General features: G+C 43.2%; 4 protein-coding genes across 9 annotated transcripts; 2 read left to right on the top strand and 2 right to left on the bottom strand.

Moving 5' to 3' along the window:
- Nucleotides 1-4,044: 4,044 nt before the first annotated feature.
- FAXDC2 (fatty acid hydroxylase domain containing 2) lies at nucleotides 4,045-19,075 on the bottom strand. Of its 4 annotated transcripts, none has more exons than XM_068959634.1 (10): nucleotides 18,883-19,075; nucleotides 15,161-15,281; nucleotides 14,866-15,070; nucleotides 10,585-10,676; nucleotides 10,375-10,478; nucleotides 9,502-9,623; nucleotides 8,972-9,177; nucleotides 7,914-8,019; nucleotides 6,627-6,793; nucleotides 4,045-5,353 (listed from the first exon to the last, which is right to left on the bottom strand). In XM_068959634.1, exons 4-10 carry the CDS (start codon nucleotides 10,653-10,655, stop codon nucleotides 5,197-5,199), a joined length of 933 nt encoding a protein of 310 aa, XP_068815735.1. In that variant the 5' UTR covers nucleotides 10,656-10,676; nucleotides 14,866-15,070; nucleotides 15,161-15,281; nucleotides 18,883-19,075; the 3' UTR covers nucleotides 4,045-5,196. The 4 variants fall into 4 exon arrangements, with proteins under 4 accessions (XP_068815735.1, XP_068815734.1, XP_068815733.1 ...); XM_068959633.1 differs by lacking the exon at nucleotides 18,883-19,075 and adding an exon at nucleotides 18,229-18,380 and having other exon boundaries at nucleotides 15,161-15,290; XM_068959632.1 differs by lacking the exon at nucleotides 18,883-19,075 and adding an exon at nucleotides 18,128-18,271 and having other exon boundaries at nucleotides 15,161-15,290.
- A 216-nt stretch (nucleotides 19,076-19,291) lies between these two features.
- CNOT8 (CCR4-NOT transcription complex subunit 8) lies at nucleotides 19,292-27,818 on the top strand. 3 transcript variants are annotated; one of them, XM_068959625.1, is made up of 7 exons: nucleotides 19,292-19,468; nucleotides 20,597-20,796; nucleotides 22,472-22,665; nucleotides 24,133-24,294; nucleotides 25,139-25,283; nucleotides 25,975-26,085; nucleotides 26,428-27,818. In XM_068959625.1, the coding sequence occupies exons 2-7, from the start codon at nucleotides 20,680-20,682 to the stop codon at nucleotides 26,575-26,577; spliced, it is 879 nt and encodes a 292-aa protein (XP_068815726.1). In that variant the 5' UTR covers nucleotides 19,292-19,468; nucleotides 20,597-20,679; the 3' UTR covers nucleotides 26,578-27,818. The 3 variants fall into 3 exon arrangements, with proteins under 3 accessions (XP_068815726.1, XP_068815725.1, XP_009683954.1); XM_068959624.1 differs by lacking the exon at nucleotides 19,292-19,468 and adding an exon at nucleotides 19,483-19,631; XM_009685659.2 differs by lacking the exon at nucleotides 19,292-19,468 and adding an exon at nucleotides 19,766-19,951.
- A 1,353-nt stretch (nucleotides 27,819-29,171) lies between these two features.
- On the bottom strand, nucleotides 29,172-48,782 carry GEMIN5 (gem nuclear organelle associated protein 5). The gene is made up of 28 exons (XM_068959623.1): nucleotides 48,518-48,782; nucleotides 48,065-48,219; nucleotides 47,184-47,365; nucleotides 46,252-46,403; nucleotides 45,902-46,021; nucleotides 45,114-45,246; nucleotides 44,468-44,627; nucleotides 43,604-43,816; nucleotides 42,723-42,808; nucleotides 41,957-42,051; nucleotides 41,160-41,296; nucleotides 40,480-40,553; nucleotides 39,833-40,014; nucleotides 39,578-39,717; nucleotides 38,788-38,959; nucleotides 38,301-38,528; nucleotides 37,694-37,807; nucleotides 37,115-37,243; nucleotides 36,750-36,845; nucleotides 36,313-36,450; nucleotides 35,656-35,803; nucleotides 34,992-35,111; nucleotides 33,827-34,037; nucleotides 32,847-33,104; nucleotides 32,036-32,198; nucleotides 30,894-31,470; nucleotides 30,357-30,453; nucleotides 29,172-29,814 (listed from the first exon to the last, which is right to left on the bottom strand). The coding sequence occupies exons 1-28, from the start codon at nucleotides 48,675-48,677 to the stop codon at nucleotides 29,659-29,661; spliced, it is 4,596 nt and encodes a 1,531-aa protein (XP_068815724.1). The 5' UTR covers nucleotides 48,678-48,782; the 3' UTR covers nucleotides 29,172-29,658.
- Nucleotides 48,729-56,911, top strand: MRPL22 (mitochondrial ribosomal protein L22). Its single transcript, XM_068959627.1, has 7 exons — nucleotides 48,729-48,842; nucleotides 48,937-48,982; nucleotides 51,830-51,965; nucleotides 53,875-53,940; nucleotides 54,440-54,517; nucleotides 55,396-55,465; nucleotides 56,624-56,911. The coding sequence occupies exons 1-7, from the start codon at nucleotides 48,815-48,817 to the stop codon at nucleotides 56,833-56,835; spliced, it is 636 nt and encodes a 211-aa protein (XP_068815728.1). The 5' UTR covers nucleotides 48,729-48,814; the 3' UTR covers nucleotides 56,836-56,911.
- The last annotated feature ends 60,026 nt before the right edge of the window (nucleotides 56,912-116,937 follow it).

Raw genomic sequence — 116,937 nt, 5'->3', positions numbered from 1 at the left:
CTTGTTGGCAAGAGCAGCTAGGAGGTAAGAGCAAAAAACAAAACAGAACAAAAAAAAACCAGTGAGCTTGGGCAAGTTGGCCAGAGCAGCCAGAGCCAGCAGGGACTTGGAGATTAGAGATTAGAGGCGGCTGTGGATGCTTACTGGCCCCTGCCTGGTGGAAGTTACCATCTTCCCAAACTGACACTGCATTGAACGTGCTGCTCCAATAGGTTGGAGGAGGGAGGGAAAGGAGGTGGGCTGGTCCATGTGGAGCAGCTTTGTGAACTGCTGCTAGTAATTGAAAGCACAGCTAGGGTTTGAGTGAGGCTGGGTAGCTGCTACTTTGCCATTTCCTCATATTGTGATCTTGTTCTGGACTGTCTACCATTACCACATCAGCCCTGCAGCTTGGTACCACTTGGAGGCCTGGTTTCAGCACACAAACCTGTCCGAGTCCTTGGCTTACTCTGCTACAGCATCAGTGGTCTGGAGTCCCAAAGCAGTACCCAGGCTAGATTGTCAAGCAACGTTTGTACAGTGGTGCAGCCTTGGCTGTTACCTCTGAATTTCCCTACTGTTGAGGGCTGGAGTCAGGCATCTAATGTTATGAATGTGGCAAAGTTTGACCCCAGTTTGGGAGGGAGGAGCCCTGGGGCTATAGACGGGGGATTGAGCAAGGACACTAGAGACTTACTACTGGTTGTTCTCAAGTGCAGGTGGGTTTTACTTGATGCCCCAGGTGGTCCTTGCTGCTGTGTTCCCTGCATTCCTCTCATTGGTGTATGTTCTCTTTTAAAGCCAATTGTCTGCATCTTATTTTAGCAACAAACAAAATAGGATACTAGGAAAAATAAGCTTCTGCTGTGGAGTTGTTGCTTGTGGAGCAGGCTATGGAATTGCTCCGGTAGTAGAAGAGGCTAAGAAACATGCCTGAGTGTTTTTCAAAATCTGAATTGATCTTAAATTATTGTTTTAATTTCCCCAGCTGAGATCCTAGTTTTGGCCCAGAACAAGTTTCCCCCTCTGCTGAGTCAGTGGTTTGTCGCATCAGTGTGGCTGAGGGCCCTGTTTGAAACAACCTCAGTTTTATAAGAGAGGTTTGGTCAGAAGGGCAATCCTAGCTGTCATGCTGCAGTCTGGATTTGCATGCTGTTGGTCTCTGTTAGAGATGACAGGAGGTTGTGTGTTAACTGTGCCTTGTTTTAATTTCTGTATTGGACAGCAGCATGTCCAGGGAGTGAAGGAAAGCTGGAAATAAACAGCCTCAAGGCAGCTGTTACTTGCTCCTGTGTGTCTTGCTGTGGACTGAAATAACACAGGGCAATACATTTGTTTTCTGTCGCTAGAGCAGGGGAATAAAAGGCTTGCTGTTGGCAGCCCCAGCGTAGGGGTTGTTACCTGCGTTAGGGGGAGGGCGCTTCGTAGTCTTCTGGTTACAAGCAAGTCTCTTGCGGCCTTGTGCTGCCTGGCAGCGTTTCGCAAGGCTGGGGATGCAGAGTGCTTGGTGTGCCAAGCCCGAGGAGGGGGCCGATTGCTCTGAGGTTGACTTGGGCAAGGTTTTCCAGTGTCTTACAGCGCGCGCAGGGGACAGATCTTTAAGTGCACTCTCCTTCTTGCTACGCGAAGCCTACCACTGCTGTACAGACGTCGTACAGGCATTGCATGCAGCTTACTCCACCTCTGGGGAAAGGAGACAGCTGTCCAAACAGAGAGGGGTTTTGCTTTTGAGGAAGCTTGGATCCCTCTTGCCTTCCTGCTGAGGAAGGAGTTTGGCCTTGCTTTCAGCTTGAATGCTTCATCATGATCGTATTTCACGCTTTTTTGTTTTAGTGGTCTGAGTGGTCCGGCACACTTATTGCTGTTACTGCAGTGCCACTCGCTGACGTGTTCCGCAGCTCACAGTCACTGCGCCTGGTTGGCATCGAGCCGCCAGCGTGGCCTGAGGGAGCCACCGGCTGCTTTCAGAGAGGCGCGCTGAGGCTGTCGGGCAGCTGGTAATGCACAGCCTCTGGCCAGAGCTGGGGGAGCTTTCTCCATCTCATCCCCCTGCCCTGGGAGGTCCTGCCACAGGCTGTCTCCCCTGTCTGAGGTCCTGTATGTTGGCCCTTCTTTGAGGTGTGGGTAGTTGCGACCGGTCCAGCGCTCTGTGGTTTGGGCTCAGTAGTGGAGGTGGAAGGCACGTGTGTGCGTGTTTTGGAGGAGGCATTATTGCTTTGCCATGTTCATTTAAAAAGAAACAACAAAAACAAAACAAAACAAACCTGCTGCTCCATTTGCCTGCCTGTCCCTCTTCCTGCTGCTTCCCTTCGCGCTCCTCTTTAGTGGCTTTTCACCATAACCCTTGGGTTCCCTTGACGTTCTGCAACTGCTCTTTTTGCTTCTGACTGGTCGACTGTACTGTAACAAAATGTGTTAACCTCAGTATCCTGCCACGTTTCCTTATGCGTTCAGCATGGCAGTGCAGAGGGGGCCTTTTAGCTGTTAATGCCTTTCCAGTTATTTTATCAAAAGGAAAAAAAAACTGTAAATGTAGCAAGCTGTGTTTGGAATGCTTATCTTCTCCCGCGTCTCTTCTCTGAGACTGGTTACGTCACTTCGTCACTGTTTTGAAATGGATGCTAGGCTCTTAAGAGAGGGTTGCTACACATGATGTTAAATGCTTCACTGACTCTTTTTTTTTTTTTTTTAAAGTTTTCAATACATGTAATAGATGAATGAATTTTTTTAAAGAAAATTTTCATCTCAGTGGCATGCAATGGGTGGATGGAGGGCAGCGTTTCAATGAGTAGTTTACAGTTTCACTTTCTGCAGACACTTGAACATAGGACCGTGTATCTGTGACAAGCACATTGTGTTGGTGGGAAGCTCCAGAAAAGCATGAAACGGCCTGGGCATCAACCGACCCGTTTTCAGTTTGCGTAGATGTGTCAGTGTGTTGAAGCGTGCTTTGGGTTAACCTGAGATTCCCCTCTCTATCCCTCTGTGGCTCATTCCTGCTTCACTATGTCCACAGTGTGAGTCTTGCCCGTAAGCTGGCTTGTGCCAGCAACATCCTCCACGGGAAGGGGTGCTTGGCAGCCCTCCACCCTTTGAGCCTCCCTGATGTAGCATTGTGTGCCTGCAGGGCATGGCAGCCAGCCCACTCCCCTCTGCTGCTGCCCCCAGCCTTGCCTGATCCCCTTGGGGTTGGAAATCTTGGGACCGTGACTCGAAAACGAACACTGAGCTTTACGTATGTAAGGCTGGAGTAGGTAGCCCCCTGGCCCCAAGGGCTCACCCTAACCTGCTCAAATTGTGTGGATTAGACTTTGGCCTTTCAGTAGCTCACCTGGAACAAAAGGGGTGATGGTTTGATGTGCTGGCCCTTCTCAAACTTTGTGTGTCCCAACCTCAGCCTTCTGTTTCCCAAAACTAGAAAGTGTGTGCAACCTTCTTCAGCTGCATTTATTGTAGAGACAAACTTAAAATGACTCATCACAGACCATATGTCACTTAGGATGAAAATCTTGTTAATATGGCCCGCTGTACATGATCCATCTTCTGTCGATAGTACATAATCTTTGACCCATGTGCTAGGATCATCATCACATATAAAAGGAAAAGAGAAAAATGTAAAATACTTGAATGAGAGCTTGTATTATAACATTAATATTATTCAGAGTATCTGCTTTCTAGGCTGATGTGATTCATTATTCTAGTAATGCTTTAGTCCTTTGTAATTTGTGGTAATTATGCTTTTTCCTTTTTAATACAAAAAAAAATGTATAAAAATAAAAACTTCAAAAGACAATGCAGTTTGGGTTTTCTGTTCTAGTAATCTACTTACTCTCCTGAGAGAGCTGTAGGTTCTGTGAATGGGTTGAGTTCATATGTGTATGGCTGTAAGAACTGGAGGAGGGTGGGGGAAGAGCTGGCTTTCGTGGGCAGAATTAAGTTGACATCAGGTAAGTGCAGTGCAGGTCAGCTCTATGCGTGTTCTCAAAAAAACTTGCTTAGGAAGGACATGGACCCAGCAATAGTGAGAATATGTGGGGTTTTGTTTGTTTTTTGTTTTGTTTTTTTGTACCAGGCCCCCAGATGTTAAGAGGATCCTAGGGAAAGTAATTTCCAGCATGTCTCGATGTGTGGTGTAGGTACCCGCGGATGCACGTACAAGTATGAGTGTTTTCTATTGTACAGTGCGATCCTTCTTTACAGGGTTTCACCGATCTGCATGTAGCTCAGGAAAGCAGTGACCTTCCCCCCCCCCCCCCCCACGACATGAAAGTCCCTTTCCATAGTTTTGTCACTTTGATTTGTGCCTCCTTCTGGTGTGTGGGAAGTGAGATGAGGCTGAGCAGTAGGAGGTGAGTTACCAGGACTTGTGTCATGTAGATTCCAGACTGAAGGGACCTTCCCATGGGAGCAGTGACTTGGAGGCTTATTTTCTTCATTCGCCCATGTCAGTTGTTTTACCAGTAAAAGCACAAGTGCTCCCACTTGCACTTTGCTGTATCCCATGTGGAAGAAACTTGCTTTACATTTGCAGAGATCAGTTTGCGGAGCTGTGGATGTGACAGCCCTTAATTCAGATCTGTACTAATGTCTTGCACAATGAGGAACTGCTCATGGGAAGCTAGAGCCTCTGAGGTGTGTATAGAGGAGTGTTTCTAAAGCCATGGCCCCATTGCCTTTCCATTGCGTTCCAGGACAAATCATCCCACGTTCAAGGCATTCTGAGATTGGGTAAGCTGAGTCTCAGCAAAATAGTGCTTTTGAATCCCTACAGTGTGTAGTTCTAGTAATTTTACTGATATTTCTATAGGATGCAGCTGAAGGACTAGTAATATGGCCAAAAGTATGGCCTGTGAAAACTGAAGTGTTTTGACCTTCATCAGAGTACAGGAACCCAAAAAACAATCATGTGGCCTAGAACACATCTGGCTTAGGTGCAGGCAGCCAGAACCAAGGAACAACGCAAGTCATTGCAAAAAAAACAACCAAGCAAACGAACAAAAAACCACCTAAACTTGTTTTGAAAATACCTTTCTAGAGCAGGTTTTTGTGCCCTAGACAGCAAGTGCAGGAATCTCAAGTAGCATATTTGAGTTCAGCTTTGGGTTTTGTTGCTTAAGAGCAATAACCTGCTTCCCAGTTAAAATACTGTTTGGCATAAATCGCTGTCTCTAGCTCTCCTGGTCACTGGGCTGTGCAAGAACTGCAAGCTCGTGGGGCTCATTCTGCCCTCTTGGGAGAATCGGGGATGCTTTCTGAGAGCGGTGTGAGGCTGAGGAGGACTCTATGTCTCTTGTAGGCTTTGGTTTGTCTGAACAGGGTATCTGTTCCATGCAGATAATCCAGCAGTCCCAGGACTCCATAGCACTGGTTGAACCTGCCAAACAGGATAAACATCACTGGAAGTTACTGAGGTTACCTCACGCTTCCTATTTCCATCTCCTTGGATAAGCCGCCTATGTCATTTCTCCCACTGTACCAGCCTCCCTCACAGGCTTATCCGTCAGACTTGCTGAAGCCTGGGTGAAACTTCTCCTGGAACTGTCCTGCTTGCTGCCTTATTACCCAGAAATGATCCTGCTGAACAACAAGTTGTCTTTCTCCAGGGTTGCTCAGAGCTGCAGGAGCAGCTGGGCAGTAAGCTGGAGAGCCGCATTGCCCATGTCTGTGTACTCTGAGGCCAGGCTGCCCAGAGACGCAGCTGCTGTGCTGCCAGCACTGCAGAAGCCATCAGCTGGCATAGCAAGTCTGCCCAGCGAGCCTGAGGTCTGTGGGGATCCCTGTCCTGACATAAGCTGAGCTTCAGAGGAAATGACTGATAACAAGAGCTGGCTCTATGTTTTGGGTGTTGCCCTGCGCTTAGGCTGCAGGAGAACTGCCATATTTTCTGTTCCTGCAGGAGAAGCAAACCATATTAAAGGAAACATTTGTATGAATTTAATGCATGTCTGGAAGCTGGGAACTATTCCTCTACTGCTTTAGTGTGCACCTCTGAACTACCTACTGAAACTAGGCTCTCTCCAGTGTAAAAGGTGGCTGAGAATTTTTGCCAGGAGGTATTGACTGTGATTGTTTGGGCAAGATACCTGATCAAAATGCTGCTAATCCCAGTGTATGGGGGAAAAAGACAGGCAGGCTCCTTCTGCAAACTTGTATCAGCTATGCAATTTGCCCTTGCTCTCTCTTTTTTCTAGATTCTATGCAGTATCTTCTAAACTCCTGGGAAGAACCTTGCAAAGAACCATCTTTGACCCTGAGCTTGTCCTGGGGAAAGTCCCGGTGATACCTGCTACTGTAGACAGTATGTGCTTTCCTCCTATGTAATCTTAGGAAACCTGAAACACCCAGCCTCAGCTGCTGTGTTTGTGCTTTGTAGAAAGTTTCCAAGTCAGCTGATGGAGAAATGTAGATCTCAGGGAGGTGGCTGGCAGCTGTATAGGCGATCAGCTGGAATCCTCTGAAATCCAGACCTGTGCTGTAACTGTTTTTAAGAACTGATAGCATTTGTCCTATTAGGTGAACTAGAGACGTTTCTCTGCTCATACACGAGTTACGCAAAACTGTTTGACCCTCAAAAGGAGCTTTGCCTGTCAGCAGTGACAGTGCGCAGGCAGGAGGGGAAGGGGAAGCTGAGCAGTGCCCACACGTACTTGAGGTGGTGGAAGTCGTGGAATTCTGGCGACGGCAGCAGGGGCAGGTGGTAGCCACAGTGCGAAATGCTTGTCGTTAAAAGAACCAGGGAGAACCACACTGTGATTGAAGCAATATGAGACCCCATGATCATCGGGCCAGTCATAACAGGTAACATGTTGGAGAGCTAGAAAGGAGAAGCAAACTCGGCCTCATTAATGGGTCCACAAAATGCAGATTCCTCTCCTAGCAGCTGAGTTGCTTAGCCTGGTTGATATATTGCATTAATTTTGTGCATATACCACAAAGGCAAGATCCCTCTGCAAATACCTTACTAAAATTCCAGCATCATCAAAGAAATAACTTGCTCTGAGGCAACAGAGTCATACTTGCTGCAAAACATACCCATGGTCCAAGCTCCCTCAGCTTGTAGTAAAATTTACATGCGAGCTCAAAGGTGGGTTGTGAGGACAACATGATTTTAATAACTTACCCTGGCTGGAGTCGGGGGTCTGAATTTGAGCTTCACTTTGGAAGAATGCTGAAGCTACTCTTGGGCAACCTAGCTAAACCGGGGCACTGGCCTGTGGGCATGTGCAGTCAAAGGTAGCAACGTGATGATGCCAGCTGCATCACTTCTTTGGGTAGAACAAGTAACACAAATGGCTGTCATTGCCCAGACCAAGCTTACAGCAGCAGCTAGGCTCAGCTGGACTCCTGAATCTGAAAAATAAGTTTGCTGTCCAAAGACTGACAATTAAGGAGACTCTGGTAGCTACAGTTCATGGAGCTGGTGCTGCAACCCAGGACTGTTGTTCCAGCAGATGGTATTTAGAAATGGAATAGTAGAATCTTCTATGGAAATGGAATAGTAGAATTTGTGTTTTTTTCACGAAAAACCTTGGCTGATGCAGAACTGGGAGACAGGGGAGTTCTGCAAACACAGACCTAAGCCACCAGCATGACAATCATGACAGAAAGCTGAGTCCCTGCAGTAACCCAGACTGTGCAAATGTTGTATCTTGTGCTAAAGAAAAATCTGTGCTTCCAGGTCTTGCTCTACTTAAGGAAGCACCATTCAATTATTTCCCCTGTTGAGAGGCCCTTGGATCTGTACTCCTTAAGCTAGCGGAGTCCAGTATAAACAGACAACGTAACACTTCTACAGCTATGCTTCTTGGAAACGCAGCTTAGCTTTCTCTTCCTAGGAAAGAAGCTTGCTTTCCTTCTCTTACCACTTCTCCTCATCCCATGGAAATCACACTCCACGCGGGGACTAGAGAATGACCGTGGGAGAATCCACTTACTAGGTGCTCTACCGGGTGAGCATAAATGGAGACCACACCAGTGGGAGCTGTCCATTCGTGGTGCTTCTTGTGAATGTGCTTATATAGGAGTGGGAGATGAGCAAGCCTAAGTAGAGAAAATAGAGAAACGTTGGTTCTGAGCCCCATAAGAAAGGAACATAGAGTAACATATAACATAACTGAATTTCTGCTGGGGGACTTGCTCACACCCCTTCTTTAATGTAGAGATTTTAGAGCATCTGGGAATAAGAGTGTAGGACTCCTGCCTTCCCGCTCTCTGGCACTGAATCTTCACTCAACGGATGGGTCCACTGGCTGCTGTTAAACACAGAAGTCCACACACATCCCATAACTCAAAGTCCCTGAATGACTGATTTGCTTGAATCTGGGAGCACCTTTTGGGAGAATACTTGCTTTATTTTCACCATTTTAGATTTCTCCCTACTGACAACTGTTAAAGATAGGATTTTAGGTTACATGGGCCCTTAGTAAGAAATGGCCTTTTTAGGTTCTCTGTGTGCCTTTGTCCGAAAGGGAAATCTACCTATTTCTGGGAAAGCTGTGCTTGCTTGCCACACAGTCTTGAACGGTTTCTTTTTTCCTTGCTTTAGTTTTTTCCTCTAATGTTGGTGCCCGTGCTCAAGCGGCCTGCAGTGTCAGCATCTAGGCCCTGTTTGGTAGGTGTTGTACAAGTGAATGGGCGATCAGCCATTGATCTCTTGAGCTTTTTTCTTTCAGGATATTGTCTTGTTCTCTTTTTTAAGTAGTTGGATTATAGCTTTTGTATAAAGCTAGCTGCTTTTTTTTCTACCTTAGCCTCCAAGCTGCTCCACATCTGTAATTTTACCCAAAATACTTTTGCTCTTTATAGTTACATGCAGCATCCCAGCACCAAAACCTCATATAGCAAAGGTGGCTTCCAATACCTGTAAGTTTTCCCATTAAATACAAGACTGATGGAAGAGTGGGGACAGGCCTATTGCTGTCATAAGAGAGCAGTATAGTTCTTAAGCTTAAAGGCATGGGGACAGAGAGTCCCGTTCCTGCGTTCAGCTCACCTGTGAGAATAATAGAAGAGAATTTCCTCTATTGAGGTGAAGATGCTCAGCTCTGCAAGGAACCAGTGGAAGGTGGGTATTTCCTTGCTGAAGGTGTTGCCCCACCCTTTCATGATGTAGAACATGGGTATAAGCATTAGGAAGGAGACAAAGAACTGATTATACAGCACTGTGTATATGGCTTGTTGCAATTTCTTTGTATCCACCTGCAAAAGAGAAGTCAGGACTTCAGACTAAACCAGAAGCAATGTGGCTTTGAACTGGGAGGATAAAGAGCTTTAAGAGGTATGGGCTTTTTTTCATATTAGTTTGCAGATCAACTTTTTAATAAGCTGTCGGACAATCCAGATCTGATCAGCAGCATAATTACAAGACCTGCCTTCTTCTCTACAGTTGATGTACAAGACCCAACTTGATTCTTCTTGAGTCCTATCTACTTGCAAGAGCTTAACAGATTCTCCTCCCCTCTGCAAGCCTGAGACTGCGGGAAGTGTTTAGCCAGTAGAAGAGGCACAATGAGAAATACTTACAGGATCATTCTTGCCCAGCTGAATGCGATAGCGAGTAATGAAAGTTGGCTTTCCTGTTACGTCAGCCATCATGAGGATTCCATTGAAGCTCCAGAAAACGAGGCTAGGCACCAGTGCAGTCCCTGTGGCATGAGGAAAGGTAGAGATATGTGAATAAATGGGAGATACAGGTAAATTATAAACAAAATACAGTGGACTAGTATCCAGAAGGCCCTGGCTAGGGCCTGGCTGTGCGAGGTGCGCGTTCCCTGCCCTGAGGTGCTTTAAAATGGAATACAGGTAGATTCTGACACCGTGGTAAGACCTAGGGGATAGCGAGGAAGTGAGCGCACAAGTGTCCCCTAGGCTGAAACTTGCCACAACTGAGGGTAAGAAAGGGCTCTTCTGGGAGGTTGTGGGGTTCTCTGTCAGGGGTAGTTTTTAAATACAGGTTGCACGTGGCTGAGTTGATCCTTGGCCCCTTCCAACATCCCTGCCCGGCCTGTTTACCAACTGTTAATGACAGACCGAGAGTTGCATAGGTGCTACAGCAATAGTAAAATTCACTGATTTGCTTTAGTTTTCAGTTATTAGTTCTACTGAGTTGCTCAGTTCTCTGAAGAGCAAAGAGCGTGGCTTCACAGAAAAGCCATTTCTGTGCTTTCAGCAGCAGCAAAAAGGTCACATTTTTACTCTGTATAAGGTACCCAAGGATGAGCTAGTCCAAAGGAAGCACAGTTGCACTGTGTCAGTTGTGGATGGCTTTGAGGCCTATATGCGCTTTTTCAGTTGGGGGAGTTATGAAGTATGGGAAGGTACGTCCACATCCCTCTTCTGGGGGCAATAGCTGGATGGCTTCTTCTACAGTGGAGGGTTGTTAATCTGAGAACTCACCAAAGAGGAAGATTGCCCACTCCCTTCCCTCAAAAAAGTAGTAGAGCTTTAGCCATGTTGCTTGCCAGAAATATCCTGAAGTCTCCCAGATCTTCTGTACATACCTGTGGAAGCAAGTGCTCTTAGTCACCCAGGTTTTAATCAAACACTTCTCCCATCTTTGTCCACAAAAATGTTTCTCCCCAAGCCCTTTCGTTTGAATAATCTTACCAAAAAACAGTGTTCATTAAGGCAGCGAATACCAACGGCCCCATAACCAGGACAAAGGCAGTGATCCTCATGGCATCCCAGACCTTTTCCTCCTATGAGCAAGCAACAACAGTGAGCATGTGCTGCTGTGTCCTACACTAGCCTTTTCTTGTACTTCAAAGAGAGGAGATAAAGCGGGCCATAATAGGACTGCCTTTGTTTCACAAACATTCTAAAGAACAAAGCAACAAAGCTGTTGTAGGACACTGTCTGTGGTGGTGGAGTTCACGCACACATCCATTGGCCATGCTTACAGAGACCTGAAGTGTCACTGACGTGGAATTTCTCTGGAATTACCAAAGGAAGAGAAAGGACTGCTGATTTTTCCCTCCCTGTTTTTATTGGGCATATTTCTCAATATCTGGAGGACTATCTGGGACTTCTGGATAACTCACAGTAGTAGAAATAGAAGAGCTGGAGGTAAGGAATGATACTCTGTCTTATCACCTCTCTCACTCTGCCAGTATGTGCTCTCTCCCACTGTGTAATACACTTCCCCTTGTAGTAACAAAGAACTTTTATGCCTGGATGACCTGGTTAACAGCTCCAGTTAATTCAGAACCACTTCTCGCAACATCATTCTTAGCTTTGAAGATTGATTCTGAAGACAGACTCATGTACCCAGAAGTTAGCCTTTTGTTCCCAACTGTAACAAAGGTCTAATATGAGAGATTACCTCTCCCTGCATAGTTTACTTTGCTATGCCTTTAGTACTTAGTACAATTCTAGTACTAAGAGTACAACGTGGCTAGTAGGTACCATGTGCCATCTGTACAGAGCAGCTACACGTTCAGAAGGATCTGAAATACTGAACTTTTCAAAAGTGGAAGTACTCTGTACTCAGTCATGGAAATGTTATCTACTAAATACTCCTGCACAGCGCATAAAGGCATCTGTGATGTTTGCGTGACTTCTATCACAGTAAGGATTTTAACTATACAGAGCAACCATAAGAGTCAGAAAATGATCCATGGGGACCTCTTGAGTCTAGTAATACAAACATTCAAAAAGCTGTGTTCAATATATCCGAGTATTCAAAACCTCAAAATCAAGCTGTTCAGCAAAGACATGGCAAGTATGTAAGTATCCATCTGTCTTTTAAAGTAGCCCAAGTTGGAATTGGTTCCAGAGTCCAGAAATTTTAGTTTCGGTTTTCTTGGGTGAATATCCATAATATTTATCTATGGGGTAAAGGATGAAAAAAAAAACCAGTGCAATTCTAAAATAATATACTGTCATAACTGGCTAGTGTCTTGTTTGCAACTCTATCCTTCCTGTTTAACTGTGTTGTTGTGCTGCAAAAACAGACTGGAGTAAAAATAGCATGATTCATAGTTGCTGCCCTGTTCCTCTCCTGTCAGCGAGGACAAACAAAGAGATCGCTAATAAATGCTGCATGCAGGTATGTTTATAGTAATGCAATACAGAGAAATCCTCTTTATACAACTTTTAGTGTTAAGAGCTCTTCAAATTCTGTAAACACAGCTACAGAATATTTACCATCACTACCCAGAATCTTTATGCAATATTTATCTGTTCCGGGACAGAGCTTTGCTGATTAGCATGGAAACTTTCCTCAGTAAAACAAACAAACATTTGTTGCTGTCATCTGGGTTTTTATCAAGTTAGTAACCGGAGAGGAAGTAATTTAAAGGACTCTCGCCCTACAGCCTTATGTTTATGAACCCCATAGGCTTACATTAAAAACAATATAATCAGCTGCCACCATTATCACTGAACTGAACTAGAAATGCAAGGCTAGTGGAAGAGCAATCTATTCCAGCTTCAGACAGGGCATGCAGGATTTGGGGCTGGAGATTTGCTCTCTTAGCATTTTCATATTTCCAGTTCCATCCATGTGACAACTCATACATGCTGACATAAGGTAAGAATTCCTTACGCTTTAGACCCTGGAGTACTATCTATGTCTACTTTAGAAAAAAGGCTACAAAGGCTATACAAGGCTTAGAGAACTTTAACAAAACAGTATCCTATAAATCCTTGTTTTTCTTGGGATGAAGAAAGAACTTACCAAAGAAAAGCTGTAACGTCATAGAGTGTCAAGCAGTATTTCAGGCTCTTTAGCATCTTCCAACTGAAGATCTCAAGAGTTTCAAAAACTCATAACTCCTAATACACATCTGAGGCTATGTATGTCTTGCTTTGAGACGGGGGGGGGGGAGAGTTGCTAAAGCTCGGCACTTAGGCTATTTTAAAAGGCCTTTGGCTAGAAACTGTCTTGTTTGAGACTCTGCTTTTATCTCACGTGAGGAGGTGATTACATGAATGATCATACAATATAATTACATGAGCTGTAGAAGCAGAGAAGTTTACATTAAAAAAAAATCCTGTCCATCAAGTCCAGTTCCCTGCTAACACCCTGTTTCTCTTCATGCCAACAGCTCCATTGGAGTGATTCCCAAATTCTGATCCACAGATCGCCTGAGTTCTTGTCCTTACAGGGCTTGCACTAATTAGCAAACTCCTGAAGCGCAGAATAGGGTTGTTGCCTGCAAAGTAAAGAGACTAGGGCACACCTACTATGAAACGTATTGTTTAGTGTGACCACTTTGAGGACCAGGCCTAGTCAGAAGGCCCAGCTTCTGGCTACACTGGTGTGCTGTGGTCTCTTGCCTTACTAGCAAAGATAACAGGCTCTTTGCCACTTGGTGCTGTAGCTGCAGCCCACGGGACTGGGCAAATGTTGCTGTAGTGATGACTGAGGAGCTCCTAGTTGTGCTAAAGTAATCAGAACACAGATATGTTTGCCACTTCTCTTAGAAGCTGATTCAATTAACCTGTTGCAAACCTGTTCCAGTGTCTGACCACCTTTACTGTAATTTTTTTTCCCTAGTATCTAGTCAGAATTTCCCTTCTTATGACTTAACTTGCATCCTTTGCCCCTTGCTCTTCCGCTGTGCACCTCCCTATCTTTTCTACAACCACCCAGTATAGGTAGTTGAAAACAGCAACATGAAATTATTCTAATGTGACACTAGAGTAAATAGCGTTGGCTATAGTTTTCTATAGTTAACGAGATTATTCTGCCTTCAGAGGATCTTGTAGTAGACAACACTGGATCTTAGAGAAATAGATATAAAAGGGTTACTCGATTACTACTAGTAGCTCGTTGGAAGGTGATGCTCCAGAAAGATTCCATACAGCAGTGCTGAGTCAAACTCTTCTAAATCTTAAGCAGGCAAAAGACTAGAGTGCTGAGCACAGTGAAGAGCGTGACTCTGCTTTGAGTTCTTACGAAGGAAAAGAGCCATTGCTTGCTCCCGTCTTATATTCTGTGAGTTTGGGAAAGAATTAAAATAATGAACACATTTATTGTCCTCCTCCTTTTGAAATAATCAAATTACGACAGGAGTCTTACTTAGGCAAAGCCTTCCCATTTGAAATAGTGCTGCCATGTTTGCTTTTCCTTCCTCTCTCCAAAATCTCAGTATGTGCTACATTTATTGAGTCACATGTACAGAATAAAATTTTATGTTACTTATACTAAAGCAAGGTAAATCTTGATTGATCATGTTTTTCCCCATCTCACTACCTACTCTTTTTTTGTTGGATAATGTTGTCTTTTCTGACTCAGAATACACCAAATACATTAGCAGAAGCATTCATGTAACCATGGCTGCTTTGGCAAACCAAACATTCCATCCAACCCCTTGGCATTAAACTCATGCTGGCATGCCAGACAGCCCAGAATCAACCAATGAAGAGTTTGGCTGGCTGGAGCCATTTCAAAATATTACACAGAACTGATGCTGTTTAAAAGAGTTTCTTTTAGGTTATTTCTAACTAGTTAATACAAAATTTGATTCAAACCAAATTCTCACCTATAAAGTAATAATAATTATTTTGCTAGTCACACTCTCAATGTAAAAGGGAAAACATAAACTAGTCAGTAAAGAACTGTAATACAAAATACAATTTTTATTCTCAAGTACTTCTTCATTTCTCCAGCAACTGTTCATGAAGAGATCTGTTTTCACTGAACTTAACCATTCCAGTTATCAGAAAAAGATAGTCTGTCTAAGCCAGGTTTTAAAATGCTTGACGTAAGCTGAAAGGGAAACCTTTAGAAAGCTTTAGAAAAAGGAACTGCCATATTTTTGAGGTCTGTTTCAAAATTCACATTATTGTTTATATCCCACATCTGTTGTCCCCCTATATTTCCTCTTGCCAAGACAGTCCCAAGCTTCGACTGCACCGGTGTCCACTTCTCCTTGTACTTACCCAGGATGTATGTCTTGTTCTGACACCAAACAAACAGTCAGGCTGCTGGCAGGTGCAGAAGCTGACCAACAGGATATGTCTGTAATGATGGACTGACTGCCTAGCAGTTGCTTGGTCTGCCTTTTTCCCTCTTGCTTGAGTCTTCTATTTTAGAACTTACTTCACTGGAATCCACCCTTATAGTGCACAGGCAGTGGAAAACAACCTTGCCCGAGGGGAAAAAAAAAAAAAAAAAGGCTATAACTATTTGTGAAAATATAGAACTTACAGAAACGAAAACTTAAGGACCACCTACCTGGTCACTCCAAAAGTTGCATTTTAGCCACGCTATATGGACAGACACAGGACTATATTTCGTGTCTGGTGGGTGTCCTATCGTGCCAAGCACCACACGGATCTGAAGGCAACCAGAGTACCTGCAAGAGCTCACAATCACATTTTAAATAGATACATGACATTGCCTTAAAATTATTTCCTTGAAGTTTCTGTCATATATTTTCAACCTACTCTGCCCCTGAACTCAGGCTGCCCATTCTTTGCTCACCTCCTGCTGGTTGCAGCCTAGCAGAGTTCCTCTGTGTCTATTCAGAGCCCAGAGTTCAACTCCTCACCTTTCACTCCCGCTGCGGAAACTTTATGAGGGCTTAGGCAAAGGCGACAGGGGTGTGTTTCCAATCGAGAGCTGGCTGTCCCCTCCTAGAGAAGTCATGTGAAGCCAATGCCATGTCACTGCTAGTACAGGCAGTGTTCCCTTTGCATATGCACACACTGTCACTCATTTAAGCATTTGGAATGTATCTCTGCAGGTGAGAGTTTTCCACTGAGAGTTAATGCTTATATCTGGGAATAAAAAAGCCAGCTACACCTTAAAGATGAGTATCTTTTATAATGCACTAATTCATGTTTTGAGCACAAAACAAAGCGTCAGTGCAATTGAGTAAGTCAAAAGTGTATTTGTTAAAAACAGTACGGGTTATTGGGGAATCTGGTAAAAAAAAAAAGCAGTTCAGTTTTCAATATAAGTAAGTGTTGCACTAACTCTGTTGTTACAGTGTGTTTCAAACCAGTTACACCAGTTACAGTATTGGAACTACCTATAAGCAGAAGATGCAAATAGCTTAGAATGTGCTCAGTTCTGTTTAAATAAGATGTTTAAAGACCATGAAGTCTGTAATTATGGTATTACAGGTAGCAAGATGTAATTTGCAGTAGCATTTGTCTTCATTATGCAGATGTGGCCCCAATACACGTTATTTACCTAACATACAGTGCCCTATTATGAACCAAACTCTGAGAAGGGAGGGTGTTACTACTCACCATAACTTTCCAGATTTATTTTCCCACACAACAAAAAATAAGGAGTATTTCCTCTCCCTCCTAGTTAAACTTGTCTGGTGCATTCATAGGCGAAGCAATATACAGTGCTATTTTGTGAGCAACATCTCAGCTAGCCACGGTTAGAGCTGCGGAGAGATCTGCAAGCATGAGTAATGACAGTGTCTTGCTGTCTGTGCCTGGTTTCTTCTACCTCGCACTATACCTATGCTGTTACCAATTAACTTTTTCTGGAAGGAGAATATTCCCAGAACTCCCCTCCCAACATCACACTGTTTGTCCTCTTAGCGCTAAAACCATTTGCTGTTGCTTCATTTCAGATTTAAGACTGTGTTATTGTTTGCATTGACGCTTTCTCTTGACTAATTCTAACTATTTCTTAGTGACAAAAGAGTTTTTAATTCTTAGCAGTTGCTCCTAATTGTTATTTAGCATACAGCAGACTCAACAAGAAGGAAAGTGATTCCTTCAAACTATTTACACATACACAGAAGAGGAAGTGGAAAATGGCATTTCACGAGAGGGGTGCCATGTGAACGTTGTCCTGAGCTGATACTTATTTGGAATGGCTCTTCACTAGGAGAACTGTTCACCCAATACGCAAAAGTAGGTGAAAAGCCAGGGAGTTTTGCAGACCCCAGAGTTTCTTTTAAACCTGTTCAAATCAGACACAGGTTACAGCTGAAAGCTCTACACCCAATAGGAACAGACAACCAGTATTTTAGTCATATGAGGACAAAAATGTCATTTACTTTTTGGACTGCAAGTCTGGGTCTAGTCCAGGTTGGAGGTTATCTAAAAGCTGCTTCTATTTGTTGGTTAGCCTGGGCCCTGCACTGGTATCTTCATCACAAAACCCTCCAGTGTTACTGCCACCTTTGCCGAGGCTCAGCTTTGAGGAGTGCAAGAAGACTGCTTTCCTCTCAGTGGAAAGGATTTTTGATCAGACACTTCATAAAATAACTTCTCTTTGTTCACTCTCTACAGTTTTTGTAGTAGTCACTGTCTGTTTTGCTGTTTGTAAAAAATATTAGAAGGAGAAACACTAGGAATTAGCTTAAAGGATAGTATAAAACCATGCTAATAATTCCACTAATGACAAAGATGAATCCTGGAGTTCGTGAACCTCAGCTCATCATTAATTCCCTGTATACTAAGCTATAGTTCTAACCATCTGTGAGGGCATGTGTGTGCCACCTAATACTTGTTGAAACACCTTTGGAACAATAGAAGTTTTAGGAAAATGGAAATGATGGTTACAGCTAAAACATGTTCAGCAATACTTTTATCTTTTAACTCTGAAGTCATGTATTTTAAGATTTCCATATATAAGCTGTCTACTCTTTGTGCTGCTGAAAAGGGCATGATCCGGAATATACAGCTCATATTGACTAGTACAAAAATGTTGAGCTAAAGCCTGTCAATCCTCCTTGCAGCGTACTACATCTACACATGGACTGGTTTTGTTAGTGTCGTCTTAACAGAGCTGTATAGAGGGTGGGAAGCCTGTTCAGGAACCTGTTCTGGAGTGATGAATCTGAAAGCAAGTCTGGTAACTTCCAAATATAAGAACTATGGGACTGACATATTTTAAGAGCAGTCTGCCTTTTCCAGCTATTTTTCCTTTGTATGCAGCTGAAATTAGCCATGATGAAAAACACAAATTCTGTTCTCCTTGAGCAAAAGGTCTGTTTCAAACTACCGCCAGCACTCAAACATCCTAGCTTTTTTTTCTAACCTAGTTGCAAACTGGCAAACATATTAAGCATAATTTATCCCAACTGATTTTTTTCCTGCAACATATTTTCGATTAGGGTAACAAAGCATGCACATTTCTGTGTCCTGAGAAGATTCTTCCTCCCTTTTTGCCTGGATTCAACATAAATTCAAGAGCTGGGCTTATGAGCAAGAAAAATAAAGTACATACCTTACTCTGAACTCTTTAAGTGAAAAAAAAAACAAACAAACAAAAACCAAGAATCTAATTCCGTATTTATGGCGTGCTGCAATCTATCCCGATGTATTTACCTGATAACAACTTAGGTTTCTTTGCCCAAATTCAAGTGACCATAGGAAGAAAGGTGATTGCTTTCTGCTAGTCTAGCATGTTGCATAATATATGCATTATATGACCTAGAGACTGCAGGTCTAAGGTGAGATGGCAAAACAGTAACTATCATCTACGAAGATAAGCTTTGAATTAAAATGAAGTTCAGTAAATACTGCTTGATGTCCGTAGATGCTGACACCATCAAGGACACTTGCTAGAAAGCAGCAGTATTCAAATAAACTTATCCTAAGAGGTCTTACATTTCTGCTGAGGTATGAATACTCAGCCTGGGACACCGAAACATGTCGGACACGAAAGACAGTGACTCCCTCGCCCCGCCAGATAATTGTATCAGAATAGTAAGGAGGTAGCCGAGGTTCAAGAGGACAGACTCCAAGGGAACCCAAATGACAGGCAGGAAACAATTCTGCAGCAGTAGCAGAGCTGCAGAATTCTAGGTTGCAAACCTGCCCAAGAAGGCTGGCAGCCCGGACGAAGCGAGGTACTACCTCCGCTTAATTGTAACTACACAGGCTTCCAAATACATTGCCTGCCTGCCGGCAGCATCGGCCAGCAAAGCAGGAGAGCTGGCAGCGCCGTTACGCCAGACGCGTTACATGAGGCTGCTTTACCTGACGGTAAAGCTCCTGTTGCTAATGTAACCTAAATGGCATTTAAGGGGGCGGCCCGTCCCCTCGGCGAGGGCAGCTGTTTCTCTCGGGGCTCTGCCACCCGGCAGGGCCCGCGGGCCGCGGCCGCCCCGACCGGGGCCGGCGCCGAGCTAACGAGGCGGCGCGGCCCGAAGGGGTCGGTCCCTCAGGGAGAGATCACCTAACGCCTCCCCCACCCTCACCCCCCGGGCGGGCTTTGGACTCGCCCGACGCGTCCGGCGCGGGGAGCTCGGGCGAGCCCATTAGCTGCCCCGGCAGGGGGAGGGAAGACAGGCGACTTGTCACAAGGGCAACGGCTCCGCGCAGGCGCAACCCGGGCGGAGCCCCGCGTGGCGCTCCGGGCTCCCCCCGCCCCCCTCCCTTCCTCTCCGCGGGAGCGCGCGCCACACGCGCGCCCGGCCACACACCCCGCCGCGCGCCCTAGCCCGTTTCCCATATCTCTCGCGAGAGCGGGCGGTGGCCGGGGGCAGCCCGGAAGTTCCGCCCCTCCTGGTGGCCGCATCGCGCCTGCGCGGAGGCGAGTGGCCCGGCCCAAGCTTCCGGGCAGGTAGCGGGGCGGGGGGAGGGGGCGGGGAGGCGATGGGGAGCGCCGGAGCAGACGAGTCGCGGGGGTGAGCGCGGGCTAGAGCGGCCGGGCGGCCCACAGGAAGAGGAGCGGCGAGGCCCAGCTCCCCGGAGCCGCGAGCGGCGGGGCCTGGCGGCGCCAGCAGGTGCGGGCGGGGCGGCCCGGGCGCTGCGGGAGGCCCCCAGCGCCGGCAGAGCTCGGGGCGCCGGGATCTCCCCTCCCCTCCCCTCCCCTCCCCTCCCCTCCCTGTGCCCCCCCGGTGGCGGCGGGCCCGGCAGCGGCCTGAGAGGCCTGGACGGCCGGGCGGGCCCGGGGCGGCAGCGCGGCCTTCGCGGCTGAGCCCGTCCGCTGCCGGGAAGCGGCTCGGCCCGGCGGCGGCTGACGGCCCCCCGGCCGTGAGGCCCGAGCCATTAGCAGCCGCTCGCAGAAAGGCTCTGGCAGTTGCCTCACGTCCCTCTCCCCGCTGTAGGTACCCTCAGCTAACTTCGTGCGAGCATACCGGCAGTTTGCTGCAGTACCTGAGCCTTAGCTGCGTATTTCTGTAATAATTTTGCCCGTGTGGTTTCAGAAAGTGATAGACAAGCAGTCATGCCAAGTGTGATTTATCCTAGGCGTTGTACTGCTGAAACGGCATTAGTATAAACTGGAATACCTTTCTTTTTCAGTGTTTCCTGAATTACATCAGAGAAGCATCTGCCTTTATAAGTGTCCTTTGTAAAGCAATCTATTACTTGTCTTCAAAACTATCCCAATAGCACCTTGGTGGAAGCTAAGCAAAATTAAGTGTGAGGATTCCCTGTTTGTGCATCTTATGCCTAGAGTTTCAGAGTTTATGCCAGGAGAAGATGAAAGGGAGAGGCACTATTGACTTGCATAACTGGACTCTATTAATTGTATGTCTACTCTTGTAACACAAACGGATGGTTTAGTTTTTCTTCTCTTTCAGCATGTTTAAAGGAAGTGATAAAAGCAAGGAAACAGTTAGTGTAAAACTTTAGCTTTGCTATTTGAGGTTAAGAATAGAAACGTGACTTACTCTGCTAGTGCATTCATTCAGATACCTAGATCTTTCTTCGTGTAAAGTACTGTATGTTTCTCTCTTTAATGCAGCAAACTGATTAGATCACACAGCTTGCAATTCTACGCTGTCAACTGAATTCAACATCAGCTGTTTTTACTACAATCCCTGCAAGATGCCAGCAGCCCTTGCAGAGAACAGCCAAGTTATCTGTGAAGTATGGGCAAACAATCTGGAAGAAGAGATGAGGAAAATTCGAGAGATTGTTCTAAGTTACAGTTACATTGCAATGGTAAGCATGTTATACTTGACCTTATTGCCACAGTCAGGGGATTTTTTAGGGGCAGGAGAATAAATTGATTCTTGAACCAGAAATGGTGTTTTCCTGTGACCAAACTGAGCTAAAAGTTAAGTAGTGAAAACTTAGAAAGCTGTTCAGTTATAAGGACTTCATGGATTTTGGTAAACATAGTATTCCGTACAGATTGAATGAGAGGTGGGGAAGTGAAAACCACTTTCAACATCTGAAATCATTTAATATTTAACTATACCCATTGCATAAACTAATGCAGTCTCAAATTAAAGAGATCAGATGTACAATTGGGTTTAAATCTTCAGATTTCACTGGTATACTTGTCCTCTGAATGCCTGTTTCCTTTTGGCTATGGGAAATGCCATGATACTGTAGGACAAAAGGCCTGCAAGTTGCAACTTGGTGGCTGGTAGGAATGCCTCCTTTTTTTTACTGCGGTCAGATGCTGATTCTTATGGAATAGATTTTTCTGGCTGCAGGTGTGGCAATGTGTTCGAAGAGTTTTATTTCAGAAGACCAAGGATCTTAATGAGAACTCTAGTTTCAAGGTGAAGGGAGAGATGGGAGGAATGGTTTCTTTCCTGCTCTTAAAAATAGGTATCTGCTCAGCAGGAGCCAGTTAATTACATAACTGTTTCTAGTTATTGTACTATGTCAACTTTGCTTAGGGAGTCTAAACTTCAAGACATTCGAAGTCCTTAATAGAAGTGTGGCATAAAAATACATATCCCTGCAGAGTATATGTTATTCAAAAATGAAACACTTAAAATCCTGTAAATGTGATTCAGTTTTGTTGTCATCAGTTGGTGGGAAACAAGCTTTCTTGCTTCTTTGCTCTGTTTGATGTTAATGAAAGCATGTTTAGATAGATCTATGCTAATGGCTGGACTGATATCATATATGAATAACTGGGCAGTAAGACTGGACACAAAAAGATTAGGCTAGGAGGAAATGTTGTCAGATGCATAATACTGGATTCTTTATGAAAGTTTTTGGATATGTTCTCTATCAAGCTGGTCAGAAGTTATGTGAATAAATTTGAGTGTAAAACTAGTCTAGAAGTTAGAGGTTTAGTCAAGATAGCACGCAATCACTAGCCAAGTAAAATGTTTTTTATGTAACACACAGTTTCTCTTTTGTTGAAGTCTGTTTTGATTGGCAGTAGCTTTTGTTAATTTAGGTGTTGGTTGTTTTTCAAAAACAGTGAAGATTATCACTAGCTGGACTATCACATTAAGACTGTGAGTGCTAAATTTAACTTGTATTTAGAACGTAAAAGAACACTGAATAAATATAAAATGCCCATTTTAGTGTATTTAGGGAAAATGAGAGGATTAGTCTTTCAGGAGAGAGATGTTTAGATTATGCAGTAGTGCATATTGGGTGATTTTATAACTTTTTTTTGCTCTGGAAGGAAACAACACTGAAAGAGGATACCTGGAATGAATGAATGAATATAATGATTAATGAATTGTTTAGTTTTTTTTTTTCCCAGTAGCTTAAAATACTTTTTTTCCTTTCTGCCTTCTATTATGTAAGTAATTTCATAGAAAAATGTACAGATTCAGCGCTGGGACCTAAAAGTGTGGAACTGAACGTAAGACTGCTAATAAAGGAAGTGATGTAATTTTTTCCCCCCCCCCTCCTTTACTAGGACACAGAATTTCCTGGAGTTGTTGTAAGGCCAATTGGTGAATTCCGCAGTTCCATAGACTATCAATACCAGCTCCTTCGTTGTAATGTTGACCTTCTGAAAATTATCCAGCTGGGCCTAACTTTCACAAATGAGAAGGGAGAATATCCTTCCGGAATCAACACCTGGCAGTTTAACTTCAAATTCAACCTTACGTGAGTCTTCTGAGCTAGGGAACGATCACCTATTCTCTGCTGATGCACTGATGTTTTCCTTTGGCAAATGCAGGTGTCACTGGGTTCATCACTGGTGAATGATTCTGACCAATACAAATTCAGAGTCAAATACAGAAAGATTATGTGGGAATCTGTTTTGTCATGACAGGAGTTTGCAGTATTTCTGGAAGTCAAAGCTCTGCTAAAATGTGATCCTTAATACTCTTTTCCTCGCTAAATGGCTTATACCCAGTATTTGTATGTGCCGTAAACGTGTGTTCTGGAACAATGCTATAGTGTGGTTTTTTTTTTTTTTTTTATAAACTGTATCTTTTAAAAATTCATCTCTCTTTGCTAAAAATAAATGGATGTGCTCTCCTCTGCAATGAAGACGACACCTCTTACAGACCCATGCCAAATACAAGCTGGGGCATTTAAAAAAAAAAAAAAACGTTGGTGGAATCATAACAGTTATTCAAAAGAATGACTTTGTTAAATGGAGTATGGCAGTAGTTCTCATCTCTTTTACAGTGTTATTTCTTTGTACAGTTGAAACAAACTTCATAATCCCTTTCTGTGTAATTGTAAAGACAAGTTAGCATGCATACCACTAGAGCTGCCTGGAAACATAAAGAGAGTGTTTCTCTGGCAAACACACAAATTTTTTGGAAATTGGTATTTTATGAAAATGTTACTGGAAAGCATTATAATAATTCTTGTTCATGTATTCTGTTCATGCATTTATTGACACCAAAAGTTGCAGTATTTAGTTCCCCAACCTTGTCAGGGCCTTAGAAGTATTGAAATCAGAATGAAGTATTTTGGACGCTGTGAATGCCTCATTTGATCCAAAATGATTATCTTTGTCATGAATTTTGTTCCCTCCCAGCATACCAAACGAAGCAGTCTAGTACAGAAGTCAGGTTCTTCCTCAGCTTTCCACCAAGCATATCATCACTCATTCCGGTCTTACTTCCTTAGTCATGTTTGTAAAGCAAAGTATTATGCAATTTTTTCCACTCCCAGAGATGGAAATGGAGATGAAGATAAGGCTGTAATGTGAAAAATAAAAATGTAGACAGCAGTGATGCTTGCTGCTTTAGAGCTGCACCTCTTCTGGTTCAGGACAACTCCCCTTTTCTCTGTGCTATTTTGTGGTGGTACTTTGAGCTTTGTGCTAGCAATATTATTCAAAACGTCCTGTAGTTATACGGAGGTGGATTCTTTGGAATCTGCACTAGTAATAGGATTATTGAGTGGTTACAATTGCAGAATAGATTGTTAAGAATAGATGAGGTTGCAGTAGTAGTACTAAGAAAACAGATTTGATCGGAATATTCTAGACAAACGTGGAACCCAGAGATGGCCTTACTGGTCACTCTTGATGGTTTGAAGTAAAGCATGTGGGGAATTCTTCTGAAGTGAGCTTGTTAGTATCTTGGGTGTGAAGCTGCCTTTCTCTTTCAGGGAGGATATGTACTCTCAGGATTCCATAGATCTGCTTGCGAGCTCTGGGCTGCAGTTCCAGAAGCATGAAGAAGAAGGGATCGATACTCTGCATTTCGCCGAGTTGCTTATGACTTCTGGGGTTGTCCTTAGTGACAGTGTGAAATGGCTGTCATTTCACAGGTAGGTCCAAGAGGATCACTGACACTACCAAGCGAGAAGTCTCTTGTCGATTGAAATACTCCTCCTTTTGTCCATGGAGACTTGACACAGGTTTAAAGGAGAGGAATTAGCAGCTCTGTAGTTCTTAAATAAGCTTAAGGATATAAAAGCTAAGTTAAGGAAGTAAGGACAGTTGGCACTTTGTTTTGTACTAGCGCTTCCTGTGGCCCGACTGTTGTGTATGTGTGGCTTGCAAATCATTTCTCTGACTCTTACAATCTTCCTCTATGGAAATGGTTGTTAACAAGTTGAAATATGATTTCTGTACTTACTTGCGTGTATTGTGAAGTAAGGGCTTTGTTTTTTCTTACTTACAATGTTGTTGTTCTTTTCAATTTCTGTCTTATGTTTATGTACAGGGGAAGAAATCTGTGTAGCGGAGGTGCCTTTCCTGTAGCATTTCAAGCAATTTGATTACAAAGCCTCTTTTGTCTTTGATATCATCACGAGTGAAAGGACTGGAGGGAGGAGGAGGAGGTGGCAACAGATACTCCTAGGGTGTACTGCTTCCTGTCTTGCCCATAGCTACAGAAATTTGCAATGTTGAGAGGAAAAGTATGTTCTTCCCAACAGCATAGCTGTTTTGTAAGAGATTAGTGGAGGTAACACAGGGAAGCGGTCAGAAGTCCTCCATTGAGATAGATGGTTAAGATGAATCCTGACTCTGATCTAGAAGAGTTTTATAAAGAGCTGAAAATGTTAAGGTGTGAAAGCTATAGAATATAAAACTCTGTGAAGAATGTGATAAGGCCACTGGATATAGCTGTTGCCTATTTATCTGGCTTTTGTATGTTTTTGTTTTCAGTGGTTATGACTTTGGCTACATGGTGAAGCTGCTGACAGATTCCAGGTTACCAGAAGAGGAACATGAGTTTTTCCATATCTTGAACCTTTTTTTCCCATCTATCTATGATGTAAAGTACCTAATGAAGAGCTGCAAAAACCTCAAGGTACTTGCATCTCCCCAGCAAGCCCATAGTAATGAATGGGCATCGACACTGTAAACAAGCAGTAAGCCAAATGACAGAACTGCTGCATGTATCAGGTCTATTAAAGCTGGAATGTGTATAAAAAAGCTAATGGTCACATATAGGTACCTAAAACTAAGCTTATATCTAAGACGCTGCCTCCTCAGTGTTAAGCCTGTCAATATGCGTGTTGCATAGGGGACACTCCCATAACCTTCCGGTTTACATATCAGTAACTGTGGAGGCGAGTTGAAATTCTGCATGCTTGTCTTCCCTATGCAAGGTGGAGCATTTCTTTTGAAATGAACTATTGCATGGCTTGATTAACTGGTAGAACACTCAGCAGGTTGAAAGTAATTTATCTACTGAATCACAGACTTGTTTGAGGAAAGGGAGGGAAAGGTCCAGCATTTGTAACCTATGAATATATCTACAGTCATCCCAGGTATCTGCAGTATGAAATCAAGGTACCAGAATTTCACAAGTGTGTGTATATGTTCTTGAACAATATTTACAGCAGTGTATCACTCAGAGCTGGTGTGCTAGTACTGCTGGAATCTGCATCCATTCATCTTAAGAGCCAATATTTGCAGTCAGCGTTCTGGAGAAGTGTGGCACAGTTTTGGCAAGAGATGGATTTCAGGAGCTAAAGCCTGTTCTGTTCTGATTGCAGGGTGGCCTTCAAGAAGTGGCAGATCAGCTAGATTTGCAGCGAATTGGGCGACAACACCAGGCAGGATCAGACTCTCTGCTCACAGGAATGGCGTTCTTCAGAATGAAAGAGGTAGTGCTGTATTCCTCTTCTTTCAGCAGCAAGACAAGAGGACTATAGTTCCTGGTTTGAGTCTTCTTTTTCCAGGCTCTGTCCACAAATGTCAACACACAAATGATTTTTTTTTTTTTTTTTTTGAGCTTATGGCAGCTCAACTTCAAAATGTCAGTCATAGGAAGTGTTGATATTGGCAGACTTGCTTCATTTATGCCTCTTTCTTGGGCTTATTTTAATTCCCGTGCAGCATCTTAGAGCTGGGTGACCTCAAATGACCTGTTTAATTAATGGTACATGCTTTCTGCTTAAGAGGCACAATTAAACAATGCCCATTTTTCCTTTTTTCTTTCTCTACAGTTGTTTTTTGAGGATACGATTGATGATGCAAAGTACTGTGGGCGGCTGTATGGCCTTGGCACAGGAGTGGCTCAGAAACAAAATGAAGATGTGGACTCAGCCCAAGAGAAGATGAGCATTTTGGCTATTATCAACAACATGCAGCCGTGATAAGTGGTACTCCTTAGCAGAACACGGTTACCGTATTGGCAGCTGCTGTCCTCAACCATTTTCCCTAACAGTGTCTCAAACAAAAGGCACCTACAGTATACAATACAGTCTGCAGAAGGCCTACAGTTTTGCTGAAGAGAAAAGCTGCATCTTCATTTGAAACCAAGAAAAGGAGTTGACTGAATTCCTAATGCCAGCATTGGTGGCTTGCCATCTTTTTAATACCAAGGGCAAGAGACAAACTACTGTGTATACCTCTGGTTTTTCCTCTTTATACTGTACAGAACCTGCAAGGAAGACTTAACAGTAGAGTATTCAGTAAGGCTAAGGGTCTGGAAATCCAGTGAAATCGGACACAGACATGCACACAAATTTGCAAATTGTGCTTTAGGAAGCTTATTTTAAAACTTCTGCATGTTGTGAGGGTGACAGCTTCACCTCATGTTTTGCTTATTTTTATCTTTGTAGTCTGTGGATATTGCTCCCTTTGATCACTGCGGAGGTTTGGGAAAGGATGACATTAAAAATAATCCTTGCAGCTAAAAATATTCAGAGATTTACTTTAACAACAGTGGGAATGGATATACTGAAGCTGATTTGATCATCTCCATAGCTTCTAATTCTGTATGGTACAGGTTTGACCCGTACTGAGCCTCAGCTTAGGTCTTATGGGTATTAATAAACTGTTCTGGAATAGATTAAAGAGAGCCTTGAAGTTCACCTTTGCTAGAGGACCCTTCTGACAGGGACCTGGACCAATATTCTGACTTTGGTCGGCTTCAACTTGGCATACAAATTTTGTTCTTCTCACTGCAGCACAAATAACTCAGCAGATGGATAAGTATTTTTCCCTCTTTCCTCCCACCTTCTCCAGCCCCTAATTTTTGCTACAAGTTTAACAGCTAACAAAGTCCTTTTTTCTTCATTATAAACATCTGAAAAGTAACCAGAGGATGAAAGAACATCTTGGGATTCTCACTTTTAAAAAACCAAGCTATTCTATTAGTACGTTATTTTCAACAGGTCGGTAATGACATTTCTTAAAAAAAAGGGAAAAGAAAAAAAAAAAAAAACCCAAACCCCTTTTGGACATGGCAAACTTAAAATTTTGACTGTCTTGCATTTTAAACAAGCTTAAACAATTCGTTATTAGGAGTTAAGGTTTAAAGCTGGTATTTAAAATGCTTGTAAATACTACTTGTTTTTAATTTTTGTAAAATAAATTTTTTTTTTTAAACCAGGCCTTGTTTCGGATTTTCCATATAGCACTAAAATCCCCAAAGTGTAGGACTTGGAGTCTGAATTAGAGCAGTGCCTGAATCTAAGAAAGAAGAGAACATATTTAAGCTTTGTTCTCTTCTTGCTGTTTATGATGTGCTACTAGGGCAATTAGTTTAAAAAACAAAAAACAAAAAAAAAAAACCCAAAAACCCCTGTTCTTAAGCTTATTGTACAGCAGCTGACTAAAGTTTGTTTTTAAATCTCTTTGGGTGACTATGCTTGTATTCTCTTCCTGCTCTTCTCTTAGCACGGCTAGCAGTGTCAAAGCAGTATTCTTTCAGCGCAGCTTTGCCCTGTAAGGTGACAAATTCATTTCGCTCAGCTGTCCTGTGTCAAGTTTTTCTGCTTCACCTGAACAGTAGTGTTCTGTCTTTAAGAGATGTAAGCTGCTTGGTTAAGTAGTAGCTCCCCCTTCTGGTTTTCAGGTACTGCATCCAGAATTTTAGCAAACTGCAAGTTAGCGGCAAAGGCTCACGAGACTCTTAACACGTCGAAAGAAGGATCTTCTTTAGGTATAACCACCAGCTTTTACCTACTGCTATTCAAGTTGCTTTGAAGCTTTACTCAGTCTGTGGTAGTATCTATCAGGTATTGGTATCAAGTCTGTGTTTTGGTTAAGTGACCTGTAACAGTTCTTGATCTAAATCCATCTTTCCTACTTTTTTTTTTTTTTTTTTTTAAAACAGGCTCTTTTGTACCTCTCTGCTTTCTAAATTCAGCCTTCTGAGCTCATGGCTGTATCCTACTGTGAACGTTTCTCCTGTATTTAAAAAGTTGCTTATGGAAATTACTAAGACGGATGCTACATTCCCTAAGGCTTTTTGCAGCCTTGCCTTTGCTCTTTCAGGAAGAGTTAACTTTTCTATTAAGACATGCAGAGCCTTCAGTAAGCTGCAAGACTGGTCATAGTGTTGCATTTTCGGGACTCCAGAAGCTGGTATCAATTCTGACCCTTCTAAAAGAGCCACAGCCCCACAGAACTTGATACTACCTATTGCCTAGAACAACCTAAAATTTACCATCGCTATAGCAAAAAGCATTTTATTTGGCCATGGACATCCCCAGAAGCAGGGACTTCCAGTTTTCTTCACTGAAAGCTCTTGCTAGTCATGCCTGATAAATGTAGCAAATCTTGCCTTCCCTTTTATGTTGTGAGCTTGGCTTTATTGCACAAAGCTAAGTCATGGCACCTAACAGCCCTGCTTTTTATCTACTGAGTTAAATTTACGTTGTATTTTTTTAACAAAAAAAAGGACTTGTAAAATGAGCGATAGATACTAATTTCCATCCATCTGTCAAATTAAATGCTAATGCCTAGATGTAGAAGACTTTTATTTAAAGAACAAGAATAAATTGACAATGCTTGCAAGAACAATACTGGCTTAAACGTCAGACTGCTTAAAGAAACCATTATTTTTCCAGAGGGCAGCTACAACTGTTCCTCTGCTGAAAGACTGATGTAACCACTTAACACTCCTTCTGTTGCATGTAAATTCCAAGAGCGTCCCTTGGCATAGCTTCCCACAAAAAAAAAAAAAAAAACACTATACAAAATTCCTGTATACAGTTCAAGGCCACAATCTACTGCTTTTCAATTTTCAAGCACAATCTTATTTAGTAGTTGCAGTGGATGACCATGAGAGTCTGTATATAAACCTGATTTTTTTTTCCTGTAGTTTTATCCAGAACAATAGTCTTCAACAATTACCGTGTCCATCGAAACAAGCTTTCACTTGAAGAAACAGCCGTGGTGTTAAGTAGTTGTGGACAGCACAAGGGAGACAGCCTGGTCTCAAAACATCAGACCAAGAACTTCCTGCCAGCCTTTTCATAAATGTTAGCGCAACCGTGTTTCCTAAGAAGGTCCAATGCCTGTTCGTGTAGTTCAGGAGGACACTGGGATCCAATGTGAAGGAGTACAAGACAGCACTCCAGCACGTCAGGGAAAGGGAAGGCCTGCAAGAAGAAATGTAAGGTGATACTCTTTAAAGTAGTTTCTACAGTTCCTAATCTATATAGGCCATGCTACACCTTAAGTTTCTAAATACGCTATCAAAGCTGTGTTTTTGGGTGCATAATTATCATAAATAGCAAGGGATTACTTTTAAAATGCGTAGCAGAGATTTATACTGCAATATTCCACTAAGTTCTCCCATGTGGGATCTACGCTTTCGAATTGCTTTAAGTCATGGGTGAAGCAAAAATTGCACCAACTGGACCCCAACACCTTGTGTTAATCGTCTCTCAAAATCATCATAGGATCAGGGTGCCTCCGCTTACCTTTATCAGCCAGCCTGCATCTATATTGCCAGCACCAACATAGCAGTACGGCACCTTTATCTTACAAACAAAGAGTCTGTAACTGTGGCACAAAAAGTCACCACTCCTTGCTTTCTGTATAAAAGGGATTATATCATGATGCTGCCCTTATCATCCATTCCAGCTCAAAGTACAAGAAGATCTTTCAGAACCACAACACCTCTTCTGAAAAAACTTACCTTTAAACTCTCTGGAAATTCTGCTAGCTTCTGGTTTGCTCTGAGAAGCTGCTTTGTTAGCTCAGGGAGGGTAATGGGTTCCTTTACTTCAGCTTTACTGTCAAAAAAGAACAGATGTCATGAGTAACTGTTTTGCTTAAATGACTGCACAGGCTCCCTACTCTGCTGGGAACGGAGCGTTAGACGAATGTTACATCCTCTAGCTCTTTCTTGCCAATGACCCAAAGAATTGTTCAACAGAGACACAGAACTCTTACATCGTGTTTGTCCTTTTGATTATCCTCCCCTTTTCAAATTGCTTTGTTTGTTCACTGTATCAACGCACTCTGTGCATCAGAAAGTTATTTGGCTGTAGTAAGTTTAAGCATGTGGTGCTTCAGCTCAGGGGAAGCACAAGAGTTCTGAGCTATATGTTGAAGTGTCTCTAGGTGATAAACTGGAGAGTAGAGTGAAGCTGAGCTAAGCAGCTAATCTGCTTCACAAACACAAAATAATAAAGCAACACTTCAGTACATTCCTTCACGTTTCAAAACTTACCACTTCATCTGGCTGCTGTCAGAGCATGGCTTGTCTGATTCAGTCTCTGAACTCTGCTGCAGCTTGCTTTCCTCCGTACTTCCATTTGTGCTTCCCTGGAGGTTGTTCTTCTGATGCTGGCGGATCATCTCTGCTAAAATCTGCTGGACCTCGGCTATATCTCTCTGGGTACTCTGCAAAGCAGCAATCACTTCCGAAAGAAGCACTTTGCAGCCACTCAGTTTTGACTGCCTGTCTTCCAAATCCACTGAGGCAGCCCTCGAGTCACTTTCTGTCTCGCACCTCTGAAGTTCAGTTGCACCGTGAAGGTTTTCATCCATCTCGACTGCACATTGATCAGCAGTTTCTTCAGGAGGAGAGCAACCTGAAACGTAACTCTGTTCGGGAGCTGTCTTCTCACTCGGACTCAGCACAGGATCCAAGACAGCCTTTTGCAAATCTTTTGCAAGACAATCTTTGGGCGGGTTCCACCACAGGTCATACAGCAATCCGTAAGCCACAAAGCCCTCTAAACTTCTGCAAGCATCCATGCTCTGTGTATCTGTGCTGTCTAGTTTCTGTCTCAGGTTATCACAGCCTAATAACACAAAAAGGATTAAAAGATAGATTACAAGGATTTCCAAAGACAAAGACCAGATGTGGTAAGTGAACTGGCTATCTTGGAGACCCAGAATAGAGATTTATTCAGACACTGGCAGAGGGGTGCAGGTAGCAGAAAGATAGGCATCTTTCTAAATACAGTGCTGTGTTCTAGCTAGCTCATGACTGCATGTTCTTATCGTTCACAGCAAACTTCCTTGATCCTAAACTGCACATCAGGATAGTCACATGATCAAGAGCCACAAGACCTCTGCACTGCATATTCTGAAAGCAAATGTTACTGGTGAGCTTTCTTCCACAGTTAGGAATTTTGATCACCCAACTGCCTTTGCAATAGCCAGACTCCACTGACAGTTAAGTGGCACAGACTTGGCACGGAAGCAGTACACTGCTAAGAGCCATGGGTTCCCATATACATGGGAATGTCCTACTCCTTCCAAAGGTTACTATGCCTAGTAAATTTAGAGTTAATGGACACGTAACTCTGCTCACAAGGATGATCCCCCTATTTGTCAGTACCAGGAGATACGCAAGAGCCTTACCTTCAGGAAGGAGGATACTGCAGATCTCTTGCATCAGAGTGAAATTACCAGCATCATAACTGCGGATCACAGCTCCAAGAATACTTTTCAGTGCCTCATCCCACGCAGCAGTCTGATAGCTCAGCGTTGCAAGGGTCAGGTCGTGGGAGATATGGAAAAGCAGCTATAGGAAGCAGCAAGAGCATGTATTAATAGCTTCACTGCAAAGTATGAATGACTGACAGGTTATCGCCATTGTGGAAAAGCCCAAGAGCACATGACTTAACCAAAAGCAATTTTAACAATGACGCAATTTACATACTCTCCTTCGTGCAGGAGACCAGAGTACTTTAGCATTACTTGTCATTGTAAGATCAGCAGCTGTGCTTGCATGTGTCCTCGTAAGTGGATGAGGAGTACATCAAAGGTTAGGGACTCAGCAGGGTCAGAGAGGACAGCTGTAGCAGCACTGCTCTATGAACAGACTTTCTGAACTCCAGGGTATTTTAAAAACAAGTTGCCTCTGCTAACAATTCTACATGAAAAATTGAATCACGGCCGAGACCACTGACCTGCGCAATCAATCCCATGCAGCCAGCACGTCTCACTGATCTCAGTGTATGTCAGTTCTTACCCTGTGCAGAAACACACTGCCAACTACGCAAGCTGTCCCAGCTGCTTATCATCCACCTCTCCTAGGAAATAACCTCACCCTGCAGCAGGGTGCAGAAACCAGTCCCCTAGAAGTGGCTGGCACACCACCACAAAGTAATTTGCTTATTACGCACATCACAATAAGATTTACTGTATACACAGATCTAAGCCCAATTACCTGCTTGGGATGTGTGTTGCTGGTTGAAGGAGGGTACTCGATATTGCGCAGCTGCTCCCGTGCACATGTGGCTTGTTCAGTGGTATTCATGCCCAATGCACTCTGCCAGACTTCCATCACCATGTCAAGAAATGGGGACTCTTTGTCCAGCTCCCAGCTGTGGTAACAGGGAGAGGAAGGGCTCTTCCGGTCAAATGGATTTCTCTCACTAAGGTACTTGCAAAGCAATTCATTAAGGCAGAAAACAAGCCTTTGTCCCTTCAATAAGAGAAAAAAAGAGCACTAAGCTGTTGTGAAGAGAAAAAAAAATCACTTATTGGTCACACCACATGACATTTAAAAACATCATGGCTACTAGCATCTTGATGGTGACAGCTTGTTTCACAACTGCAGCTACCAAAGGCAATCGAGTCAGGGAATCTAAGGCCAGAAGGGAACCTCAGACCAAGCTAATCTGACCTTCTGCTTCTCAGTCCACACAAAATCAAGTTCCCAGGTTAAGTCTCTAACAGCTAACAGGGTTACAGTTAGCTTGTTCGTTCATTTAATGTAAGCAACGAATACTTCCTTCTACCCCTTTCTTAACATCGGTATTGTATACTTAAAAAGAAATTAGAGCAAGAAAACTGCACTACATCAATTACATTTTTAAAATAAAAAAAATACCTCTCTCAAATACCTCTCCTTATTTCCCTGTATTCTGCCCTGTGACTCCTTCCCACCTTTTCATGTTATTACATCCCCAATTATTATCTGTCAAGAACAGGACCTACGTGCTTCCCCACTACAGGTCCTTGGCCTCTGCAAAAGGGACATGCTTGCTTATAGCATCACTGCAATACACTTCTAGCAGAATATTTTGAGGCAAAGCGAGCTCAAATAGACTACCTGGGGACTGTTAACATAGAGAAGGGGTGCCAAGTTAATCAAGTTAATCAGTTAATGCTAGAGAAAGGGAGAAGAAAAAAAACCAGTCTCACAAATAAAGTTTTCTGTTGCTGAAGGACTTCCTGAGCCCCCACCCAGTTCCTGGATGACAGCAGCTCTTGGGCACATCTGAAAGACAAAGTTGCTGACAACTCCTCCTCTCCAGATATCAGAGCCAGCTCAGCAGCAGTTTTAAGGGATGTCACATCGCCCTTTTTTGCCAGCACTTTGACTGCATCGTAGGGTGAGGAAGCCCCTAAATAACTAAAAAGAGATAAAAGCAAATGGCTTCAGGTTAGTACTAAGATACCATTTTAAAATTGTATTACAGCAGTTCTAGTGCAAACATATAAATGAAGATAAATCTGTAGTTACCACAAGTTCTCAGAGCTCTGGTCACTTTGCCTTACCGAAGGGTACATCACACAGAGGGTGCCTGATCTAACGCAAAGCTCCAAAGGGAAGCCTGCGGTCACTCAGCCTCTCAGCCTAGTAGTCTCAACTGAAACCTCTGGTAGCATGTAAAACCCTAAACCATGCAGGGTTAGATGAGAAATTTAAATAAACAGATTCAAGAGGACAAAAATTATACCAGCTTATCAACTACTCTGCATTTCTCTGGATTTCAGCTGAATCTTTTCAGAAGTGTGAACACAAAAAAAAAAAAAAAAAAGAAAAAAAAAGAGAGAGAGAGAGAGAGAGAAAGAACTGAAATCAGCCTCAAGCAAACACAGTAGACTTTTTCAGACCAAGATATTTCAAGAGTTATTAGTAATTTTGGTAGCCACAAGTATGAAACACTAGGCTGGAGAAGGATGACCCAGTCATTAGGCTGTTAGCTAAGGCCTAAAACAGAGTCAGGAGAAAAAGCTGCTCTGCCACATTTTCAGTAGAAAGGTTGGAAACATCAGAGAGTCTTTTTGTACACATCCTAATCTTAGTCTTGCTATCCTAATTTTCCAAGTCTTCCAAGCAATGTCTTCGGAAAGAAGTGGCTCTATCACAGGTAAGTTGTCCTTCTGCTCTGAACTGCCCTCTGAAGCTTCTTTTCCCACCAACATTAGAGAAATCCAGTGAGATCAGGCTCAGGAAGCACCTTGGACAAATAATGAACAGGCCCCCTTTTGAAAGCTGCCAGATTTTAGCTGCTACAAAGCCAACAAGTCGTCTTTGTTTCAGACGTGGAATCAATACTCTCCTTTTTGCAGTAAAACTTACCATTTGGCGGCCATGGAATAATGACCATCTTTCTCTAGAAGAGCTGCCCAGCTGGTGTAGAGATCCCTCAGGACTGGATCTTCTGGACGCAGCCTGGCCTTAGCAATTACAATAGCTTCCCTAAGGCACATAAGAGAAATCCGGTAAAAGAAGTTAATTGACTGCATACAAAAATAAATACCTTATCCTTTCATGGGTGACATTTCTCTCACATTTTTTAAAAAGAAACTGCCTCAAGTATTTTAGGCCCAAGAACAAAGAAGAAGATTTATCTTATTAGATCAGACAACTAATGTAATTATAGCTGGGAGCCCACCTCCCACTGTAAAAGTACCCAACACCTGAGGAAGCAAAAACGCTAATACCTCTGTCTGGCTGCACAATACACCGTAGAGAATATTCTAAAGAAAATCTAATAATCTCATTTAGAGTAAACAAGAATTGCATGTTTCCTCCCAGTCTTTTTCAGTTACCATGCCCTTAAGCATTAATACGTAGCAGCAGTAAGTAAATCATGTTTTTTTAAGTCGTGCTTGTGTGTAGAGCTGAGTAGTTGTCAGGTATTAAAGCACAATGTCAGCACTGCACAGCTAAAATGTGAAATCAAAGCTATTCACTAGTGTAGCCTGAAAACAACAACAATCTAAACAAAATATACAGCAACCTGTAGAAGTGGTTCACTTTCAGGAGCTCGACAGCCTCATACACTTTATGGATGGACAGGAGGTGGGAAGCAGCCTTCACATACTGCTCCTGAAAACACAGCTGCTTTGCAAAGGCTTCTACTGTCCAAACCCAAGCCTGATATCCAACTGGAAAAGAGACGGCAATACCATCATTAGGGAAAAAGTTTTAAAACTGGAAGGACTCCTGTGAGCACTGGTATCACCTCCAGACTCGTTTTTTGTTTCTTAACCGTTCTAATGCAAGTCACCGAGGCAATAAAACAGCACAAAGCTTGGGCTTCAACATAACTGTAGGACTTCACAATCAGCAAAATAACAACTTGGAAGTATATTTAAACCGACAGCAAGCCAGGAGGATTGCAACATATTACAAAGTACCAACTCTGTGCTTGGAAGTACGGGGAAGTATGGGTCTCCTCTAAGAAGTCCCAAAGGAAATCAGTCTTTATTCCCTTCTCCTCCAACCCAAGCGTGCTCGCGGGAACATCCAGGTCTTAATAAGCTACATTTGTTTTATGTTTGAATTTTGTCATCAGGCAGTTAAAGAAGTAACCTATTTCCAATCCAGAACAATCAGAATGTGGTGACCCTTGGCAGCTAATTCCATTTGCTTACTTGTCACAAACAAAACATACCCATGGGTGAAATTGCTACCAGCTGGTCTGTCAGCTCTCCCCTCTCAGCAGCTGCCTGGAGGATGCCCTTTAGATCTCCTTTCCACAACATGAGCTGCTGAAAGAGCTCTGGATGCCCATTCTCCAAGTGATATTTTCCTGTTTGAAACAAACATACTTTCTAGTTACCTATCAGCATGAGTCCAATAGTGCCAATTAACCGCAGTAAAATACTCTGGCAAAAACGCGTTCGTTCAGACTTAAGATACTGCAAGTTTGCGTCTGAAAGCCCTAACAGCTGTTTGGGAAAAATAAGTCTTTTCTTCAAGCCTGCATTCTTAACCCTGCATTTTAATCTGCAATAAAGAAAACGTGAGCATCTTTCCCAATTTGTCTTCTTCTCAAAGGCCCCTGTGACAATGGTTATATTGTCAAATTGGATTCAATATGCCACTTACCTTCCACATCTATCATCTGGTGCAGAGAAGCCCTGTCTGTGAAAAGCCCCAAGTGGACATGATCCTTGAGGTCAGAGGACAAACCCTCATTATGACCTATCACAAATAAAGCAAAGAGAAGGAACATTTGAGAGTTGGTGCAACGCAGGGCACGAGAACCTGCCAAATCAACGTACTGCTCTAGTACGCTCAATCACTGGGAATATTTATGCCTTCCACTTTTTTTCCTGTAAACAGCAGATGTAACAATTTCTTGCGTTTGTACTTCATTCATGTCTGATTAAAAGGACCGTGTGCGTGCTGAACGTTTATTCGAAACTGAACATTGCAAGTTCCTTTGTACACTCTGACTTTAAGACTGATACCTTTGGATTTCAGACATGTAGCAAGCCTCAAGCAGTCCTGATGCAATTCGTCTTTTGATCTGTGATCCATGGATGTGGTGAAGGGCAAAATTGAACGAGGCTTCCTCTTCTTCAGAGAGGAATCAGGACCTGAAAAGTCGGTCGCGTTTTAGTCACTGCTGCACAGTTGTAAGAGTCTCCTACAGCAGAACTCTGGTATGTTCCAAAAGAGCCCTCTTCCTCACGCAGTAAGACAAAAAGCAAGTACTCAAGTGCCACGTGCATCTCTGTTGTGACAATTCTGATTTTTAAATACTGATCACTTTCAATACTGATCCATCATGCCTAGACTGAAACTAGCAACCAAAAGGCAATATCTAAGCCCACACTGAATAACTTATTCAGTTGACCTGGCAAGTATGGCAAATAAAAGTAGAGAACTAAAACGTTTAAGAGGTTTTAAAAGCAAACACTTTTCTGTCTTTCTGTACCACTTACTTAGCGTCACATTAAGAAGGGAAGCTGCAGCCAGAAATTAGCCTAGAATCAGCAGCTCTGCTTGGATGCACTGCTGCTAAGAAATCACTGAAACACACTAACCTGTTTTCTCTTTAGGCTGATCCTTTTTCACAGGAGCGGCCTTCTGGGTCACTAAAGGCTTTGGCAAGCCAAACGAGAAATAATCAGACGAATATGAAGAGGTATCCTTGGACGCTGTGGAGTTAAGTGATAAAAAACCGCAATAGTACATGGAAAAGCCTAAAGCAGAATACTTCAAATATTCACATTATATACAGAAAAAAAAAAGCTTCACTTTGCCATAGTACTTAATAGCTTTTCTAGAGAAAGGAAATAATAATAAGATATTACAGAACTGTCAGAAAGCTAAATAGGATGTCACTAGACACTAACAAAGGTCCATAAGTATTAAGATCCATCACTGGAAGGCAGCACTGATCAAAAATGACAGTGTTTCAGGACTAGCACCTCACTTAATTTTGCTCTTTATGCCAGAATCTTCTTATTTAAACAGAGTGAGTCCCAAACTAGTCTATAAGGTTATGTTTCAGGAATCGTATTTCCTTCAAGTGGAATATTTCAACTAAAAACTTATCCTAAGAAAATAGGCAGGAAAGCGTTAAGCTTGGTGATGCTCTGAGAGCTAATCAATCTGGGAAACACTGCACTAAGACAATCTGATTATTACCTGCCGTGGAGACTTTATCAGGCAACTCTGCCTCTTGAGCTTCTTTTTCTCCTTCGTGGTCTGATACTCCATTTTCTTCTACCAAAATTTCTTTCACACTTTCATCTCCATTCACGGTATCGCTCAGATCCTGCTTGGCTGGACTCTTTCCTATAGGCTTTTTCTTCTTCTTTGTTTTGACTTTGGGTTGCATACTTCTTTTCTTCTCTAATTCTATGCTCTTTTTGCCTATAAAAGTTTTTCAACAGTTACCCTGATATAATCTGTAGAGATTTTCAGTATATTGTCTGCCTCTCAAGATCAGTATCTGGTTTCCAAATAAGGATACAGCTCAGTTTAAACCTGGACACAGTTTATCCCTAAAGAGGTAGCAGGCAGATCTGAATTCAGCGCTAAAACTTTATTATACAATTTCATTCTGGCAACCCTTTATTTCCCACCTCCCACATCATCTCCAGGAAAGGATCTTCTGTTTGAACGTACTTACCCTGAGGAGGCCGGGTATGCTCCTGCTTCGAGATGAGCCATTTGTGAACAGAAAAATCATCTCCTCCTGTATAAATAGAATCTGAATCCACTGGTGACCACTGGACACAAAGCAGCCGGCCCCGGTGCCCTCGGTAGTTGCAGAGCGGCTCTTCTTTCATAACATCCCATACCTTATAAATAAAAAAAGAAACCCAATTACTCAGAAAGTCTCACCCTCCCCTAATACTCAGCATTTCCTCTTCAGTGATTTGCACATGTAGAAGCTTCTCTTTTAGGGTGTTTGAACCACAGCACAAGTATTCCAAATGCCAACGTGCAAACGGAGAAAACTCAGAGCTTCGTTTGTTTGCATTGATACATTTGTGTAACATATCCCTTTTCTGAGGATCTAAAAGTGAAAACATCATATGAATGACAGGAATAACATGATACGGAAACACAAACGACTGGACTTATGAATCAACTCATTAGTCATTAAAACACACCAACTGCCCAGCTTCTCTGTATGCATTTCCCCAGGTCTGGACTAAAATTCTTCTTAGCAGTATTCTCATTTGCCGGTGGGAAGAAGAAACGGGACTAAGCAAAAGGCAAAATTTTGCTCTCTGCTTCAGGTATCCAGGACCAGCACACGGTTATCAAGGGTAAATCTGCAATCATTCAGCAGTTTAACTAACAAAAGCAGCTCTGTTGTTTTGCTTGGTTCTAAAACATAGAGAATGGATAATTTGAAAATAAGAGAAACATACTTCTGAGTACGTTCTAGGGTAATAGCTCTAGAGTAATACCTGTGCAGTGCCATCATAGCAAGCAGATACCAATCTCGCCTCATGGTGGGGGCTCCAAGAAAGACTTGTGATTTTAGCTGTGTGCCCTGCCAGAGTTCGAAAAGGCTCTGTTATTGTCAAAGGACCTTCTGAAGAGTTCTCTGAAGGAAAAAAAGAAAAGAATCAAGCATGGCTAGAAGTACGGCTAGCAAGAGAAACCACAAGCAAAGTAAAACAAGGTGCCAAGACTTGGAAGTATAATTTGCAAACCATTACCTATAATGCTCTTCAGATTATGCACATAAATAGTAGCATTAATTGAGCCCGAAGCTATCAAATAACTCAGCTCTGGCTGGCTCCCATGCTCATGGTGCCAACGAATAGCGTTAATCAGTTTATGATGTTGCTGGATAGTGCAGAGCAATTTCAAGTTTGGAGCCTGAAATATTTCGATTGAGCTGAAATGTGAAAACAAGAAATCCACCAGTCAGTGAAAATGGGATTTTTTGGGGTGAATTGTGTTAGGAGAAGAACGATAGAACATGAAATAGAGTAACTAAATGAGTTTTCTGTTTCTGAATTCAACTCAAGCCCCGGTTTAGTTCATCAGCAAAAATGAGTTTCAACCCTCAGTGGACCACTGAAAAATGATTTAACATGATGCAGTGGATCCTCCATGCCAAAAATGACTAAACCAAGTAGCAACAAAGGATGCTGTGTTATCACAATTGAAATACACTGGCAACACCACTTTCAAAATTCCCTTTTCCGGTTTTTGCAGATATTTTCCTGACATGAAACTATGTTTTGACAGGTGAAAGAATAGAGATAAACCAGCATAGCAAAAAAATATTTTTGTTTTTCTACGTCGACTCTCGTCGAGATCAACGCATACACAACTCTAACCTATAAGTTAAACATACCCATCCTCATTACCAAGAGCCAAGAGTTTGCCATCCGGTTTCCAGCTGATCTCAGTATGTGCAGGCAATTTGTGCTGTAGAAAGAAGACACAACTATTGCCAACAATCTCCACACACTTACGCCTTTACCGCGGTGTTTATTTATTTATTTTTTAAAGTTAACGTTTGCAACAACAGGAGTAGAGAAACTGAGTTAATTTAGGATTGGAGCTTCACATTTCCAATGCTTGCCTGCCTTGTTATCTAAGCCATGACATTATTCGGAATATTACTTCTCAAACGCTTTTAAAATGAAAAATCCTGTAGGAACTAATCATTTTAAACAGCCAGGTACAGCTCTAAAAAACAGACATTTTATTTCAATTACTCTTTTTTGATGAAGCAAACTGCAAAGCAGAAAAGTAACTGATGCCAGCAATAGATCTGCTGTGTTAATTTCAGGGGAAAAAAAACCCCAAAAAGTAAAAACCTCCTTCAGAGCCAAACACATAAAGCATCTGTATAGTTTGAGTTACTCAGAGGTTTCTAAAGTTCACCTGTGGAGACTGAGAGTTTTAAATTATTTGTTCTAGATTCATCATGGAGACAGAAATGGAAACCTAGCAGGTCAACTACACGGCTGCAGAACCTATGACAGTGTTACCACTGACCCATAAAAACAAACAAAAAAAAATACTCACTTTGATTGAATTAGTGTCTCTGATGACTTTGTTGATGTCATTTGCTTCTCCACTAAGCTTCCAAGGGTTGTGTTGAAAAACAATACCTTCACCAGCACAGCTGTATAACGTTACAGAGGGCTGTTCACCTTCTCCTCCTATCCAACAAAGAAAAATGCTAAATATTACTTCTGTTAAGATTGGTGAAGAACAAGAGTATTAAAACCATATTTTGATTTTTAGTGGGAGTAAAAAGTTACATACATGCTTTGATTGCCTGTGATCTGACAGCAAGAAACTCTAAGCAATACAGTCCATCGAAACAACCTCCCATTTCTAGTAACAGATCTCTGCATAACACAGCGACTGCATAAGTTTAAACTCCCTTTAAAGTCTGTTCCATAAAAAAATTCAACGTTTTGTAAGAAGAGCTAATGGAGCTGTTCTCTTTAGTTCAAATGGCTGAAATATATTCTGGGGCTAAGGAACCCACTTTGATCCTATACAGGGACTGCAGAGGTCCCATACAGACAGTTACTGCTTTTTAATAGCCTGAAATAAGTACAGAGGTGTTATACTCCACTCCCACCTACTTCCTGAAACTACTAGAATTAAAAAATTAGAAATATAACAGACTGTTTTGCTCTCTTGCAAAATTATTAACAACTCTCCAAGTGGAAATGCATCCTCAATGGGTAGGAAGGACAGCACCAACAAACGGGGCTCCTTTCCCTAAGGAGGGAGAACATACCAACTTCATGGCATCTGTGTGCTCTGCACGGATGTCCTACTCTGTCATAGGGGGTTGCAAGACTCACCAAAAGACAGAGGAGGAGTTGGAGGGCCCCAGGCTAATGTGTACACAGTCTTCTTGTGGTAAGTACTGGAGATCTGAGGTGGCTTATTCCTAGCGCTGGGTGGGAAGATGAGGAAGTAGGTGCAGTTAGATTTAAGCAAAGGGTACTGAACTTCTGCTCAGGAGACATATCAAATACAGAAAAAGATCCAAGCGACACGTTTCCAGTGATGAAAACAGACAACAGGTGCTTTAACATGCAACAAGCAATGGCCCAGCCACATCTCCTCTTGGACACTACTAAAAACATAACAAAACTGTCCTGATGAGCTGCACCTGCATGTTGCTCTTCACTCTATGAAAATCTGTCTGGCTAAAGTTTCCCTTGACTGAAGCCTTCCCATAGGTGATGTCTGGTCACGCAATTTGGACAAGATTACCTTAAGAACTACCAGACATAAGTGAGAAATGAAGAGATGCACTGAGACTCCAACTGGTTGACTAGTGTTAATTTAACCCTGCTCTTGTCTAACAGTAAAGATATACCTCAGGAAAAAATCACGTCATGTCGGCATGGTGGTAAACCAGCAGGATGTGACAAGCAGTGATAGCAAAACTGATTAATTTCGTCTCATGATCCTGAATGCGTGGAACAGAAAAACATTTCAACCATTTCAAATATAAAACTGAACGTTACTTCACTAATTTAATAAGCTTCTGTTCACTCCATCACCAAATCTACAATTTGCTCGTTAGGACACTAATACATTTGAAAGCTCCTTTCTTACCTGCTGGAGAAGGTGTCAAATATGCCAACTTTTCCATCATCTGTTCCAAAAGCTAAGCAGCCTTCCTTAGTTGGATGCCAGGATAACTGCAAGCAAAAGAGTAGAGAGGGCCCAAAAATGGCACAAGTCATTATTTCTTATTTTCTTATTAGTTCTTATTTTCAAATAAGAAACAAAAGGAAAACATTGAAACTGATGAGCAAGCACAACCCTTCATATCCACCCTTGGAAATAAAGCCACTTTATTTGATCTCTCCACTAGAAGTAGCAAAGACTCTCTCCCTACCAGTTATTGTGGGATGAGATCAAAGTGACTAGCATCATTAAAATACCACTTGATATCCACTTTATAAAATAAAAATGTGGGATAACTATGTAGGACGGTGAGAAAATTTACAGTGTGGACAAGAATAACTACCACATTTTAACGCTGCCACCTAATTTTACCAGGCATTAGCATCTGGCCAGTCTCTGATCAAACCCAACCTGAAGACATCCACATCTGTTTTGTGTGCATGTCATAAGCTTCCTAGCAGATTAACAGAAACCACAGAGCAAGAAAGATGGAGCAGGAAAGGATCACGCAGGAGGACAGAAGCAAGGAAGCAAACTAATAACCAGCTAGACTTCAGTCGATTTTCACTAGATGGAATGCAAGCATCTAGGGCTGTAAAAAGGTCTAAAATTTGGCTGCCAGATTTTACAATATACGATATACCAAGAGAATCGAGCTCATAAGAAACAGCTTGGCTTTATGTACATGTTAGTTAGGAAAACTACAGGAAACTGTATATATTCGTTGGGAAAAACATTATTCAGAAGAGAAAAATGAGTAAGAAGGGGAGGAAAACACAAGAAAAGGGAATCAAAAGCACACTTACTGCTGTAACCTTGGACTTTATGCTTTGCCAGAAGGTTTTAACATCATAGGTATTGTTCATGGACAAAGTATTCCACACCCGTATCATGCTGTCCCCAACACCGATGGCAAGACAGCCTGTGTCCACAGGGGAGAAGGCAAGACTATAGACAAACCCCCCAAGCGAGGGCATTGTCCAGCTACAGTCAAGAGTTGATAGGTCCCAACACTTCACCTGAAGAAATTTGGCAACAAGGAACGGTTAAGTGCATGAGTGACTGGTATGACAAGAAAAAACAAAGCACAATGAGACAAAGAATCAAAGTGCCAAATTCAAGACTTGAAATATTATGTAATCTTCATCCACAGCAGCGCATGTCACAGATACAGGGCTGCACTAGTTTGGAAGACTGTAACAGAACAGGCAAAATGAACACATTTCAATACTACAGCTCCTCTTCTGACTTCTAAATAAGAGACTCTCTGCTGCCTTTAAAGTAAAAGGAAAACAAGGAAAAACAAACAGATGCTATTGTTCACGTAAAGACGGCTACAATTCAGTTCTACACGTCATTTTAAAAAGGAAACTTAAGTCTTACTAAAATGAAACATTGAGACAAAAGAAGTGGTAAGCCCCCATTATTAAATGCTTACCATTCAATCCAGAAGGGCATATCCATTCACTTCACCATAGTAAGAGCGTGAGCTAATGAACTAACAAAAATATACATAACCAATGCTTAGAGCAAATTTTAAACAACGTTGCAATAAAATCCTGCAATACACCCACTTTAGGAGAAAGTTTGTGGCCATAAAAGAGGTCACCTCAATTAACTGAACTGCATTGGCACTGCTGTTTTTATGCTATTTGATAAATGGTTCTTACATCTCTGTCCATTGAAATGGAAAAAAGTAGCTCTTTGTCTTGAGCCTTCAGGGAACACAGATTGAACACAATTCGTGAGTGATTCTGTCCTTCGGAAGATCCTAGAAGCGTCCACTTGCGTTTCACAGATTGGGTCAAATCCCAGAGTAGCAACTCTCCCCTACAAATTAAAAGCGTGCACTTCGTTGTTCACTTTTTAAAAAAAAACTACTGTCTATATACAGCCTGTATTACGTATATACACACTGCAAGCGTAACAGCAATACAGCTATTCACACATCCACGTGATGTGCCTATACATATACACACACACACACACACACACCCTCCTACAGGTAATATCCATGTTTAACCACGTTCAAAGCTGTCATGCTATTTTCTCCCATTAGATGTTAAATGAACAAAAATACTATTAGTACTATTAGCATTCCCTATTCAGTTAGATTACTGGAGAGACTACGGGATAAATAATAATTTTACAGAGCTTTGAACTCCCACTCTAACTCTTGGCCTGCCTTCTCTCCAGTTACGCTGACAGAGGTGGGGGGTGGGTATAGTCAAGGTTTCCTAAACACTTCTTCCTTAATTATCAATAAATACATCTGAGGTTACTGAGCGTGCCCAGGCCGCTGTGTGCCATACTTACCCAAAACAGCTGGATACAATTTCTTTGGAACGACCACAGGGCCAGTGAACAGTCAGCCAAATGCGCTCTTTAACAGCGGGATCAACGGCTCCACCTCTTCTCTTCACGGGTGGCAACTTCAAAGTCATTACACCTACGGAACCCAGAGGGATCATCTAGATCTAGCACATCAAAATTCTCTGACAGAAAAAGTAGTCCTGTGAATCCAAAGCTTTAAGGACCCTCCCCTTCGCTTTAGAAGTACTCTCTCATAGCGTCACTAGTTCCTACTTTCTAAATCACAGAAGTTTATTTAGCCTGCTTCTACTCACTGAGAAATATATCGATCTGACTATCCCAGACTGAAATCTACCTAAACCAAACTCCTTCCCCCTCTCCCTGTGCAAAGGGAATTATCTGACCTCCTGAGGGGATGCATTCAAGTGACTTACTGCTTTCCCAGACAAATGGTTTTGTAATGTCTAACATGAATGTTATCGCTTATATTTCTTGTCCTGCTCCTGGTGAACACCAAGAACGTCCTAACTCCAATTCTGACTTCTTTGGGCCAAGGAAAATCATTGCTAAGAGTCAAATACGGAATGGGGTCCATCATGGGCAGTGTTACAGCAAAACAGAACTTCAATCGTAGTTCTGATTTTTAGTTCCTATTAGCACACAGTAAATCAAGCATAGTGAACAATCAGAGCATTACACTATTAGGTTAGCAAACGAAAGGTGTAGTTAGAGAAGAACTCTTCCACCATTTTGTTATTATTTACTTCACTTATGTTATTAACTTTACTCACTTCTGCCTCTAGTACAGCTCCATATTCGTATGGTCTGATCTTTGCTTCCTGAAGCCAGGTAACAGCCTTTCTTCGCAGCCGTATCTTGTGTCAGCTCCCCATTTGGAACTTCACTGTCTTCTAAAGGAAATATCGAATAGCGTCAAAGTCGTGTTATACTTTAAAACTGAAAGGTCTGTATAAATCAGCTGAAACTATATTGCTCTGTATCAGAAAACACCGTAGCTTAACTCATCAGGTGCCTTTGATTAGCTACCACCTTTCTATGAATAAGGAATTGAGTTGCCTAGAAGGAGGATTTCAGTATGAACCAAAAACCACTTTACGAACTATTAATCGTTTCTACGTACCTTGGAGCTCATCTTGCCAAGCAGGTAACCTTTCTTCACCAGGCACAGGGCACCAGGCCAGACAGTGTATTTCATCGTCATGGCCTCTTAGCCGATGAAGAACTTCTCTTTTCCTGCTGATATCAATTATAACCACCATGCCATCCTTGTAGCTAAAAATAAAGATTTAAGTTAATGAAGAAACTCTTGGACCCTTGTGGAATAATATCTGATTTGATTTCAAAGCTTGTCACTGAGATTGTTATCATTATCTCCATATTACAGACAGGGAAGCCAAAGCACAAGCAGCAATGGGACTCGCAGACTAACGATCAGCTGGAGCTCCAGTTTAGCACTGGAATACACGCAACTGCCTTTTCAGGTGCAATTACACGGTACTTTTGGCTTCATGAATGTCATTAGTAGTATTGCTTCCACAGACCTGACAAGCAACAGTCGCTTTTCTACATGGAAAACCTTTCCTTTTAGAAACACCACTTTCATTTTCTCCCTTCTCTTGTGTTTGTTCTCCTTCAACAAAACTGCGCTCTCAAGTTTAAAGGGCTTTCATGTTATTCCTTGTTCGTTCAATATGGTCTTGGGCATCTAAGGGGCTGGAATTGCAATGGCTGAGAAAGGCCTAGCAAGACTAAGAAACTGTTCAAATGAAGTTACCTGTAATATGACAAAGACCAAAGAAGTCTAATCAAAAAAATATTAGTTTAAAATAACTTCAGAGATTCAAACCAAACCCAGACCCTTAAATTTTTATAGAATTCTATGTCTTTCATGTCTATCAAATCTGAACATTCTTTCTGGGTTGCCGCGTACCAGAAACCAAACAGCCACCAAGACCTCTTAGAAAGCAATTGTGCAATTGTTTAACAAGCAAAAATCCACGACAAGGACCTTTCAAAAGAAGAATGAGAAGCAACAAAACAATTAATATTTACCCAACAGCCACCAGGTTTTCGTCATGAGGAGAACAAGTGAGGCAAAAAATTGTCCGAGGCTCTGGGAAGAATTGTTGGCTGTCATTTCTGTTATGCCAGTAACAAACAATTATACCTTTCTCATCACCGGATACAACCAAATCTTTCACAAGAGGTGACCAGTGCAATGCAGAGATTGTATTCTGAAGAAACAGAATCAAAGACGTTTAAAGGAGTCTAGGATGTTGTTCCACTAGATTTATTTCATACTGTTTAAAGAATTAAAACACAGAACACAATGAAATGCATAAAAAGCAGCTTCTTTTTGGATGGAAAGCAGACTACGTTACTCTAACAGCCTGCCTTCACTCACTAGCTAGAGATTACCACCTAACACAGAATAACAAAGAGAAAACAATCTGCAAGTACTCCCCAACATCAGCTAAGTTTTAAACTGCTTCCGTTACTTTGAGCTTTGACATGTTTGGTGTGCCAATACGCTGCCATTCCAGTTAACTTCTTATGGGCCATGGTATCTCCCAGCAGCTGAGGCACAGTAACTCACCACACGTACCGCACGTGTGTTCTCTGAGGAAGAACAACTTGGTGAGGTGATGTTAAGTGAGCTGTGTTAATAGGCATGCACCAAGTGCATTACTCGCTCACTGAAGCTCTGATGATACCTGACAGCTTATTAAGATGCTATAACATCACTATAGACCTAAGCCCGGAAAAAATAGCTACCCACAAGAATTCAACAGTCCTGACTCCACCAGTTTCGAAATCCACCTTTAGTTGAAGCAATACCCGCTGCTTTGTGCGCCAGTCCTACAAGGCAGATCAGTGAGTTTTTCTCTCAGCGTTTCCTACGCCCCGGCGAAGATGGGCACCGGTGTCCCTACCTGGTGCAACGTATGCTCCGTCACCGGCGACAGCGTCTGCGTGTCCCAGACTTTCACCGTCCCGTCGTCGGAGCTGCTAGCGCAGAGCCCGCTCTGCCCGGGGTGGTGGCAAAACGCGAACCCGGAGACCCTCTCCGTGTGGCCGACGAGCTCTCCTGCGCGGCAGCGGAAGAGCGGGATGGAAACCTCCTCGGAGGGCACGGACCCCACGAGGGCGCGGCCCCCTCCTCCACGAGGGCACGACCTCCCCCCCACCCCCGAGGGCCGCCCGCCCCGGCCCCGGCCCCGGCCCCGGCCCCCACCACGTGCGCGGGCCGCAGGGCGGCGGAGGGGCGGCCCCGCCGCGCTCTATAAAGGCGGCGCGGAGCAGGAGGGCCCGGGGCGGCGTCAGGGGGCCCGGTCACCCCCATCCTCTCCCACCCCACCAGGCCCCGCGCGCGCGCGCGCCGGTACCGTAGAAAGCGGGCGCGGCGGTGCCGCCACCGCCGACGTCCAGCAGGCAGATGCTGTGCCTCGCGCCGAAGCCGAAGAGGCGGCCGTCCCCGCTGGCGTCGCTGCAGCGGCTGCTGTACCAGTTGGGCGAGGCGGGCAGCACCCGCGCCGCCGCCGCCATGGCCTCGCCGCCCCGTTAGCCGCCTCGGGCGCTGCCGAGCGCTGCCGCCCAGCGCCGCGCACGCCGTCGCAAAGCTGGCGGCGCGCAGCAGGCCGCGCGTGCGCCGAGAGCGCCTGCCGTAAGGCGAAGCAAGGAAGATGGCGGCGCGGCGGGTAGCGGCGGCTGGTGAGAGTGAGGGGTCGGGAACGGCGGCGGCGAGGCGGGGGCCGGGGCAGGCCGAGCCCGCCGCTCCGCCGCTCACCTCGCTTCTCCCTTGCAGGTTGTGCCTGGCCGTGGGGCCTCCTCGGCTGGGCGCGCCCGGAGAGGTGAGTGCGGCCCGTCCCTCCGGCTCCGCGGGCTCCGGGTGCCCAGCGCCGGGGGCCCGGCCCGGCCCGGCGACCGCGGGGCGCGGAGGGGAGGGTCGGGCCGGGCCGGGCCGCATCGCTGCGTGCGTCGGTAGCACCTTTCTCCGCGCCTGGTCATAGCGGCACGACGGAGGCGTCTCTCTGCTCTGGTCCTGCCCGCGCAGCTCCCCTCGTTCCTCCCGCCTTCTGGCGCACAGCGGTGCCAGAAAATTCCCCTGGCTCCCCAGCGGCCTTTTCCGTAGTTGCTGACCTTCCCGCCCCATCTGCACGGGTGGGGAGGGTGAGTCTGGGGAACGCGGGGCTCTGCTGGCTGTATTCCAACTTCAGAAGAAAGGCTGGTGATGTGGATTTTCAAAGGGCAGAGCTATGGTCTCGGCTAAAGCCTGTGGAGGTAAACGAGCGAGCCGTGTCTCTGAAGGAAGAATAAACATGCTTGTGCTTTGCTTACTGCCTTGCAGTTGAACTAAGTTGCATGCTGATGGCTTGTGTTTTATTGAGTTCTTCTATGTCTGCTGCTTACTCCTTATGCACAATTCCTGCTATAAAGCTTCTTTTTTTCTTTCCTTCTCTGCTTGGTTTTGTGTATGTAACGTAAATACTTTTGTTGCTTGTCATTGTCTTCTTTGGCTTGTAGTCTCTTTGTGTCCTCTTCTGCCTGCTGAAAGCACTACAAGTAGAGTTGCCCTCTACATACGCTTGGATTACCTTCAATTTTAAGCTCCTAAATCCTTAGTCTGTGAAATGCATTAATGCGTTCTGCTAATACTTGGAAGATAACTAATTCACTGCTATCTCAGCTAATTCAGTCATCAATCTGCACCATTGTATATTTTTGTTCTATATTATTCAATGATATTGTCTAGTGATGATGAATTGTTGACTTGCTGTTGAGTGAAACTCAAAGTATTAAGCAAATAATGAAGCTAGTTTTGATGAATACTGGCTAGAAGAGTCCATAATATTTTAATTTGCACGTTACGCTACTTCCTGTTGACCAAATGTGAAAATTTTTAGTCTGTGCAATGCTCTCTTGCAACTAAGACATTGTATGCTATTTGCCAAAAACTTTTAAATTGCTTTGATGCACAGTCTGGCAGTGAACATAAAGGTCTTCAAGCCTTAGACTTTGTAAAACTCACAGCATATCGTCTTGACCTTATCTAGATTCTTTTTGGTTAGAGATTAATGAAAGGATAAGGATAAATTGGTATGTCTTTGAGATTCATTTGGATGTGTGGGCTTAATCATATGATCCGTGATTGCTAATCTTTATTCTTATTTCATATTAACTTATGGAGGCAAATGCAAAAATACTTTTGTAGTTCATTTATTATTATATTGTAGCTATATCAGGAAGGCTGCTAGCAGAATCTGGACTCTGGAGAAAAGACTGTCTTTTGTTCGAACTGCGTGTTGTATTTCCCACCTTCAATTATTCAGTTAGTCTATGAGAGTACCTAATATAGGGATGGCTTCAGTGAAGTGTTCTAAATACTTAAAAGGGAATTGTTATTTCCCTGCCGCCAATATCTGCCAATTCAGAAAAAGAAAAATGTCATTCAGTAGTTGCTTGCTTTAGAAACTTTGATTGCAAGGATCACGTATGCCAAGAGGAATGTGGAAATACGGCTTTTTAAAGACAATTCTGAGGTAGTGTGTCACTTACTTGCTATGAAACTCTACTCTGTGAGAAAAGGAGACTGATACCGAAATGGTGCTTCAGAAATAGCTAGTGTCATGCCAAAACTTTTGGGGCTAAATGTCTTGCTACTGTAAGGTATGGGGAGGGGGGGGATTCAACTCTGACAACTTTTTCCCAGCTCTGACAACTTTTTCCCCATACTAGCAGTTTTTCAACATGAAAGCATTCTGGTCTCAGCAAGCAGACAAAGTGGAGTAGAGTTGCTCGTTCTGTTTCAGTCTCAAGTTGAAAGGGAGGAAGAAGACTAGTAACTAGCAAAGCATGTGTTCTAGTTAAGGCTGGAACAGACACTTAGAAAGCTCAAGGTATGTTTTGATTGCAATACTTAAGTGTCCCAATTTCTAGAATTGGTTTTCAGTTTCTAAAGCATTTGATGTTACATTCTAATAGAATATACTCGGTCTTTGACAAACCAAAATGGAGAAGACGCCTTGGTTTGTTACCTCTTGCTTTCAAGCTTTGTTTCCTCTTGACTCCTATTTCTTGTAGCTTATAGTTACGACTGACTGCCCTGTATCATTTTATCTAGACAACAGGGGGCAAAATGTAGCCTAGTCTTTCTGAATTGGAGGTGAGAGAACTGACTGAAAAGCATAGAAATAGTTTTTCACTGTCAATTATCTTATTTCACTGCCTTTTTAAAGAAGTTCTGAAATAACTTTCCTTTCAAATTTCAGACAAGATGAGTGTATATACAGTTCTAAGACTTTGGTAGTCAGTCCTTGAAAAGCTAAAAATTACTACTGCTAAAAATTTTTAGGTGAAACTTAAAGTATTGGCTGATCTTAAAAACTGCAAACAGTGGGTTCATTATGTTGGTAATGAACCCCCCACAAAGAGGCGATTACATCTCTGTCAGGATCAGCGGATGCTCATTGTGGCATCTCTTGCCACACAGATGTCGCTTAAGATCATGGCTTGCTTTAGGAAGGCTAAAGCTTCCTGCCCAACTGTGGGAGACCTTTCAGTATAAAGGCTCAAATAGTTTCATTTTGTGAGCTGTCAACTGTGACAGACATTCACTTTATCCAGACTGGTAAGGATAAATTCAACAGGCACACAGAGTTTTTGTATTCAACAGCAAAGGTTGTGGTCTTGTTTTGCAGGTTTTTAGCATCTGGTAGTGTTTTCCCTCTGTCATGCATCCACACAAGCACACCCCTGGAGAAACTTGGGAAGTGGGAGAAAAAGAACAGGATTGTTTACCCTCCACAGCTGCCTGGAGAACCTCGCAGACCAGCGGTAAGAATGCACCTATAACTTTTGGTACCTGTCTATATGTAACGATTTCAGAATACAAGGTCATTGTCTCAAGATCACCCTACGAGGCGCTAATTTGAAAGCTTATTTATTTGGTGTTAAGATTTTGGTCTGTTTGGTGTATTTATATTGTGAAAGCCAGAGAAGTTAACTTCACTTTGGATGTTTCCCACCTCTAAATTTTGTTGGAACTTCAACAGCTGATCAGCTATCTAATGTGTGATGCGTAGTGCAAAGATATCGTCCTCTCTTTGTAGAAGTCTGAGCTACAAAGAGGCAGAAGTTACCAGGAACTCTCAGTATACACTTGTCCTATTCATGCTAATAGTAGGTAACTAGAGAAGAAGGTGACTGTACTGTTGGTTCTGTGCACAAAGCTAGAAAATCTACTTCTAAGTAGCGGAGCTAATGGTGTACATTTACTGTAGATGCAGTAAAGTGCATCATCTTTTCATTTCTTAATTTATTTTCTTACAGATTATCTGGGGCCTAATAAGGTGTGACCTCTTAACGTGGCCTTTCTCCTAACAGACTTATTCGTAGGCTGTCTTCTGTCTTATTGCTTGCTTGTTTTGTTTTCTTGGATTTGTTCGGTATGGACTGAGAGATTCTGAAATTATCAGAGAAGAACACATGAATCGGACGTGATATATGACTGCAGAAACCCCTTTCCCTCAGGAAACCAGTATATGAATACTGTACAGCGGGGTTGTTTCTTCAGACTCTTTGCATAATAATTTGTATTTACTAAGCCATGAATTGAAGGAAGGAATCTAATATCCTTTTGTCACCTAGATCCTCAATGTAGCCGTCTTCCGTTGGCCAAAGTAACTTTTGCAAAAGTCAACTTAAATAACATAGTCGACTCTTTCTATAAAGTAATGACAAATAAGATTATTTTTTGATAACTGCAAGTTCATCCATGTTTCTTCTCTGTTGTCCTTCTCTTGACCAATTTATAGCTGGAAAGTACAGTTAAAAGCAAGCAGCAGCAAACCTCTTGTTTTAGAGTTCTGCATGAAAACTGAGTGTTGTGTATTTTGTCAGTGAAGGGAATAATCTATGGTTCTTTCTCTACACCACAAACTGAGAATTTTTAGGTGAGCTCCTCAGTATTTCCTTATACTTCTTGACAGCTGCCTTTTTGGATTTCCATTTTTGCAATCATACTTCCTTGGAAAGTGTTATCTTTTGTCCTCTGCTTGGCATACCGCTAAGCGGAATAATTTGTATCTCAAAAGCATAAGGCCTTTTAGCCACGTGCTTCTGTGGGTCATGAACACTTATCGCTTCTGTCAATATGATGGCCTAGGGCTTACAAATGTATGCTGTATATGCCGAGTAGTACAGTGCTTATGAAAAAGCAATTATCAACAGACTTGCTGATTAAATCATTCTTTTTCCTATTCATAAAGAAAAAAGTCAAATCTTTCAAACTTAAGGCTGTTAAATTTTTCTAGCTGCTTCTAGTCCTTTTTGGTGCGATAGTGATGTTAGATAGCTCTTCTGGAGATGCTCTTCATGCCAATGGTAAGTGCAAAGCCCTCCCCACCTTATCAGTAACCAGTAAGTTGACTTGATATGAGAGTAACTTCTTTGCCTGAGTGGGCAAATGAGTTTTCCTTTCCTTCTCCCCTGCTCAAAGCAGTCAAAGATGAAAAACTTCCTGGCTACGCTTTTGGGGAACTCTTATTTCTAACTTATTCTCGTAAGATTGTATTAAAATCTTATTCTGTACACACTACTTCTTTAATGCTTTCACCTTAAAATGTCAAAGGTATGTCTGAGTTGATATATTTGTGGCATAGTAGGGAGAGGCATGCTTATTTTATTCTTGGAAAAAACTTAGGTTCACAGCAAAATTTTTGTGTCTCTATTTTCTTACACCTAGGAAATATATCACTGTCGGAGGGAAATAAAATACAGCAAGGATAAGATGTGGTATTTGGCAAAACTGGTAAGCAAAAGTTACTCTTGTAGGTATTGTTAGAGTGTGAAATTTACTTTCTCTGTTTGCTTTAACAACAGCCTCGTAGTTCAACCACAGCCTAACTGGCATCTTCATAACAGGATCCTAGGGAACAGCATGCGCTTGTGCAGGCAAATAGCGATGCGCAGTTTGGTTTGAATGCTTTATCCTAGTATGTTCTCAAACATGTCCACAGGATCATAGGCAGATTATACACCTTAAAAGAATTTTCTTATTGACTTCTGCCTAGCAATAGATGGCAAGGGGAACTTTGAAAGGTAGTCACTTTTTTCTCTTTAAGATGATAAACGTTAATGATTAGTCATTCTCTTATCTCTGTATATAAGAGATCACGTGGGAGAAATAGCAGTTAGGGAAAAGGATATTTACTTGCTTTTTATAATGGCAAATTAAAGTATTGTATTCTGAATCAGAGAAGGGAAATATTTGTAATTGCAAAGTTAACTTTAACCCCTTTTAATTGCAGATAAAAGGAATGTCCATTGACCAGGCTCTTGCTCAGTTGGAATTTAATGATAAAAAGGGAGCAAAGGTAATCAAAGAGGTATGCAGCAGTATTCTCTAATGCTCCAGTTTTTAAGGAAACTTTCAAATCGGTACCTATCACCAGCAGTTTGGAGACGTTTCTACTAAGCCCCTTGGGAATGCTTTTAAACCAAGTCTTCGTTCTTGTAGCAATTGCTTACTGTTGTGACTTATCCAGCAGAAGTGACCTCTGTGCGTCCGTGTTTTAACTCATCATGATATTAGAGCACATGTGGGTAATCTCTTATCTTTAACGAACAATAACTTGGCGTTACAATCATGATAAATAGTACAGACTCCTTGTCCTTAATGGTTGCTACATTGATAACGTATTTTGGCTCTTAAATTTACAAGAGTTGTAGACTATCAACAGAGAAAGCACCAAGTTCGGCAAAGACGTGAAAGGTTTTCAAATACTGCAGTTGTTAGGAGCCTCAAAGGGTTTACTCATCTGCTTGGCCAAAACATTAATTTCCGGTGTAAATATACTGGCAAAGAGGTATCATGTGTTAGCCCAAAATATGGAGTGGCATAAGTTGATTTTGCCCACCTTAGAATTTGTTTTCGGTCTGTCCAATTTGATGAAGGTCTGTGGATAGAAGGCTGACAAATCCTGAGGGGAACCATCTTCCCTCCTCCAATGCTCTCTCCTTCCCCAGCAGTGATAAAATTGTCCTGAAGCTTTTCAGTCTGTGTGCAGAGAACGTACTTATATGAAAAAACAAGTCTTTTTCTAACGCTATCCCTGGAAAAGAGTTTGCTGGCTTATTTTGATCCTTTCAGAATAATTTTTCTTTTGCTGACTTAAAATGGAAGCAATTGTACGTTTATCCGGAAAGGTAAACAGCACTGCTGAAATTCCTCATCGGTATTTCTGTTTTTTTCCTTATGTTACAGGTTCTGTTAGAAGCTCAGGAAATGGCAGTAAGAAATCACAACGTGGAATTCAAATCAAACTTATATATAGGTAATAGTTTCTTCTTTTAGTGCAAAGAAATGTCATCTTACCCTGGGGGAAAATGTTATCCTTAATTAGGTACTGTTACTTTGAATCAGCACAAATGATTGCAAACCAGTTTATACTTAATTACTAATTTTTAGCAAATTAGTCAAGGCATGTTCTTTCTACTTGCTGCATAACGGAAGTTAATGTGGCTGTTGAGCCTTAAGCCATCAGTCTGTTGGTGGTGTCTGACTGGTGTCCTTCTGGCATCTGCTAGATGCATAATTTTTAATAAGATGTATTCGTATGAATGAAATTTCTGCCCCCTGTGTGAAAATGAAAAGTCCCAAAGAGGAAGGCTGACATGAATATAAGAGACGGGACAACAAGAAGCAGACTGGTATTAATTTTTAATTCTACCAGTGAACATAGATGCTGGTAACTTTGTCGTTAATACGACTTCCATGGGTGAAAAGAAGGGGAATTGGAAATTCTTTGAAAAAAAACAAAAATTGTTGCAGATGATCACAGGATAAGTTTAACTACAGCACTTTCTTACCTAGAGAAATGTTTACGTATAGGTGTTTTCAGGGCTGAAAGAAGGTTGTCATTTTGCCAAATATGGTGTAAGTGTCATCATAAGTTTTAAAGTAACCTGGATTGTAGAGCAGAACAGACTCGAATTCTTTGGGGCCTTCCAGGCCTCTGCCACAAAGAAGTTTTTATTTGTTAGTGCAGGGCTGGATGTTTAGATAACGAAAATGCCTGTGATGAATACAATCGAGGGAGGAAGGGAAGTAAGTTCTGCAAGACTTCTCTGGGAAGTCATGAGACGAGTTACTGAAAAGCAATGGAATTAATACTACCTTTAAAAGAGCTATGTGATCTAGTAAGCTCTCGATGTAGCTGCCTTTGGATTTGTCTTTCACCATATGTTTATTTTCATGCACGCACATTCTAAATCCACCTTTTTGGTGCTCCTGATGAATGCTAATCAACTCATGAGTTCCTCCGTGGTGGTAATCTACTAAATGCAATAGCAGGAAGGTGGGGAGAAAGAATTCTGAAAGGACTTAACTTTTCATATGCAGTCATGAAAAATACACTGACAAGGTAAAATAAGCTACTACACATCTGCTCTTAAACACTGAGACTGAAGTCTTTTCACCCTTTTTCCTTCAGCTGAGTCCTTGACAGGCAGAGGCCACTATGTGAAGCGGATCCGTTACCATGGCAAAGGCATGTTTGGCATCATGAAACTTGTCAGATGCCATTACTTTGTGAAGTTGGTGGAAGGTCCTCCTCCTCCTCCAGAGCCCCTAAAGACGGGTTTTGACCAAGCAAAGGAATATGTGCAGCAGCTGCGAAATAGGACCATTGCTAATACACTGTGACAAACTCTTGTGACATTATAGGTGTTTCTCCTTTGACAATGTGGTTATGTAAAAGAATAAAGTCATGTTTCAGTTATATTTTTGGTGCTGCTGGAGCTGGATGATGCAAGAATGATCATAAGCTTTTTTTCTTACTTGGTCAGCCATAAGTATGGGGGGGGAAGTCTTGGAAAAGTGGCAACAGATGTTGCTTTTTCAGAGTTACTGAAAGTATTAAATATTAAGTATTAATATTAGTATTAATACTAGTGTATTAAACCGTATTAAATACTCTGCCCTGGACTATCGAATCTAGAACATACAGTGCAGTTACAAGGCTTATTTAAAAACTCTATTTCCTCTCAAATTCATGCAGTTAGGTATGGTTGGGTCTTGTACTGCAAACGTTCTTGACAGTCGCATCAAGATAGACTGATCAGTAAGATTTGGAATCTTAAAGCTAGTTATAGTAGTGCAGCTAAATTAGCAACAGTCTTAGTTGAGATTAGCAAGCATCAGTTTATGGTTTGTTTATCTAGGCCATAAAGCTTTTTCCTTACTTCCTTTATTGTGCTGCTTAGACATTGTGTCTGCAGGTGAGGAAAGAAGAACTTGGTTTAGGTTCAGGTTCTGACAGTCAGTAGATGGCATTGTTTAGTTTGTCAGAGAGGAAAGTGGCAGTGAAAACGTACAGTACTTTGAAATCTCCTTCTTGATTTTTTGCTATGGCATTAACAGTCTGCTGCATGCATGGAGTTCAGACTGATCTCTGTGGATGCTCGGTATGGATAACAGGTATAATAATAGTTCACTCTTTATCAAGATAAGCTTTTCTCTAGTTATTCTGTACTGTTTTGGAACAAACTGCTTTTGTAATGTTGAGGCAAGTAAAATGTTCCATGGATTTAATGGGTAATGGCTTGTTGCATATATAAACTGTGGACTTACACTTATCTAAAAGCAATCTGTTTTTATCATTACTTCTCTGAAGACAGAAAGACTGAGGTCAATAGGGGAAGTATTTTTTTCACCCAGTCAGGTTTTCAAGCCATTCTCTGGAGACTGAACATTGCCATGAAAAGAGAATGAGTGGTTAGTTGCTTTTTTTTTTTTTTTTTTTATTCCAAATGTCTGGTATTTAGACCTTTCTTTTCCTTTCTGGAAGCATTAGAATAGGGGATAGATTGCTTCCCTCACATGGGTCTTTTACCACACCTATTAATGGTAGCTTTGCTTACATGGGCTTGCTTTGACCAGTACTTTAATAATGGTAAAGGGACAGTTCCTGTAAAGAAACAAATTATCTGTGCTAGCCTAATGAAGGCAGCATACAGCTGGGTTTTTTGCTACCAAAGGAAGGGTTTAATAATCTCAAGCAGTGCTAGGGGATGATCAAGCTACATAAGCATCCACTGATGGTACTGAGCTAGGAATGTACTTCTTATTTGCACTCTTTTTTTTTTTTTTTACCCCCAGTGCACTTAAAAACATTACTTGTGTTAATGCCATGATTCAGTAACTTTTCTCTGAAGAGTATGTTCCTAAAAAGCCTCTACTATCTCTGTAGTCCCTGATGCTTTTTTGAAGAACTGTTTCTCTTTCTGGTGTGTTATGATTAACAGTTGTGCTTTTCTTTGCTGGCTGCCCTTAAACTCTCTTGTCATATTGAGTCTCTCCAAGTTGTAGCAAACTTAGATGCCTTAATCTTTTTGGGGGTCGGGGGTGGGGGTCAGTGATCTGGGAAAAGACCAAAGAATTGCAAAATAATCCAAGCTTAACAGCACTTGTTATCTAAGCATGTAAAAACCTAGCTTCCAGATGCTTTGTTTCCCAGTACTTGTCTGCCCTGCATGCTCTGTGTCCTTTCAGATCCATTGCTTCAGACAAGGTTGTATCCTTATTTAGGTGTCTTTGCCCTCATGAATCTGCAAGCTGGGAGAGAAATGGGAATGTGACTATCTTTTCTAGTTTAGTATCAGGATCGCCTGCTGCATCATACTTTAAGACAGTCAGGCTTGATCTTTTAAAACTTTTCAGTCAGAAGGCTGGCTGTTTCCATTAGAATTGTGACTTGTCATTCTTGTCGTCTTGCTCAAAATACAAGGTGGGTTAACCCTTTTAAGAGTGCTCACGCACCTTTCTGAAGCATGTCTTTGAAATCCTTTCCAGTCCTCCTCTTATCCCTTAGTATCTTTTTTCCTCTGCTTAAAGATGGATTATCCTTAGTGGATCCTTTTGGTATTGGCTAAGGAAGCTCCACAGCCTTGGCTGAAACACCACAGTGGATGATTTGGTGAGTTAAGAGGCTCGAACTACCTTGCTCCTTACCTTTCACTAGTAGAAAGATAAGCGTCTGAAGTGCTTTCAGGGATAGGTGTGTCAGAGCGCTGGTGCTGGAATTTGCCTGAATAAATAAAATTCAGTAATTCAGGTGATATAGAATTTGATCGCATAAAGCTCTATATGTAGAGCTCTCTTCAAAAGAGAGTAAAGAGTCTTTATCAAAAGAGTAAAACTTTTGATTGTACTACATTTTCTTAGTAATTAGTACATCTGCACTTCAGCTGAGTGCTTGATAGGGCTCCAGACAAAATTCTGTGTTAACTGCAACAAGTCTTTAGTAGTAGATGATCCTTTATTAGCGTGACTTCCAATAAGGGAACACTTTAAAATGAGCCATCCCCGGAGAGAAGGGGGAGAGGCAACTAGGCTGCTATTTGATGCTAATTTTATTAGTGACGTCTGGGGGCGCTGTAAACTCACCACTTGTGTATGGATGCGCTGATGTTACAGGAATTGAAGAAGGAGCAAGTATGCGTGAAGGTAGTAAGACTTCAGGGAGATCTGAAGAGAGCAGAGTTGTGAGCTGTGCTCAGCAATGTGAGATTTAATTGAAGGAAACCTGAAAAACCTACAGTTGGGCCTGCTCATAAACATTTTAAAGTATACTGTGAGAAAATGAAGTATTTCTGTCAGACAGCCTGATGTCTTCTGGGGTATGTTTTCTTTTTTATATTCCTGGGCAGTTACTGAGGAGAAAGTTTGTCAAAGATAGATTTAGGAAAGATTCATCAATATAGATGTAAAGTGGTGATCAGCCTCTTTTAAAAACATGAAAGATAAATCTGAGAATGACAAACAGGCTAGAGACCCTGATCGTGGCCAGTTCTCTCCTGGACTTCTCTGTTGCAAGCCTGACTGTTAGAATGCCTCTTGGAGGTCTAGGATGATAACTGAGCGTACACAGGCCCATTCTGCAGAGTGTGTTTAGACTGTGCATGAACCAGCATGTGCTAGCAGCTTAGCATGAACTTCACTAGACCAAGGTCATACAGCATAGGTCTTCTGAATATCTCTGCACAAATAGAGCTGTATGACAGTGCTGCCACAGCATCATTGCACAGTTGCATGGCAAATCCTTCAATCACTGTAGTGAAGGAGCAATGGACATAGCTCTTTGCTTTCTGCCAACCCCCACGAAAACCCACTGATGAGATGCTGGAAAGTCATTTGCAGACAGACTTCTCCTTTAAATAGAAATAAGGTTACGGTTACTCCTAATATCCTCAATGAACCATGTAAATAGTGTGACATTCTTCACCGTATGATCTATAGGCCTGCTGAAAACACCCCAATTTCTAGTTTTTTAAAGAACAAGCCTTTATTGTTGAATAACATCCATCCAGCTGCACTTCGGCCATATAATTTAAAATAATTACTAATTAAACAAAATAAGAGACTATAACAGCCAGTGCTGAGTTGATTATTATTGCTGTTATACAACTTACTGTTTGCTGGAGCATTACCTAGGGAAAAAAACTTAAAAGGAAAGGGAGGGGGGGAAAAGTTTCAGGAACTGCTGCCAGGGACTGACTTCTTGAGTGCTTAGGCTCAAGTAAGGAACAAGATACCTCTTGGGAGCAGTCAGCGAGTATAAAATCAGCTCTGTATTTGCTCTCTAACATCAACACTTCCTTGTTTCAAGGAAGTTGTATGATGATACAGAGGGTAGGCTGCCATTGAAGAGAATAAGCCAAAGGGAGTGTTACATTAGGCGAGTGATGTATCCACTTGTGTTGAGTATTACCTGAGGAAATGAATCTTAAGTAGTACACTTCAAGAGCAGAGCATTCTTGCAACTAATGACAAGATGTGGGGCGAAACATCTGAATAATTGTCCCCTCTGTGGGCGCTACTTCTGTGTATTGCAGAGTACTACAGTTACCCAGTTTTGGGTAGAGTGGCAGAAGGAATTTTGTGGTATGTGAACCTAAATTCACTTTGCACTGAAAAAGCTTAAACTATGTTTATGTAACTTTTTTTTTAGATCAGCTTGGAGTAGGACCATTGCCAATGCTACATCAGGTCACCTGTGTCTTTGTTTTAACAATTTTTGAAACCTCTAAAGATGGGAATTCAGCTGCCTCTTTAGCCTGTTCTACTGTAGCACTAACCTCTTGGTAAAAAGACTTTTTCTAAAGCCAGCCTGAACCTCCAAAGCAGTACTTTGTTGCCCCTTTTTCTGTTGCCTGACACTAGTGGGAAGTGGTTGACTCTCATTTGGAACGCTCCTATTTTTATCAGATCACTCCATTAACTTCCTCTTTTGTCAGGATGAGCAAGCCCAGTTTCCTCAGCCTGTCTTCATAAATCCTGGGCTCTAGGCCTTCTGCCGTCCCCTCTCTAGTTCCTCCATATCTGCTTTTGCAGGGAGGGGCTCAAAACCAGGTTGAGTGCTCCAGGTGCAGCCTCAACCAGCACTGAGTAGAGATAAATACCATTGATCTGCTGGCCACACTTCTAATGGAGCCAAGTATGCAGTTTGCTTTCTCTGTGATGAGAGCTTGCTGTTGGCTCACATTCAACCTGGTGTCCGTGCAACTCCCAGGTCCTTTCCAGCTTTCCAGATCGCTTGTCAGAATTGCAGTAAGTATCTTTGGCACCTGTGTTCCAGCTCTGGTTCCTTTCCTATATACACGGAGGACTTCTTTACCCCCGGGAAATTGTTCTGTTGTGTGGATGATAGTCTTCTGTTCTTGCCTTCCTAATAAAGGCTGCAAAATGGTTTTGTGACTTCTGTTATTTATTAAACTCCTAGACTAGCTAAGAGTGGAATAAAGGCATTTGTACATGCTACTGTGGTAAACTGTCAATGTATGCATTTAATAAGCACTGAAACGTGTCTACATCCCCCTGTTGATTATCTTTTTCAGAGGAACAGAAACAGATTCTTACTCTATCCTGGCCATGTGAATTAAAGCTTTAACTGTATGAAAACAGAGTGGACTGTGAGACATGCCGCATGCTGCTATTAAGGAATTGCTGTTCAAACCCAGCTTTTTCAGATGTCCCCAATTCCTTGCTGCTTCTTTTCCCACTTAAAATTCGCAATAGTGCATTAAGATGAACACAGTAGTTAGTAAATTTTCTCCTGTGTATTTTACAAGCTCAAGGTTATGGGCTAGAACAAGTAGTGTCATGCTATAAATCAGGTGTAATAGAACAGCCTGAGAGAGCGCACAGAAGTCCTATTTCCCCTCACATGATGTGCATCCTAAAACTCTGAAGGTGGAGCTGGCACAAACTCAGAAGCCCCTACAAACAGCTGCTTAAATCATTAATAGTGAACCTGATCGTGGTACCCTTTCTCTTCTGGAGTAGCATGTTTCCCCTGATTCCTTCCACTATGAGTAAGGCATATACTGGAAAATTTTGAGGGCTGCAAATCAGAAAAGACTGGAAAGTTTTCACCAGGAAGGGCATGCAGCTGAGTGCCATTGTGATACAGAGTGGAGGACTGGAAACCTGCCTCTTGGTAGGTTTCCCCCCCACCAACACCTAAATGCTTTCTGTTTAAGGGTTTAACTTTCAGGCCTTAGCTGTGGTTCTTGTTTTCTCCACTGGCTTAAAAAGTCCTTTTGTGTTCTTTCATGCCTGAAATGCATCACTAGTTCAGTGAGTATGAACGTTGGTCTATCTTTAAACAGCAAGGACCTGCTTACACAGGCAGGGAAAGGCAGTCTTGACTTAGCAGATCTACTCAGAGAGACAAGGCCAGCTGGTGTCCTCCCAGCAGGACTGGGCTCAAATTTTCACTCAGATTAGTATTATATCTAAAGGCCTTCTGAATGGATTTATATCTTCTCGGCTCAGAGCACGGGCAACCAGTCATGACAGTGGTGCCCCGAGTTTAAACATACAACGTTGTTCTTAGGAGGAAAAGGCTTGAATTGGAAAGGTTCAGTCACCACAGGTGATTTCCACATAGAGCTATATTATAATAGTATAAAAGCTATGTTATAGTAGTATAACAGCCTATGTTTCACCTGCCCTGTTCTCGTGAATCAGGGAAACCTCCTGAGATCTCCGTTGATAGCAAACTTTTTTAAACAACGCTCCTGCGTAGTTTCATCCTGCGTGTGCCCAGGGCCCAAAGTAAACGTAGAGACTTGATTGCAGACGTTTGAACGAGAGAAGACGAACGGCACCGTCTTGACTAAGATGTTACTGGCAAAATGAGTGTGGAAACAGCTAGAATCATAGTGTTTTTAGAGGGGAAAGGTGATTTATGAAGTCAGCAAAAGGTGGGAACAAAAAGGTGTGGAATTTGGATTTAACCAGAGCAGATTGGAGTCAAGATCAAGGGGCAAAAGTCTGGTACAGTAATGCCTCTTTTAGCTGAAAATGCACGTGTCTGTCGGAGCTCAAGACAGTACCAACTAAGCTATTGGCTAAGTAGCCACATACATCTGGGATTGTCTGTAGTGTGCTACTTTTCAAAGCAAAGATGTCCACCCATTCTCATCAATTCCTAGATGCTTCAAGGGTACTTTTTATTTTTATTTTCTTTTTATTATTTGTCTTTTTGGGGGGGCCTATGTTCACTACTTTGTGGGGGTGGGTGCTTGGAAAGCAATTACTGCTTGTTTTCCTCCATTTGTTCTGGTATTGGTTATGTCTGCCTTTTTGGAGGCTTTCAGAGTCTGTGCTGGGAATGCATTTCTCTTCCTAGTGTTGAGAGATTTTTATTTTTAACAGGTGTTTGTTTTATCTATCACACGCTAGATATATTCATTTGATAGTCTTAATCTCTCAGCAATGCAGGCAATCTTCTCGTGTCGTGATCTAGCATGCAGGGATTTGATTCATTTAACAGTTTGGCTTTTGGATCAGATAGCCATTAGAGGTAAATCCTGCAATGTGCTGAGTATGCTCAACACTGCAAGAACTGAGAGCATCAAACTCACAGGGAGGCTGCAGCATCTTTCAGGATTGCGCTCTAAGAAACATTCTTTACACATGAAGCATATGAATAAGTTACTGTGCAGTGCATATCTTTCCTTGCTAGATCATATCCTTCTTTCATATGATTTCTCTCTGATAAGAGACGTCCTGATGAAATTTTTGCAATGACTGCCTGTGTTTGGTTAACCCCTTTTGAGTCTCTTCTGAATTTTTTGTCATCTACTTTGATATGAAACAAAAGCATCCTTGCTTCTGCAAGGAATCCTGCATTAAAGTTAGTTGGAAACTGGGGGGAAAACCAAACAAAAATGCTTTCATCAAGAGACATTTCTGCCCCACTCGCACACAGTGCAAAAACTCAGTATCATTGTCCCTGGACATAAGACGTGAACATTTTTTTTCATCTGTATCAGGAAAAAACAGCTCTTTTTCTTGTTCTCTGACACACAGGTCTTCCAACTTATTACTAGTTTTTTAGTACTTCAGGTATTTTATGAGACAGCATAATATTTTCGTTTCTTAAAACTGGGTTTGAGACGTTATATCTCTTCCCAGTAGAAATCACGTAGGAATTCCAGGTTTCAGAAGGAGGCTGGTAAGTTCTCACCATGTGGTGCATGGGATAGCAGGGAAGCAGGGCTGATGACCCAGGAGTGCTTTATATACCTACAAGGTGAAATGCAACAACCACCCCAGCAGTAGACTGTTCCTTGGCACAACTGTGATTTTGGCAGGCCAGCACATTCATGGCACTGACAGTGTAAACATTTTGTGGCAACTGTGCAAAGCAGGCAGCCAATTATTTTACTAATGATTACTTCTCAGTGCTCTCCTCCTTCATCTGTCCTAGAGAGGAAAACTTTCTGCCCTGTATTCTGTTCTCTTGGGTAATGGCATAGATGGATTCTTGCTGTAAAGATGCAGTGATAACACGGCAGTTCTCTCTCTGTGCTGAGCGGGCCTCAGCTATGTAATTACACTCCTCGTCCAAGCTCCCTCTTTTTCCAGACTTTATTTCTATATCCTATCTGTGACCATGCAAGTGTAGCAGGGATAGGATTCACTGGAGATGCAAGCTGTCGGGCTATCTATGCTGTTCAGTCACTTCCTTTTAATCGAAGCAATAAAAGAATTAATGTTTCTAGAGCATTTCCGAACTTGTCTTCGTGAGATGCTCTCAGTTGTTAGGACTTTGCATAGGATGGTGGTGGCCTTCTGCTGGCTCATTTACACAGCCAGTCCAAGCTGACCCCAGTAGTTTCAACTGAAGAACACAAAAGGTTAAATTCTCAGAACGGTCAGGCCCATGGGGAAGTTAAAGGCTATAACAGCATAAATACAAACACAGGGAAAGAAAATGTTAGGTAGAGTATGTGGGTGTATCAGGAACTGAGTGGTAATTCTTCCTGCTTGAAGGTATGTTCTTGATCCAGTGAGCTCAAGGCTGGTGGTTATGTTCTAAACAGGAGCAGCACGGCAGGAATCCCGACCACAAAAGCTGTTTTTGTTGCCAGAAGCCTGGGGTAACGCTCTATGTGTAGCGCCTCCCGTAGGTTAAATCTGAGTGTTTAAGCTGTACAGCAGCAAAAACGCAAGCCTGTTTCTGGATAGCAGATCCCTCCTGGAAATGATTCCCAGCTTTTTTAGCAGTCCTCTAGTATTTTCTTCTTAAACAGAATCTTGGATGATTTCTGGGCAATATGGCCATGACATCACTCTGACCGTAATTCTGTGATGCTAGATACAAACTGAGCTCCGTCTTGCTGGGCTAGACTGCTACCGGTTTATAACTTAGGCAGATTGTGGCTAGCTGGAGTGTGCAGCAGTGAAAAGCTGACTTTAGACACTGTCCTCCTCTGCCAGCTTGAAAAGGAGAGGGGTATAACTTCCTAACTGAAGACTATTCTCCACCTCACCACTGTTGTCAGCTATGGGATCCAGTGCAGCACTTTCATCTAGTGACAGTGATGAAGTGGTTATTAAATGCAATAGAAATCATTCAGGCCCCTTTTCATTAAAAGCTTCACTCTTATCTCTGGCTTTCAATGTTCCTTGGAGCAGAGTTGGGCAGAAATAGAGGACTAGGGAGAGAAGTGCTACCCTATCCCTTTATTTATTTATTTATTTGCTTTCAAGCACACAAAAGCAGGCATTTGCATCTAGAGCAAAGGACTGATACATTTTCAGCTAAATCTTAATCTTGAGAGGCTGGGGTACCTCTTTCTCCCTCGCTTGGATACTGGGCTTCTGAGCAATGATCTGAGTGGTTTAAACTGTGTAGAAATGTCATCTTTTGGGTATTCATCATGGAATAAAGCACCAAACATTTGAGAAATAACTATTGCCTTTCATATAACACATGCCAGGGAAAAAGAGAGGGTGGAAAAATGTCAGAGTCCTCCTATTAGCCAGCTCTTTTGAATACAAACATAAAATATTAATTTAAATCAACTGAAAGGCATTAAAAACTTGATGTTCTCTCTGCCCCAGAAGTACTCTACTGATAAGAAACAAATTAAAAATGCAGAGTTTTCAAATAGCAAAAATGCTGCATATTTCAAATGAAGTTGGTCTTTTTCTGTGTAGCATTTTGGACTAAAAAATAATATTAAATGCACATAAAAATGATGACTGTAAATGGTGAAGACATCAAAGTTTGGCATCAAAGTCAAATGAAAGAGCTTGGAAGTCTGTCTGTTTGATCTGTACATAAATAAGCTTAAAAAGAAGCTGTGGCTTTTTTTCACAGCCAGAACTGGGGAGCCAGTCCAAATTCCCCTGCATCCTAGGAACTCCCAAAAGAGGCTAGATCCAAACATGGTCATTATTTTTCTGTTTTTTGCTTTTGTCCAGCACGCTTCCATGTCAATACCCTGAGGGAAAATGAATTGGAAGAGCACACAATTCACAGAGCTCCTACAAAATGCTTTCAAGTTCATTTGAAGGATGGCCAAACTCTAGGATATTGAACTAAAAGTTTTTTTCTTCTTCTAGACTTGACACAAGGACTATCAAAATCTAGGGAGATCAGGGAGATCAGAGACTCCTGAGCTCCCTGAAGCTGAGGTTTGCACAGTCAACTGTAGACATCTTCGTTATGTTTCCCCACCAAAACTCCATTCCTGGCGTGGCAAAAAGTATACATTAGGCATATGTTAATTTATGTCAGCTAAGGATCTGCTACAGATTTGAGCCACACTAATGTTCAGTAAATTTCAATTCTCTCTTAAAACAGAATAAGTTGAAACGTGGAATGTGTAAGAAGAAATGGCATTTTACTTCTGTAAAGTAGATCTTCACCAGAAGATCTCATTGAGCTTTACAGTGATTAATTCTTACACAGACTCTGTGTGGTACAGAGGAATTAATGTGAGCTCTAGTTCTTTTGGTATGGTGCAAATGTAAGTTGTGCAAGTACAGGGAGCTAAGCTTCAACTGTTTTCCTTTGAGAGCTGAAAGTTGTAAGCAACTAGAAAGAGACGTCAGAGAAAACCCTGTTGGCTCCCATAACTTCTGTTTAGTGGCCCAAAGCTTTTGGGATCAACAGACTTTCAACCCTTTAGGGTGCATGATGGTCAGCAAAACACGCTCTCAAAATCCCTACAAATTTATCCTGTTTCATTTGGCCACTAACGAGGGCCTCTCTGAGCACAGACCTTGCACCAAGAACCGTAGCTGCATATGCTTCCGTGGTCCAAATGACGATGTACTGTTGTAAGGAGCAGGTTGAAAGACCGCACTTTCCTGGCCAAAGAAGAGCGTGCTGCTGCTTCACCCTGTCCTTTGTTCACAGTGCCACAGCTAAACATCCATCTGTCCTGGGAAGGCAAGCTGTCTCCGAGGAGGCACATCACTGTCATGGGGAACAAGAAGCTGATGCCCGTGCCTTTGGAGGTGATTACTTCAAGGCCTCTTTTGGGAATTCTGTACAAGGTCACTGCAGGACAACACTGCAGCTCAGTGGAGGTCTTGTGCTTCAAAAGTTCAGCCACAGCCTCTGAATATGTGCATATGGCTTACAAAGGCATTATTTTTCCCTGCTGAGAAAGTCAAAATTGTCCTTCTGCCTGTCTCTAAATAATTCCAGAATCCACGTCCCCACAAAACAATGCACCTAACTCTTTGAGGTCTTTTTTTTTTTTTTTTTTTTACTGGAAAGCTCCTCCTGCCAAGTGCTGGAAGAAGAAAGCTGAAGTCTCCAGGTCACTCTTCCATTTTCTTGCTGTGAGTGGGAATGCAGGGGAGATGCTCTTTACAAAAAATGCTCCTTTTTCAGTGAGAAAAATAATAACAAAATCTCACCTAGAATGAAAACTTTTGGTCTTTTTCCTGCGTAAGTTCATCTCAAGGCCTTAGGGCCTGCTGCATTTAGCCGGTGGGGAGTGGAGTGGTTAAAATGTTTAGATACAGATTTGGTTTCCTTCTGGTATTAATTTTTCAGCTTGAACTGAATTCAGTCAATACTGAAGGGCTGTTCACCAAGAGTTTCTTGTTAGCCGCAATGAGAACTGGTTTGGAGCCGTTGCTGGTCTGGTTTTGCTGACTTAGATTTTTGCCTGTTTTGATAATCTCCAGCCTGTGCCTGGAGAACAGAGACAGCAAGACTTTGTAGAAAGGGCAGTAGCTGCGGTCAGGAGACCCGACTTTGCCACTGACTTACTAAATGTCCGTCATCCAGTCAGTCATCCTTCTGCCTACTATTTTCCTCTCTCGTTCTAAGTCAGTTCTGTCCAGTTAGGTCCTCAGATATATGCTATAAGAAACATAATGATAGGGTGAAATTAAATGTGACTGTTTCCTATATTTCTTACAGCAAATAGCATGCAAAGAAAAAGGAGAACTAGTTAAGCTGGAGAATGGTGTTTTCACAAGAACGAACGAGTACAATCTGGTGATGGCCAAATTTAGACAGCCACATGAAGGAAATGTCTGACCTCCAGAAGAGTGAGGCTCTGAGACGGCCGTTCACTGGGAGGGGGGCAAATACCCAAAATGGGCTGGAGCAAAAAGCTCACATTCTCTGCCGGGATGAGGTGACGAATCTGTGTGCGGTAGCGTGGGGTTGGGCGTTGCTAGAGTCTCCCGACGGATCTCTCTGCTCATTGGGATATCTAGGCAATCTTGTGAAACCAATGATCATTTGTACTCCAGCCTGGTTTACTATTCAGATTTCATCTGGAAATATTGTTTGTCAGCAGTGCAAATTTTTGCCAAGGAAGAGCTCTCAGACTGAGAAGGAGACAAGTCTCTGGTTTGCATGGGAAAGCTGGGGGTCAGGGTGGAGAGAGGGGTACCTGAGGGCTGCTTCACTCCCACTGCGTGCAAATGGCTTGCGAGGGGTTCGCGGGGTAGCAGATATGGCAGGGAGCGCAACAGAGCTGTGGGCGTGTGCCGCACTCATCCTGCGCCTCATATGTCCCCCACGGAGGGGTGGGAATCGAGGCAGAAGACTGCGGTTTGGCACTGCAGTGTGCCTTGGCGGATGCTTTTGGGGCGGGCAGGCAACGTGATGCTCTTTGTGTAGGGAGCCCTGCACAGTTTCAGTGGCACCCCGTGTGAGGGCAGCTCTGCTTGCTGGGAAGGGTGGTAGAGATGCAGTCAAACCCCAGATGGGGTACAGCTCTGGGCCCACTAGACTTACCTTCTCTGGAGATTTAAGTCAGCTTTTCAATGTGCTTTCTTAGCTCTTACAGATGAGCTTACTGTATTTGCCACTTTAAAAAGTCTAGTTTATTAGTTTAGTTTTGTACAGGCGGCTGTATTCTCCACTGTTTCCATTTAGTGCTAAACTGAATTCATGTGGAATTGTCAAGTGTCCCGAGAGAGAGCTCCAGGAAAGAGGCTGCAGAAATGCACAATGCTGTGGTGTCACTGTGCTGTAAGTGAAATCTGTCTCAGATAGAGTATAAGTGGATAGCAGGCTATCAGTGCACGGCAGGCCATTTTTCCGGTTTGAAATTAGCTTGGAAATTCACATGGTTCCACTTTGTGGACAACAGGTAGAGCCAGGAGGACTCAGTGCTATCGCCTCCATCCCCTGCATATGCTGCCTTACCTGAGAGAGCGTCTCTGGAAGGGCAGTAAATCTGCTTTCCTGTGAATGCAAGAGAGCTCTTGAAATAATCTCATTTCAGTCCCTCTTGTTATTTTTAATGGACTCCAGGATGAGCTGGTTGCTATGTATATCTTTCTACATACAAATTTTGATCTGAACCGAACTGAATGTTCAATCCAATTAAAAGCAGAGTCTCTGCGAGAACAAAGGCAAGGGGAACAGTGGGGAAGGCTTTCATGAAAATGAACCAAACAGCAAAAACAAAAGAGCTGAATGTTCGTTATTCATACATATTCTTAGAGGTAATTATTGTGATTTCATTCCTAAAAACTGTCCGCTCTAAGAGGAAATGATTGTATTCTAATGAGTACTTGTTTATTAAACTTTCAGTAACTGAAGTTGAATATGAATTATTAAAATGTCCGTGAGGTACAAGACTGTTTTTGTCTGCCAGCTGTCTGTGAAAAATAAAAACAACAGGAGAACATGCAGTAGTGCAGAAGGGGCAAAGTGTAAGGGAAGAAATGGCCCCGAACCTAAGGCCCCAATTCTGCTGACAAGAGACACGAGTCTTACAGGAGGCTAACAGCTTAGCCCTTAAAATGTAACAGAAAGCGCAAGCAGGTTCGTGTGACGGCTTTGCCATATTCTGGCGCTACGTGCCATGTGAAGCTGTGCTTCCTCCACTTGCCTTTACAACTTTGGCTCTACTCTGCCACTATGGGAAGCTCACCATTAAAAAAATAGACAAAGAAGAGAGGATGTGAAGTTTTCGTGCAAAATATCTGTTTTTTTTTTTAAGCATAATCTACTGCAGAAAGGAAGTTTATACAGTTTGCCCTCTGTTTGTATATTCCCCAGTTTCCCCAGTGATGTTGTAATCTGTGGGCCAAGTCTGATAGATGAGGACAAATCTGAAAGTGAATGAAGTTCCTAGAAAACTGGTGACTGGGTAGAGCACCTTAAAGAGAAAAAGCTGTGATGACCTCCAGAAAAGAGACCTGATCATTGTCCTCTTCCAGGGAAACCTTCAGTTGGAGTTCACGTTTTCCTAGATCCTGAAGTCCACCAGTATCTTGACGTATGACAACAGGAAATAAATTTAATTTTTTCTCTTTGGGCTAAGATGAGTGAATTCTGGAAAACAATCAGACCTAAATGTCCTGAACAGGTATTCCAACTGACTAAAGCGGGATGTCTCGTGCTTAAAATCAGTTCCCCTTGTTTGAATGTCACCTGTGCAATTGCATTCTTTAATTTCCCTCTGCTTTCTAGGAGTTTTTTTTAATTGTTGTATAGTTTTGTCCAAGAGAAATGAAAGTCAAATGACTATTCTTTAAGCACAACAGCCTGCTGGATGACAGAACACAGGTACTGCCATATGTGTGTTTTCAAGTGCTGGGAATCCATCTGAGGTGACTTAGGCACATGTGCCATTTTAACAGAGTTCCCTGCTGTGTAGTCCTGCTTTTGTCAGAGACTCCTAGTAGAAAAACATATTTTGGCTTAATGATGTTTGCCCGTTACTGTTTTCTTTGCTGCATTCACATTCCGAACGTTTATAATTTAAACCTCTTCAAGAAGAAGTGAGAGTTTGTCTTCTCCAAAATAAAGGACAAAATGACTTGTGTTAATTATCCCTTCTCACTCACTTGCCTATCAGATCATATATTACTCCAAGGCTTTTAGTGCCTTGGGCCAAAAAGGGTCATTTTGGCATAATGACCTGACCAAAAAAATATAAGTGCAGGAGAATGAGTCCTCTGCTGAGCTCGCTGAAGTCGTTAATGGATGCCTTGGGAATTCTACAAAGCAACAGCTCAGAAAACAAACAGAATTGTTCAGCGTTGGATATCACTCTCACGACATCTATGCTATTACAAAGATTTACAGCTGGAATAATTCGATCTGGGTTTTTCTCTTTCCCCCATTGACTCACATTTTGGATTTCAGTCAGACCCTGAGAGTTGGGTTTTGCATAATTGAAGCACCAGAACATATTAAATGGAACGACTAATGGGGATGAAGCTTTTCCCTTCCTTCCAGTCTGGGCTATCAATTATGAATTAGTGGCAATCTAAGATCAAAGGGGTTCCATTTTTATAGCTGAATTTGAGGATTTTGGAACTGATGAAACACAGTTAATGACTCATTTCAGGAAGGCAGAGTCTGGGGATAACTGACGAGGGTAGAGTCAAGTGTTTGCTTTAATTTGTTTTTGAACAGGGACATATGCGCTCAAATGTAAAACTGGACACTGAGATCAAGTTATTCATATTAAATGATACTGTTAGAACCTAGCTCCCCTCCTGGAGCATGGCAGATAAGAATCTGTTCTGTAGCATTTTTCTAGATACTGTATATGACCTAGTTATTGAGACATACTATAGAAACATATTAGGGTTACCACTGTATTTATTATACAGCTGTTTTGCCTTAATGCAACGAGTTCTGTTGCCACTGAGAAAATACACCTCTCCAGCAAAAACAGCTCAATGCATGCTTAAACCAAAAAAAAAAAAAAGGTGGTTTTAATTTAAAAGTGACTACAGCCTAGAAATTCGGAAGATCAGTCAAAGGTAGGACTTAGCTATGTGCTTCCTGAAGCAGCAAAGAATAAACCTGTCTATGAATCAAGAGAGTAGATTGTGCCAAAAAGATCTCAGGAGCTTTAGGGAACAAATAATAACCATAGACCTACTGCAGCTTCTGTAAGAAAGGTGCATGAATGGTTGACAAAGCAGGTAAGTGCATCATGTGCCTCCTGTTTAAAAGCCTTTTTTTTTTTCACTGAAATACTTGGGTCTTGCATAATCAGTACCCATGGCAAACGTGTGAAGGAATTTGTGAGTGGGGGTGGTGCCAGGGCTGGGTTAGCCGAGTGGTGCCCCAGGCAGTGAGGAGATTGTGGGCACCTGGGATGGGAAGCAGAGCAGGTGAGAGTTGTGATTACGCAGGAGGTGCTGGGGGAGCTTGCAAGCTCCCAGGGGCTGGGGCTGGGGCTGGGGCTGGGGCTAGAGTTTTCTTCCAGCTGGAGAAGAAGGAGCATTTGAACTGTGAGGCGCTGAGCAGTGGGAGTCTGTAAAGGAGCCTCGTGAGATGTCCTGGCTGCCCTGGCAAAAGTGAGTGATCAGTGTGGGGGGGTAAGAGCAGAGGAGAATATTTGGGTGGCTGAGGTAGGCTAGATGAGAGGAGGGTGGCTGGGTGCTGGGGTTTAGGACCTGTCTTTGGGAGATGTGGTGTCCTGGGGTTCATGCCAGTGCCTCAGCAGCTGCCTGGCCTCCACCACCTCTGCTGGTGGTGTTGACAAAGCCTGGGTGTTTCGGGGCTGTGGCTGGCTCTCTGATCTTCCTTCAAAAATACAGAAGAATAAAGCAATTACATTACATACATCTAAGTAAAAGAAATTTTTTGGTCTCAAAGTCATCATTTTTTAATAGGCTTTTACATAAATTTCATGCTACGTGTTCCTTATTTTGTTTGGGTAATGCCTCATAAGTAGGATTTTTAGATTAATTTAATTTTAATTGTTTCTTATTTTGTTTGGATAATGCATTGCATTAAGACTTCTGGAATTAATGTGAGCCTATTACTAAATTATAATGGGGCAATTATGAAAATAATGAATTTATTATCACAACTGCTGTTAGAATGAGTACTGAAGCAGACTCTAATGACCTGATTCTCCATTGCCTTTACTGATATATCAGAGGAAAGCATTGTTTCAAGTAGGAAACTTTATATTCAAACAGTTTTAGATTTGGGGAAAACTTTCAGAACTTAATACTTACCTGAAATGTCAGGTGAATATTTATTTTGGAGAAGAAGACCTTTACTGACCAGGCTGAATACAGAGGCCAAACTAATAAACAGTGCTTCAATATTTATTCAAAAAAACTTTTTTTTTTTGGTCTGTAGACTTTAAACACTTTCTTGAGGCTGTATAATGAAAAAGCAAGGATAATGTATTTGCTCTTTTTCTCTGTGCTGTCAGGGAAAAGGAGGAGTTTTTATATTGGATTGTGTGAGACAGTGACTGAAAAAAGATGTTTTCAATCACTTCAGTGTCCTATTTGAAAGGGACAATGTTATTATCCAGTTGTCTCACTTCTATGTCCTAAAGTCAGTTGGGAAACGAGACCTGATCTGACCACCTTGTCTTTGTGGAGTCCTGGATGTGGCAACAAGTCCTCCCATGAATACTGTGCACAACTCACTCTGGAGTATTTCTGGAGTATTTCACTCACAACTGGAGTATTTCTGCATCCCCCCCCCCCCTTTGCTTGAGCAAGTTCTAACTTTTAGGGAGAGGGAAAACATAGAGGTGGAAGCCTCATTTAAAACTCTGAGCTGGATTTGTCCCTGCCAACTCAGCCTTCAGACCATGGTGTAAAGTTTGTTTCTTTAAAGGATCTTCTGGAGGAAGCAGAGCTATTCCTTGGGAAGTTAATCTTAAGGTTCTGCCTGGAAACGGGTACTAATTGATGCACTGAAAATGGTGACAGTAATAACTTTCCTATTGCTGCCTGACTTGTTATTTGGTGATGTGTCTGCTCCGGAAGGGGAGAGCTCTGCCTCTCGCTGCTGGTGGGTAAATGATCTAGCTCCTTGACTTTTCCTAACTGGAGGGATCTGATTTCCTGCAGCCCTGGTACTGGGAATCTGCCTCTCGGGGGCCCTGTTTGGGGAGCAGGGAAGAGATGTCTGCGATACCCAACTTTTCACAGCCCTGGTGGGGCTTGTTGGCTTGAGCGTCGTGGGGTGGATGGGGAAATGGCAACGTGTCTCCCTGCTTAGGAAGAGGGACGGGCTAATGCCAGCAAATACATCGTGCGGTCCCTTTCGGACCCACCTTGAAAGCCGCTGGCTGTTTGCCTGCTTGCAATGCAGGTGATCGTTAATGCTTCTGTAAAGGCTCCTCTTCCTTGCTGCTGCAATGCTGTCTCGGGCCTTGATGCTGGCCATCAGCTCCTGGGGAGAGCAGGGAGGGAGTGCTGCGGGCCCCGGTGCCGCTCTCCTCGCGCTGTCCCCGGTGTGCCTGCGGTGGTGGCTTGCTTTGCAGGGTATCATCCAGGGCTCCTGGAGGTGAAAGCGTGTCCCCACAGGCCATGGCTGTGGCGCTTGGTGGGCAACACGGCTGCAGAGTTGAAGCTCGTTGCTTATCACTACCGTCTCGGCGATGCGCGCTCTCTTCTGGGCCCTGGGGTTGTGCCAGCGAACGCGAGCAAGTAGGTCCCATCCCCTCTGTTTGCCATTTGTTTTATTTGGTGTGTTGTTAACCTTTACTCAGTGCACTTATTTACTTCAGGTTTTAATAGTGTGATAAGGTCACCACAAATTTAGTGTGAGGCATTTTAAGCACTTGCAGCAATAAATTGCAGCGTACATCACCCTCACACAAGTTATCCAGAACCAGAGAAATCTAATTTGGTCCACAATACGAAGGCCAAATAAAGCCAGGTATCATAGTGAGAAAGCTTTGACGTATGGCTCTAAAAGAACCTACTCACTTCTCCTCCATAAATTAACAGCTATTTTGCAGAGCTGACAAGTAGCTGATATTCTTGGAACTGGTCCTATTTGTGTCCTTTTTTTTTTTTTTTTTTTCCCCTCTCCCCTCTTCCATTCCAGCCTGCTGATCTCTTCCTTTTGAAAACGCAAAGAGAAGAAAAAGCAGACTGATCTCTAATGTAGGTTTTAAAACACTGGTAGTATGGGCAGATCTCACAAGTACAATGAACTTGCTGGTAGTACGTGAAACCCTAAAACCTCAGGGACTCATCTCTGCAGGAGTATGTTCTTATCTGTTCCTTTCTACACTGAAAATTTTTTCTTCGACAAGACAGCCTTTGCAGGTGTAGGATCAAAACAGCCTGCAGGTCATCCGAAGAGCTGCAAAGTCTTAGTGACCAGAAATGAATAGTTGCAAGCTCTATTCAAGAGCTGTAGATAAAGCACGAGGGAATATGTCATGGGCCACTAAACTGCGCTGGCCAGGAAATGGACTTCATAACCCAGCATATATATCCCACTTTAATTCCTGTTGGTTTATGGCCCCTGCAGTATCCCAGGAGCGCTGTCGGTTTTGTGACCTTACCCCTGCCTTTAGTCCAGCAAAATTGAAAGGGTGGTTGAGAGCGGCAGGAAGAGGGGGAGGAACAAATTAGTTGCAGGCGGTGGTGTTGGACTCATGAACTCTCTAAATGATCCAAAAGGAGACTGACTTCGCCGATGTGTGAAGCCTGCCAGCCACCTGGGTTTGAAGCTAACGTTAAAAAATTAAATGCCAGTTTCCATGTGTTTAAAGGTGGAATGAAAAAAGGTTATACCGTACCACGTTGAGAACAAGAAAAAGATGGCGGCCTCATAGAGCCCAGCCATGCTGCTACCACAAAAGGCAGAAACAGTGTCAGGAGGAAGGACCGTCTCCTGTTTTCTCCTTCATCTGGGTAGTAATGGAAGAAAAACCCGTCTCCGAGTGAGAGACAGTACTGTGATGTCTGCCAGACCTGCCAGAGAGCAGCGTGTGGCTTGGCTGTGTCGGCGGCGCACCTGATGGCTGCTCAAACACAGCCCCTATAAAAATAGGCAAGTCAGGTTTTGCCAGCTGCTGCTGCCTCCTCTTGCTCAGTGTCAAATATTCCCTGTGAGAGAAACTTCCTGAGCGATGGAGAAAAAACAGAAAGAGCTCGTCAAAGTCTGCATTCATCTATTTTATCAAGTAAAACGTATGCATTATGGAAGAATGGAGGGGGATGGATGAATTTTTGTGGACTGCGTACACGGCCAGCTTCCCTCTCATCACCACGGGGGTGACGTCTGAGCACGAGCAAGCGTTGCTGCTTCTGTCATTTGAATCTTAAGTTTTTGACTCGTGTCTTTCTGAAGGCTGTAGTTCCTAGAAACGTGGAGTTTTCTTCTGTTTGGATCTGTTTATTTTAAAGGCAAAAGCCTCTTAACCTCATCCACATAGATGAGCGTCATGAATATATGACCTACTGGCATCAGGCTGGGAGGAAACCTTTCCTTCTCCTTACGCCCAATGAAATCAAAATGTTATTGAAGTATATGTAGCTTTGGGAGTGCTGGGGCTGGGAATACTAAATGAACAAGCAGCTGATGCACAGGACTTATATGACTAGGTGGAGTGCCCCTAACAGAACTAAGAGTAGTCTATCACTGCTGTTAAAATTGGAGAGTAGAGGGACAGGGGTTTAGATGAGTAGGACATGCAATTGCTGCAACTTAGCATAGGCACAAACTCTGTAACTGTCACTGGGAAAGAACAGGAGAGCAATGGGTCACTGCAAACTTCTGGCACTGAAAGAGGCATTCATCCCTGCATGCGTGTGTTGCCTAAATGGGACGCTTGCCTTTAAATGGGGTCTGCGCTCCCAGCTCCTGGGCAGCAGCGGTGATCAATGTGCTCCTGCCTGAAAGCCCTGGCTCCAGAGCATTTTGCATGCAAAGTAGTCTCACTCAGTCTTTAATGCCTAATTATTCTGATCATCCTCTTTTAATTTTTTGCTGACTAACTGCATCCATAACTTCTTTGCTCTAGTAAAAATCAGCTTAACGCATAGCCATGTTGTAAAGTGAAGCTACAGTTCCAACGTGCCTAATCCTAAAAGAGGCATTTGTTCAAAAAAAGATCCATTTTCCTAGGAAATGTGTTTTGATTTGTGAAACAGAAAATGTATTCATGTAACTGAGTCATTCATGTGACAGGTCACTATTTCACCCTTTTGGTGCAGTAAAAGTTTATTCTTTTAATAGGTTTATTGCTCTTCAGTTATTCATTTCCAAAGGACTCACTTGAGTGCTGCAGCTCTGATCGTGAGTACAGAAAATTAATTCTTTTTATGGTAGTCTATTCCTTTCACAAGTCCTCATTTTAAGTGCAGCTCAACTGTATTGCAAGTAACAGTATGAGGTCCTAGAGGGAGTACTGAGACTCTAACTTAATATAGTACTAGAGGCCTTATAATGTCAGCACTGCTGAGTCAAACTCTCTCTCTTCTTTTTTTTTTATTTTTGAGCCCTCCTTTGTATCCCAATGGGAATTGCCCATGGATCTCAGTAAAATACCACACTGGTTGCTTTTAATTTGTGTGTTTTTTTTTTTTTTTTTTTTTTTTGCTGGATGTGCGGATTCACGCTTCTTCTGTTTCATGTTTTCCAATCCCAGGCCTCATTAATAAAAATGAATGTCCAGAATGAACCCTTGTCTTAAACCAGAATTTGAAGCAAGTAGAAAAGCACTGCAGGCAGAAATCAGCAGTTACTGCCAGAGTTTGGCACTGAGATACTCTGCTGCGAAGACAGCAGGTCTCACAGTGATATCCTGAGCTCTCTTTGCCCATGTGCAGCCGGTCACTAGCGGTCCTGCTTTGCAGCCCAGGGCACGCTTGACCGAATGCCTCGGGAAAGGACTCCCAAGGCCGGATGTGGGTATGGTGCTCTGTGTGCTGTTTCCTTTGCTAACCCTTCCCCCTTCAGTGCTTTGTGAGAGTTTTAGAGGGATAAATATTACAAATATTGGTTTGGCACTTGTAGAATAAATGAGTTTAAATAGGAATGATGATCTTATCGATCATAACAGAAAATGACCTATATTTTGCAGGGGGTTAAAACTGCTCCACCTCTTACAGTGGTACCAGGATCCATCTGCTTGTAGTTCTGGGGGTATAAAACAAAACTGCAGAGCGCTCTTTTTTTTTTTTTTTTGTATTTTTCTCTTCATATTTTGCAGAACTATTCCGTCTTCACTTCCTAACTTCCTCCTCCTCTGGTTAATTTTCTCTGGGTTGGTTTCCCCTCTCGGTGAGAGCAGATGACCTGGATCCGGCGTGTCTTTTCTGGAGAGAACAGTAGGTTCCCAGCAGTTGAGCTGATTCCACTTACTCTCCATAATATTTAAAGCTAGGCACGGTTCAGGCATGCTTCAGCCCTCAAGAGAAAATCCCAAGCTCCGAGATGTATCTCTGTTGTTTTGTTTCATGCTTTGTGAACTGAAGTGCCCATTAGGATTTCTTGTGAGCTGTAGGGACAAGATGATGCTCTCCATCTTGCTTTGGGATGGCAACGAGGCACAAACCATTAAATGACAATGGCTCAATTTCATCTTGCTTGTGTCACGTTGGGATTTGATCCCATGAGCAGTCAGAGCCTCAGTTTATCAGGTGCAGCACTAGATCCTGTATATACTTACAGTGAGCAGTGATTTGGCCTGCAGGAAAAAATGATCTGGATAGCCAAGACAGGGCAAGAGACAAAAATAACGTACCCTTTTCTACAGGGGAATTTGAGGGAGAGCAGGAGCAGCCTTCGCCAGGGAGCGTGTGGTGTGGATGCTGGCCCAGGCAGCCTCAAGGCTGAGGACTCTTCCCTGGCTGGGGAGAAAGGCTGAATTTAATTATCTGAACAGCATGGGCTAGTTCTGAAACAACCACTTATTCTTGTTTGCTCTGGTACTCTTTCTGAATTGTCAGCAGGCAAGTTCCTAAACTCTTGCAGCAGGAGCGAAGCAACTGTACGATGCCGAATCCGTCCAAATGCCCCGTTTCCACCTGTGGGGCTGGTGGTTGGGGGCTCACGCTGCCCTCTTGGCGCAGGGGCCTGTCGGCAGCGTTCGCTGAAAGACAGGAATGGCACGGTCTCAGGGCGTCATCTGCAGCTACGCTTGTGATCCTTACTTTGCTATGGAAGTCATTGTGGAAGTAGGGACTCGCGGACCATGCAGTTGTTCTCAAGAGGCGTATCGTAAATGGGTGGTTGTTTGGTATGGTAAGAATAAGGAAACCAGAGTTCTCCCAAATAGTAAATTGTTTTTGGTTCTTCCATTAACAAAAGGGCTCCTTTTAAAGATGGCTTTATTAATCACCACCCGCTATCATCTCTTAATCACAAGAAAAAATGAAAAGACATCAGGAACTGTGTGTGGCCCTGGCTACGGAAGGAGCAGAGGGCTACTGCCTGCAAAATTGAGCACTTTCCATCAAAAACTAATTAAATTAGCCCAGATTCCATAACTAATACAGCTAGATCTCCCTTGTACCTCCCAAGAGAAGCCCAGTCTAAGTTGAGTGTACCAGGAGACTATATTTGGAAATGAGGCAATTACTAGCTTAATTCAGTCATCCAAATAGTTTTGCAGAAGCAGAAATGCCAGCCACGAGCGGAGGCGGCAGCGGCGCGCGCTGGACACGCTGGGCCGGCAGTGGCAGACTGACGGGCTGGTCCATGCGGCGGCCGCTGGCGGTGTTGGAGCCACCCTTAGCTGAAAGCGGCCTGTCGGTCTGTCCCTCCCTACTTTTCCCAAAGAGGTTTTATTCGCCTTTGGCATGATAGCATCCAAGGGCTGCAATGGCACAGGCCGCAAGAGCTTCCTAAGCTGCAGCGGCCCCCTGTCAGCAGAGCTCAGGGGAGCGTGGAGAGGATCTGCCCGGGGGCGTCCAGGGCCCCCAGACAGCAACTCGCTAATGGATCAGTGAAGAGAAGTGGCTGTGACACCTAAATTAGGGTCTGATAGTAGATAGTTTGACTACAGCCCTAAGCGCTGCCATGAAATGCATTCGGAGACCTGTCACATGCAGTTTGCTGTTTTGCTCATCCTCTTCCCCGGAGACAACTGTGTGCACGACGATGAGTGTGTGTGTGCGTGTGGTGTTTTTTGTTTGTAGTGGTAGCAATTTTTTAAACAACCGCACAGCCATCTCTACTGGAGAAAGGAAACAAGTGCGGACAGGTGGAGCTGAGATCAGGGAGCGTTGCGATGGTCCGTTAACCATACAGAAGCTGTTGCCTTCGCGGCCTCGGTGATCGGTTCCCGAGAGGACAGCCTCCTACGCCTAACCCAACGAAAGAAACGTGCTTTCCTTCAAGCTTGTTGGCTTTCCCACCGCAACCCGTGCGGCTACTAACGCAGTGGCAGGCAGTGCAGGCTGGCACGCGCCTTGCTCTCTAGCCGCTGGGGTACCAGAACTCCTGCCAAAGCCATATAGTGCTGAAACTTTAATAAAAGAAACTTGTCGTAACACTTGTTTTCTTCCTGAGAGAAAATTCGTTTGAAAAGAAGAACATCTCAGCACTCTTTTTTTTTTTCTTGTTGGCTTCAGAGCTCAAATATGACTTTAAAATGTAGTCATTCATGGATGCCTGGTAAGGCATCCAGTTTTCGTCAAAACAGTGACTGTCTAACATGTGCAAATTTTACTCATAAAATTTTCTCTAATTATTTAAAATCAGTACAAACTCTTTTTTGTTTGTTCTCCATGTTGTAATTAGAGCAGCAAGGGGAGGCCGTGCTCCCTGGAAATGTCTGACTTGCTCCACTGCTGAGAGATTTTTTTTTCTCCTGCTGAAATGTCCCTGTATTTTATCTTGTTAGAGAAGAACATGTAAACTAGGCTTGTGCACTCATCCTTGGGGGCTTTTCCACACAGAAACATATGTATGCAAAGCTTATACTTCATTTTTTGCTGGTTTGCTCTGCATCTCACTCTTTTATGGGGTCAGAACTGGCTTTAAACACTTTCATTCATCCAGCCTTGTGTCAATGTTCCTGAGGAAGTGAGCCTGCCGTAAGAGTTACTTGGTGCTGCTGTTGTCTCTTCAACAGTATCTGTATCAACTGTGCTGCCTTCCTATGAAGATGTTTTTTTAGGTGCTTTGTGGGCATCCTTGTTTCCTTGTAGCAGCAGATGTGCCTGCCCCATCTACACTCAGCTTATCCTAATTTTGATTGATCTCCTGAGTCCCTTTACCTGGTGATAGTCTCTCTACTGGATGCCTAAATTTTTCACAGCTGTTTTTTTAAAAGACTTTTTGGGTTTTCTCTGCCTAGCACTTGCAACTCTATCTTAGCATTGCCATTATGTTCAAGTACCAGTTTTCTGTTTCACTTTGTTCAGTGTTGACTTCCCCTGCCCCCAACTGATTGCTGTGTATAATTTTTCACTTTCCTCATATTTATGCCTCTTGGCAGGTTTCTCTGGCTTGGTATGATATAAAGGCTACCTTCCTGAAATGCTGGCTTTTTACCATGATGTTATTTCTTGATATCTGGTCTGCAATGATTGGATGTACATATCTGTCACCTGGACTGCCTTTCTAATTTGCCAGGCTGTCCATCTTGCCCGTAGCCTCACAGAGGACATGTGCTGTAACCCCATGTCACCGGCAAGCTCTTGGGCTTCCAGGTATCTCTAGGACACCGCAGCAGTCTGCTCTGCCCCTCTGGGCTTCTGGTCTTTCTCCTGTCTCTTACAGTGCCAACGAGCAGCGTACGTCCAAGCAAAAAAATTGTGCCTGGCTGCTCACTGTTAGAGTCTACTCCACGTGTGAACACTTGGATACACTTGGTGGCAGGGGAGCCCTCAGGCTTCTCATGTTAATGTTATGGGAGGTTTTGTGCAATAAACTGACCATTGCAAGAGAATTATTTAGAAAATAAATAGCTGAACTTCCCCCTTATTGCACAGAGCTGACACAAATCCTGTGCAGTGTGCAAGTCCTCAAAGTTGGATGCAATTGCGGTTTAAGGTGAGTCTAGGTTTTACACTAGTTTTATGCCTGGGATGGATTGTACCTCTTTGTTTCTTTAAAGTGGATATTTTCAGTATAAATATAAAAAGTCACCTAATTCTGTTTTCACTGACACTTGTCACCCGAAGGATTTCTTTTTTGCTGGTACACGTGAATAATTTGGGCAAAATAACTTGCAACCTTTTGGTGATGCACAACAGTAAACTTATCTTGATTTGATAGTTTTTACTTTAGTCAAAAATAATAGGCTGTCCTTCACTGTTTCATGTCTTAGAGCAGGTCTTAGACCCAGACCTGTAGTCAGAGGTGCGGTACCGTGACCTTAGCGGTTTTGCAACTGAGTTAGGTAACCTTTGCTGTCCGCCACCTCAATCGAGGCCTGAAGTGAAATAAGACACATGGGAGCACTTAAGAGGTAAATGTTCAGTGCTGATTCAGTGCTGTATATGGGAAGTTTAGCCATCCACATGATTGCCATTAATGCTAATGATAGTTCTGAAGCTAAATTCTCATGCATCAGGTTGCAAAATTACCCTTCTGGTGCTACTCGAGAGTCTTTTGAGATTCCCTCTGTGCTTCTTGCTATCAGCCAGAGCACCTGCCTCTCCTCCAGAGTCCCCCACAGGATCCACTTCATCGGTCTCCTGTAACAGGTCTCGTTATCCAGAGTATTTCATCAGTATTTACCTTAAGGAGAGGTTCTAAATAATCCTGCCAAGGCACAATAATAAAAATTGGACAGGACGATAAACAATGACTATAAAGCAGTTTCTGCTTTTCTGGTACCCGACACGTGGAGTGGGGCCCTGCCAGAGATCACTTGCCGCCCCTGTGGGCGAGAGGGGGGTAAGAGCACTTGAGGCTAATGATCGCAGGCACGCTCTGCTTTCTCGGAGCAGTCTGACTTCACAGGCCAGATAAACCCTCTGCACGGATGGTCATCATCAGAGTGTATGTTTTTTTAAAAAAACAAAAAAAAAAAAACAAAACAACCCCCCCCCCACACACCCCCTAATTTCTATATCTGCAGGAACAATTTCTACTAACTATTTAAAAATACCCATGCACAGTTTAGTCAATTCAGCAGCAGCAACTGCTGGGGACTGCCAGGCTGTGCAGCTGGGGGCTAATCTGTGCCTCTGAAGTGAGGAGCAGGGTCCCTCAGCTGATTTATGCAAAACAGGAACTGCCAGGGGGGATCTCCAGCACAGTCCCAAAATTCCTTCTTGTAGAGCTCTTGTAACAAGCGGTGGCTCTGCTGTGAAGCAGATGGCAATCTGGTCAGTTTGTTGCCTCCAGTCAGTCGTTGTCCTGACAGAGACTGCCTGGGGGGTTTCTGGACCTCCCAGGACACTGATGACTGAGTGCAGACAGGCATTGCCCTGACACCTAATTACACAGTTTTGTAGCCTGAATTTCCTACTTAAATCAAAATTATTTCTTAAATTCCATGGATCTTGTCATAGACTCAAAGGAAGGGTCTAGTTTTTGTGTCTGCTGGGAATCTATAAGGAGCTCAGGAGTTTGCTCAGTGGGTTACAGCACTAGGCAGAAACTCCTTTGCTAGGCTTGGAAAGGTCTGTAAAATAATGCAGCGGGCTGCTCTTACCTGGCACTTTAGCTCAGCATGGCTTCTCTTCTGGGTGAATCAACTCATGCTGAGCTTAGTCATCTGCAGCTAGATGGTTTCAGGTCCTACTTGGTATCTCTATGTTACAGTGCATAATTTATTCATACCATTAGTCACTGCATCCATGTGAGATTAGCCAGCAGCTCTTGGTAATCACTTAACCAAGAGTAGTTAAGCTTTGTGCAGGGGAACTAAGTTGCTGAATTGAATATGGATGATGGAGGATAATTTCTCCCTGCTTTCTTGTGTTGCTGATCAGATCTGAGAGCTGCTTGCTTTCTTCTTCAGTGAATTTTAATACAATGCTGTCTGTGCAGCCTCTGATCAAAGGAACAGAGTCACAGAGCAGCAGTGAGATAGATCACAGAAAATATATTCCATGATTTCACATCAGTTTTTCATTGTGGTGTTGGTCTCACTGGGAAATATCTGTATAGCATCAAAAGTTACCAGGTGTAAGATAAGTGCTGAGGACCTATCCACAGACCCATCGCTAGCTGGTCTCTAGGGCTGAGAGACACCTTGCATTCCTGCAGCTCAGCAGGGAACGCAGGAGCCGGTACGTAAGCTTTGCTGAACCAGAGGATTTGTCAAGGGTTGTTTAAGTCAGCCTTATATTTGTTTTAACTTGTCATTCAGCATGATGGTTGTCACAGCCAGATAACGTGACCCTTCTAGGTATGCTCGAACGTTGCTGAAAGATTAGAAATTTGGGCAGAATCCAGAGCTTGAACCACAGGCGTGGTTCAGTGAAGGCCCTGAATTACTGCGTCATTACAGAGTTGTGTCTCAGTTTGGCTCTGGATGTGGTGAGAAATAGCCTGGCTATAAGAAATGGTGACAGTGGAAATAGATCTCTGCTTTCTAGGATGCCCAGGCCGGCTTCGTGCCTGTTATATGCTGCTTCACGGCGTCGGGGCTAAGTCATCTTTGATGTAATCCACCAAACTCACTGGTGACAACACCAAGAACGGATCTTATCCCAACTTCAGTTTTCTTGCCCACTTAAGTGTGTTTACTTATCTTTGCCAAAAAGATGGTGCATGAAAATTGCTTTTAGTACCAGAAGGAGAAGTTTGCAATAAAACCTGTCTCCTTGGGTGCACTAATTCTATTTTACGAAGAAAGAACATATTGTTTTAATTAATCATATGAAAGCAAAATTAGCATGATTATGTGAAAGGTGCTGTAAATCATTCTGATCCACATCATTGAACAAAGAGCGCTTAGTTATTCCAGAGTTGTTAAAGATTTTATCTACCCAAGTGAAAATTCAATTAGCACAACCTAGTCTCATATAAAACTAAGGATTCTGACTGCGGGAAAAACTTTGTGTGTGAATACTACCTTGTGCCAGTTTGATAAATTACTGTAATTAACTGTATCCCACGCAAGCTAAACAGAATTTACAGAAGTGTTGTTGTACAAAAGAAATATCTCCTCTCCCATTCTCATGGAGACTATTTGAATTTCCACCTAACATTGCTCCAAACATCACATTCTAAATCGAGGTAAAAAATACTGCCAACAAATGCAGACAGCTCTGAAGCTCATTGTTGTGGCTTTTTTTCCTCCTGCTGCATAAGAAACAGGCAGTGCACTTAACATGTTTCAATTAAGCAACTTGAATTCAATTACTTAACCCAAAACGTTAATAGCGATAGGCAAACTAAGAAAGAAATGAGATTTCTTAGGAAAAGTGCTCCGTTCTTATTCCTCGTCCAGCAGGGAGGTTTCTAAAGGCGTTAAAGGGGCAGAAATGTTGGGTGTGGCAAGCTAGCCCATAATACACCATCTTAATGGAAGAATAAGTATACAAATAAATGGGTTTGTGTTCCTGGATGTGTCCTCCCTCACCTGTTGATTAAACTTGTCAAGTTTAGGCTGACCTCTCCTCCAGCAGGGAAAACCGTCTGTTGGTGTCTGCAGGTTCAGGCTCTCTGCTAGCACGTACGTGAAGTGACGCGTTGGCGCAGCGCTTTGGTTGAGGCTCGTTTCTGTGTTATTTCTCACCATGTGCTGCCAGTCGTTTGTCTTGCAAAACTCCTTATAAAGCCAGGACTCGTGTCCTGTGCTAGTGAGACCAGGCAAACAGAGGTGAAGTGGCAGTTTTAAGTGCTTTAATGTTCTGGGGAGGGTTTTCCTTCAATAGAGCACCCTGTCTTCTGTGTTTTGGGTGTAGGGGGCTAGACACAATAGGCAGTATCGCATATATGGTCAGATGTAACCGTCTCTGGGGCAGACTGTCTTTACCTCAAAATATACCATCCTGGGCGAAGAACAAAGAAATTTCAGAACAATCTACCAAGTGTAGGTTAGACCATGCGTATCAGGGAAGGAAGTTTTGCAGGGTCTTGAAGATAATTGCTATAAGTTCTCGTCGGGAGGTGTCTTGTCAAGAAATGAGCCGGTAGTGTCTCGGCCGCCTTTGTTCATCTTGTCTTAGACAATCTTTCCCGCTCGGAAACAGGAAAAACATTAATGGTGAGACTGTGCAATCTGAAGGAGGAAAAGGAGGATGAAAATCAGTTTTCTTTGCTAAAAGCTTGGGTGTGAAATGATGTGTCCTCTTCCTTGTTTCAGTGGTTTTCTTCCTTCTCTTTGGGGGGGGGGGGGTGGAAGGGTAGGATGGTTTTTAACTTCCTTTCAAGTTTAACTTTGTTTTGCAAACTTGCAATTGGAGACAGCTCTGCTTGCCAAAAGACAGCATATAGAAAAGGTGTTGACCTAGAGGAGACTGGCTGACTTATGGGAAGGAAGGGGAGTTTCTCTTGTTTTGAATGAAAACAAAAACTCCAGACGTGAAGTTTGAGGAAAGCCTTGATTTCTAAAACGGACTAAGAATGTGTCCTTTGACTCGGAACCCTGCAACTAAACTTCACGACAGATCTGGGCGTGTATGTCAAAAAGAGTAAGCTTGCTGGACAAGATCCCTGTGCGTCAAACCTGTTGCACTGATTTTCCCCCGAGTCAGAGGGAAAAAGCCTTACTAACTGCAGAATTGCTGGCGTTGCTTTCTGCAGCACCTGAAAGTGTCTTGGAGGGCTCCCAAACGCTTAAAGACCTAGTCTGATTCTGCTGCTGTTACAGCTCGAGCACAGAAAGTCCTGGGGTCAGATCCTTGGCTGGAGTAGATGGGCGTTGCTCTGATGAAAGTCAAGAGCTCTGCCAGTCTGCATCAGCTGAGGATCTGCTTTCTCATTTTTATTTATTTATTTTAAAGGAAAACACAGGTGAATGGGTGAATGTAACTGTAGCCGAAAAGGATATAACTGGCTGTAGATTCAGGCTAGGCAAGTACAAGCTTGGCAGGGGGAGCGAGGCGGAGAGGATTTTAGCAAATGTTTGAAGGAGCTGTCACTATAATTTAGATTATTTAAGTGAAAACACTTACCCACCGTAGAAGTAAAACCTGGCTGTGCTACATTTCAGTATGTTCCCTAGGAGGTGAGTGCGGAGGGACTTCTGCTCCCTATTTAGGGAGGGGAGAGCAAACCGCCACGTCCCGTGCTGCAGAAGGGATCGCTGGGATCCAGCGGACGCCCCTCGCCGCCCGGCTCCCTCCTGACCCGCCGCGGCTCCAGCTCCTTCCCCGTGGGAGCTGCTGCTGCTGCTGCTCAGCAGCTTGATTTCCCAGCCTGTTTCATTTCACCTCTGCTGGACTTCAGGCTTCCTCCTCTTAATCCCCACTTATTTCTTCAAACAGAAGCGGTCAACAGCTCTGGGTGGAGGCGCATTAGCGAAAGCGTTGCGCGTGTTGGCGGGAGAGGCCCGCGGCGCGTCTCTGCCGGGCGCTGGGCGAGGAAGCGGGTCGCTGCTGCCCGTTGACGCCGCCCCCGCAAGGCGAGAGGGGCTGCGGCTGCCTGCGGCCCGCGTAGCTCCACCGCGTCGGGCTTTGCCGCTCCTAAGCCTCCGTGCTTAGCGATGGGAAGGATGATACTGTCACAGAGCTAAAGCGGGTCAGGTTTTTTTTTTAACCTTTTCAGACGTCAGCGTGCGTTCCTTACGAAGACAGAAGTTGGTGTTATCCCTGTAGGACGTGCCGGGTTGCGAGCCTAACCTGCTACCCTGTGCTCTAGCTTGCCCTGTGCTCATGAGATAGGTGATGGGACAGCCTGGTTGCCTTAAACATCCCAATCTTAGGGCAAAGTTTTGGGGAATAGTTTTATGTGAATTGTCCCTTTTAACAGTGTCTGTTTTCCGTGCTGATTTCTGAGTCCCCTCAGACATGTTGCTGATCACCAAAAGAGAAGAGGTATGACTGTGTACTTGCTTGGTTTTGCATGGGCGAGGCATGCAAAGCCTTCCTCTTGCAATAGGAAGGACGCGCAGCAAGAAGGAACGAGCCCTGCTGTGTTGCCCTCCCTCCTTCCCACCCTTAGTTCAAGAGCTTTGCAAGTACATTACTGAAAAAGTGGCTCCAGCAAGGCTCTGCCACCCACACCTGGGGTGTGCTTGTGCGCTCACGCAAGAGCGCGTGGGTAGCCAGCGAGGCATATTGGAAACTGAGTGGGTTCTCAGGTTCTGCCTGAGCGTGCGCTCCCTCTGCTGCTGGCCAAGTCCCTCCTGTTGTGTAAGTGGCCAAGGCCCTCGCACTTAAATCTTGGGTTCAAACCGCTGTATAAACTTGTGCGGGTGGCTGTCTTCCTTGTTAATTGAAAAGCGACGCCGACGGTGGTTGCCCTCCCCGTCTCTAGCACTGGCTGAGAAGTCATTTGTGTACTGAATGTTTAATTCATCTTTTCCTCCTTCCCTCCCACACGCTCCCTTGGTGTGTTTTCTGAACAAACATTAACTTGCATAATTTTAGTGGCTGTCATGCCATGGTGGTGTCTATTTGGCTAGTCACTTTTTGTTTTGCAAAATTAATTAGATAAGGATAGACTTAAGTGACTGTGGAAGTCAACAACGGAACATTACGTCTCATTAGGTGAAATAATACAGTTGCTCTCATGTAATCTACAGAGTCCCCACTAAATGAGTGAGACAGAGGCACGTGAGAAGAGACGAAGCTTCCCAGCGACCCTTCTCCACAGGGAGAGGTGACGAGAGCACGCTGCCGGTGCAAAGGACATCCCTTTGGCCAGAGCTATGGCAAGGATGCTGCTCTGGCCGGTCAGGAGCACAGCTGGCACCTTGGCAGCATCTTTGAGATACTTTTCTGCCTGTGCTGCTCCTCCTGTTGCATTTCCTCACTCCACTATCGTGTATTTCACACCGTGTAAGGCAGGTTGTGCTGAGTTTTGCCGTGTTGCGGAGCAGAAGGGTTTTTTTTTTTTTTTTTTCCTGCGTGAACAGGTATAATAGCTATGCTACATCCGTGGCAAACGCAGGGTGATACGACAGAGGTCCGTCCTCTTGCATTACGGCCACCCAGCACACCTTGAGCAGTGACCAAAAGTCAGCTGAAATGCGATAGCATATTAGATCCGAGTATTTTGGCTGCGTGCCTGAGCACGTATTTGTTGCGCATGGCAGGTGGCGCAGGCAGCTTGTCCTTAACGGCAGGAGTGAGCTGGGTGGAGCGAAGGTCAGATCTGAGCATTTGTATCAATTTCTAAAGCACGGGAAAGTGCCATGTTCAAAAAAAATCAATCGGAGGCTAACACTATGGTGGTGTGCGAGCGGAAGCTGTGCGAGGGAGAAAACTCTACTGGAGGAAAAAACATAAAAAAGCAGTGGAGAGCAGGCTGAACAGAAGGAAAAAATTGTTACAAATGCAGAAAAACAAACCACAATCTACGTGGCAAGTGGGTCTGAGCCTGAGCTTTGGGTTATTCTTGCAGGCGTGATTTTGGGCACTCTGGACTCTTTTTTTGGTCATTTGAAATGCTATCATTTAAAAAAAAATTCTAAATGGGTTTCCTGTTGGGAGGAATGAAAAAGGCAGATTTTAAATTTGAGGAAGGTAGGATTTCAATGTCACGCTAGGTTTAATAGCCTAGAAAATAGGTTCTTGGGACCCTTCCTTTCCCAAATCAGAATTCATCCCTCTGTGTGGAAATGGCAGTTGTGGAGCCCTGATGTAAATCTTGCCCGTGGGAGGATGGTGTGCACCGCTTCTGCGGAGAGAGTGAGCCACAGCCTGAGCAGAAAAGTGATCAAATTCCTGGGAGACAAGCAGCTGGGGGGACCTGATGGAGACAAGCTGGGAGGCATGGATCGGGGTGGATGAGTGCTGCCTGTAAATAATTGCAAAGGAATACAATGCAGAGGAGGCAAAGGACCGAAAACAGTGCCAAGGACAAAAACGCGCAACCAGGCAATACGCTGAGAGGTGGAATGAGTCGAACAGCAAAACCCAAATCCAAACGGGAGATTCTGGGGTTGCAGCAGATAGCGATATGCCTCTCCTGGAGAGTGTATTGAATGAAAGGCACTCTTTGGTGAAGGTGATTTATAAACTGTAGACTGGATTGAACTCCTACGGAGCCCTGTGGAATTGCTTCCATTTATTTTATTTTATTTTTTTAATGAGCTTTTTTTAATGAGTGATTTGGGCTTTGAGGGCCACGTTCTGATCCCTTGCACTTTGTGAATGTTTTCTTACTCTATCGTGCGAATATAGCCGTTGATTTCCGTTGGACTGTTTGAGCACCAAGACTGTGTTAATTGTGAGTTGGGATATTCCTGTTGTTGCTTAGGCTCATAAGCTACCACAGGATAAAGATCCTCTTTGTTTACCAAGTTTTGAGAAGCTGTTACCACCGCAGGTAACTTTCCTGCACGACACAGGCTGCGATTATAGCCTGAGGAATTATACTTTAAGGAAAGATGGACTGTAGAGAGAATTGAACCTATTTGCAAACCTGAGGAGAACTCGGCAGATGTTTTCAGCTGAGAAATCAAGACTTTTGGGTTGGGGGGGGGGTGGAATTGACTTCTCAGAGCAGGACTCCCCAGCCTTTTGCTTCAAAGCAGCATAAGAAATTCACCTACGTTAACGTTACTTAGGTCATGCATCTAATCCTTTTATCTGCTAAGGAAACTAAGCAATTAGTTTGTCCAGTGTTTGCAGTTGATTCATGTGCTGTTTTGTTCTTCACCTTGAAATTGAGAAGACAATTTTGTCCCCGTCTCCTGAAAAAAGCCTGGCTTTCAGCTAGCAGCAGCAGGACTCTGAGGCAGCAAAATGCCATTAGCGGACACCACACAGAGGTCAGGTTTAGACCCCCATTTCTGGAGTGCCACTGGCCCTCTAATTCTTGGTGGACTTTTTCAGACTTTCTGGTTAGGCAATGCCAGGACACTGGTGCCTGAATGACTCTGACAACAGAATTGCATGCCAGCATCACTGCTTGCATCTTTTTGGGTTTTCCTTCCTTCTTTCCCTCTAAATTACTAACCCCAGCCAGCTCTGTTTATTTTAAAGTTTATTGTTACCACACACTGTATAATTGCAGATCAGAGTGTAAATTGGGGAGAGGAACCTGGGGCTCAAGTTTTATTGTCCATAATTAATCAGAAGAATCTGGGAGCTGTAGTGGGATGATGAGTATTTATGGGCTAATTGGGTAGACGCTACAAGTGCAGTGCAACAGCAGAGTGGGGGTAAAGACTAATTAATGTATATTGACTAGAACTCTTCTGCTCTTGGTCTGTGAGAATTAGATTTGGAAAGAATTGGATTTAGAAGAGTCTCAAGCAAGCTGATTCAGTGACGTGAGTTTTGGTGCGGAAGCGTGGCCTGTCTCGTTTGCAGAAGCAGCGGCTCCAAGGTCATGTCTTTGAACTATAAATGTTTTTGATAGGAATAAAAATGAAAGATGTTCCTAGTGTCTTTGAACTGGTATCAAAAACGAGAACTAGAGGACACAAAGTACAGTGAAGGAATGACCGCCCCCGAAAGATTCGTGACCAAAATTTCTTCAGCTAAAGAGAGCTTGGTACCACGCAGGAGGTTGGCTAACTAATAAAATATCCCCCAAGAAAACAGTAAAAGGAAGCAGAAAGGGTTTTTGTATTTGAAAAGCAGCAGTGCAGCATGTAAATCCAAATCCAGCATTGTATTTGGAATAGTGGTTGGGCGGGTGCCTCAAAGGTCTGCTGCGCAGACACTGAAGGACACCAAAAGATGGCACGTTACCAGATGGGTCATTTATATGCCAGGGGCAAGGGGAGGCTGCTTCTCTCCCATCCAGCTGATATAATGGAGAGGACTAGTGAGTTAGTGGGTGAGTGAGTTGTTTAGTGCTGGCTTCTCTTGTCTCCGTGGTCTCTTGCAGCTTGTGTCCTGGGGTTTTCACTCTTGCAGACACCTTGCTCGCTGCAGTGTGGCCACTTGACGCGCCAAGATCCTTCTGTTCTGTGACGGGCATGTGTCCATCTGTACAAGGGAGGAGGAGGGGGGTGCGCAGCATGGGGCTGTCGTTCCTGCCAGCGCAAGTTTGGCCACGGCTTCTTGCTTGTCTGGGACCGCAAAGCCCTGGAGCAAAGAGACCCTCTGCCCAGGCTGCCCCTGAGGTAAAGGCATTTCACAGAGGGTGTTTAGGGGAAGGAGGGAGACTGAGAGCCACGTGGCTTGGAATAGTTCGTAAAAGTCAATGATCTAACATGCCCAATATTATTCTCTAGCCTAGGCAGCAGCTCTGTTTTCACAGTACGTGGCTGCAACAGGAACTTAGACAAGAGCCACCAGCTGTTGCATCCCATCCAGCCCCAGCTATGGCTCTTCACTTTCCATGCATTAAAGCTTAGCTAAAACTGAGCTTCTCTGAACTCAAGTGAGCTTCAGAAAAAGTCTGCATTGACTGTGGATCCATTTCTTTATTTATATTTATTGACCTTTCCCGACTGCTTCCTCACTGTCTCCTGCTGTGTCTTCCTCCTGTCTGTGATTCTTTCCACGTTATCCCTCCATCTAGCAGGAGTGTCAGTAGAAAGGGCTGTCACTCTGGATGATTGACGTGAGGAAGGGCATTTGTCCTCTTTGTCTGGCAGTGTGATAAGCAAATCCACTGCCAGTCATTTGCATGCAGAGGGGACCATTTCATTAAGAATTTCATTAAGATGGTAATGTTTAATGTTTCCTGGAAAAAATGAGGTTTTGGGTTGTTCAATTATATAATTAAAGTCAGAGAATTAAGCAAGATTGGAAGCTGCTTGCATAATGTGGGCCATTTTAATGGTAAAACTTGTAAATAAGTTCAAAGGAAATAAGGATTCTTTATGTTACTTGCCTTGAATGGAGTTTGTCTCATGCTAGCAAGGGTGAGGGGTATGGAGGATGGCAGATGGGGAGTTAACAGGCTTTGACAGAGGAATGCATTAGCAGAGAGATCTCATTTTTCTCTCAGTTTGGGCAACAGGAGACAGGTGACCTGGTAAAATGGAGAAAACACTGCTAGGGAGCCAGTCTCAGCCAGCCTGCTGCGTGAACTATACCCGTGGGCTCTCTGGAAATCATGCCTTGTGGAGACAGAGATTTAAGAGCATTTCTTCCACTTTATTTAGCACAGCACTAGGTTACGGTAGCGTTGGCCTAGTATTCTGCAAACTTGCATTGATTTGTTCCCTGTGATGTTACATCTCTGTTCCCACCAGGAGCAGGGTTTAAATGCAGCACGTGTGTTTTGCTAGTCTGCCTGCTTCTTTGATGTGTGTGTGCAAGTGAGAAAATCTTGTGCTGTATCTAACTGAAGGTCAAGAACAGGTGTGCAAACAAACTTGTAAAGTGGAGTAAAGCTATGCGAGAAATACATGCACATATATGTGTGTGTGTGTGTATATATATATACTTATGTATGTATATCTGAGAAGAAGAAATTCAAACCCTGTAGCACTAATTCTTTAAGCTAAAAAACGAGCCCTTTCCACATTGCTATAGAATACTAGCTTTCCTTCAGGCCTAGACTCAAGGCAGTGCGAATGACTTGGGAGGGGAACCTTTCCTCTACAGAGGACAAACTCTAATGACTGCCATTCCCACTGCAGCAGGCTGAAGCCCTTCTGTTTCCCCAGTTTTCCCAGATCCTACCCGCTAGGAGGATCTCTCTGGGTTTCCCAGTGCACCAGAGGAGCTGTACTTGGGGTTTACTAGCATCCAGATGGATCGTTAAGACTCCCCACCTCTGCTCTTCCACCAGCGCTGCTTGTTACTCAAGCAGGGCATCTGATGAGGCGCTGCCGTGCTCCTCCCTGCTGAGGGTTACCTTACCGGCTCCGTTCGGTTATTCCAGAAGCTCTCTGAATCTTTTCATAGCATCCTCTAAATGATAGTGCTGGGAAAGAACATAAAAAGGATATTTATTAGGGAGAATTCCCAACAGGAGCTCAAGCAGTATAACATTTTTCTTTCTTTTCTTTTCTTTTTCTTTTTTTTTTTTTTAAAGTGACCTGACAACACTGCAACGATAAGTCATGTATTATGTGCTTCTCTTTTTAGTGCTTTGTATACTTTATTTTAAGGAGATAACCATTTCGGACGCACTATTATTCTTTAGAAGGAAGATCTATACTTGAGCAACTCAAAATAATAAGTGTTTTCTGCTTTGTGGGTTTTTTTGTTTTATTTCCCTGAATTTCCAGTTCAGTTCGTTGTGGATTTTTGTTTTGTTTAATTTGCGACTGTTGAAATTTGGCCAGCATATAAATATTTTGTAGGGACACAAATTCATCTATTCAGTACATTTTTCCTCTTTTGGCTTGTGAAAGATCCACCAAATTTTTCTTAAATTCCATTCTTTTTCTTAAGTGTTATTATTTGCAACAACACCCTGATCTGTGGGATAGTTTGGAGTATTTCATTTGGAATATGTTGAGACACCACATTTTAGGGCACTAGAGCAGGCTGTTTATTGGCTAGTGCTAATAGTATGGTCTTACTGGCAGGGTCCTATTAGCCCCCTAGTAAACCTGTGCTTCAATCTCTGTTCTTTTCTTTCCTGTAGACTAACACTTTTGACTTCTTTTCTGACCTCTGTGCATTCAGCAAATCTTTTCAGCACACTGACAGGAATGATGCATAGGTCTTTCATTATTATTAATCTGTAATGTATTATAAGTCAATGAATCACATATTTCCCTTCTGCCTGCTAAATACTTGACTACAGGGAGAAATATACCCAATCATTAGTGATCAAATAATGGTAAGTCCTATAAGTTTGCTACTGAATCAATAAAAATGTGTCCAGGCATTATGCTGGACAAAAGGAGATTACTGGGTTATTGAGTAGGAGGTGAGTGATTATCAGTTGAATTGTTTGTTTTTGAAACAGCTTTGAATAAGACATACCATGCATATTGCCATTTGCCAGACTTGTGCACTGTCTCTATGATAATAGAAATGCTCCTTTTATTATGTTGCCTGTTGACACTGATGTCATTCACCTACTAAGTTTCGCCTGCTCATGGCACCTCAGAATCAAATGGTTGGTCAACTCCAAGTTCCTTCCAATGAAATTGTGCAAATACTGGAATTCATGAGATTCAAAATGCATCGTGTGGGTGGACTAAGGCACCAGCAAAGGTTGGCCTTTGCCACACAGCCCAGTGGAGTTATGCTGCTTTAGCTACCCCGACTTGAGACCTTCGCTAAAAATAGTTTTGCTGCTCTAAAAATAGCATTAAGTCCAATCTGAGATCAAAACAAACCACCCCCTATTTCACATTTCTGTGTTCACCACGATCAGCATTGAGAAGAGTGGGAACATGTCTTACCCCACAAATACTCTGAAGGAATAGGCTCTGTTGCTGTGAAGTACTTGAGAATGCTGCATAGGTAGGGAAGATTGATGAGCAGTAAATAAAATATTTAAAGATGTGTGTAAGACAAGCTTTGCATGGTATTCATTTATCATCTTGAGTGGATTTCATCTCCAAGCAGAGTTTGGACTTTTAAAGGAGAAAACGAGCTTTTGCTCTTGGAGCTGCAGTTTTAGAGAACTTCAAGGAGCAGCAGCCATTGCAAAATGAGCCTATCTCAGGATCTTTATTGAACTGTTAGTGGTTACACATTTATTGCTGTAAAGCCTTGGTTGCTGCTGATGGCAAGAGAGGGACAATCAAATGTTTCAGCAGTGTAATTACTCTGGTACGGAGGCAACAAAGTTGTTCCAAGGTCATGTTGTCACATCAGAGCAGGCTGCTTCCTACATCTCATTTTTTATGCCCGCACACAAAGAGACGCTTTTCTGGCTGATATTTATAGAGAAGTCCTACAGTCATTTTAATTATGCACAACATACTGATGCCTGCTTCACTGATCATAATTGCAGCTCTGACCTGTTTTATTTTGTGATTTAGATGCCGCCTTCTAAGCATTGCTCTGGGGTATGATTTACAATGGCAGGTACTGGAAGTGAGGAGACAGCCATCGCTAACGCGGCTTCAGCTGGTGGAGGCTGAAACAGCTCAAGGGCTTTCACTGAAGGGCTCCTACCCTTTCCTGAGGAAAGCATGGGCATGTTTGCAGCAGCCAGAAGAGACAGATGGGGACCTGCTTGTCTCATCCTGACCAGGGGACCCATCTTGTCCATCCCCTCCAATTCCGTTTCCCCTCCTGGTGCTTCCCAGCATGAGTAGTCCACTGGCCGTGACTTTCACTCTGTTTACTCCTTTTGAAAGCCCTTCCTTAACATCAGTGATTGGTTATGCAGAGGCACGTCTGAGAGCAACCTGAAAGGCTCTTCCAAACTTGCTCTCTGCGCGGTGTCCCTCAGAGCAGTGGTGTGAAAAAAACACGCTACTACCACATCCCTTCCTTTTGTCAGTTTAAAGATTCACTAACCAGGGAAATCCATTTCTTGTAAAACAAGGAAATGTGGGGATGTGGCATCTCGAGAGCAGCAGCACTGCCAGTCTGCGTATTAGAGTAGAAGCACCCCAAGGGAGTGTCTGGGAAGACTTAATTTTTAAATCCCTTGTAGTGTTCTTATGTCACTCTTTCATTAACCAACAGAGGTGTCAGAAGACTAGTCCCATGGGCTGCCTTAGAGCTTGGCAACAAAGCATTTGTCACCTAATGATTTTAAGTGGTTATCCAGGGCAAGAGAGGCATGAGCGTTTGGGAGACGAGATGACTCCTCTCTTTTTTTTTTTTTTTTTTTCCCCCCTCCTTTTCTTTTTCCTTAAGAAGTTTTTCTAAGATAGAAATTTTGCCTGGCAGGAATTCCTAGTAAAGGAAGAAAACTGAGAGGCAACAAGCTCTGTGGAGAGTTCGGCCATCAGTCAGTCATGGCTCATGTGCACAGACACTGTGGTGGGTCCTGCAAGCTAAACCTGGAATCCCGAGCCCCGGCAAGGCACAACCCTGTGTCCAGGGTGCCTTTAGCCGTGTTGAGGGCTGGGGCTGTACTACAACATGAACCAGCCTAGCTCCTAAGTCAGCAAAGTGCCCCAGGCTCCCCCTCATCAATGGGCAGATACAAGTAGGGACTGGTCTTTCCAAATGCCATCCTGACTGGGAGCAGGTGTTCAATTCTTGCTATGTGTGTTTTTTTTTTTTTAATTGTTATAAATTTTCCTGCAAATTCTTCACTTCAGCAAAAACAAATGGTTGTGGGGAGGGTAAAGACTGGCTAACTATGTCTGCAGATTAGAAAAAGAAATCTTATGAAGAAGTACTGTTGAGAAAGATGGTTCATTGCTTGCTTTGGTTCTTTCCTGGCACCTGTTTGGTCATGTGCCTTTCTGCAGCTATAGTCTTGTCTATTTTTGGCATGGCTTTCCTTTCTGTTTTGAAGAAACGTGACAAGCCTAAATTTGAAAATAGAATTGTAGGAGAAGATGCCTAATAATGTAATCCTTTAATTGCTGTGGAAGCGTTCAGCATAGGGGACCTAATAGCCCATTGGAATGGGATATGGCATTTCTCACCTTCACGTTCATGGTTTGCACTGCACTTAGCTGGTCTGAAACGGGCATAGTGATGCATGCTGGCTCTAGTCTGGAGAGGAAGCTGTAGTAAAAGATGAATTGTTGAGACGTTTATTTAAGGTTGCTTTTTTTTTCTTTTTCCTGCTGAGAAAAGAAATACAGAAAGTGTGGGCCTGATTCTGCAACGTTCCCAGACTTCTACAGCTAATATTTCCGCAATAAGGGCAGCAAGAGCAAAAACAAAACTTACCTTTGTCTCAGTGTATCTCAGCCATGCGTCTTTGCCCCAGGTTCACTGCACTGGAATGAGGGAGCTGGGAACAGCCATCCACTCTGTGCTGAACTGAGGCTTTAGCTTTGTTTTATTTAGACTGCTAAGTTGCTGAGGTTGCCCATTTTTGCTTGCTGGTAAACGACAAAGGAACCCTCTCTGTCTTGCTACCTCTTTCTGTTGCATCAGAGTGCCTTTTTTAGAAAACAAAACAAAAATGCGCTGAATAGTGAAAATTTAAGGGAGGAAAAATACCTGAAGCCCAAAGCAAACGAGCAGCATCCTTAGATTGGGTGCTTCCTGTGCTCCTCTCGGAGCCGCATCCTACATGCGGACCTTGCACTGCTTCATCCAGGCAGCAGCTCTGGCCTCCATACAGATTTGCAGACCTGACTGCTCCTTGACCCAGTGTCAGGAAAGGAGCCAGTAGGTCTGCCTTAACAGTGTAGCTGGAGCCGCTCTTAGGCTTCACTCTTAGGAGTCGCATGTTAGGCATGGGTGTAAAATGATGCCCGTTTTCCCCATGGCCAAAAGATTCATCAGAGTGGCACAAGGGTGTTAGCTTCTCCCGCTCTGCCCCAGCTCCTTTCCTTTTTTTCTCTCAGGTTGTTTCCTCACTGAGGCAAGAAGAGTGTGATTTCTAAGAGCAAACATCTCACTTAATCTGGCTAAAATCAAACAGTGTCACAAATGGCAGGTCCTTAAAGGAGATGTGACAATTACAATAGGGCACATCATCCAGCAGGTGCCATCAGAACCAGACGTGACGGTTGCAATGCATTGCAGGGCTGGCAGTAAGCAGAAGAGCCCCTGAGAACGTCTCAGCACAAATTAGGTTATGAATGATAGATTAATTTGCCTACAAGCACTGCATGAGTCGCTCCATGCCGGATTGACTGAATTCAGTGATCTGCTGTTTAGCCTGCCCTACATAGTGGAGTGTGCAGGGAGCTAAGTGCTAACTACTGACTGGAAGGGGACTAGTACTAGGCTGACTTTGCAGGAGGTGGTTGTGGGATTCTACTTGCTTCAGAGCTTAAATTTAGCCCTCAGAGCATGATTTAACCAGGCCGTGTCTGGGCAGCTTTCTCTCAAGTAGTGCAAAGGAGGCACAGGCTCTGGCCTTGGCGTTGGGAACCTGTTTCAGATATGCTCTCCGCAGGGCTCTTGTACCACCTGCAGAGCACAGTTTGGTTTATTTTTTACTATGTCCAGAATCAAACTTGATCAAATTGCTTCTGTAGATAGTAAGTGATAATCTTGAGAAGGGTAGGGGAAAAAAAAAGAAGTCATGAAAACCTTTCAGGCTTTCTAATTTGGTATCCTACGTGTTCTATTACCTTTCCTGAGGTAACTGGGAGTTACTTGGAAATTACGAGACAAAGTGATTTCTGTACTTGGCTGTCCTGTTGGAAGGAATACCTAACCGCTCTTCTGCTTCTGTCCCTATAACCTCAAAGTGCTTCAAGTCGTTAGTGTACTGTGAGCATCTTCTATCCCTCTGTATAACTGAAAGTTTAACAGTTTGGGTAGATGTCTCGTGGTATCAGGTGCAGTTATGAAACAGGATAATAAGAAAGGAGAGTTTAATGAAGTCTTAGGCCTTTTCCTTCTTTGTCTTGTGGATTTGGGAGGCTGCTTTATTTTGATGTCTTTCCTATTTTTTGCAAAAAAATATTTCTCCTTCCTTCTTAACCTTCTGGGTTAACAGATCAAATAAGGGTGGCAGGATTCGGAGGAGAAAGCAACTGATAAACCCTGGCACTTGCTCACAGTATGATCTCCGCATACTTCTACTGCGAGGCTCCTGATCTCAAAGTTCCTAAAACTTGCTGTCACCCTATTCCTTAGATTGAGTAAGGGATTGAAAATGATTGCTTATGAGGAGGTGTAGGGTAAAGCGGTGTTCTCCTGCTGTCCACTTCAGCTTGACACTGTGCTGATTCGGTTCACATTGGTCCAGTGTATTGTACAGGTGAAGCTTTCTGGGATAACCCGCCACTAGCGCTCATGTTGCAGCTTTTATGCTGGAGTGTAGCTTTCTTGGAGACCACTGAAACACTGCCTGTTTGCATGCTGGGAGCACTGTAGCTGTTGCTCTTTTAGTTCCAGGATATAGCAGTGTGGTGACAGCAAAGGGTTAAGAGAGTGGTAATGGTATCAGCAGGACAAATATTGGAGACTGTGATAGGGGTTGTATGTGTACCAAGAGAGCCTTCTTCACTAAACAGAAATTGCGTGGTTCACCTTCCCCTTCCGATCTGACAGTAATGCACCATCAACTGAAAGCCAAGAGCTGTTTATTGATTATTATGCACCGTCATTAACCAGCACATGCTGAACTCGGGCACTGAAGTCAAGAGCCAAAATCAGTCCCAGGAGTCTAAAGCCAGATTTTCCACAAAGGTGAAAGCAGACCTGTGACAGTCAACATATTAGGAAATTTGTAATGTGTCACACATCGCTGCCAGTGTGTTTAGGAGCTCTGGAGTATCTGATGCACAAATATAACCCATTAGCAGGCCTTATATGTTGCTAGTATTCTTGTGGATGGGCCCGCATGTAAAACTAGCCAGGCAATACAACAGACTTCAGGCACAACACCTCAAGAAAATTAGTCTTCCAGAAGTCCCCAGAAAGCAGTGATGTTCTCGTGAATGGGCTGCCATGAGGATGCAGCAACTGGCTGCCCTAACGCAGCTTGGGCAGCAGTAATTTTGTGATTGTCAGCTGAAACTGAGGAGTTGGGGAGTATGTAAGCAGAGGAAAAGAAGAGGACTGTTAGTTTTTACTCGCAGAGATGCAAGCTCTGCACTAATTAGATCAATCCTTTCCGTGTCAGTGCCAGGGCTTTTTGCTTCACCCTGTGTTCTCCAAGCCAGGCCCTTGGCTGGCACAAATGTCACAGCCCTGCTGAAAAGCAAGGGACCCTCTGAATGAGGATGCGGGGGGATCCTGTCTCCCTCTGCTGCTCTAATGGTGTTTTCTGCACCTTTCTTAGGATTTCGGGCATGCAGATCTGAAGGCATTAGGCACATACTACTGCAAACTCGCACACGCTTTCTGTGACACAAAGGCCCTTGGTCCTGCTCGTCAGGCAGTTTTTCTTAATGGAGGAGATGGAATAGGCAAATCTTGGGGAGCATGATGGTTACTGAGGCCGTCACCACTGTTCTCTGTGAGCTGCTCAGCATCTGAAGCCACCTTATTGCACTGTGATCAGCCAGGAGGAAATGGGCCAGGATGGGCATGGTAGTGTTAGGCAGTTTACTAATTTTTATCAGGTGATAAACATTTTCATTTATTCTGTTGCAGAAGAAACCTTGGTTACTCTTTGGGAAAACTGGACAGAGATAGTAGAAGAGGAATATTGGTGGAAACCTGTCATGTTTACACGGAGCCAGTCCCACCCGTACAAGGCAGGAGATCGGTTTGTCCGTTGAACATACACTGCCAACGCAAACTGTGGAGATGAAACAATGTTCCATATTGCTCTCAAAGATGCAGGAAACATTTGTAATACTCTGGCCTATCACTAAGTTATCCAGTCACGAAGTAAGTGGCAAGCTGATGCATTCAAATAATAGCATAAAAAATAGCAGAATAGAAGAAAAAGTTTTAAGAAACGTCTGCTAGGTGCTAACTTTTCTTGTCAAAAAGACCGATGCATTGGATAGGTCAGTATGATTGTAATAGCATCTGTGAGACGTGATTTGGTGTGGTGATATTTGTGCAGCTATTGTTTGGCAAGCAATTTAATTTTTTCTCTACCAAACTACTTCCTTGTTCCAAATTTATCTTGGAAAAAATAGTAATTGGGAGTGTATCTATAATGCCTAAGTTTCTTTTTTATTCATAGTGACTATCCACTGGTGAGCTTTAACATAATTATCTTTCTTCGGAAACAAGGGACTGCATCCCAAGAGATTTAGTTTAGTTTTGTGACTTCGTAACCAACCTTCTTTCTAACCTTGGATGAGTCTTTTGATCCCAAATAAAAATATTCAGTAGAATGTTTTAAAACAAATATTATGATATTAATAGGAACTTCAGCATAAGCCTGATTTCTTTCCAGAAGACCTTGACTCAGCAAAGCTTTCATTGATCTTGGTGGTTGTTGACTCGTTTTGTTTTCTGAGCCATTGGGTCACACCTTCTCTTTGTGATACTTGATTGCTTGAGCCGAGTGCACAAGTCTTTGTGTGGCCAAGGACCGTGGGGCACATACGCTGTATGGTGCTCAGGGAGCCCAGAGCACTGTCTCTGCTTGGAGTGGATAATGCAGCTCCCACCGCTTTGTTGCGGATGGGACTGAGTGGGATGTAAGGGTCGGGGGGAGTTAGGGATGCCCCATGGGGAGCTCAGCTGCCCCATTTGGCTGCAGGCCTGGCATGGGGGCTGTTCTGCATTGTTTCAGGAACAGGAGTCACAGGTTGGGTAGTTTCTGGCATTTAAGAATTAATTCAAGAGCCTAACACTAAGCGTGGTTCTCGGCTGAGGTGCTTTTGCAACGGCTGTGTTACTTCTGTTGACAGATTTGATGCCTTTAGCCAGTCTGACTTGATGTCTTCTGACAACAGAAAAAATGTGAAGACACCCAAGATACCCAGTTTGTTTGACGCTAAGCCCAGAAAGAACAGAAAACTATGGCTGCAACCTCAGTCGTTCTTCTCTTTGGTCATTCCAGTGTGCTTAGTACAACGATATCTAGATAAAGCTGCCTAGCTGCCAGGAGAATCCCCTTTCCAAGATCATCTCTGGTCAGCTCATGCAGCTACCCTGGACACGCAGGTCACTCCATGTGCAAGCTATAACCTAAGGGACATCTCTCTCCACTGTTACGAAAACGTTGTGTGCCTGACTCACGTTTTATGAAGGCACCTAAGGTTGCTGGGAGGTTCCCAGAGATGATCCCTCAGTACAAGGAATCTTATCACTTCCTCCCCATCACTCACTGGAAGGGGACACTGCATTCTGGATATTGGACTTAATTGCTTTCTGAATGGCAACACATTACGTTTAATCGCCCATAAAATTGAAGTACAGATACTTTAGGTCCAAAATAATTTTCCAGCTCAGTAATCTATACGCGGCCAACCTCTCAACATTGCGTCTTATGTTTCCAAAGGCATTTCAGGGTGCAACAGTTAAACCTGCATCCATCAAAACAGTTTTACCTGAAATAATTCCTTTTCAATCTGGCAGTTTTGGTATTGCGACCAAAAAGAAGAAAGCCTGGATCTTGGCTGGCCTGGGAGTTAATAATGTCTAGGATTGCTAAGTAGATGTGAAATGCTACCAGAGGAGAACAGTAGTATTACCGTCTACCTTTGTTTAGTTGATTGTTCTCGTACAAAGTAAAAGCTAGTGGAAAAATCAAGTCCATTAAAATAGACCACACGCGTTGTTTCTAAGTCTATTGATGTTAACAGAAATAACCCAGATCAAATGGAGAGAGAATATTTGGGATAAACTTTAATCTACCTATGAAATCTTCCAAAAATAAAACCAAAATTATTTCCTACTCCTATATTGGAAGTATGACCTTTTTGAATAGAAACAAGGTGAAAAGAAGCATCCCTGAAGACTCTGCCCCCTTCCAGCCATGGGGCTCTCCTGACCTGCTTCCGTCTGGGGTAAAGCCTGCTCAGCCACTTTCAGCTGTGTGTGGTCTCTTCAGGTTCTCTAACACGCTGTCATCTGCTGGAGCCACGTGAAGAATCAGACTGGGCAGTGCTTACGCTGCATTAAGGCATAACTGAGAGGAGACTTGAGAGAATGAAAATAGTGCTGTTCAGCTATTTCCTTTGGGGTGGTGTGGTTTTTTGTTTTGTTTTGTTTTTTTTTTTTCTTCTCTCCCCACACAGCTCACATAGCCAAGGGAACTCATCACCAAAGGTTTCGGGAAGGGAACTTTCTTGTTCCTCTGAACAAGAATATCTGGAATTAGATGGATAGGATTAGCAGAATTAAGGGTGGTTTTAAGAAATTGAGAGATGATTTATTCTGCTTTGGGGGGGAAAAAATCATAAATAGCGAGGGTTGGGGGGAACTGTGGATGAATAGGCCACCCCACAGGGGCTCTGTAGCAGTGCTGCTTGTATCTTCCTCTTCAACTACTCGGTACCAGCTATGTTTGGAAGCAAAGTAGCAGATACTGATCTATCCTGTTTAGCTGTCACTCTGTTCCCATTTCTTCCCTAGTCTGTGGGAAGAAAATGCAACAGAATTCATTATTTGTAATAGCTGTGAATTCAAGGAGTTAAATGAGATCAGTATGGGGATAGGCAAGCTCAAGCACAAAAGTGTATTGGTAGTTCCGTGGTGGCTGGCTGGGATCCTGCTTGCCTGAGGCCACACCTTGGCTTATATCTACCCTGTGTCTCAAAACCATCACATGTTTTTCTGTGGCTTTTCACATGAATCATTCTTTGTTTAGCAAGCTACGTTCCTCACTGAGCAAAAGCCAAACATTCCCTCCTTAATCTGGAATATGAATTATCCTACTAAGGCTTATATGGCTACTTTTTATTTTTTTTCAAGGTCATTAGTCACTAGCCACAATGGTAAGATGTGATGAACCACCTTATGAAAAGTGCAAAATGAAGAAATGAAGAACTAGCGTTAAACTATTTTATGGGGGAAAAAAACGGCAGCAGTAAACTGGTCTGTGTGTTTCATGCAGATGGATTTTTTTTCCTTTTTTCTCTATGATTGAACTTGCAAGGCAAGTTAAATTCAGTTTTCTGCATTGTTCTTTAGGTACTCTGAAAAAATTACTCTAATTCTTAAGAATTTCCTTTGTTTTATTATCTTCTTGCACTCTTTTTTTTCCCCCATATCAGACATAGGTGGTAAGTGGAATTTCCCTGCATCTCAGAGCTAATGCTTGTCCTCTCTCTTTTTTTTTAAATAATTTCAGAAATTTCCCTCATAAACTAGAAAGTACATGAGTAACAAACTGGTTTCAGTTGGAGCTACTCTGCTCAATAACTAACGTGCCTTTGTGAAATAATGAATTCACAATTAAAAAAAAAAACCCATTACAATGGTGAGTTATGCTTGATGATGAGTGGGTATGCCTGCTACTATAAACATATTAACTCTGATATTTGTATTTACTTATTTAGAATAATAAATAATTAAATCAGGTGCTGCTGGTAAAGATGGTTTGTAACAACAGCCTTTGGGCTGAGCTAGGAGAAGGACCTGTAGCATGGTACAAGCAGATGACCAAGGGTATTGCTGTGAAGGTATCAGAATTCTCCTTTAGAGAACCAAATTATAAAAGCAGCCTCAGCTGCATTAGCCAAGGCAGAGGTGTCTGGGAAGTCCTGATTAGTGTGACAAGTTGCTCAGTGGTTTCGGGTGGAGAGTGTTCCGGCTGGGTAAAGCATTGCCGTTATGAACAGATTCCCCGTTGCCTTGAGTGCTTTCAAACTCTAGTGTTGTCAGTTCTTGCAAATTTGTCTTCGTTTCTTTAATGGTTTGCCAAAACACATGTGAAGAGTGTAAGTTTGCCCTTCTGGAAAGGCTCAGTACTAACCCACCTGCCTGAAGTCCAAGGGCTTACAGGGCTGACGTCTTGTATGGATCTTGATTCATCTTTGCACAGGAGTGAATTTCAGTTAGAACTGTGAATTTGAGCAGTAACTGGCATGTTGCCTGATTTTTATGATTATATTGTAAATCTTACGATATTTCATTTTATAAATAAAGCTCCCCAGATGGACAATTCAAAAACACGTTCTTTCCTATTGAACAAAAAGCGCGTTTCTGTCTCTCATGGTTACACAAGAACTCATGAGAGCACAACCAGAGTCTCCCAAAAGCTTAAAACTCGGTGAACAAGCAGACCTAAGTTCTTGCTTGTTGTTTCCGAAGCCTCTATAAGTTGTGGAATAGGGAGAGTTGAGGTTTTTTGAATGTTTATTAATGATAATTACTATAACCCTCTCATCTCTTCCAGTTAATGCACTGTCCGGAGGGGAAAAAAAGCACCTGAGCGATTTGTGAAACCGTAGTGAATTATGCAATGTCAGCAGAGCCAGGCGATAGGGTTGGCAGGAGGAGTGTATCCTGGTCTCTGAGGTGACCTCCTGGGAGCTGGAGGGCGGTATTTGACTTGGGGTAAACATCGTGTGGCCAGATAATCATGTTCTTCGTGTCCTGTTATTCTTGAAACATCAGGCATACGATAATGTAGCCATGCAAATAAATGAAGAACAAAGCCCTGGATTCGATGGAACCAATGTGCTAAAACTAGAATATTTGGGAGATGACTGCAGTCAGGCTTGCAGTGATCAATGCTGGGCAGGGCCAAACGAGCCGCTCTGCGGGCAGCCCAGGTAAAGAAATACCTGTGTTTGTTTCCACTGCAATTATGAGTGGCTTGAGTTTTCTAAAGATGGCTTCTTGTTGTCAAATTATCAGTTATTCAACTGTTGTTGAAATGCTAGAATGAATATCTCAAGTGCCACTTGAGTTGTAACAGCAGATTTGTTGGCGAGGGATGGAGTCAGCAAGAGAACACAATGCTCGCCCAGGGAGAGGTTGAAGCTGTCACTTTGCTCTTTAATGGAGAAAGGAAAGGTAATTAACAGCTAGTGTTGGGTACCGATTCGTATTTCATGGGGGAAGATGACTCATTTTGTCCCTTAGTAAGGATGAGAATGAAATTGAACCAACGCCTGGTGTCATGCCAGTAACTCTGACATTTTAAAAATATCTCCCCTCTCTGTCCCAACCAGCTGAGTATATTTTCAAAATCAGTATAAGCTCTGTAGGAGCAGGGTTTTCCAGGCTCTCTGTAGATGAAATGTGAATATAGCTTTTATTTTTGTACTTGCATCCAAACTAATTCAATAGCTGCACGATGTGCTTAGCTGTATGGCTTTTCTGTGCATCGGCCTGTCTGCATAGAGGTCATGAAGTTGTACCAGCTCAAAGTCAGACTTATTAGGGCAGTTGAGGAGTTTGTAGAAGAGCACCCTGGGCAGGCCCAGCAGAACAGGATACGCTATGTGACGTGGGAAAAGGCTGCAGTTCTCTCTATCGGGGTTTTGGTACCCCTAACCACAGAGCTTGAATTTCTTTGAGACTCTTCTACTGATAAAATAGTTTAGAGTGAGTGATAAATACTCAAGTGTTTATCATCCTGCTTCCTCTTTGGTCTGTTCCAACTACCTGGGACTTCTGTACCTTGGGGAGGTCACTGAAATAGCTCTTCTGGAATAATTCTTACTTGTAACTATTAGAAAACACTAATTTTGGTAAAAATTTAGAAATGGAGACAGGTGCTCACAGAAAAACTTTTCTCAGGGCTAATGCTTGGTTCAAAGAAGGGCTGAGATCCTGCTGTGAGGACTGTTATGCCTAGGAAGGATGAGGAGGGGTAATGCTGGTGTTTAATCCTTGTGCATAGTCCTCCCTCCTCAGAACCGGAATCATTTGTAATCTGAGGCCGGCCAGACAAAATGCCTCCGTTGTTCTTTACCCTAAAGCAAGGAATTCACCTTCAGTTTCCTCCTGCATGCCTGACGTTCAGGATGGCTGAGCTACTCAAAAAACTTCTCTCTGTCTCCAAAGGGGGCATGTGTCTGTCATGGTCAATGGGATACTCCACGAATAAGAATTACTGATCCCTGATTAGAGAGCTGCAGTTTATACAGTAAAGACCGGATGAAAGTGCTTCAACAAATGTCACACAAACTTGTAATATTTAGAGGAACATATTCTTCACTCAGTGGTGTGGAGTTATTCCCTTGTTACTTTTGTTGGCAAGTCGCAGAGGACAGAGCTCTCTGGTGTCCTCAGCTCCCTACCTGCAACTGTCTTTTCTCTGAACAATACATTTATTCTTTAACTGCTTCCACTTTAATTTTTGTATCTGCTGAATGGTGGCTGGATGTGATTACCGATTACTGGAGAGACTCTTAAGCCAGTACCCAGGTCTACCCTGGCCAAGAATCAAGCCAGAGGGGAGTTATCCTCATCATCAAGGAGGAAGTTTCAGAAATACCATGGAGAGAGAGAGAGAGAGAAGGGAGAGGAATCGGTGCTGTATGTGTCATGCACCGAGTTAGAGATGGGGGCAAGAAGCAGTGGCTGGCTGAGGACAGACCATAAGCAGAGCTCTCAGTGAGCCGTGTTATGCCACAGGACTCTGACTCTGTGCTGTCCATGGTTTCCCCACAGTCACCTGTAGCATCACCAAGCAAGTGTAAAACAAGTGAGTTACAACAGCAATATGCTTATATTAACCTTTCACAGCTCTAAAAGACTATCCAGCGTTATTCTACTATTTTGGCAAAGTAACAGAAAAATAAAAATGAACCACATTTTGAGGTATGCTAATATATTCCAACATTATCTTTACAGTGTGAATTTTTTTGTAAAAGGTGGTAGAGATCTTGATTTGGTAGGAGAAAGCAACATCCTTAAATACATTTTTATTGATGGATTAATTCATTACCCACCCCCCAACTCTCTTCCAGAGTAACCATCCAAATCCGGTCCCCTGCCCTTCCTCCCCCCCGCCATGGTTTTGCCATGGCAGGAACAGAATTCGGATAATGAGGGCATGAGGAAAAGGTTACCAAACAAAGCTAACAGAGTTAAATTTAGAGAAGGAAGAGCTAACAGGTGGCCAGAGAAAAGGAAGGGAGGAAGACTTTGGAGGCACAGTGAATAGAAATGTGATTGCAATTGTGATGAGGTTTTTATAACAGAGAAAATTTAGGGAGTAAAATAAACTCTGCAAAGAACTATTTAAAAATGTATTGTTTGTAGAAAAATGTAATCAATCTAACCGACAGTCAGAAAGGTCTATTTAAATTACAGGGCTTTTCTCCCTTGCGCTCTTACCAAATTCAGCTTCAACAAATTGGGAAGAGTATAGAAGGAGATAGTGAACTTGTCTACTAACACATCAAACAGTTTCCAAGTCTTAGCTGCATTTTGTGCCTATCCCTTTCCTTTATTTTACGCTGAGATCTGACCTGCTTTGGGTGCAAGGGTTCATCCTGGGATATTAGCATATTAACACCAAGAACCAAATGCCTTCCAAAGCTCTGCTTGCTTGTGCGCCTTTGTAGCAAGTTTTCTCTTTGATAAAATTTGGCTTTGAGGCGAAGTAGTAGTGAAAAAACAGGAATCTAACAGAAAGTCATCTCCCCGCTGCATTCACTTGGCATATTTGTAATCAAAGCTATCTTTGTGCCACGGATTCCTGGAACAGAGGTTAATTCTCCATTTTGGGGACTGAAATGTATCAAAAACTAAAAAACAAAAGTTTGGCCTGCGTTCTTCTAGGCAATGCACTTGGGCTTAGTTGCAATGATGTGAGAGGATAAAAAGACTAAGACTAACTTGGTTCACTCTGTATGACAAGAGTGACTTGGTGACTAGCTCACCACTGTGTTTGAGAAGTGCTACTGAGGCTTTTTTAGCGTTATTTTTTTTGGTTTTTGTTTTTAATGAATGAATCTTGACGAAAATCCTGTATCTTGGCCACAAAATCGTCTTCCAACTCTTAGATGGAGAAATGGGATTTATCTTTAGCATTAGTTGTCTGTAGTGTTGCTTTGGTCTATCCATCAATCCTGGCATGAAAGGGATTTCCCTCCAGATGCACCTAGATCTTCATATATGGAGCAAAAATGGATCTTCATACACACATCCTGCACATCACTGGTATTTGAAGCTGGACAAATGAATCCCACACAAAGTGCTTACTGAGCTGGAATTTGGGAGTCTCGGTCACACATTTAAGAGGTTTTTGCCAGTCCAGGAGTATTAAGCCTATGGGCGATATATTGTTGTTTGCACTTTTACTTAGTGGAAGTCCTCTAAGGATTGTTTTCTGTCTTCTTGCAGAGTTTAACTAGATTAAGGAGGTATATAATGTCAGGTCTGGGTCACTGCTTGGTTTTATTTGAAGGAATAACTCACCTTCCTACTGTCCCTAAACTGTGAACCGTTGTGCATTCATATGGCCAACGTGCTCTTGGATTATCTAGATGTGTCCTGTGGCTGGTGTTTCAGAACACAGCACTATCCTGAAGATGCCATTTTAGTCTCTTTTTATGATTCAGGGGCAACTTCTTGAATTTCTTCTTCGATATGATGGAAACTGGCACTACTTTCAGTAACATTGATTCTGAACTGGAGCATTTAGACAATGACACAGACATTGTAACAAGGACAATAACAAGATTTTCCTTTGTCTCTCCTTTATTCATCCCTGGAAAACATAGGCCTGGCTACCTCAGTTAGCTTTTTAAAAAAAAAAAAAAAAAAGAAAGAAAATGCAGCATACAACTTCTTTTTTACTGGGGGGTAATATGTTTATTTTGGATATCCTTTTTGTTCAGGGGATTGGCCTGGCCTCAGATGGCCTTTCATTCTAATTCTGTCCTGACTTTCACTGATGCTGTTGCTTTATTTGGGGACTGACTAATTAAGGCTATCCTATCTGAAATCGGTTTGCTTTGCCTTTTTTTTTTTTTTTAATGATTACTTTGAGCTTGAAATGTAGCAGGGGTACTCCACTGTACAACTTAAGGTGTTTTCTTTCCCAGAGCTAAAAACAAATCAGACTAACATTCTTCTGTTTTACTTTAGAGTTTTCCCAGATTCAATCTACCTGTCACCTTGTTTCAGATTACTGTGTTGCTAATTATACTATTGATTAGCTCTTCCTCCCATTCATTCTTTTTTTTTCAGGCTGGTTAACCAGCAGCTTGAAATTCTGCAAGGGGAGTTTGCATAGCATGTCCTTGAAATTACACTTGGAAACTATTACTTGGACAGTCACTTTAGAGGCATTCTTGGAGGTCATTAGAGTTTATGTCAAGAACAGTTTAATTCTCTGCCATTTTCCACTTTTGTTATTATTGTGGATTGTCATGGGAGCAGGTTAATTTGGTCCAATTTCCTCCTCATGTTTGCATTCATGCGATGAGGGACAGAACATGTGAAAGCTGGACTCTGCAGAAGATTAAACTTCTGGTGACAAGTAGTTCTTCTGATGGAGATTTTAATGAGAAGAGAAAAAGCCCTAAAATATCTTCTTTCATTTATTGAGGATAATCTAAGAAGTGGTATGAAAATCAATGGAGGACAGCTCTGATCTCTGTCTGCTGGTCACATTATGAGCCACGCTGTGGCTGGCCTCTGCATGTAGAGGCAAGAAGATAAGTCCATGGGCAGGCAAAATTAAAAGTACAAAAGCCACTAATTAAAGCATAAAACCCATGTATATGGGAAGAAGGCTCCTCAATGGTGATCTAGGAGAAAAAGGGTCAGTGGCCCTGCCCAGTGAGTGGTGCATGGAGCCTGCCTGGGTGCGAGGGCCGATCCCAGCAGTCTCCCCTTGCAGCGGCTCAGCTCTGCAGCAAGGAGTCTCCAGCACCAGCTCACTGGTAAGGAGGACACAGAAATAGCCATCACCTGGTCAGGCCAAAGTCTGTCTACTGGCAGATGCGTAGAAAAAGGCATAAGAAACAAACATGGTGAGCCTGCCCCAGATAAACACTTTCAATTTTTAGCAATGACCAGTTTAGAGATTTTTCAAGCCAGGACTGGCACCCATACCCCTATGTACCTACTCTTCAAGACTTTGTAAAGTCCCGTATTGAATCTTTTTGAAATCTTCTGTTTTCTCCAGTAACTGTTGTCAAAAGGTTCCCTTAATTAACGGTGTAAACAAGCTGTGTAATTTGTTTTGAATGTGCCTGCTCATTTCATCAAATTCTCCTCTCCCCCCCGTTATTAAGATCTGAATAATTGTCCCCTCACCACCTTATTCATTCCTGTTTTATGGATCTCATTCTTCCCCCCTCGGTTGTCTCTTCTACCATGATCTAGCCCTGCAGAACCGTTAAAGAAATGAGGGAATCCCCTCTTAAGTGGAACTGATCAGCTTTGAGCTGCCCGTCACGGTTAGATCCACCAAGCAGTGCTGTGGACCTCAGAGGGAGCGCTCTCCAGACATAGTAGATCAATCCATGATATTGAAAGAGGCATTCATGATCACAGGCATTTACTGCAGTCTTTTCTTTCACATGTACAACTGTATGTACCTACATACAACATGCATACAACTACATGTATAAGCATGTTTGTAAGGGTAACTTTCTTACAGTGGGAGTCAGTAAATTTGCTGTCACTTGCTAGACACTCTTGCCCTTCACTGTAGAGAGAAAATCGTTACTCTGTGGGAGTTTATTGATCACAGAGCTCTGAATGATATCTAATTCCAGCCCTGCGTTTCTCTTGAGACTCGTTTCTCAACGGATCGTCCCTTGACCCGTCCTCAAACCTTAGCATCTTTTGACCAGAGGAGCAAAGGATAAAAATAGATATCAGATTTCACCATTTTCAGTGAGATTGTCTGGTATGTTGCTTAGATGTGCGCGTCAACTTAGCTCAACAGATCAGTTAAGAACGTGTTTGGCCTTCCTCCTCTTTTGTGTCTTGTTGACTTCAGTAGAAGCCAAGCATGTGCTTATGGTTTCTCCCCAGATGAGGATGAGAGCAGTTAGCCCTGCAGGTGGCTCGGTTGTGACCCAGTGCCTCGGTCTGCTGGGACTCGGGATGCTGGAGATCTTCCTGGTCCCAACTTGCTGGATGACCCTGGGTAAAAATCACTTCCCTTCTCTGTGCTTCCAAGTTCCCCGTTTCCTAAAGCTGTAATAACATCTGCCTCCCTGGTAAAACGTTTTGAAATCTATTCCAGAATGTCACCATATAAGTCATAGGAATTATTAAAAGAGACCATCAGGATAGCAGCTAGGAGATTACACCCTGTATCTGAGAGGTTTTGTTGTTGGAAACTGGCGTGTTTATATGTGAAGAAACCAGAATTTGTATGAAGAGAATGTTTTCCCCGGGTCTGGATGTTCCCAAAAGCAAGACTGCTTCCATCAGGTATTAAAATCTGGCTTTTGCTTTCAGCAGGAGGCAAGGATGTGTGTTATTACTGTACTTGGACAAAATGTCACTCAGGATAATACAGAGCTGCAGACAAGCATTGCTTTAAAAGCAGGTCCTTGTCTCTCTGTATTTCCTCAGCACACTGAATGTTTGGCTAAGCTCCAGGAACTTTCCAAACACAAACAAGCATTTATGTATTAAACCTTTTTATCAGGCTACGCTCTGTCTGAGCTGAGATGTGGGCAGCCTTTCAAATATGGTGTATGCAGACTTGTTAATGGCTTTCCCATCAGCCTGTGCAACAAATAGAACAGAACTCTTAATATTAAAACACTAAAAGTTTTATAGATGTAAATCACTGTCTTCCCCACCCCTTGCAGAGATTCCAAGCACCCAGAACCAGAAGCACAATTAAAAGAAAGAGCTAATCATAAGTTCAATAAAAACTAACACTTTTCCCAAGTAAATGGATTGCTGAATGCGTATGGTGAGAATAGGAAAAGCAAGTGAATCTTTTGGCTTTTTCTTATGACTGATGCTGGAGTGAACTCCCGTGGCACTGGCCCAACCTTGTCCCTTGGTCAGTGAACTAAAGTCCCACCAGCTGTTTGATTCCTTATACCAAGGGAGCTGTTGAACTTGGGGCAGGCTGAGGGAAGCAGATGATAACCAAACTCTTCTGGCTGGCTTTCCTTGATGGATCGTTAGACCTAGTGGGTAGAACCTGAGTCCCTGAGGCACATGATGGATGCTGGTCTTTAGTCTATTGTTGATCTGCTGTATGACTTAGGCAAGTCACTTGTCCTTCCATTATTCCTTCCTCTTCTGCCTTCTTGTCTGTCCTGTTTCTTTGGGTTACTGGACTTGCAGGAAAAGAACCCGCTTAATAACATTTGTGCAGTTGTTAGCATAAGATGGCCAACAATTTAGAAGAGTTTCTAAATCCAATTCTAATGGAAATAGCAGTGCCTCCTTTAATAGCAGGAATGAGTGGGAGCTGGGAACTGCACAGTGCTATGTGATCTCTGTTCCACCAACCTGATGCAGTGGGTGACTCCACTTGAGCAGTTGTGATCACACTGGCATTTCAAGTTGATGAAATTTTCCTGTTGCAAAATCTAATAAATGGTTTCAGGGCTGTTACTCTGCTCTCTCTTATCTTCAGTAGACTCACTGAAATGAAAAAAAGATGCATTTTAAAATACGTATGTTTAAACGCATAAATACATTTTAGAATTGAAGATGCAATCTGCTGTTCGCTGCTTGGTCTACACGTTTTATGTCAGTGGAAGGGTCTCCAAAATAAGCTTCTAACTCTGAATGTATACCACAGCAAAATCTGGCCTCAAATAATTCCTTGACATAAAGTCTCATCGGCTGTGAGCAGTACTTCGTGTTCACAATCTGAGCTGTGTTGCCTCATTTCCTGTGGATAGATAGGTCATGTGCCGTCCTCTCTGTCCTTAGACAGGAAGAAATAGTTCTCAGAAGAAGAATTTCAGTGTAAATATTTGCCTTTCTATATTCAAGTTTCACTTTCACGAAATCATCTTATTTGTGTTTCAACAAGTAGTTAGGTAAATAGATGTTCTTGAATAGTGCTCTGCACGCATGAGGAGCTGAACAGAAGTGAGCTGCGTGTGTGCAGGTATTGTAGGTGGCAGGACTGTGGGCCACACTGTTGCATTTCCTATGTTTCCTGCGCTAGGGAAAATCAAAGGATCTTCGTCGGTAGAGTAGCTGAGAGGAACGCAACAGTAGAGGAAAAAAAAAGGCAATGAGCTCTGGAGAGCAAAGGTGAAAGCAGTAGTTGTTCAGGAAGCTGAATTAGAAGTGTTCCCCAGGGCTCTTCCATCTGAGTTGGAAGTTTCTGATGGGGAAGACCGTTCTAAGTGAGCTTCAGTCCCTGAAATGGGTTCACATGGTGGATGAATGTGGCTTTGAGGAGTAGTCTTTGATATACTACACCGTATCTGGAAAAATCAAATATTTGGGTTCGACTGTAGTTCATTTTCAGATCTCTAAGGGATACTGGAGTTTGTGGTGTTTCTCCCTCCTTCTAGGAGTATGTATTTTTTCTCACCTTTGTTTCTTGTTGGTCCCTGTTAGCATGCAGTTCTCCTTGCATCTAGAGATCAAAAAAGCTGTATATACGACAGCACTATTGAAAGTGAAAAGGGAATAAAAGACTGATAGCTGGGAATAAAGCCAATGTTGTGTTTCTCAGAAAGCACCCTTCTGAAGTGTAAGTGCTCAGAAAAAGAGACCAGATGTTGTATATATGTGTATTTTTTAATGTAACTTTGACTAACAGTGAAGTGATAAAAGTTGCTATTTTTAGAATAAGCGCACTGGGGGCAGGTAGGAAAAGGCAAGTTGAAGACTGAATGCTCCCCTCTATTTGTACTTTCTGCTTGTCAGAGGGGGAGAGGAACATTTCAGCTGGTTGATCTTTGGGCCAGAGCAGCTGAAGCTCATTGACAATAGACACTTTAAAAACAGAAGTTTCTTGAAACACTCTTAGTACAAACTTTCTTCTTAAATGATGAGGAGATGCTTTTAGCATCTGCTCTGGCCTGGGACCACTCTCTACTGCGTGTTGGGATTGCTTTGTATCTGCTCAAAGCAATGAGCCTTCCACTGGAGAGCAAATCTCTAGGTCTGTCTGACAAGGAGGAAAAAAAATGATGCAAAATGGTGCTCGTCTAGCTGCTCCCCATTCCACTGCAGCAGCTGTCTTGCTGGGATTTGGTGGGCACCCCAGGCTTGTGAAGTCAGTGGTTGTCATGGTTCCTTGTGTAAATCCTGTGGTATTTTTTTTTGTTTTTGTTTTTTTGGAAGGCCTACCTACAAGGTAGGGCAATGCTCAGGGCCGCAACAGAGGGCAGATTGGTCCCTCTGCAATCCAAAGGTTGATGTTTGAGCACAACAGCCGGTTTCAGTCCTCCCAACGACTTCTGCGCTGCTGGAGGAATTGATATTAAACTGTTGCCAGTCTAACAGGAAGGAAGGGGCTGCCCAGACCCTCACGAAAGGACAAGCAAATCCAAGCTCTGCCAGCTGTGTGTTCTTCGCTCGCCTCTGTGAGATGGTGCTGTTCCGCATTTCTGCCCTCTCTGGTGCTGCCGAGGAACCTGTGACTCCCCAGCAGTCTGGGCCTTCTCTGCACAAGCTGTGAAGCAGCAGCCTTCAACGTGCCCCGAGGGGAGAACATCCACAGATTTATGTGGATCACTTGAGTTTAAATGCATAAAAGCGAAATGTGCCAGCCCCAAAGCCTCTTCCTATTCTCCTATTCCCTATTAAGGGAGCACAGTGGCTTCTGGTTTCTCCTGAACTGGCTAATGCAGTTAAAGTGACCAGAGAGCATCCCTTCAGCAGACACCTAAGGCCAAGGAGAATCCACAGACGTGACTTAGGTCTCTCTGGAACAAGTACTAATGCCCTGTGCTAGTGGTCCTCGTGTTAAACTGTTTGCAGACATACAGCTGACATGACCTCTCTGGGATCAGAGGAGTTGTGGCAGGAGACGTTTCCACTCAGTACCTGTGAATTATGTGCACCGCTGTTGCTGTGGTGCCTCGCAGAGACTCGATTCTGTTTCTGAACACGTCTCTGTTGGCA

Source organism: Struthio camelus, chromosome 13, assembly GCF_040807025.1.
Source record: "Struthio camelus isolate bStrCam1 chromosome 13, bStrCam1.hap1, whole genome shotgun sequence".
Taxonomy (NCBI): Eukaryota; Metazoa; Chordata; class Aves; order Struthioniformes; family Struthionidae; genus Struthio; species Struthio camelus.
The sequence above is the reverse complement of the archived record's forward strand: the minus strand, read 5'-3'. Positions and strand labels throughout refer to the sequence as shown.

What these genes read in the sequence shown, in the direction of transcription:
- FAXDC2 (XM_068959634.1), bottom strand. Translation starts at nt 10,655, where the DNA reads ATGAGGATCACTGCCTTTGTCCTGGTTATGGGGCCGTTGGTATTCGCT. An exon ending in TTAATGAACACTGTTTTTTG is followed by an intron (nt 10,479 to 10,584) that starts GTAAGATTATTC and finishes TTGCTTCCACAG; the next exon opens with GTATGTACAGAAGATCTGGG. An exon ending in GTGGGCAATCTTCCTCTTTG is followed by an intron (nt 9,624 to 10,374) that starts GTGAGTTCTCAG and finishes CTCATGCCACAG; the next exon opens with GGACTGCACTGGTGCCTAGC.
- MRPL22 (XM_068959627.1), top strand. Translation starts at nt 48,815, where the DNA reads ATGGCGGCGCGGCGGGTAGCGGCGGCTG. An exon ending in GCGGCGGGTAGCGGCGGCTG is followed by an intron (nt 48,843 to 48,936) that starts GTGAGAGTGAGG and finishes TCTCCCTTGCAG; the next exon opens with GTTGTGCCTGGCCGTGGGGC. An exon ending in GAGCAAAGGTAATCAAAGAG is followed by an intron (nt 54,518 to 55,395) that starts GTATGCAGCAGT and finishes CTTATGTTACAG; the next exon opens with GTTCTGTTAGAAGCTCAGGA.
- CNOT8 (XM_068959625.1), top strand. Translation starts at nt 20,680, where the DNA reads ATGCCAGCAGCCCTTGCAGAGAACAGCCAAGTTATCTGTGAAGTATGG. An exon ending in GTTACAGTTACATTGCAATG is followed by an intron (nt 20,797 to 22,471) that starts GTAAGCATGTTA and finishes CTCCTTTACTAG; the next exon opens with GACACAGAATTTCCTGGAGT. An exon ending in AACTTCAAATTCAACCTTAC is followed by an intron (nt 22,666 to 24,132) that starts GTGAGTCTTCTG and finishes TTTCTCTTTCAG; the next exon opens with GGAGGATATGTACTCTCAGG.
- GEMIN5 (XM_068959623.1), bottom strand. Translation starts at nt 48,677, where the DNA reads ATGGCGGCGGCGGCGCGGGTGCTGCCCGCCTCGCCCAACTGGTACAGC. An exon ending in TGATAAAGTCTCCACGGCAG is followed by an intron (nt 37,808 to 38,300) that starts GTAATAATCAGA and finishes TTAACTCCACAG; the next exon opens with CGTCCAAGGATACCTCTTCA. An exon ending in GACAGCAGCCAGATGAAGTG is followed by an intron (nt 30,454 to 30,893) that starts GTAAGTTTTGAA and finishes CTTTTTTGACAG; the next exon opens with TAAAGCTGAAGTAAAGGAAC.